Consider the following 144,179-nt stretch of genomic DNA (forward strand, 5'->3'; position numbering starts at 1 on the left):
GTAGTATGTATCTTGCATGTAGTATATATATATATTATATATATTTTGCATGCATGTAGTATATATGTAGAATGCATGTTGCATGTAGTATATATGTATGTTACATGCATGTAGTATATATGTATTATATATATGTTGCATGCATGTAGCATATATGTAGTATATATGTATGTTGCATGCATGTAGTATATATGTGGTATATATGTAGTATGCATGTTGCATGCATGTAATATACAGTGGGGAAAAAAAGTATTTAGTCAGTCAGCAATAGTGCAAGTTCCACCACTTAAAAAGATGAGAGGCGTCTGTAATTTACATCATAGGTAGACCTCAACTATGGGAGACAAACTGAGAAAAAAAAATCCAGAAAATCACATTGTCTGTTTTTTTTTTTTCATTTTATTTGCATATTATGGTGGAAAATAAGTATTTGGTCAGAAACAAAATTTCATCTCAATACTTTGTGATATATCCTTTGTTGGCAATGACAGAGGTCAAACGTTTTCTGTAAGTCTTCACAAGGTTGCCACACACTGTTGTTGGTATGTTGGCCCATTCCTCCATGCAGATCTCCTCTAGAGCAGTGATGTTTTTGGCTTTTCGCTTGACAACACAGACTTTCAACTCCCTCCAAAGGTTTTCTATAGGGTTGAGATCTGGAGACTGGCTAGGCCACTCCAGGACCTTGAAATGCTTCTTACGAAGCCACTCCTTCATTGCCCTGGCGGTGTGCTTTGGATCATTGTCATGTTGAAAGACCCAGCCACGTTTCATCTTCAATGCCCTTGCTGATGGAAGGAGGTTTGCACTCAAAATCTCACGATACATGGCCCCATTCATTCTTTCATGTACCTGGATCAGTCGTCCTGGCCCCTTTGCAGAGAAACAGCCCCAAAGCATGATGTTTCCACCACCATGCTTTACAGTAGGTATGGTGTTTGATGGATGCAACTCAGTATTCTTTTTCCTCCAAACACGACAAGTTGTGTTTCTACCAAACAGTTCCAGTTTGGTTTCATCAGACCATAGGACATTCTCCCAAAACTCCTCTGGATCATCCAAATGCTCTCTAGCAAACTTAAGACGGGCCCGGACATGTACAGGCTTAAGCAGTGGGACACGTCTGGCACTGCAGGATCTGAGTCCATGGTGGCGTAGTGTGTTACTTATGGTAGGCCTTGTTACATTGGTCCCAGCTCTCTGCAGTTCATTCACTAGGTCCCCCCACGTGGTTCTGGGATTTTTGCTCACTGTTCTTGTGATCATTCTGACTCCACGTGGTGGGATTTTGCGTGGAGCACCAGATCGAGGGAGATTATCAGTGGTCTTGTATGTCTTCCATTTTCTAATTATTGCTCCCACAGTTGATTTCTTCACTCCAAGCTGGTTGGCTATTGCCGATTCAGTCTTCCCAGCCTGGTGCAGGGCCACAATTTTGTTTCTGGTGTCCTTTGACAGCTCTTTGGTCTTCACCATAGTGGAGTTTGGAGTCAGACTGTTTGAGGGTGTGCACAGGTGTCTTTTTATACTGATAACAAGTTTAAACAGGTGCTATTACTACAGGTAATGAGTGGAGGAAAGAGGAGACTCTTAAAGAAGAAGTTACAGGTCTGTGAGAGCCAGAAATCTTGATTGCTTGTTTCTGACCAAATACTTATTTTCCACCATAATATGCAAATAAAATGAAAAAAAAACAGACAATGTGATTTTCTGGGGTTTTTTTTCTCAGTTTGTCTCCCATAGTTGAGGTCTACCTATGATGTAAATTACAGACGCCTCTCATCTTTTTAAGTGGTAGAACTTGCACTATTGCTGACTGACTAAATACTTTTTTTCCCCACTGTATATGTATGTTGCATGCATGTAGTATATATGTAGTATGCATGTTGCATGTAGTATATATGTATGTTGCATGCATGTAGTATATATGTGGTATATATGTAGTATGCATGTTGCATGCATGTAGTATATATGTATGTTGCATGCATGTAGTATATATGTAGTATGCATGTTGCTTGTAGTATATATGTATGTTGCATGCATGTAGTATATATGTGGTATATATGTAGTATGCATGTTGCATGCATGTAGTATATATGTTGTATATATGTATGTTGCAAGCATGTGGTATATATGTAGTATGCATGTAGTATATATGTGGTATATATGTAGTTTGCATGTTGCATGCATGTGGTATATATGTAGTATGTATGTATGTTGCATGCATGTAGTATATATGTGGTATATATGTAGTATGCATGTGGTATATATGCAGTATGTATGTTGCATGCATGTAGTATATATGTAGTATGCATTTTGCATGTAGTATATATGTATGTTGCATGCATGTAGTATATATGTGGTATATATGTAGTATGCATGTTGCATGCATGTGGTATATATGTAGTATGTATGTATGTTGCATGCATGTAGTATATATGTGGTATATATGTAGTATGCATGTGGTATATATGCAGTATGTATGTTGCATGCATGTAGTATATATGTAGTATGCATTTTGCATGTAGTATATATGTATGTTGCATGCATGTAGTATATATGTAGTATGCATGTTGCATATAGTATATATGTAAGTTGCATGCATGTAGTATATATGTGGTATATATGTAGTATGCATGTTGCATGCATGTAGTATATATGTATGTTGCATGCATGTAGTATATATGTAGTATGCATGTTGCTTGTAGTATATATGTATGTTGCATGCATGTAGTATATATGTGGTATATATGTAGTATGTATGTATGTTGCATGCATGTAGTATATATGTGGTATATATGTAGTATGCATGTGGTATATATGCAGTATGTATGTTGCATGCATGTAGTATATATGTAGTATGCATTTTGCATGTAGTATATATGTATGTTGCATGCATGTAGTATATATGTGGTATATATGTAGTATGCATGTTGCAAGCATGTGGTATATATGTAGTATGCATGTAGTATATATGTGGTATATATGTAGTTTGCATGTTGCATGCATGTGGTATATATGTAGTATGTATGTATGTTGCATGCATGTAGTATATATGTGGTATATATGTAGTATGCATGTGGTATATATGCAGTATGTATGTTGCATGCATGTAGTATATATGTAGTATGCATTTTGCATGTAGTATATATGTATGTTGCATGCATGTAGTATATATGTAGTATGCATGTTGCATATAGTATATATGTAAGTTGCATGCATGTAGTATATATGTGGTATATATGTAGTATGCATGTTGCATGCATGTAGTATATATGTATGTTGCATGCATGTAGTATATATGTAGTATGCATGTTGCTTGTAGTATATATGTATGTTTCATGCATGTAGTATATATGTGGTATATATGTAGTATGCATGTTGCATGCATGTAGTATATATGTTGTATATATGTATGTTGCATGCATGTGGTATATATGTAGTATGCATGTAGTATATATGTGGTATATATGTAGTTTGCATGTTGCATGCATGTGGTATATATGTAGTATGTATGTATGTTGCATGCATGTAGTATATATGTGGTATATATGTAGTATGCATGTGGTATATATGCAGTATGTATGTTGCATGCATGTAGTATATATGTAGTATGCATTTTGCATGTAGTATATATGTATGTTGCATGCATGTAGTATATATGTGGTATATATGTAGTATGCATGTTGCATGCATGTAGTATATATGTATGTTGCATGCATGTAGTATATATGTAGTATGCATGTTGCTTGTAGTATATATGTATGTTGCATGCATGTAGTATATATGTGGTATATATGTAGTATGCATGTAGTATATATGTTGTATATATGTATGTTGCACGCATGTGGTATATATGTAGTATGCATGTAGTATATATGTGGTATATATGTAGTTTGCATGTTGAATGCATGTAGTATGCATGTAGTATATATGTATGTTGCATGCATGTAGTATATATGTAGTATGTATGTTGCATGTAGTATATATGTATGTTGCATGCATGTAGTATATATGTGGTATATATGTAGTATGCATGTTGCATGCATGTGGTATATATGTAGTATGTATGTATGTTGCATGCATGTAGTATATATGTGGTATATATGTAGTATGCATGTGGTATATATGCAGTATGTATGTATGTTGCATGTATGTAGCATGTATGTAGTATGTATGTAGCATGTAGTATGTATGTAGTATGTATTTTTTTTTTTTACATTCAACACATAGGCCGGATGATGGGACTACTACTGTCCCATCATTGGCTAATGTGTCAATCACCGTCATGGTAGCAGGCATCGCCCGATGGGACTTGCAGTCCCATCGGCCGATCCTGCACAGACCCCCGCAGCCTGCTCAGACCCCCGGATAGTCGGTATAGACCACCGGCAGGCCGGCACAGCCCCCCAGCAGGCCGGTACAGACCCCCGGCAGGCCGCTCAGACCCCCGGACAGTCGATACAGACCACCGGCAGGCCGGCCCAGCCCCCCGGCATGCCGGTACAGACCCTGCAGCCTGCACAGACCCCCGGACAGTCGGTACAGACCACCGGCAGGCCAGCACAGCCCCCCGGCAGGCCGGTACAGACCACCGGCAGGCCGGCACAGCCCCCCGGCAGGCCGCACAGACCCCCGGGCAGTCGGTACAGACCACCGGCAGGCCGGCACAGCCCCCCGGCAGGCCGGTACAGACCCCGGCAGTCCGCTCAGACCCCCGGACAGTCGGTACAGACCACCGGCAGGCCGGCACAGCCCCCCGGCAGGCCGCACAGACCCCCGGGCAGTCAGTACAGACCACCGGCAGGCCGGCACAGCCCCCGGCAGGCCGGTACAGACCCCCGGCAGTTCGCACAGACCCCCGGGCAGTCGGTACAGACCACCGGCAGGCTAGCACAGCCCCCTGGCAGGCCGGTACAGACCCCCGGCAGTCCGCTCAGACCCCCGGACAGTCGGTACAGACCACCGGCAGGCCGGCACAGCCCCTCGGCAGGCCGGTACAGACCCCCGCAGCCTGCTCAGACCCCCGGACAGTCGGTACAGACCACCGGCAGGCCGGTACAGACCCCCGAAGCCTGCACATACCCCCAGACAGTTGGTACAGACCACCGGCAGTCCGGCACAGCCCCCCGCAGCCTGTACAGACACCCGGGCAGTCGGTACAGACCACCGGCAGGCTGGTACAGACCCCCGGGCAGTCGGCACAGACCCCCGGACAGTCGGCACAGCCCCCCCGGTACATGTGGTATATATGTAGTATGCATGTTGCATGCATGTAGTATATATGTGGTATATATGTAGTATGCATGTTGCATGCATGTAGTATATATGTAGTATGCATGTTGCATGCATGTGGTATATATGCAGTATGTGTGTATGTTGCATGCATGTAGTATATATGTTGCATGTATGTAGCATGCATGTAGTATGTTTGTAGCATGTATGTAGTATGTATGTAGCATGTAGTATGTATGTAGTATGTTTTTTTTTTTTGTACATTCAACACATTAGCCGGATGATGGGACTACTACTGTCCCATCATTGGCTAATGTGTCAATCACCGTCATGGTAGCAGGCATCGCCCGATGGGACTTGTAGTCCCATCGGACGATCCTGCACAGACCCCCGCAGTCTGCTCATACCCCCGGACAGTTGGCACAGACCACCGGCAGGCCGACACAGCCTCCCGGCAATCCGCACAGACCCCCGGGCAGTCGGTACAGACCACCGGCAGGTCGGCACAGCCCCCGGCAGTCCGCACAGACCCACGGGCAGTCGGTACAGACCACCGGAAGGCCAGCACAGCCCCCCGCAGCCTGCACAGACACCCGGACAGTCGGTACAGACCACCGGCAGGCCGGCACAGCCCCTGGCAGGCCGGTACAGACCACCGGCAGTCCGCTCAGACCCCCGGACAGTCAGTATAGACCACCCGCAGCCTGCACAGACCCCCGCACAGTCGGTACAGCCCCCCGGCAGGCAAGCACAGCCCCCCGGCAGGCCGGTACAGCCCCCCCGGCAGGCCGGTACAGACCCCCGGCAGTCTGCTCAGAACCCCGGACAGTCGGTACAGACCACCGGCAGGCCGGCACAGCCCCCTGGCAGTCCTCACAGACCCCCGGACAGTCGGTACAGCCCACCAGCAGTCCGGCACAGACCCCCGGTAGGCCGGTACAGACCCCCGGCAGTCCGCACAGACCCCCGGGCAGTCGGCACAGCCCCCCGGCAGGCCAGCACAGCCCCCCGGCAGGCCGGTACAGACCCCCGGCAGTCCGCTCAGACCCCCGGACAGTCGGTACAGACCACCGGCAGGCCGACACAGCCCCCCGGCAGGCCGGTACAGACCCCCGCAGCCTGCACAGACCCCCGGACAGTCGGTACAGACCACCGGCAGGCCGGCACAGCCCCCCAGCAGGCCGGCACAGCCCCCCGCAGCCTGTACAGACACCCAGGCAGTTGGCACAGACCCCCGGACAGTCGGCACAGCCCACCCGGTATATGTGGTATATATGTAGTATGCATGTTGCATGCATGTAGTATATATGTGGTATATATGTAGTATGCATGCATGTGGTATATATGCAGTATGTATGTATGTTGCATGTATGTAGTATATATGTTGCATGTATGTAGCATGCATGTAGTATGTATGTAGCATGTATGTAGTATGTATGTAGCATTTTTTTTGTACATTCAACACATTAGCCGGATGATGGGACTACTACTGTCCCATCATTGGCTAATGTGTCAATCACCGTCATGGTAGCAGTCATCGCCCGATGGGACTTGTAGTCCCATCGGACGATCCTGCACAGACCCCCGCAGCCTGCACAGACCCCCGCAGTCTGCACAGACCCCCGGGCAGTCGGTACAGACCACCGGCATGCCGGCACAGCCCCCCGGCAGTCCGCACAGACCCCCGGGCAGTCGGTACAGACCACCGGCAGGCCGGCACAGCCCCCCGCAGCCTGCACAGACACCCGGGCAGTCGGTACAGACCACCGGCAGGCCGGCACAGCCCCCCGCAGCCTGTACAGACACCCGGGCAGTCGGTACAGACCACCGGCAGGCCGGCACAGCCCCCCGCAGCCTGTACAGACTCCCGGGCAGTCGGTACAGACCACCGGCAGGCCGGCACAGCCCCCCGCAGCCTGTACAGACACCCGGGCAGTCGGTACAGACCACCGGCAGGCTGGCACAGACCACCGGCAGTCCGCACAGACCCCCGGAAGGTCCATACACCCCCCCCGAGAGGCTGTATTAGGAGAGAAAAGGGTTTTTCTTATTCCGATACCGGAAGTCCCATAGACTTGAATGGGACTGCCGATATCGGAATCGGCGATGCCCGATACTTTTTTCGTATCGGGCCGATACCATCCGATACGATATTTTAGGGTATCGGATGGTATCGCTCAACACTAATGATAACACCAAAACTTTTTCTACACTCATGGTTAGTGTTTGGGTGAATCCATTTATTGTCAAACTACTGTGTTTTCTCTTTTTAAATCAGAATGACAACTCAAAACATTCTAATGATCCTGATCAAAAGTTCACATACCCCATTTCTTAATACAGTGTATTGCCCCCTCTAACATCAATGACAGCTTGAAGTTTTTTGATGATGCAGCGAAAAAAACACATTTCAAAATAGTACGTTCAACGTCGGTAGACGCATCGTCAAAACGACGCATGCGGACGCATCCGCATACATCCGCACGACATGCGTACCCAATGTTAACCCCTTAAGCCCCAAGCCCCAAGAGTGGTTTGCACGTTCATGACCGGGCCAATTTTTACAATTCTGACCACTGTCCCTTTATGAGGTAATAACTCTGAAATGCTTCCATGGATCCCGGTGATTCTGACACTGTTTTCTCATGACATATTGTACTTCATGTTAGTGGTAAAATTTCATTCAAATAACTTGCGTTTATTTGTGAAAAAAACTGAAATTTGGCAAAAATTTTGAAAATTTCGCAATTTTCCCACTTTGAATTGTTATGCCCTTAAATCACAGAGATATGGCACACAAAAAACTTGATAAGTAACATTTCCCACATGTTTACTTTACATCAGCACAATTTTGGAATGAAAATTTTTTTTGTTAGGAAGTTATAAGGGTTAAAAATTCAACAGCGATTTCTCATTTTTGCAACACCATTTTATTTTTACAGACCACATCACATTTGAAGCCACTTTGAGGGGTCTATATGATAGAAAATACGCAAAAGTGACACCATTCTAAAAACTGCACCCCTTAAGGTGCTCAAAACCACATTCAAGATGTTTATTAACCCTTTAGATGCATCACAGGAATTTTTTGAATATTTAAAAAAAATGAACATTTAACTTTTTTTCACAAAAAAATATTTTAGGTTCAGTTTTTTTTATTTTACCAAGGGTAACAGGAGAAATTGGACTGCAAAATTTATTGTGCAATTTGTCTTGAGTACGCTGATACCTGATATGTGGGGGGGAACCACTGTTTCGGCACATGGCTGAGCTCAGAAGGGAAGGAGCGCCGTTTGACTTTTCAATGCAAAATTGGCTGGAATTCAGATCGGACGCCATGTCACGTTTGGAGAGCCCCTGATGTATCTAAACAGTGGAAACCCCCCACAAGTGACCCCATTTTGGAAATTAGACCCCCCCCAAGGAACTTATCTAGATATGTGGTGAGAACTTTGAACCCACAAGGGCTTCACAGAAGTTTATAACGTACAGCGGTACAATTAAAAAATCATATTTTTTCCACAAAAATGATCTTTTCACCCCCAATTTTTATTTTCCCAAGGGTAACAGGACCCTAAAAGTTATTTTGCAATTTGTCCTGAGTACGCTGATACCCCACATGTGGGGGTAAACCACTATTTGGGCGCATGGCAGAGTTCGGAGGGGAAGCAGCGCCATTTGACGTTTTTGGCTGGAATTGAGATCAGACACCATGTCGTGTTTGGAGAGCCCCTGATGTACCAAAACAGTGGAAACACCCCACAAATGACACCATTTTGGAAACTAGACCCCCCAAGGAACTTATCTAGATGTGTGGTGAGCACTATGACCCCTCCAGTGCTTCACAGAAGTTTATAATGCCCGGGCGTGAAAATAAAAAAATCATATTTTTTCCACAAACATGATCTTTTAGTCCCCATTTATTTTATTTTCCCAAGGGTAACATGAGAAATTGGACCCCAAAAGTTGTTGTCCAATTTGTCCTGAGTACACTGACACCTCATATGTGGGAGAAAACTACTGTATGGGCACACGTCGGGGCTCGGAAGGGAAGTAGTGACGTTTTGGAATGCAGACTTTGATGGAATGGTCTGCGGGTGTCATGTTGCCTTTGGAGAGCCCCTAATGTACCTAATCAGTGGAAACCCCCCCACAAATGACCCCATTTTGGAAACTAGACCCCCTAAAGAACTTATCTAGATGTGTGGTGAGCACTTTGAACCCCCAAGGGTTTCACAGAAGTTTATAATGCCCGGGCATGAAAATAAAAAAATCGTATTTTTTCCACAAACATGATCAATTTGTCCCCAATTTTTTTATTTTCCCAAGGGTAACAGGAGAAATTGGACCCCAAAAGTTGTTGTCCAATTTATCCTGAGTACGCTGATACCCCATATGTGGGAGAAAACTACTGTATGGGCACACGTCGGGTCTCGGAAGGGAAGTAGTGACGTTTTGGAATGCAGACTTTGATGGAATGGTCTGCGGGTGTCATGTTGCTTTTGGAGATCCCCTGATGTACCTAAACAGTGGAAACCCCCTACAAGTGACCCCATTTTGGAAACTAGACTCCCTAAGGAACTTATCTAGTTGTGTGGTGAGCACTTTGAACCCCCAAGTGCTTCACAGAAGTTTATAACGCCCGGGTGTGAAAATAAAAAAATCATTTTTTTCCACAAAAATGATATTTTTGCCCCCAATTTTTTATTTTCCTAAGGGTAACAGGAGAAATTGGACCCCAAAAGTTGTTTTGCAATTTGTCCTGAGTAGGCTGATACCCCATATGTGGGGGTAAAACACTGTTTGGGAGCATGGCAGAGCTTGGAAGGGAAGGACCACCATTTGACTTTTTCAACTCAGAATTGGCTGGAATTGAGATCAGACGCCATGTTGCATTTGGAGAGCACCTGATGTGCCCAAACAGTGGAAACCCCCAATTCTAACTCCAACCCTAACCCCAACACACCCCTAACCCTAACCTCAGCCCTAACCCTAGCCCTAACACTAACCCTAATGGGAAAATGGAAATAAATACATTTTCTTTTAATTTTATTATTTTTCCCTAACTAAGGGGGTGATAATGGGGGGTTTGATTTACTATTTATAGCGGGTTTTTATGTTTGGCAGTTGTCATACGCTAAAAGACGCTTTTTATAGTAAAAATAATTTTTGCATCACCACATATTGAGAGCTATAATTTTTCCGTATTTTGACCCACCGAGTCATGTGAGGTCCTATTTTTTGCGGGACGAGTTGACGCTTTTATTGGTATCATGTTCTGGCATGTGACATTTTTTGATCGCTTTTTATTCCGATTTTTGGGACGCAGAATGAACAAAAACCTTTCTGCGTGCGATAAAATTGATAAAGCGGCTTTATTCTTCGGGTCAGTACGGTTAAATTGATACCTCATTCAGGTCTTTTTTTATGTTTTGTCGGTTTTATGCAATGAAAATTATTTTATATAAAAAATAATTATTTTTGCATCGCTTTATTCTGCGAGCTATAACTTTTTTATTTTTTCGCTGATGATGCTGTGTTGCAGCTTGTTTTTTGCGGGACAAGCTGACGTTTTCAGCGGTACCATGGATATTTATATGCGTCTTTTTGATCGTGCGTTATTGCACTTTCGGCGGTATGATAATAAATCATTGTTTTTTGCTTCGTTTTTTATTTTTATTTTTTAAAGGGTTCACTAAAGGGGTTAACTAATGGGACAGTTTTATAGGGCAGGTCGTTACGGACGCGGCGATACCAAATATGTGTACTTTTATTGTTTGTTTTTTTTTATTTCCAAAAAATGATTTTATTGGGGGAATATTTTTTTTTCTAATTTATTTGGCGATTTTTTAAAATTATTTTAACACTTTTTTTTAATTTTTTTAACTTTATTAAATTGTCCCAGGTGGGACATCACTGTCCTGTGACAGATCGCTGATTTATTGTGATCAGCGATCTGTCACAGGACAGTGATGTCCCACCTGGGACAATTTAATAAAGTTAAAAAAATTAAAAAAAAGTGTTAAAATAATTTTAAAAAATCGCCAAATAAATCAGCAGGGAAGGGCCTGCAGGGAAGGAGCCCCCCGAAGCAGCGCTGCACATTGCACTGCTGTGGGGGGCTCAGGGAATCACGGAGGGAGCCCCCTCCCTGCCGATGCTTCCCTTTAACCCCCGGTACACCGCGATCGTGTTTGATCACGGTGTGCAAGGGGTTAACATGTCGGGAGCGGTCCATGACTTCCCCTGACACATTGTGCTGAGTGTCAGCTGTGATAATCAGCTGACACCCGGCCGCGATCAGCGGCACTCACCACGTGGGCACCACTGATCGCTATGACATACTATCCCGTCCCTGGGAATTAAGTCCCAGGGCACATGGATGGGATAGTACGTCATATGGGATTAAGGGGTTAAAGATAGGTACGCAGGCCACATGCAGACATAGGCATAGCTGACCGAAGGAGGTGCGGCAGTGGGCAGAGCTTCACGGAGGATGTCCGCAGCCCTCCGCAGCTCTGAGGAACGCTAATGTGAACCTAGCCTAAGGCAAGATATTGACACCAGTTTGCTGAAAAAAAAATAGTTATCTACAATCCAGATATTTTACACTGGGGTTTGTCTGCCACACAGATCGCATATCAGTGTAATAAAAAATGTGTTATTTCAGGCATCAATTTAAATTTTGTTGCAGTGTCTTAGGCAAGCTATTGACACCAGTTTGCTGACAAAAAAAATAGTTACCTACAGGCTAGATATTTTACACTGGGGTTTGTCTGCCACATGGATCGCATATCAGTGCGGTCATAATTGGGTCATTTCAGGCATCTATTTAAATTTTGTCGTAGTGTCTTAGGCAAGTTATTGACACAAGTTTGCTGAAAAACAAAAAAAGACGTCTCACATATAAGTTTGCTCCAAATTCAGCCATTTATAGTGAACGTGAAAAATATTGTACTCCATTTAAAATGGGCAAGGCTTGTGGCAAGGGACGGGGAAGTGGATATTATGGTGATGGTGCATGCAGAGGCCGAGGCCATAGGCAAGCTGAAATTGTGCCACAACAAACACCCACATCTTGTCGCCCAACCTTCCTGTCTCAATTACTAGGGGACCGCAGCAGCACACCACTATTGAACCCAGAGCAGTGTCAAAAGGTTGTTGGTCGGATAGCGGATAATGATTTCAGTCACTTTGCCGCCACTACCACCACCATCCTGTATTCCACACAGTCAAGTCTGAGTAGCTGCGAGTCCTGACCGCATATTCCTCACCGTGGTCCTCCTTCCTCCCAGCATGCCGAGTGCTTGGAGACAACTGATCCCACACTCGGACACTCCAAAGAGCTATTCACTTTTCCATTTATAGATTCAGGTCTCTCGCCCGGTCCACTTGAAATGGGGCAAGAGGAGATCGCATGTAGCGATGCCCAAATATTTGAGCAGCCATAGTCACATGAAGGTGACGGTGGGAAAGTGTCACAAGAGGTGGACGATGATGAGACACAATTGCCAGAAAGTCAGGAGGAAGACCAGGGTGTGGAAGTGGAGGATGAGGTGGTGGATGAAATAGTAACTGACCCAATCTGGCAGCAGGACATGCAGAGCGAAGACAGCAGCACACAGGGGGGGACGGAGGCACAGCACCCCAACAGGCAGAAAGAAGCAGTGTGGTGGCAACAGACAGAAGGCGAGCAACCGTTCCAAGTAACACCAACATGACGGGAGTTGCCAGTCCAACTGTTAGGTCTTTCCGAGTCTGGTTGTTTTTTAAAGACTCTGCCAATAGCCACAAAAAGGCCATTTGCACCACCTGCCAGGCCAGCATCAACAGGGGTAGCAAAACTACCAGCCTGATCACCACCAGCATGATGGCACATGGCAGCAAAGCACCTGACTTTGTGGTCCGAACCCCAGGGTCCAGGAACAGTGTCTGAGGGTGACACCACTGCTTCTTCTGCCTGTCCTTGGTGCATGAGAAGATGCCTCCTGCCCTGCACCTGTCATTGCCCACACTCAACTATTACCATCAGCAACACATACATGTCCTTGTCCCAGCACAGCGTTCTGTTGTCCATACCCCAGTCCTTGCAACACAAGCACAAATACGCAGACAACACCCCACAGGCCACACTACAAAATTCACACATTTCACGACTGCTTACGCTCGAAATATTGCCTTTTAGGCTTGCAGACGGAAGCTTTCCGCAACCTGATGGCAGCGGACGTCCATCGGTACTCGGTCCCCAGCTGCCACTATTTCTCCCTGTGTGCCATGACTGCATTACACAAACACGTGTCCTACAACATTAGCCGTGCCCTCAACATTGCAGTTACTGGGAAAGTCCAGCTAACCACGTATACGTGGACAAGTGCTTGTGGGCAGGGACAGTACATCTCGCTGATGGCACTCTGGGTTAACATAGTGGAAGCCAGAACCCAGTCGGACCTTGGGATGGAACACATCCTCCCGACGCCGAGGATTGCAGGCCCTACATCAATCAGGGTTGCCCCCACAGTCTACAGCTCCTGCACCTCTTCCTCCTCTTCAGACTCCATCTCCGAAATGACCACATTAGTCACAAGCTGGAAGCACTGCAGCACTGCCTCAGCCAAGCGGCAACAGGTTGTGCTGAAGCTAATATGCTTAGGTGACAAACTGCACAATGCTGAAGAGTTCTGGACAGCTCTGAAAGAGCAGGCAGATCTGTGGCTGAAACCGCTGAACCTACAGCCAGGCATGGTCGTGTGTGACAATGGCCGCAACCTAGTGGCGGCTCTGAGGTGAGGTGAGCTCACACACGTACCATGCCTGGCCCATGTGCTTAACCTCGTTGTTCAACAGTTTCTCAAAACCTATCCAGAACTGCTGGATCTGCTTGTGAAAGTATGCCGCCTGTGTGTCCATTTTAGAAAGTCAGCTACAGTTTCCGCCGCCCTTGTCGTGCTTCTCAGTGTTTGCAGCTTCCGGCTCATCGACTGTTGTGTGATGTCCCCTCGTGTTGGCACTCTACACTGCAGATGTTGGAAAGGATTTCTGAGCAGAAGAAGGCAGTTGTTGACTACCAGCATCAGCAAGGCCATCGGTATTCAGTTCGGACTCCACACATAAGACAGAAACACCAATGGTGGCAGCAAATTAATGAGCTCACCATAAAGAAGCGAACCAAAGAATACCTAAAAAATATTCTTTATTTGCAAAATCGTACATATAAAAAGTGCCATATACCCATAATTACATCAGACAATACCCCAAAAGGGTACTGCAGCAGAACAGATATTCTTAAAGTTCATATAAGCAGATTTATTGAAGGTATGGACTTTTCAGATACATAGAAACATGCCTCCTTATATGGAGTGCCAGATCTATTAGTGCCAATATAGGCATCTATTAAAAATAATATTTATAGAAAACCTTCATACAATCTGCATGAACTATTCATCAGCATAGTCTTTTTTAACCCTATATTAAAGCTTCATTAGGAAAAACCTATAACATGATAAAGTACTGACCTTATATACCATAATACACAATAAAGATATAAAATGCAACCAGTACATTCAATGCACACTTATCTTCCACCATGGGAAAATGAATAAAAATGTATTATAGTTACCTAGTGGTATGCTAGTAAATTTCCATTAATATACCCTACAGTTGTGGCCAAAAGTATTGACACCCCTGCAATTCTGACAGATAATACTCAGTTTCTTCCTGAAAATGATTGCAAACACAAATTCTTTGGTATTATTATCTTCATTTAATTTGTCTTAAATGAAAAAACACAAAAAGAATGAAGCAAAAAGCAAAACATTGATCATTTCACACAAAACTCCAAAAATGGGCCAGACAAAAGTATTGGCACCCTCAGCCTAATACTTGGTTGCACAACCCTTAGCCAAAATAACTGCGACCAACCGCTTCCGGTAACCATCAATGAGTTTCTTACAATGCTCTGCTGGAATTTTAGACCATTCTTCTTTGGCAAACTGCTCCAAGTCCCTGATATTTGAAGAGTGCCTTCTCCAAACTGCCATTTTTAGATCTCTCCACAGGTGTTCTATGGGATTCAGGTCTGGACTCATTGCTGGCCACCTTATAAGTCTCCAGTGCATTCTCTCAAACCATTTTCTAGTGCTTTTTGAAGTGTTTTTTGGGTCATTGTCCTGCTGGAAGACCCATGACCTCTGAGGGAGACCTAGCTTTCTCACACTGGGCCCTACATTATGCTGCAAAATTTGTTGGTAGTCTTCTGACTTCATAATGCCATGCACACAGTCAAGCAGTCCAGTGCCAGAGGCAGCAAAGCAACCCCAAAACATCAGGGAACCTCTGCCATGTTTGACTGTAAGGACCGTGTTATTTTCTTTGGATGCCTCTTTTTTCCTCCTGTAAACTCTATGTTGATGCCTTTGCCCAAAAAGCTCTACTTTTGTCTCATCTGACCAGAGAACATTCTTCCAAAACGTTTTAGGCTTTTTCAGGTAAGTTTTGGCAAACTCCAGCCTGGCTTTTTTATGTCTCGGGGTAAGAAGTGGGGTCTTCCTGGGTCTCCTACCATACAGTCCCTTTTCATTCAGACGCCGACGGATAGTACAGGTTGACACTGTTGTACCCTCGGACTGCAGGGCAGCTTGAACTTGTTTGGATGTTAGTCGAGGTTCTTTATCCCACATCCGCACAATCTTGCGTTGAAATCTCTTGTCAATTGTTCTTTTCCGTCCACATCTAGGGAGGTTAGCCACAGTGCCATGGGCTTTAAACTTCTTGATGACACTGCACACGGTAGACACAGGAACATTCAGGTCTTTGGAGATGGACTTGTAGCCTTGAGATTGCTCATGCTTCCTCACAATTTGGTTTCTCAAGTCCTCAGACAGTTCTTTGGTCTTCTTTCTTTTCTCCATGCTCAATGTGGTACACACAAGGACATAGGACAGAGGTTGAATCAACTTTAATCCATGTCAACTGGCTGCAAGTGTGATTTAGTTTTTGCCAACACCTGTTAGGTGCCACAGGTAAGTTACAGGTGTTGTTAATTACACAAATTAGAGAAGCATCACATGATTTTTCGAACAGTGCCAATACTTTTGTCTACCCTCTTTTTTATGTTTGGTGTGGAATTATATCCAATTTGGCTTTAGGACAATTATTTTTGTGTTTTTTCATTTAAGACAAATTAAATGAAGATAATAATAACAAAGAATTTGTGTTTGCAATCATTTTCAGGAAGAAACTGAGTATTATCTGACAAAATTGCAGGGGTGTCAATACTTTTGGCCACAACTGTATGTCCCACTATACAAAGTGCGACTAGTGCGGCCAGTACACAGTTAACATCCAGTTACTGTATTATAAATACCCCGTGGTATGCTGGTAAATTTCTATTAATATACCCTATGTCCTACTATGCAGAGTGCGACTAGTGCGGCCAGTGCACAATTAACATCCACAATAGATAATTCAAATGGATAGAGGTGTATAGTTATTACCTAATGGAGTGCTGGTAAAGTCCTGCTGTTATCCCCTGCGCCCCGACGCGCGTTTTGCCCTACTGCTTCTTCCGGGGGCGTGGCTAGATGGCGTCAATGAGGGGTTTAAATATTTACAAAGAACCAATTAAAAGCCCCATCCGATCCTGTGACCCGAAGAGGTGTGTCTTACATCGGACTGCAAGGAAGCTGTTGCCAGTGAGAGTTCATTACAAAATGAAGTAACGTCATCATTAAAAGCAGGCCAATAGCGGTGCATACGTCCATCATATACCTCCTGAATTGAATTGTACTTCCATCCCTATGCCTAGTGAGCAGTGTCATAATGAATGCGCTGTTCACATTTGTGGCGTGGCAGGAAATACCAGGAGCACTGAAAAATCACGCATGCGCACTGCCCGCTGTAATGAAAATATATTCACATAACACATCCTATTCTTTCATTGAATAACATACACCAAATAAGTGAAAGGACATTTAGAAAAATAATTAAAAAACGTGACCTTGTGAAATGCTATACATTAATCATACTTATTCAAAATAGTGACTTTTTAATATATAGAGCAGCACGTATATTATATAAAGGTGACTAGTGCTAACAAAGTGCAAAGTGCTTATTCTACAACGCAAAATACGGTGCAACGTACTATCTTACACAATATAAATATCATACTGATAATGATAAAATGTATTACAGTATTAATGCTCATAGTGAATATATGAAGAGAATATTATACCTAAAAAATTCTCACGCATTTGAATAAATCCAATATCCATGAAATATATATCATTGTGTCAAAAAAAGCTCATAGATTATTGAAAAAAAAAAAAAAGAAAAAAGAAAATAAAAATATTTATAATATTGCACTCATGTTAAATCTTTGTTTTTCTTGATTGAAGAAATATTCATCCATCTGGCAACTTAAGACCTTCACATTGTCCGAATCCATGCCGGGAACACACAAAGGACACAATAAAACCCAACTGACTGGCTGCGTACTGTATAAAAAACAAATTAAGTAAATCAAACATACTAATCATCAATATCAAAACTCATAATCACCCTATCCCATAAAAATACCTCCCAAGAAAATGCACAACTAGAGAAAAGCAGAAAAGCCCAAGGTTTCATTCAGACCATTGGGACTTAAAGTCCCCAAACGAAAAATCCATCTACTTTCAACCTGAGCCAAAACCCTACACAAATCACCCCCTCTAGAACCCAAACAAACCTGATCAATGGCTTTGATTATTAAGCCTCTAGCATTACAGTTATGAAAATATTTGAAATGTCTAGCTAAAGGTTTCAAAGAGGAAAGATCTTCACTGTTTTTGGCCTTTTCTATATCACGAACATGTTCACGGGTTCTTACCTTGAGTTCTCTGGTGGTCAAGCCAATGTATACTTTTCCACAAGGGCATTTGGCATGGTAGATGACACCTTGGGAATTACAGCCAAGATGTTTTCGTATTTCAAATTGTCGTGATTCATCAAAATTGGAAAAGTGGTAGATTTCACATGATTCAAACAGCCTTTACAAAGACCACGTGGGAAAAAATCAGGCGTTCCAAGGCCAGACCCCTTCTTAATAGGTTCAAAGTGGCTGTGAACCAACATGTCCTTTAAATTTGATGTTCTTCTAGCTACAAAAGAAGGTTGATTGGGTAAGACTTGGCTCAGAGTTGGATCAACCAACAGAACACTCCAATGCTTGCATATAATAGCTTTAAGCTCGTTTCATTTATTGTTATAAGTAGAAATGAATCGAACTTGATCCTGAGACGTAGTTTGTTTTGGAGACGGGGGGGCCATACAGCAATTTATTACGTGGGGCTTTAGAAGCTCAAAAATAGCCCTTCTTAATCATCTTTTTGCTGTAACCCCTTTCCAGAAACCTTCTTGAAAGGTCTACAGCTTGCTCCTCAAAATTTTCTTCAGTAGAGCAAATTCTTTTAGCCCATAAGAACTGCCCTACAGGAATGCCCTGAATGGTTGAAATAGGATGGAAAGAATCTACCGATAGCAAAGAATTTGTAGCTGTTGCCTTTCGAAACATGTTGGTATTCAAATGACCATCAGCACCAATAGCCATTTTGATATCCAGGAAATCCATTTCCCTACCATACTTGAATGTAAGTTTAATGTTTCGACCATTCCCATGGTCCATTTCCTGGATGAGGTCATCTCTGGGGGCCAGGGAGAGCCCTGGCCCCCAGAGAAAGGTTGGCATATGAGGGGGCACAAGAGGCCCCCATCGCAGTACCCTGTAACTGGAGGAATATGTTGTTGTTGAAAATGAAAACATTGTGCGTCAATAAGAATTCCAAAAGAATCAAAATTAGCTCAATTAAGGAACCATCCAAAGTGCTGGAATTCAAAAAATACCGAACTGCATTCAAACCGTCTTGATGGTGAATAGACGTATATAAAGACTCCACGTCGGCAGTCACAATGAAGGTATGTTCATCAAAATTCAATTGATCTAATCTCTGGAGTGCTGACGTGGTGTCCCTAATGTATGATGGTAAATTCTTAACCAAAGGCTTTAAGAAATAATCCACTATGTCTCCTATGAGCTTACAAGGTCCATCGTTACCTGAAATAATTGGACAACCAGGTGGATCCAGAGTATTTTTGTGAATTTTTGGGATCAGGTAAAAAGTAGGAAGCTTCGTTATCCTATCCTATTCAAACTACATGTATTGTTCCGTCTACCCAATCTCCCATTCCTACTACTTGCCCGAGTGAATTCCACCAATTTAGTCCATTCCATATTAACACCTTTACTTTTACCTACAAACCACGATTAACAGCTATCAAAGGCGTGTCTAACATCTTTTCACCATGCCACTAACAATCGTATCACACAACGTGTGAGGCCTTAATTCTCCGCATAAACGCACTAAGGCCTTCCGCTACTACAGATCTCAACAAGCAGACGTGGTATGTCTCCAAGAGACACACTTCTCAACTAGCTCTCACCCTAAGTTTATGTCCACCTCTTACCCACTTTTTTATTTAGCGAACGACCCAAACAAACCAAAGGCGTCGCTATCTGCTTCAAAAAATCGGTTCCCTTCGTTTTTAAATCCTCGATCGTAGACAAAGAAGGTCGTTATTTAATGGTGACGAGCTCAATTTCAGATGAATTGGTGACTATTGTTTCCTACTATGCTCCTAACACTCATCAAGCTGCCTTTTTTTCCCAATTATTGGAACTAGTCTCCGAACATGCCCAAGGGACTACGCTATTATGTGGGGACTCCAACTGTATACTTAAAGCCTGCCTTGACAAGTCCACAAGCCCTCAATCCCCTACTCCCTTGCCATTATATTCTTCTGCGGACTCAGCTGCCCTTAACAAGCTCCTCTCCCAACAACATTGGGTGGACTTATGGAGAGACTTGCATCCCTCAGATAAAGACTATACTTACTTCTCCTCACGCGACTTAGTGTACACTAGAATTGACCATATCTTTGTTCATCCACCCTTTATTCCAAATGTGTCAAATATTTCTATTCAATCTACTCCATGGTCAGGTCACTCTCCAATTCAACTCACATGCTCTACTCTCCACCCACGGCCCCAATCATTCAACTGGACTCTTAACGATTCATTGCTCTCTTACCCTGATATCGCTCAAAAACTGAAAAACCACCTTGATGATTACTTCTCTTTGAATCAACAATCAGCTTCCTCGCCAATTTCCCTATGGGAAGCTCATAAGGCAGTGCTAAGAGGCTTCTGTATTCAAGAGGCCTCGCGCAAGAAAAAAGACAGACATGCAAGGGCAGCTGAATTAGAGAGCAAAGTTTCAGTTTTAGAGTCCCGGATGAAGAACTCACCCTCACCTGCTACGAACCAAAACCTTTCCCACGCTCGTACAGAATTAGACCTCTGTCTTTCTGAAAACGCGGACCGGGCCATACGCTGGTCACAACAACGCTTCTACGCCCTTAATAATAAGAAAAATTCTAACTTAGCTCGTCGCTTAAAATGCCTACCCCTACCCCGCCCCCCCATACGTTTACGTACACCTTCGGGCATTACATCCAACCCACAACAGATTACTCATATGTTCCAACAAAAACTTAGGCAGTTGTATAACGTCTCTACCACTATAAACTCAGAAACGTTAGATGCTTTTTTAGATTCTACCCCCCTCCCAGCCCTTAGCTCTGACATGATCGAACTCCTAAATCAAGCCATTACTCCTAGTGAAATAGAACTAGCTAATCAGCAATTGAAAATTATAAAAAACCTGGTCCCGACGGATTTACGGCCCTCTATTATAAAAAATATGCATCGGTACTAATTCCCCACCTCACTAACTACTTTAACTCTTTAAGGGACGGTAACAATCCAGGAGGAGCCTCTTTAATGGCTGCTATATCCATGATACCAAAACCTAACTCAGACCACTTACTCTGGTCTAATTATAGACCAATATCCCTTATTAACGTAGACCTTAAAATACTAGCTAAAATTCTATCTCAGCAGTTGAACTCAGGTTTGGGAACCCTAATACATAGAGATCAAGTAGGCTTTGTCCCTTGTAGACAAGCCTCAGACAACATACGGAGGGTCTCCCACCTGCTGCACCTCTGCAAACAGCGCAACATATCAAGCATGTTACTGTCACTGGATATTAAAAAAGCCTTTGACTCCATTTCCTGGCCTTATCTGTTTGCGGTCTTGCGGAAGTGGAAGTTCCCTGACCACTTTCTTTCTTGGATTCACGCTCTTTACAGCTCCCCATCCGCTTACGTACGCTACAATGGCTTTTCCTCTGCACTTTTCCCCATTAGTAGAGGCACTCGGCAAGGATGTCCTCTTTCGCCTTATTATTCCTTTTGGCATTCGAACCATTAGCTATTCATCTTCTCCTCAACTCTAATATACAGGGTGTAGAAATAGCGTCAGTTTCTCACAAGCTCTTTTTGTTCGCAGATGACATGCTACTTCTTCTATCAACCCCTCAGACATCTTTGCCGGCCCTACTTCAAACCCTTAGTAATTTTGAATCTATCTCCGGTTTACAAGTTAATCCTTCAAAATCTTATGCCATGAATATATCCCTCCCTTCACCTATTGTTTCACAGCTCCAACACAACTTTCCATTTCAATGGGCCACTAACCATCTGGATTACCTAGGGGTGAAACTGACTGCAAGTTTAGACTCCCTTTATGCAGCCAATTATCCTCACATGCTCCGCAAACTCCGTCTACTACTTCAGTCATGGGAAAAGCTACATCTCTCCTGGCTCGGCCGGGTACGAGCACTAAAGATGACCATTCTCCCCAAATTACTTTACTTATTTTGTGTCTTGCCAGTCCCTGTCCCTTCACCCTACCTCAAAATATCCCAACGATTAGTAGATGCTTTTGTTTGGAGAGGTGGCCTCCCCAGGGTTAATAGAGCTACCCTCTACCGTCACCGTTTGAAAGGAGGCTTGGGAGTTCCCAATCTTTCTAAATATTACCATGCAGCCCAATTGGGTCAACTGACCCTATATCATGCCTACTCCAAACCCCCACTGTGGCTATCACTAGAGGCCCCTGAATTTCACTCAGGTACCCTCGACACACTACTATGGATTCTCCCAGCCCAGCGAAAACACATCTCGAATCCTATTATAACGCACTCTCTTAGGATTTGGGACTCGTTGAAATATTCCTCGCAGCTAATCTCACCATTTTTACACCTCGCCCCCCTTTGGGGCAATCTCCAGTTTACCCCAGGCATGGAATCCCTTAGGAACTTTCGTTTATGGGTCGCTGCAGGGATAACCAGAGTCCACCATCTTTTTAACGTTGACGGGATTATTCCATTCTCGATCCTGAGTGAAAAATATAATTTCCCCCCTGGAGAGATATTTCGCTATCTACAACTTAAAAGCTTTGTCAACTCATTACTAAAAAATTCTACTCCTCCCTACTCCCTTAGAACAAAAATGCCATCAAAATCCACATGCTCCAGGTACTATATCTCTCCTCTACTCACATATCAACTCCTTCTCTCATAGGCGCTGCTTAAAATACACTTCTCGCTGGGAGTCCGACATTGGTTCCACCTTGACAGATTCGGAGTGGTCCCAAATTTGGTCCTCCTCTACTGGAGGAATATTAAATACCCTTGTGCTGGAAACTAACTATAAGGTGTTAACCCGATCATACCTGACCCCAGCCAGAGTGGCTAAGGCAGTCGCCAACTATTCTCCAAATTGCTTTAGAGGGTGCAACTCCACAGGAGATATGTTCCATACATGGTGGCTATGCCCGACCGAATGTAGATTTTAGATCAGAATCTACCATTTGGTTTCCTCTATAAAAAATATAAACCTTAAAAAAAACCCTTGGGAGGCCTTACTCAACAAACGCAACCCCAACATCCCTAAACACACTCAAACCCTCATTGCATTCATATTCCTGGCAGCCAAGCAAACCATAGCTATGGCATGGAAAAAAACAAATTTAGATTTATCTGCGGTTAAAACACGCCTTTCTTGGTATATAATCAACGAAAAATTATCTGCCATACTTACAGATAAAGTCGGTAAGTTTGAGAAAATATGGCTTCCCTGGGCGGAGTATGCCAACCATACCCCCTTTGCCACACCTGTATTTCATCTAACCAACCCAGATCCCCCTGATTCTGATTGAATCATTAACGATAATTGGACACAACATACCCCCTCCTCGGGCTTCCCCCCTCCCCTCCTTTACCTCCTACCCTGTTGTTAGTTTGTCTGTTTGTTTGTCAACGTTTACATGCTCTCTTATGCATATTGCAAATACAGCTCTGTATTGAGATTTGCTATCACCTTATTTGTAAAATGTAAACTTTCAATAAAAATTTATTGTTCAAAAAAAAAAAAAAGTAGGAAGCTTCGGATGGTGACTTCTAATCCGATCCAGCAATTTTTTTGAAATAAGTCCTTGTGCAAAAGCCTTATCCATAATGTCCACTAAAACAGTCTGAAATGATGATAGTGGGTTAAAATGCAATTTACGATAGCACTTAGTATCATTTAACAACTTATTAGCTTGTCTTTCGTATTGATGAATGGGCCATATAATGAGATTCCCCCTTATCGGCCGCTTTAAAGACGACATCTTTCCACGATTTCAATTCCTCCAAAGCTGTCCTCTCATTTTTGGAGATATATGAAAGGACTGCCCCGTTGACGAGATAGTTCCTCTATATCATGTGAAACTAACTTGGTAAATATATCAACCACCGGACAGAGACCAAGGGACGGAAAGGTTTTAAATTTAGTGAACAAGTCCCTTGGGACCATACTTACCCCGATGCAATGTTATTCTCTTCTTCCAAGGAGATTAAAGCCTCCAATGCTTCCTCCTCAGCTCATGTAGAGAACAAATCCCCTTTATTTTTCACCGCATGGAGTTTTTTAAGGATCAGCTTTCTTGAGAAAAGATGAACGTCTTTTACTGATGTGAACGTGTCTAAATTGTTGGAGGGGAAAAAAGTCAAACCACGTTGTAAAATTGTTTGTTGAGCCGGCGTCAACTCATGATCAGAAAGATTAATTACCTGATATCGGTCTCTCGAATGGGGACCTCTTTTTGCCTTTTGAAACATCTCAGGGAATTTCCTCTTTTCTTATCATTATTCCTAAAAAAGGAATCACGAGAATTGTCCACATCACTGGTGGAAGCACTACTTTCCAACTCCGATGCATTAGAAATATCAGACACATAAGACCTCAGGAGTGGACATGGATGTCAGACGTAGGTACCATCCTCCAAAACTTTAAGGTCTCCACCAAGATGATATGCGGCGATGACGCCATAATTAGCATCACCATCCACTTCTCTGTGTTCTGAAATGCTCTCTGCTTCACAATCAAAGAGGATGCATTGGCAGAGCACGATGAGATGGAGCAAGGAACCATACAGGATGATTACACACAGCCCAGCCTCATCTCATCCCAACTCTACTTTCAAGTGCTATAGACGGTACTACAAGCACAAATGTTATACCTTCTGTTCAGCATGGATGGCCTGAGGACAGGAAGGAGGAAAGCATGGTCAGTTATCCCCTTGCAGTCTGGCACGCATGGCTGAGTTTATGTTATGCTGCCTTTCCCATGACCCTCGCGTTCTCAAAATTCGGGGTGACAGTCGACTCGTTACTAGTTGGTGACACTTCAAGACCCATGCTACAAAGAGAACTTTCCATCTCTTATTCCAGAGGCAGACAGGTCTATTAAAATGGGCCAATACCAGAGGGCCCTTGTTGCGGAATTATTAAAAAAAATTCCCATATGAAAACGCTGGCGGCAGAGGTCACAGTTCATTGGACAACCAAGGAGTACAGGTGAGAGAGGCACAGCTCCAATCCAGCAAAGGCAAGGGAACACTGGCAAAGTTCTGGGACAGTTTTCTCAGACCCTCCCTGGCCTTGAGGCGCGGGGTACTCTCACAAGGAGTGCTAAGTTTTGGAAGATGCTGAGGGAGAATCTTGCTGACTGTACCAATGTCCTCCGTGATTCCTCTGTGCCTTATAATTATTGAGTATCCAAGCTGGACACGTTGCATGAACTGGCTCTCTATGCCTTGGAGGTCGTGGCCTGCTCTGCCGCTAGCGTTTTGTCAAAGCGGGTTTTTAGTACCTCTTGTGGAATTATAACTGATAAGTGTATCCGCCTGTCAACTGAAAATGCTGACAGGCTGACTCTTATAAAAATGAACAAGGGCTGGATTGTACCAGACTTCTCAACACCACTGAATTATAGCAGCATAACATAAACTCAAATCCAGTGTCTTTTTAGGGAGGTCTATTCCCATGCACCTCTTCACACCCACGCATGGGTATACTCGTCCTGATTTTGGCTATTTGTTGTTGATCTCCTCCTTCTCCTCATCCTATACCACCAGATCACCAGGGTGACCGTGGTCCGTGATGCAATTTTTTTAAAGGGTGTTTATGATGCAGTACCAAAAAAAAAAATGGCTGTATTGTATGCTCATGTATACCCCCCTGGGCTAAAAGTTTGTCAGCCCATACACTTAGTATAGGAGATCCGCTCCTTTCTAATGGGAACTTTTTTTATGAGGCCCTCCTCCACGTCTCATCAAAGGGGTATTGTGGTGCGTCCAAATTTTTGGCAGCCATTGCATTCACTGCACAGGCAAACAGTATGAGAGATCCACATCCTACATTCTAATAATGGGAAAATTGCTTTATGAGGCCCTCCTCCACGTTTCTTCCAAGGGGTATTGAGGTGTGCCAAAATTTGTGGCAGCTCTGGAATTCACTGCATAGGCAAACAGTATGAGTGCTCCACCCCCTTTTGGGCCTCCTCCCCCTTTGGGACCCCCAGTATGGAGTGGGCTGCATTCCCACAGACCTTCCATCCCCTGGTATCTCTTGACCAGTTCAACAAGTTTATCGGCATTTCGGGGATCACCCTGGGCAACCCAAGACTTTACCGGCCTTGGCAGGGAGTGCACAAACAGGTCCATCACCACCCGTTCTACCATCTGCACAGGTATAGAGGACTCTTGCTGCAGCCACTTGTGGACCAAGTGCAACAGGTCAATCATTTGGGAGCGCGGTGGTTTGTCCCGATGATACGCCCAACGATGAACCCGCTGTGCCTTGAGAGTTATTTTTATCCACAAGCGTGCAAGAATCTCCATTTTTAGCTTGCCATACTCTTTAGCGTCCTGCAAAGGTAAATCATAGTATGCTTTCTGGGGTTCCCCCATCAAGTATGGCGTCAGTACCTCTGCCCACTGCTCTGGCAGGATTTTCTCCCACTCAGCGACCCTTTCAAACACTGTCAGGAAAGCCACAACATTGCACTTCTCCCTTGTAGATTCTTCAGCCTCAACAATACAGTTCTCCACTGCACTTTGCTCAGCTTCAACAATGCATTTCTCCACTGCAGGCTCAACACTGCAATTCCCCAATGCAGGTTCTTCAGCCTAAACACTGCAATTCTTTGTTCCACTTCAACACTGCAATTCTCCTCTTCAGGCTCAATACTGCAATTCTCCAATGCAGATTCTTCAGCCTCAACAATACAATTTTCCACAGCTGGTTCTTCAGCCTCAACACTGCAATTCTCCACTGCCAGTTCTTCAGCCTCAACACTGCAGTTCTCCACTGCCGGTTTTTCAGCTTCAACAATACAATTCTCCACTGCAGGTCCTTCAGCCTCAACATTGCAATTCTCCACTGCTGGTTCTTCAGGCTCAACACTGCAATTCTCCACTGCCAGTTTTTCATCCTCAACACTGCAATTCTCCACTGCAGGTTCTTCAGGCTCAACACTGCAATTTTCCAATGCATAAAGAAAAACAAACGGAGGTATCACTTGTGTGCTGCTGAGATGGAATATCCTTACAATAAAAACATTTATTAGAACAGGTTAAAAGTCAACGCGTTTTGAGGTCACGCAGGACCTCTTCATCAGGACAAGCCTGGTCCTGCGTGACCTCTAAACGCATTGACTTTAACTTGTTATGCTAAATGTTTTTATTCCAAGGATATTCCATCTCAGCAGCGCATAAGTGATACCTCCGTTCATTTTTCTTTATACCTGTGGTCGCCTTCTCGACCGGTATCTGTGCAGCAGCTGCTACATGCCGTTTATGTGTTCATAGAATCATAGAATCGTAGAGTTGGAAGGGACCTCCTGGGCCATCTGGTCCAACCCCCTGCTCAAAGCAGGATTCGCTAAATCATCCCAGTCAGATGTCTGTCCAGCCTCTGTTTGAAGACTTCCGTTGAAGGAGAACTCACCACTTCTCGTGGCAGCTTGTTCCACTCATTGATCACTCTAACTGTCAAAAAGTTTTTTCTAATATCTAATCTGTGTCTCCTCCCATTCAGTTTCATCCCATTGCTTTTAGTTGATCCTTCTACAATGTGACAGCCCTTTAGATATTTGTAGACAGCTATTAAGTCTCCTCTCAGTCTTCTCTTTTGCAAACTAAACAATCCCAAATCCTGCAACCTTTCCTCATAAGACAGGGTTTGCAGACCGGTCACCATTCTGGTTGCTCTTTTCTGAACTTGCTCCAGTTTGTTGATGTCTTTTTTAAAACGTTGTGCCCAAAACTGGACACAATATTCCAGATGAGGTCTGACCAAAGAGCCTTTTAGCATCTCAGCAAGGTGAGTGTATCTCCCCTTTTTCCTGACACTTCGTTGTTATTGGATAAGACTCTATTGTGCTTTTTATTTTCCCATTTTTTATTCGCATATTCGCCAATGCAGGTTCTTCATGCTCAACACTGCAATTCAGGTTCTTCAGCCTCAACAATGCAATTCTCCACTGCTGGTTCTTCAGGCTCAACACTGCAATTCTTCAATGCAGGTTCTTCAGCCTCAATATTGCAATTCTCCACTGCAGGTTCTTCAGGCTCACCACTGCAATTCTCCACTGCCGGGTCTTCAGCCTCAACAATGCAATTCTCCACTGCAGGGTCTTCAGGCTCATCAATGCAATTCTCCAATGCAGGTTCTTCAGCCTCAACACTGCGATTCTCCACTGCTGTTTTTTTATCCTCAACACAATTTCACAATCTTCAGGCTCATCAATGCAATTCTCCACTGCATGTTCTTCAGGCTCACCACTGCAATTCTCCACTGCTGGTTCTTCAGCCTCAATACTGCAATTCTCCACTGCAGTTTCTTCAGGCTCATCATTGCAATTCTCCACTGCTGTTTCTTCAGGCTCAACATTGAAATTTTCCAATGCATGTCCTTCAGCCTCAAAACTGCAATTCTCCACTGCTGGGTCTTCAGCCTCAACACTGCAATTCTCCACTTCAGGTTCTTCAGGTTCACCACTGCAAATCTCCAATACAGGTTCTTCAGCCTCAACATTGCAATTCTCCACTCCTGGGTCTTCAGCCTTAACACTGCAATTCTCCACTGCTGGGTCTTCAGCCTCAACACTGCAATTCTCCACTGATGTTTCTTCAGGCTCAACACTGAAATTCTCGACTGATGTTTCTTCAGCCTCAATACTGCAATTCTCCACTGCTGGGTCTTCAGCCTCAACACTGCAATTCATTGCATAGGCAAACAGTATGGGAGTACCAACTTCATAATAATGGGAACATTGCTTTCAGGTGGCCCTCCTGTATGGCTCTTCAAAGGGTTATTGGGGTGCGTACAAATTTGGGGCAGATGTTGAATTCACTGCATAGGTAAACAGTATGGGAGTACCAACTTCCTAATAATGGGAACATTGCTTTCAGCTGACCCTCCTGTATGGCTCTTCAAAGGGGTATTGGGGTGCTTCCAAATTTGGTGCAGGGCAGGCCTTGCATTCAATGCATAGGCAAACAGTGTGGGAGTACCAACTTCCTAATAATGGGAACATTGCTTTCAGGTGGTTCTCCTGTACTTCTCTGCAAAGGGTTATTGGGGTGCGTATAAATTTGGTGCAAGGCAGGCCTTGCATTCAATGCATAGGCAAACAGTATGGGAGTACCAACTTCCTAATAATGGGAACATAGCTTTCTGTTCAAAGGGGTATTGGGGTACGTCCTAATATTTGGCAGCCCTGCCATTCACTGCCTATGCAATAACAGTATAGGAGATGTATACGGCTGATGGATCTCTAAGAATAGTAAAGGCCACCTGATGGCCCTATAAAATAGGCTTTGTGACTTTCAGCGTTCCTCTTTCATAAGTAAAAAAGGATGTGTCTGATGATGTGTCACACACCACATGGCCAGCTAAGGCTGTAAATTGTTAAAATGACATTTCCCAGTGAATGCATTTGTCTTGATTGAAAGCAATGCCAAAGTTCAAAACCGCATCAAAAACACTACATGTGAACATAGTCCAAAGTGTGGAGGAGCATTTTTGTTTTTAGTTATTTATTTTGCCTTATATACAAGTCATTACCATGGAAAGCATGTTTCCTAACATATTTCTCAGGAAAATCCATTTTGGTTTTGTTTTTGTATGTTTTATTGTGAGTCTGTAAAAGTGGTGTAAGACTCTGACAACATTGTTGACTGCAGTGACATGAGAGTCAGAAATGCTTGCAGGAGTCCTCTACATGATGTTCCTATGTCATTTAAGCACTGTTCCCATCGATTTCCACAAATTCTAGACCCTCTAAAGACCACTGGGGAGGCTGCCGGAAAAATTCTCTAGTTGCCCATAGACCTACATAAGGCTCATTGCTCTGGGCGAGCACCTGAGCATTCCAATATGCTCGACACGAGCAACGAGCACCCAAGCATTTTAGTGCTTGCCTCGCCCATCACTAATATTCAGCAGTATCAATCTCAGGGTGTCAGAGATGTTATGTACTCGTACACAGTGTATTCTATATGATATGTATACAGCAGTCTCAGTGTATCCTAAATGATGTACCGTATTTTTCGGATTATAAGGCTAATTTCACACTTGCTTTTTTTTCCAGCGCGTTTTTAGCGCAAAAAAACGCATAGAAAAAACGCATACAAATGCTGCGTTTTTTTCAAGCATTTTTATGAGCATGCATGAAAAAAACGCAGCGTTTTTATGAGTTTGTATGCGTTTTTAGTGCGTTTTTACCGCGTTTGCGTTTTTTTCCAACATTAGGTGGCCCCTCACACTAACCCAAACCATGACTTTACTAACCCTAACCATAACCCTAACCCTGACCCTAACCCTAACCCTGACCCTAACCCTAACCCTGACCCTAACCCTAACCCTAACCCTAACCCTGACCCTAACCCTAACCCTAACCCTGACCCTAACCCTAACCCTGACCCTAACCCTAAACCCTAGCTAACCCTAACCCTAGCCCTAAACCCCCTTAACTAACCCTAACTCTAACCCAAACCCCTAAATTCCATTGTCCAACTAATGGTAAAAAAAAAAACGCATGCGCAAAAAAATGCATACATAAGCATGCCAATGCGCACATATGCGCACCCATAGACTTATAATGGGTGTCTTGCTGTAAAAAAACGCATTGCGTGCGCATGCGTTTTTTTGAGGCAAGTCGGACGCTCAAAAAATGCAACAGTATGCATTTTGTGCGCCCGAGCGCATACCGCAAAAAAACGCATGCGCGGAAAAACGCATACAAACGCGTGTGTATGCGCACATAAGCGCATCCCATGCAAAGTATAGGAAAAAAAATCGCATGCGTTTTTTAGCGCTAAAATCCCGCAAAAAAAACCGCAAGTGTGAAACCAGCCTAAGACGTGCTTTTGTTCCCCCAAATTTTGGGGGAAACTGGAGGGTGCATCTTATAATCCGAATGTGTGCTATAGAGTAAGGGGGTGGCTCTGGAGTGGTGTCAGGGGGCTGGGGTGGGATGGCTGCGGGCTGCAGAGACAGAGGGTGGTCAGTGCTCCCTCTCATTAGGCTCTTGTAATATTCACTGCACCCGCTGTCTATCACCTTGGTGCTGAAGCCACGCCGAGTTGGTGGACAGGGGAGCAGCGCATATTGCATGTGCCTGCACTCTCCCCCCACTGCCCCTTCACTATAGTCACCTTCTGATGATGGCTCCATGCTCCCAGCTCTCCCCTGGCTCTTCCCCTGTGGTCACGTGACTCCCAGTGTGCAGCACTGCGGTCATGTGATGGAATGTCCTGCAGCTACAATGAGATGCCTGTATGAGCAGCATCTGGATGTCAGCACAGACACAGGAAGAGCTGTGGGGGAGCTGGGAGCACAGAGCCATCATCGGAAGGTGAGTTAACTGTTTGTTATTTTATCATGTGCGTGCCAGCAGCACAGGGGGGCATATCCAGGATGGGATGGGGGGGCCATGTGCATACCAGCAGCACAGGGGGGCATATCCGGGATGGGGAGGCCATATGCGTGCCAGCAGCACACGGGGGCATATCCAGGATGGGATGTGGGGGCCATGTGCGTGCCAGCAGCACAGGGGGGCATATCCAGGATGGGATGGGGGGCCATGTGCGTGCCAGCAGCACAGGAGGGCATATCCAGGTTGGAGTGGGGGGGTCATGTATGTGCCAGCAGCACAGGGGGGGCATATCCAGGATGGGATGGGGGAGCCATGTGCGTACCAACAGCACAGTGGGGCAATGTGACAGCAGCACAGGGGGGCAATGTGCCAGTGTAGCAGCACAAGGGGGCAATGTGCCACCACAAGGGGGCAATGTGCCAGTGTGCCAGCATCACAGCGGGGCCATGTCACAGCACAAGGGGGCCATGTGCCAGGATGGGGGTTTAATAGATACCAGGATGAAGGACATATATATGATTTGTAAGACGGACACTGGCATTATAAGACCGACCCCCATTTAACGTAAAAATTTCTCTTTTTCGTCAACAAATTTGGGGGTGCGTCTTATAATCAGGTGCATCTTATAAAGCGAAAAATACGGTATATACAGCAGTATCATGTATACAGCAGTCTCAGTTTATTCTATATGATATGTACAGTATATAACAGTCTCATTGCATCCTATGTTATGTACATTCAGCAGTATCAGTGTTTCCTATGTGATGCTTACATAGGAGACTCAGTGTAAACAGTGTTCTCACTGTTTCCTATGTGATGTACACAGTGGAGATGAGCAACTTTTCCTTTTTTCGGGTCGAGTCGGGTTTCATGAAACCCGACTATCGCAAAAGTCGGGTCGAACGAAATCGTCCGACTATAGGGAAAAGTCGGAGGCCGACTGAAACACGAAAACCAATGCAAGTCAATGGGGAAGCAAAGTTGGCAGTGAGTGGAAGACAGTAAACACACCTACAGTGCCCATTTTAATGCCAAAAAGATCAATTCTTATAACTGAAGCTTGTCAACCATAATTTACATCCTAATAATAGTTACGCATTGAAAACTTGGGGTTATTTGGCTAAAGTTGTGGGGGGGTTGGTCTGGCTCCAGGTTTTCGTGTGCTCTGGGCCAAAGAGTGTCAGTGCGCCCCTTTAACACATACCACAACTCATGATGTTTCGATACGCCACAGAAATATAGGTATAGTACAATGACACATACTTCACTGCTTACATGACATGACTGATCTATTTTAAATTGTACAATAGCTCAAAAAAAGGACAGTATATTACTCCATACAGTGTTATGGCCACCACATTGTGCGCCATACAGAATAATGAACCCCATATATTTCTCCATACCAAATAATTAGTCACATACTGTATAATGTTCCATACAGTATATGATGAGCTCCACATAATGTTCCATATATAATGGGCCCCATTTGTAATGCTCCAGTGTATAATGGGCCCCTTAGATGCTGCTCCAGTGTCTGACCTGCCCCATTTACATTGCTCCAGTACATGATGGGCCTCATGGATGATGCTCCAGTGTATGATGGGCTCTAATAATGCTCCATATCTAATGGACCCAAAATACCAGCAGATATATGGTACTGTATCAGAAGCATACAGCTCTATACAGTCTATGGATAACATTAAATCTCCGTATATATTTCATGAGTCATACACAGATGTTCACAGGCTCAGTATGGATTACCCAATAAAATAACAAGTTGAAAAAGGGTACAGTATCAGCAGATACAAGGTATATATAGTATAGTGTAAACGTTCTGATTCTCCGTATACATTTCAGGAGGCAGACACAAACGCTCTCAGGATTACACAAGGATATGAAAAGATGTAAAAGGGTTATGTAACACAAGCGTACAGCTGTATACAGTGTTGGGGTCATCTTAAAGTGGCAAATATATTCCCGGAGTAACAGACAGACGTTTACAGGCTCATTATGGATTACACCAGAATCTAAATAGCTAAAAAGGTTACTGTATCAGAAGCGTTCTGCTGTATACAGTGTTGGCCAAATTTAAAATATCGGTATATATTTCCAGGGTCACCCTCAGACGCTCACTCAGTTTGGTTTTGACCATAATAAAAAATGTTGTAAAAAAGGTCCTGGATAACAAGATAGCAAGTATATATTTTTTAGTGTACAATTGAAATCTCTGTATAAATAGTCCCATAGTCACTCTCAGACGACTACACAGTATGGATTTGACCGTAATGCTAAATGTCGAACAAAGGTACTGTATAACAAGATACAAGCTGTATCGAGTATAGTGTAAAAATTTGTTTCTCTGATTCACTGTATATATAGAAGGCGTAACTCACACATGCTCACTCACTATAGATGATGTAGGGAAGGTGGACTGACAGACAAACCTGACTGTAGTGAGAAGCAGAGGTGTAGCGCAGTGTAGGTGTGAAACCGCTAAGATAAAGAGAAAGGGTGCAGTGTTTTAGCTTGCCCATTGGAAGGCAGTGGAGAATGTAGGAGTGGGACTGAATAACTGCTATTTGTCAGAGAAACTGTCAGGTGATGGTGGATGGAGTTATCCGAACTGGAAGTATAAAAGGCTGAGGGAAGGTTCTGGAAGAGTCAGTCATCAAAGGAGCACAGTAAAGAGGAAGTTCTGCTGAGGAAATAGAGACAGTGGAAAGGCTTCAGAAAGGATTGACAGTTGAGGCGGTCATGGGGGGGTGGCCCAGAGGACGGTAGCCGCAGACGAAGACGACCTGGGGCTATCATACGGACGGTGTGCTCAGACTGGTGCAGCGCTGTGGTGGTTGGGCCTAGGGCAGCCACAGTGGAAGAGCCACAGAGGACTCCACGATTATAGTTACAAAGGAAGTGAAGGTACCTGTGCCTGTGAACAGAGAAATGTGAAACGGCTGTGGTGAATTGCTGTTGTCCACAGAAGGATGGGCACTAAAAACGGACCTGTTCAATTCAAACTCTCTCAGTCAAGTGTTTGTGTGCGGCAAGAAGAGGGTCCCCCCAGTTGGTTATCCTACAGATGATACTTTAATACAAATTTTTGAAACAAGGTACTGTATCAGCACATACCAGGTGTGTCCTGTCTAGGGTTAAATTTCCGTCTATACTTCCGGAGTCAGACACAGGCACTCGCAGGCTCACTATGTATTACACCAGAATTAAAAAAGTAGAAAAAGGAAAGGTATTCATAGCGTACACCAGTATACTGTGTTGTGGTACTTATAAATCTTCGTATATATTTCAATCTCAGTAAGCCAGTCCAGAATCTCCGCTACTGGAAGCTACATGGCTACAAGTATAGACGGAAAGTCGAGTGTTAACAGAAAGTTTGGAATTACTCATCGCGGGAAAACCTCCCGGTAGATGTTGCAGAAGCGATGCACACCCTCAATTACTATGTCTGTGGAGAAAGCGAAAAAGGTTCTTTGTGAAGAAAGGATTGCTTTATCGCAGTAGCGTGGATCACATCACCGTTACTCGTCTCTATCAAATTGTGATCACAGGGAGAGATGTACCCATGGTCCTCACTGCCTATTGTGGGAAGGAGGGCCCCCATATAGTGTTCGGGCCGGAACCAGGGGGACCGCCATCAGGGTTATTGAAGGAATCACATCAGGAGGATTACAAAGGGAGACATGCGACTGAAGTTGTCAGGGCGACAGGGGGCGGGGCTAGGGTAAAAGGAGCAGGGGATGCGCGGCAGTGGCAGTTGGGAGAGAGTGAGAGTAAAGGCAGGACGCAGGGTGACTTGCAGGGGCACCGAGAGGAGCCTGCGAGGAGAAAGCTGTTGATTTACCGACGAGAGAGACGTGAGAGACTGTTCCGAGAGACTGCTCCCTGCCCCCGTTCTGAGAGAATCATCCTTGCTGCCCCCCGCCTTGGTGAGAGAGGAACTTTACCTCAGGTTGTGGCCGTGACTACCCGTTACCCGGCCACAGAGGCCTGGGCACTTCCCCCCAGCCTTCCCCCATCACGCCGACCCGGCAGTCACCGGCCTGAAGAAACGCCACCTCGTCACAGGCGAGATAAAAGGCCCGCTACCCCGGCTTTGGGAGAGACTCCTTGATAAAGGACGGCTACAGGTCATCTGGAGAACTGCATCATCTCCGCGCGCCACCTTCATCGCTTTCTTCAGGGCCTGTAGCGCCCCAACGGCATCGCTTTCTTCAGAGCCTGTTGCACCCCAACGGCATCGCTTTCTTCAGGGCCTGTTGCATCCCAGCGGCATCGCTTTCTTCAGGGCCTGTTGCGCCCCAACGGCATCGCTTTCTTCAGGGCCTGTTGCGCCCCAACGGCATTGCTTTCTTCAGGGCCTGTTGCGCCCCAACGGCATCGCTTTCTTCAGGGCCTGTTGCGCCCCAACGGCATCGCTTTCTTCAGGGCCTGTTGCGCCCCACCGGCATCGCTGTCTTCACGGCTTGTTGAGCCCCATTCCTACCCGGGGTAGTGAGACTTCAGGACAGCCGCCCCAGCGACCTCTATGCGGCCACGCTACCGAAACCAGCAGTCCCTGGAAGGCTAAGTGGCATTATATTTGGTCAAGATTGTTGAGTCCCTGCGTGGACTGTTTGTGTTGTTCTTAATTCTTGTTTTGTTCAGCCAAGCCCAGCGGCTAAAGTTATATAAAAGTAATTTCGTAAACCACCATTCGTCTAGTGTCTCGTCACTGCATCCTGCGAACCTGCTCAACCCTACACTTGGCGTAGTCGGCATGATGCAGTCTCCGAGCGTGGCCAGTGGTGGCCCAGGTCAGGGGGAAGCTGTAAACTCCGTAGATAATGAGGGCCCCCGTACTAGCATTTCATTGGGGGCCATGCTGAACAACCTGCCTAGATTCTCCGGCTCCAATACTATGCTATGGAGCTGGACAGAGCGAATGCGGGGGCTCTTTCGGATGCACCCAATGACCCCTGACCTGGAAGCTGAAGTGGCACTCATGGCTCTAGACGGGGAGGTGCGGAGGTCAGTGATGTTGAAACCTCCGGGGCACCGCAACACTTTTGAAAAGGTGTTGAAGATAGTGGAACAGACCCACGGGGATCCCACTAATGTGGGAGAGTTAAGGACCCGTCTGTTTAGTCGGATGCAGGCAGAGGGGGAGACGATTACTCAGTATATCAATGTACTCCAAGAATTACATACGGCTATTGAAAGAAAATACGGGGTAGGGGTAGGACCTGTTGACATTACCCTACGTGACCTACTGGTGACTGGACTGCGAGATCCACTGATAAAGCAGGCATTACGGGAACAGATCAGAATGAATCCCCAAATAGACTTTTCAGAAGTGGGAAGTCAGGCACGGGTACGGGAGCAAGAGCAAGGGATGGCGGTCCCCGCGAGGAAGGTCCGAGGTGTGGAGGCCTCCTCGAACACCGTTGAGGAACCTCAGTGGGTGGAGGAGATGAAGCGAGAATTGAAAAACATTAAGAGCGAGTTGGCTGAAGTAAAGAGAAGAACCGAACCGGAGACTGGACGACCTAGCATTAATCCCGGTCCCTGGGGGTCACATTCTCCACGGGGTGGTCAGTCTATACCGGCCCGGTGTTATGAGTGTGGAGAACCAGGCCACTTCGCCCGAGAGTGTGCGCGGCGTGGGAGATACCCACCCCGGCGGCCATTAAACTAAAGGGCTCCGGACTGGGGGGGACGCCGCTCGGAGCCGAAAACCACAACTAGGGGTGGTGGAAGTCCCGAAGATTTGGTAGCAAAGTGTCCGGTAGTTTGGGCAGAAGTAGAGGGCCGGGCCGTCCGGTGTCTGGTGGACACGGTGTCACAAGTAACCACTATGCCCGCAGCGTACTTTCAACAAAACTTTCTGGAGGCAGGAAGGCCTCAGTGGGGGCCCATGATTAGACTAGTAGCCGCCAACCAACTGCCGGTCCCGGTTGCCGGGGTAGTGTGGGTGCAGGTGACGTGCGGTAAACCCCTTGGCCGCAGAGGGGTGGTGCTGACTCAAGGAGAAGCTGATCGACGACACCCCGTCACCCTAGGCATGAATATTTTAAAAGAGTTTGGTAACCTGTTGCTTAATGATCCCACACAAAGGACACTGAAGCAGTGGGGTTCTCGCACAGCTCAGGGACAGGTATTCCAGCAGCTGGTGCGAGGTGCGCGGGTGCTTCAGGACTGCCAGGAGGGTGAGGCTCTGGGCAAGGTCATCGCGTCAGCGGCACCCCTGCTTGTGCTGCCTCCAGGACAGACTGTGGTGGCCCTGCCAATTTGGGCCCCGATACCTTTGGAGGGCGTGGAGGTGCAGGTGGAGCCGTGTCACTCAGAGCACTTGCCTCCTGGCATACTGGTGACCCGTTCCCTTGCTACGGTGCAAAAAGAAACCGTCCTGGTACGCTGCGTTAACCTTGAAGACCGAGATACCATTCTGAAAGCACAGACTGTACTGGCTAAACTAGTAAAGCCTTTAGAAGAAGTGCTGCCCGCTCCTGCGGTTCAATTACGAGTACACCCCGAGGATCCTTGGGGGGTAACAATACGAACCTTACAGGCCCACGAAGTCTCGACACAAGAGAAGGGCCGAAATATCTTGGAGCAGATGCGGGCCGAGCTTTCTGGACAAACTGCAGCCCAACTTTCACAAGTAAAAGCATTGCTGGGACAGTACCATGAAGTATTTGCTAGCCATGAGGACGACTTTGGGTGTACCACCGCCATCACTCATGAGATCCCCACAGCAGGAGCGGCCACTAGAGTTGAGCGACTTTTGGTTTTTTAGGGTCGAGTTTCGTTTCGTGAAACCCGACTTTTCCAAAAGTCGGGTCGAGCAAGATCGGCCGATTATAGGGAAAAGTCGGGGTCGTCCCGAAACACGAAACCCAATGTACGTCAATGGGGAATAAAAGTTGGCAGTGATAGGAGGACAGGAAACACACCTACAGTGCCCATTTGAATGCCAAAAGAATCAATTCTTCTTACTTAAGCTTGTCAACCTTAATTAACTTCATAATACAAGTTACACACTGAAAAATGGGGGTTATTTGGCTAAAGTTGTGGGGGGGTAGGGCTGGCTCCAGGTTTTCATGTGCCCTGGGCGAAAGAGCGCCCCTTTAACACATACCACAACTCATCATGCTCCGATACGGCAGAGAAATAGCGGTATAGTACAATGAAAAATACTTCACTTTTACATCTCATGACGAGGCCCATCTATTTCTCCATACAGAATCATTGGTCCCATATAATGTTTGAAACAGTATATGATGAGCTCCACATAATGCTACAGTATATGTTGGTCCCCATGGATGAAGCTCCACTGTCTTATGGGCCCAAATAATGCTCCAAACATAATGGGCCCCATTTCTAATGCTCTAGTGTATAATGGGCCCTGTAAATGCTGCTCCAGTGTCTGATGTCCACCTTTGGAATGTTCCAGTGTATGGTGGGCCCCATCTATCATTCTCCAGAGTATAGTGCTCCCCAAAAATTGCTGTCCCAACATTGAAAACAATCAAATAAGTCTCCTCGCTAGGGAATCCCTGTACTAGTCTGGACTCCTCGTCGTCCCCATCTTCCATCTCACTGCACAGTATTTCAACCTTGCAAGTGCTGTGATCCTGAGCAAGCAGGGGGGGCCCACTCATTGGCGACGGCACTGGCACAGGGCCCCTGATAGTACGGTGGTGTGTCTGATGGCGGGTGGGCCGAACCTGCACTTTCATCTGCAGCTTCCTCTTTGTCACCGTGTAAGATGGAACTGTATATGGGAAGGGTAACCTGAGTTTCATCAGGGTCAGATTCAGGCCGTGTAGCGTGCGAGGGGAATGTAGTGGTCTGGGTCAATGTACCAGCAGATTCATCGAGCAGTGGCTGGGCATCAGTGCACTTGTGTCGCCCCCAGGAGTACGGTCGCCACAGTGGCATTACCTCTCTCCTAGGGAGTGTGATGTCATGCTTGGGAGCAACGAAGGATCTCTCTAGCAGGTTAACTGATTGGGCGGCGTTATTCCCATGAGTCATGACCCTCCAAACAGCGTTCATGAAGGCAAAGTGTTTGTTTTACATGGGCAGTATGGTTGCAAAGCTGAACCTTAAAGGAATGTCCAGAAGGGCACCACCAGGAGTGGAGCCTACGGTTAAATTCGACTCCACCTGGGAAACCTCAACCATGCCAGCTACAGAACAGATGCACACATTGCAAGCTTAATTCCATTAACAAACGAGACTCCGTCATGCCCCGCGGTCCGAGTCCGGCTTACTAGAGGGACACGTGAGGCTCTGGCACATGAGATTGGCCAATAACTGGCGTGTCATGCCCTTACATGTCCGTGGCTGCATGTGCGCTACACTGAAAAGGCCAGCGTTTGTCGCTTACAGGTGCAGATAACCCGCTGAACAACGTTAGTGATGGGGATCACTGATTACAATTATTACCCGCGGACGATGATTTCCCAGTAAGTGCAGGTCAACCGCAGTTCCGGAATTAGGCCTAACCGTCATTCCTGAAAAAATGAAAAACTTACGTGTGCAAACCACAGTGTGACGTCTGCCTGCGGTCTGGGCTGCAGCCGGACAACACCCCGAGAAACACTGATACCCTTTACCCCTATACAGGGATCTGGATTTATAGCAGAGCCCAGGAGGTGCTGTCTGAATAGGAGCAATGACCAGAGCAGGACGGTCGCCAGAAAGGTGTTCCAACACAGGACACAAAGGCAATGATATCCGAGACTAAACCAGTCAGGCAGAAATGGTATAACAACGGTAGACAGCAGCAAAGACAGATACCAGGTCGAAGCCAGAGTCATAAACCAGGAGAGTCGCAGAGGTACCGAATCGTTAGACAGAAGCAGAGTCAGAATCCAGGCCGAAGTCAGTGTCATAAACCAGGAGAGTCGCAGAGGTACAGAATCGATAGGCAGAAGCAGAGTCAGAAACCAGGCCGAAGTCAGTGAAAACCAGGAGAGTCGCAGAGGTACAGAATCGTTAGGCAGAAGAAGGGTCAGAAGTCCAGGCAAAAGTCAGAGTCAGTCAACAGTAATTCACACAGTAACACGCAGGGGAACCAAGAATATATCTGGCGGCCTGCAAGAGCAGTCCCAAGGTATTTGAGGGATCAGGTCATACCTTACAGGCCCGTGGGCTGATGATGTCATCCGGACCGCCCCCAGGACCAGGCTGGATGGTAATGCACCAGCCCCTTCACGACTGACCGAGGAGCGAAGCCTGCGTCCAGCGGACGCCTGCGCAGGAGCCTCATGACTATTGCCGCCACCACTCGGGGTTGAAGCACAACGCCTCCCAGAGACCAAGGCCGAGACTGCAGGCCACGGGTCAGACGGTGATAGGACAGTCCGGCGCCTCCTACTGGCCGAGGCCGGGACAGCAGGCCCTGAGTCTGGCGGTGCAGTGACACACAGGTGCTGTAGCTTGCTTAACAGCTTGCCAGCCATTCTCACGCCCTGTATGGCTTGCATGTGATTGCACAAAGGTGAGAAAGGGTACCGTATCCCCGGATAACATGTATGGATAGCGTACACATTCAAAATATATGTCTATACATCAGGAGGGAGGCTCAGACGGTGTTAGGCCCAGTATGGCTTGCACGTGATTGCACAAAGGTGAGAAAGGGTACCGTATCCCCGGATAACATGTATGGATAGCGTACACATTCAAAATATATGTCTATACATCAGGAGGCAGGCTCAGACGGTGTTAGGCCCAGTATGGATTGCACGTGATTGCACAAAGGTGAGAAAGGGTACCGTATCCCCGGATAACATATATGGATAGCGTACACATTCAAAATATATGTCTATACATCAGGAGGCAGGCTCAGACGGTGTTAGGCCCAGTATGGATTGCACGTGATTGCACAAAGGTGAGAAAGGGTACCGTATCCCCGGATAACATATATGGATAGCGTACACATGCAAAATATGTGTCTATACATCAGGAGGCAGGCTCAGACGGTGTTAGGCCCAGTATGGATTGCACTTGATTGCACAAAGGTGAGAAAGGGTACCGTATCCCCGGATAACATGTATGGATAGCGTACACATTCAAAATATATGTCTATACATCAGGAGGCAGGCTCAGACGGTGTTAGGCCCAGTATGGATTGCGCGTGATTGTACAAAGGTGAGAAAGGGTACCGTATCCCCGGATAACATGTATGGATAGCGTACACATTCAAAATATATGTCTATACATCAGGAGGCAGGCTCAGACGGTGTTAGGCCCAGTATGGCTTGCACGTGATTGCACAAAGGTGAGAAAGGGTACCGTATCCCCGGATAACATGTATGGATAGCGTACACATTCAAAATATATGTCTATACATCAGGAGGCAGGCTCAGACTTTGTTAGGCCCAGTATGGATTGCACGTGATTGCACAAAGGTGAGAAAGGGTACGGTATCCCCGGATAACATATATGGATAGCGTACACATTCAAAATATATGTCTATACATCAGGAGGCAGGCTCAGATGGTGTTAGGCCCAGTATGGATTGCACGTGATTGCACAAAGGTGAGAAAGGGTACCGTATCCCCAGATAACATGTATGGATAGCGTACACATTCAAAATATATGTCTATACATCAGGAGGCAGGCTCAGACGGTGTTAGGCCCAGTATGGATTGCACGTGATTGCACAAAGGTGAGAAAGGGTACCGTATCCCCGGATAACATGTATGGATAGCGTACACATTCAAAATATATGTCTATACATCAGGAGGCAGGCTCAGACGGTGTTAGGCCCAGTATGGCTTGCACGTGATTGCACAAAGGTGAGAAAGGGTACCGTATCCCCGGATAACATGTATGGATAGCGTACACATTCAAAATATATGTCTATACATCAGGAGGCAGGCTCAGACGGTGTTAGGCCCAGTATGGCTTGCACGTGATTGCACAAAGGTGAGAAAGGGTACCGTATCCCCGGATAACATGTATGGATAGCGTACACATTCAAAATATATGTCTATACATCAGGAGGCAGGCTCAGACGGTGTTAGGCCCAGTATGGATTGCACGTGATTGCACAAAGGTGAGAAAGGGTACCGTATCCTCGGATAACATGTATGGATAGCGTACACATTTAAAATATATGTCTATACATCAGGAGGCAGGCTCAGATGGTGTTAGGCCCAGTATGGATTGCACGTGATTGCACAAAGGTGAGAAAGGGTACGTATCCCCAGATAACATGTATGGATAGCGTACACATTCAAAATATATGTCTATACATCAGGAGGAAGGCTCAGACGGTGTCAGGCACAGTATGGATTTGACGGCCCAGACTACACAGCGGAGGAGCAGGGAGAGGTAAAGATTGCAAATGCTGGGGCCCTGCCCAAGCAAGGGGGGCCCACTCGTGGGCGTCGGTACTGGCACTGGGCCCCTCATAGTACGGTGGTGTGTCTGACGGCGGGTGTGCACCACCACCGTCAGAGACACTTGATTGCACTATGCGGGACCCTGTGCCAGTGCCCGCGCCCAAGAGTCGGCCTACCCACCTGTCCAGGGCAACGGCACTCGCACGGTGTCGTGCGCTAGGTGGTGACCCCGGCCATGGGGGGGGGAGGCAGCACAGTTAGGGAGTTTTAGAAAGTGGCATATGTTGATGTTGGACATTCAGCTGATGCAAAAGGCGAAATAGGTCAAGTCCCAGGAAGAGGTGGACCAAAGCAAGCCATTTTTCTGTCACCCTATGTGTCATCAGGGGAAGGTGGGACAAAATCCTTGGAAACCCATGCATGGTTCATTTTAATGAAGGTTAGATCATCCACATTTTGGGTTGACAGACGGGTCCTTTTTTCTGTCAGGATTGATCCAGCTGCACTGAAGACTCTTTCCGATAGTACACTTGCAGCTGGGCAAGCGAGCTCCTGTAAGGCATATTGTGCCAATTCAGGCCAGGTGTCCAGTTTAGCGGCCCAATAGTCAAAGGGGAATGACCTGTGTGGGAGAACATCGATACGGGAGGAAAAGTAGTTTGTAACCATAGTTGACAACTGCTGTCTCCTGTCACTTTCCATCGATGCAGTATTACCAGTTGTGTGAGCGGTACTTGAAAAATCAGTCCACAACATTGTCATGAAACCCCTGTCTCCAACGCCACTTCTGCTGTGTGCACCATGAACACCTCTGCCAAGCTGCCCCCGGCCCGTACGGCTCATGAGAGAACCATCACCGCTGCTGTGTGCTGGGAATGCCTCAAGCAACCAATTTACCAGAGTTGCCTGTTTATTAGCCAATATTAGGTCAAGGTTCTCCTGTGGCATGATGTTTTGTAATTTGCCTTTATAGCGTGGATCCAGGATGCTGGCCAACCAGTAGTCGTCATCATTCATCATTTTGGCAATGCGGGGGTCCCTTTTTAGGATCTGCAAGGTATAATCTGACATGTGGGCCAATGTTCCCGGTGTCAATGATGCACTGCGAGTGCTGGGTGGAGGAGCACTTTCTAGCAAATCCACATCCCTCCAAGTCACGCACAAACCCTGTACCAGACCTTGCCACGCCAACATTTTCACTTGCCCCACGAGATGCATCCTCCTCCCCTAAGTAATCATCCCCATCATCATCCTCCTCCTCCTCTTCTTCCTCCACCTCGTCCAGGAGAGGTCCCTGAACAGACAATGGCTGAATGTCATCAAGGATTCCCTCCTCCTCTTCCTCCTCATCAACATTGGCTGCAGACGCCTGCTCCTTAAGGTGCGTCAAAGTTTGCATGAGCAGACGCATAAGTGGGATGCTCATGCTTAGGATGGCGTCGTCTGCGCTTACCAGCCGTGTGCATTCCTCAAAACACTGAAGGACTTTACAGAGGTCTTTCAGCTTCGACCACTGCACACCTGTCAACTCCATGTCTGCTCTCAAAGTGCCTGGCAGTGTATCCTCCCACAAATGTATTATGGCCTGCCTCTGCTCGCACAGCCGCTCCACCATGTGCAGAGTGGAGTTCCACCTTGTTGCAATGTCGATAATGAGGCGGTGGTTGGGAAGGTGGAGCAATCGCTGCAGCTTCTGCATACGAACGGAGTGTACAGGCGACCGGCGGATGTGCGCGCACAGTCTTCGCACCTTCTGGAGCAGGGCTGTTAACTCCGGATAATTTATGAGGAAGCACTGCACCACCAGGTTCAAGGTGTGAGCCAAGCAAGGTATGTGGCTGAGTTTTGAAAGGGCTATGGCTGCCACAAAATTACGGCCGTTATCACTAACTACCTTGCCTGCCTCAAGATGTACACTGTCCAGCCATGACTCAGTTTGTCGCTTCAAGTACTCGGCCAGCACCTCGGCGGTGTGTCTGTCGCCCAAACACCTCATCTGCAACACAGCCTGCTGACGCTTTCCACTAGCTGCTCGATAGGGGGACACCTCGTGTGCAACAGTGGCAGCTGCAGATGGAGTGCTCGTACGACTGCGCTCTGTGGACGAGCTTTCGCTTCTGGAGGAGGAGGAGGAGGGTCGAACGCCTACAGCCAACTGTTTCATATACCGTGGGCTAGGCAGCACTGTCCCACCACCACTGTCCCCTGTGGACCCTGCATCCACCACATTAACCAAGTGCGCAGTGATGGACACGTAACGGCCCTGGCCATGCCGACTGGACCATGCATCAGTTGTGAGGTGCACCTTTCCACTCACTGACTGCTTGAGTGCATGGTCAATGCGGCCTTTTACATGATGGTGGAGGGCTGGGATGGCTTTGCGAGAGAAGAAGTGGCGACTGGGTAGGTCATAGTGTGGTACTGCATAGGCCATGAGTTCACGGAAAGCTGCGCTTTCCACCAACCGAAAGGGCATCATCTCAAACGAGATTAGTTTGGCAATGTGGGCGTTCAAGCCCAGTGTACGCGGATGAGAGACTGAGTACTTTCTTGACCTACTCATAGTGTCTGGGAGGGTGAGCTGGACTTGAGAGCTGCATATGGTGGAAGTAGCGGTGGACAGGGCGGACTGAGAGAGGGTTGATGATGGCGATGGAGTTGGTGTTCTTTCTGATGGCCTAGATTCAGTATTTCGTTGATATAACAGTGGGATTCCCTGACTGCTGTGGCCTTGCAATGACACCTCAACGTTTGCTGCTGTGCTAACCGGTGGGCTTACAGTGGGGGAAACAATGTTGCGTTGTTGACTACCTTCTTTGTGATCAGTTGCACATGTGGCACTTGAGGTTTGGTGTTGTGTCCACGCTTGCAAGTGCATGCTGGTTAAATGTCTAAGCATGCAACTGGTATTCAAATTTTTCAGATTTTTCCCTCGGCTAAAGGTCTTTGCGCACTTCTTACAGATAACCTTGGCCTGATCATGAGGATTTTGATCAAAAAAGTGCCAAACTGCACTCTTCCTACTTTGGCAGACATTTTGCAGCCTAGCATGCTGTGATCTTTTGACCGTCTGGACAAGCTGTCCAGCAACTCTTTTGATGTTTGGAACCTGTCTTTTGAGTGCTCCGGGCCTGCCAGATAACAGCTGTTGCGATGTCGATGTCTGCTGTGGATGCTCCTCCTCATCTGAGCTATTGGAAGCAGCACCCTCTTCCCCCAATGGATGCCAATCTGGGTCAACAACTGGGTCATCCATCACCTCCTCTTCAATGTCATGTGCACCTTCCTCTGTGTCACCGTGTATGGTGGTATAGTGTGCGGGAAGGGGCCCTGAGTCTCATCAGGGTCAGAATCTGGCTCTGTACACTGCGAGGACAATGTAGTGCTCTGAGTGAATGTACCAGCAGAATCATCTATCAGCGGCTGTACATCAGTGCACTCCATGTCAGATTCATCTTGGCCTGGGTTATTCACCATTTCACTTGATAATCCAGGCATGGTATGTGAAAACAGGTCCATGGAGTAATCAGTAGTATGGCCTGCGTCATCCTTCAATCTTGGTTGGGGTGAAGGACACAAGGAAAGGTGTGGTTCATGAACATGAGCCTCCAATGACGACTCAGTGCTTTTACTTTTTACAACTTCAGAAGAGGAGGCGATAGAGCTGGAGGCTGAGTCAGCAATGTAAGACAAAACTTTTTCCTGATGTTCTGGCTTTAAAAGCGGTTTGCCAACTCCTAGAAAACTAAGCCTTCGAAGTCTTATGGAGCCAGACTATGACGCAGGCTCAACACCTCCTGCATTCGGTCCTATTTTGCTCTTGCCACTACCATCAGATCCACCACCAACACCATCATTACCAGCTGCCAACCCCCGCCCAATTCCACGGCCTCTTCCACCAGCCTTCCTCATTTTTTGTAGAAATGTAGACAAAATCCAACAAACTATATAGTAATGTAAAACAAGGTACAAGGTGTCTATAGGACAGGGGAGATTTTGAATTTCTGCAGACATTAGTGGACACTGGACACTTTTGGATTGTGTGAGGCCCACTGAATATCAGAGCGCTATGTCACAGGCTCGATGGCACAGGTGTGAAAAAAGGGACTACAGGATAAGGGAGATTTTGAATTTCTGCAGACACTAGTGGACACTGGACACTTTTGGATTGTGTGAGGCCCACTGAATATCAGAGCGCTATTTCACAGGCTCGATGGAACAGGTGTGAAAAAAGGGACTACAGGATAAGGGAGATTTTGAATTTCTGCAGACACTAGTGGACACTGGACACTTTTGGATTGTGTGAGGCCCACTGAATATCAGAGCGCTATGTCACAGGCTCGATGGCACAGGTGTGAAAAAAGGGACTACAGGATAAGGGAGATTTTGAATTTCTGCAGACACTAGTGGACACTGGACACTTTTGGATTGTGTGAGGCCCACTGAATATCAGAGCGCTATGTCACAGGCTCGATGGCACAGGTGTGAAAAAAGGGACTACAGGATAAGGGAGATTTTGAATTTCTGCAGACACTAGTGGACACTGGACACTTTTGGATTGTGTGAGGCCCACTGAATATCAGAGCGCTATGTCACAGGCTCGATGGCACAGGTGTGAAAAAAGGGACTACAGGATAAGGGAGATTTTGAATTTCTGCAGACACTAGTGGACACTGGAAACTTTTGGATTGTGTGAGGCCCACTGAATATCAGAGCGCTATTTCACAGGCTCGATGGCACAGGTGTGAAAAAAGGGACTACAGGATAAGGGAGATTTTGAATTTCTGCAGACACTAGTGGACACTGGACACTTTTGGATTGTGTGAGGCCCACTGAATATCAGAGCGCTATGTCACAGGCTCGATGGCACAGGTGTGAAAAAAGGGACTACAGGTTAAGGGAGATTTTGAATTTCTGCAGACACTAGTGGACACTGGACACTTTTGGATTGTGTGAGGCCCACTGAATATCAGAGCGCTATGTCACAGGCTCGATGGCACAGGTGTGAAAAAAGGGACTACAGGATAAGGGAGATTTTGAATTTCTGCAGACACTAGTGGACACTGGACACTTTTGGATTGTGTGAGGCCCACTGAATATCAGAGCGCTATGTCACAGGCTCGATGGCACAGGTGTGAAAAAAGGGACTACAGGATAAGGGAGATTTTGAATTTCTGCAGACACTAGTGGACACTGGACACTTTTGGATTGTGTGAGGCCCACTGAATATCAGAGCGCTATGTCACAGGCTCGATGGCACAGGTGTGAAAAAAGGGACTACAGGATAAGGGAGATTTTGAATTTCTGCAGACACTAGTGGACACTGGACACTTTTGGATTGTGTGAGGCCCACTGAATATCAGAGCGCTATGTCACAGGCTCGATGGCACAGGTGTGAAAAAAGGGACTACAGGATAAGGGAGATTTTGAATTTCTGCAGACACTAGTGGACACTGGACACTTTTGGATTGTGTGAGGCCCACTGAATATCAGAGCGCTATGTCACAGGCTCGATGGCACAGGTGTGAAAAAAGGGACTACAGGATAAGGGAGATTTTGAATTTCTGCAGACACTAGTGGACACTGGACACTTTTGGATTGTGTGAGGCCCACTGAATATCAGAGCGCTATGTCACAGGCTCGATGGCACAGGTGTGAAAAAAGGGACTACAGGATAAGGGAGATTTTGAATTTCTGCAGACACTAGTGAACACTGGACACTTTTGGATTGTGTGAGGCCCACTGAATATCAGAGCGCTATGTCACAGGCTCGATGGCACAGGTGTGAAAAAAGGGACTACAGGATAAGGGAGATTTTGAATTTCTGCAGACACTAGTGGACACTGGACACTTTTGGATTGTGTGAGGCCCACTGAATATCAGAGCGCTATGTCACAGGCTCGATGGCACAGGTGTGAAAAAAGGGACTACAGGATAAGGGAGATTTTGAATTTCTGCAGACACTAGTGGACACTGGACACTTTTGGATTGTGTGAGGCCCACTGATTATCAAAGCGCTATGTCACAGGCTCGATGGCACAGGTGTGAAAAAAGGGACTACAGGATAAGGGAGATTTTGAATTTCTGCAGACACTAGTGGACACTGGACACTTTTGGATTGTGTGAGGCCCACTGAATATCAGAGCGCTATGTCACAGGCTCGATGGCACAGGTGTGAAAAAAGGGACTACAGGATAAGGGAGATTTTGAATTTCTGCAGACACTAGTGGACACTGGACACTTTTGGATTGTGTGAGGCCCACTGAATATCAGAGCGCTATTTCACAGGCTCGATGGAACAGGTGTGAAAAAAGGGACTACAGGATAAGGGAGATTTTAAATTTCTGCAGACACTAGTGGACACTTTTGGATTGTGTGAGGCCCACTGAATATCAGAGCGCTATGTCACAGGCTCGATGGCACAGGTGTGAAAAAAGGGACTACAGGATAAGGGAGATTTTGAATTTCTGCAGACACTAGTGGACACTGGACACTTTTGGATTGTGTGAGGCCCACTGAATATCAGAGCGCGATGGCACAGGCTCGATGGCACAGGTGTGAAAAAAGGGACTACAGGATAAGGGAGATTTTGAATTTCTGCAGACACTAGTGGACACTGGACACTTTTGGATTGTGTGAGGCCCACTGAATATCAGAGCGCTATGTCACAGGCTCGATGGCACAGGTGTGAAAAAAGGGACTACAGGATAAGGGAGATTTTGAATTTCTGCAGACACTAGTGGACACTGGACACTTTTGGATTGTGTGAGGCCCACTGATTATCAAAGCGCTATGTCACAGGCTCGATGGCACAGGTGTGAAAAAAGGGACTACAGGATAAGGGAGATTTTGAATTTCTGCAGACACTAGTGGACACTGGACACTTTTGGATTGTGTGAGGCCCACTGAATATCAGAGCGCTATGTCACAGGCTCGATGGCACAGGTGTGAAAAAAGGGACTACAGGATAAGGGAGATTTTGAATTTCTGCAGACACTAGTGGACACTGGACACTTTTGGATTGTGTGAGGCCCACTGAATATCAGAGCGCTATTTCACAGGCTCGATGGAACAGGTGTGAAAAAAGGGACTACAGGATAAGGGAGATTTTAAATTTCTGCAGACACTAGTGGACACTGGACACTTTTGGATTGTGTGAGGCCCACTGAATATCAGAGCGCTATGTCACAGGCTCGATGGCACAGGTGTGAAAAAAGGGACTACAGGATAAGGGAGATTTTGAATTTCTGCAGACACTAGTGGACACTGGACACTTTTGGATTGTGTGAGGCCCACTGAATATCAGAGCGCTATGTCACAGGCTCGATGGCACAGGTGTGAAAAAACGGACTACAGGATAAGGGAGATTTTGAATTTCTGCAGACACTAGTGGACACTGGACACTTTTGGATTGTGTGAGGCCCACTGAATATCAGAGCGCTATGTCACAGGCTCGATGGCACAGGTGTGAAAAAAGGGACTACAGGATAAGGGAGATTTTGAATTTCTGCAGACACTAGTGGACACTGGAAACTTTTGGATTGTGTGAGGCCCACTGAATATCAGAGCGCTATGTCACAGGCTCGATGGCACAGGTGTGAAAAAAGGGACTACAGGATAAGGGAGATTTTGAATTTCTGCAGACACTAGTGGACACTGGACACTTTTGGATTGTGTGAGGCCCACTGAATATCAGAGCGCTATGTCACAGGCTCGATGGCACAGGTGTGAAAAAAGGGACTACAGGATAAGGGAGATTTTGAATTTCTGCAGACACTAGTGGACACTGGACACTTTTGGATTGTGTGAGGCCCACTGAATATCAGAGCGCTATGTCACAAGCTCGATGGCACAGGTGTGAAAAAAGGGACTACAGGATAAGGGAGATTTTGAATTTCTGCAGACACTAGTGGACACTGGACACTTTTGGATTGTGTGAGGCCCACTGAATATCAGAGCGCTATGTCACAGGCTCGATGGCACAGGTGTGAAAAAACGGACTACAGGATAAGGGAGATTTTGAATTTCTGCAGACACTAGTGGACACTGGACACTTTTGGATTGTGTGAGGCCCACTGAATATCAGAGCGCTATGTCACAGGCTCGATGACACAGGTGTGAAAAAAGGGACTACAGGATAAGGGAGATTTTGAATTTCTGCAGACACTAGTGGACACTGGACACTTTTGGATTGTGTGAGGCCCACTGAATATCAGAGCGCTATGTCACAGGCTCGATGGCACAGGTGTGAAAAAAGGGACTACAGGATAAGGGAGATTTTGAATTTCTGCAGACACTAGTGGACACTGGACACTTTTGGATTGTGTGAGGCCCACTGAATATCAGAGCGCTATGTCACAGGCTCGATGGCACAGGTGTGAAAAAAGGGACTACAGGATAAGGGAGATTTTGAATTTCTGCAGACACTAGTGCACCCTGGACACTTTTGGATTGTGTGAGGCCCACTGAATATCAGAGCGCTATGTCACAGGCTCGATGGCACAGGTGTGAAAAAAGGGACTACAGGATAAGGGAGATTTTGAATTTCTGCAGACACTAGTGGACACTGGACACTTTTGGATTGTGTGAGGCCCACTGAATATCAGAGCGCTATGTCACAGGCTCGATGGCACAGGTGTGAAAAAAGGGACTACAGGATAAGGGAGATTTTGAATTTCTGCAGACACTAGTGGACACTGGACACTTTTGGATTGTGTGAGGCCCACTGAATATCAGAGCGCTATGTCACAGGCTCGATGGCACAGGTGTGAAAAAACGGACTACAGGATAAGGGAGATTTTGAATTTCTGCAGACACTAGTGGACACTGGACACTTTTGGATTGTGTGAGGCCCACTGAATATCAGAGCGCTATGTCACAGGCTCGATGGCACAGGTGTGAAAAAAGGGACTACAGGATAAGGGAGATTTTGAATTTCTGCAGACACTAGTGGACACTGGACACTTTTGGATTGTGTGAGGCCCACTGAATATCAGAGCGCTATGTCACAGGCTCGATGGCACAGGTGTGAAAAAAGGGACTACAGGATAAGGGAGATTTTGAATTTCTGCAGACACTAGTGGACACTGGACACTTTTGGATTGTGTGAGGCCCACTGAATATCAGAGCGCTATGTCACAGGCTCGATGGCACAGGTGTGAAAAAAGGGACTACAGGATAAGGGAGATTTTGAATTTCTGCAGACACTAGTGGACACTGGACACTTTTGGATTGTGTGAGGCCCACTGAATATCAGAGCGCTATGTCACAGGCTCGATGGCACAGGTGTGAAAAAAGGGACTACAGGATAAGGGAGATTTTGAATTTCTGCAGACACTAGTGGACACTGGACACTTTTGGATTGTGTGAGGCCCACTGAATATCAGAGCGCTATGTCACAGGCTCGATGGCACAGGTGTGAAAAAAGGAACTACAGGATAAGGGAGATTTTGAATTTCTGCAGACACTAGTGGACACTGGACACTTTTGGATTGTGTGAGGCCCACTGAATATCAGAGCGCTATGTCACAGGCTCGATGGCACAGGTGTGAAAAAAGGGACTACAGGATAAGGGAGATTTTGAATTTCTGCAGACACTAGTGGACACTGGACACTTTTGGATTGTGTGAGGCCCACTGAATATCAGAGCGCTATGTCACAGGCTCGATGGCACAGGTGTGAAAAAAGGGACTACAGGATAAGGGAGATTTTGAATTTCTGCAGACACTAGTGGACACTGGACACTTTTGGATTGTGTGAGGCCCACTGAATATCAGAGCGCTATGTCACAGGCTCGATGGCACAGGTGTGAAAAAAGGGACTACAGGATAAGGGAGATTTTGAATTTCTGCAGACACTAGTGGACACTGGACACTTTTGGATTGTGTGAGGCCCACTGAATATCAGAGCGCTATGTCACAGGCTCGATGACACAGGTGTGAAAAAAGGGACTACAGGATAAGGGAGATTTTGAATTTCTGCAGACACTAGTGGACACTGGACACTTTTGGATTGTGTGAGGCCCACTGAATATCAGAGCGCTATGTCACAGGCTCGATGGCACAGGTGTGAAAAAAGGGACTACAGGATAAGGGAGATTTTGAATTTCTGCAGACACTAGTGGACACTGGACACTTTTGGATTGTGTGAGGCCCACTGAATATCAGAGCGCTATGTCACAGGCTCGATGGCACAGGTGTGAAAAAAGGGACTACAGGATAAGGGAGATTTTGAATTTCTGCAGACACTAGTGGACACTGGACACTTTTGGATTGTGTGAGGCCCACTGAATATCAGAGCGCTATGTCACAGGCTCGATGGCACAGGTGTGAAAAAAGGGACTACAGGATAAGGGAGATTTTGAATTTCTGCAGACACTAGTGGACACTGGACACTTTTGGATTGTGTGAGGCCCACTGAATATCAGAGCGCTATGTCACAGGCTCGATGGCACAGGTGTGAAAAAAGGGACTACAGGATAAGGGAGATTTTGAATTTCTGCAGACACTAGTGGACACTGGACACTTTTGGATTGTGTGAGGCCCACTGAATATCAGAGCGCTATGTCACAGGCTCGATGGCACAGGTGTGAAAAAACGGACTACAGGATAAGGGAGATTTTGAATTTCTGCAGACACTAGTGGACACTGGACACTTTTGGATTGTGTGAGGCCCACTGAATATCAGAGCGCTATGTCACAGGCTCGATGGCACAGGTGTGAAAAAAGGGACTACAGGATAAGGGAGATTTTGAATTTCTGCAGACACTAGTGGACACTGGACACTTTTGGATTGTGTGAGGCCCACTGAATATCAGAGCGCTATGTCACAGGCTCGATGGCACAGGTGTGAAAAAAGGGACTACAGGATAAGGGAGATTTTGAATTTCTGCAGACACTAGTGGACACTGGACACTTTTGGATTGTGTGAGGCCCACTGAATATCAGAGCGCTATGTCACAGGCTCGATGGCACAGGTGTGAAAAAAGGGACTACAGGATAAGGGAGATTTTGAATTTCTGCAGACACTAGTGGACACTGGACACTTTTGGATTGTGTGAGGCCCACTGAATATCAGAGCGCTATGTCACAGGCTCGATGGCACAGGTGTGAAAAAAGGGACTACAGGATAAGGGAGATTTTGAATTTCTGCAGACACTAGTGGACACTGGACACTTTTGGATTGTGTGAGGCCCACTGAATATCAGAGCGCTATGTCACAGGCTCGATGGCACAGGTGTGAAAAAAGGAACTACAGGATAAGGGAGATTTTGAATTTCTGCAGACACTAGTGGACACTGGACACTTTTGGATTGTGTGAGGCCCACTGAATATCAGAGCGCTATGTCACAGGCTCGATGGCACAGGTGTGAAAAAAGGGACTACAGGATATGGGAGATTTTGAATTTCTGCAGACACTAGTGGACACTGGACACTTTTGGATTGTGTGAGGCCCACTGACGCTGTATGGTGTGAAAAAATGCATGCTCAGTACCTCAGCAGGACAAAAAAAAAAATTGGGATTGCTTTTAAAAAAGTAGTTTGCAGAGCAGTGGGTAAACAGCAATGCAGCTGTCAGGAAGCCTTAGAAGGCAGCCTAACAACCAACACCGCTGATCCACCACAATATAGCCTCCCCTTGCACTGCACACACAGTGACTGGTGTGTTGTACAGGCAAAATCGCTAGCAGCAGAAGCAGTTTTTTTTTCTTCTTCCCTGCCTAACGCTCTCCCTACAGAATCAGCAACCTCTCCCTATGCTAAGATCGGCAGAAGTAAGATGGCGGTCGGCGTGCACACCCTTTTATAACCCCTGTGACACCCACCAAAGCAAGCCAATCACTTGCATGCCCTTCTGAAAGATGGTGGTGACCCCTGCCTATGTCATCACGTTGCCCACAGTGTCCGTGGATCCTGATTGGCTGAAAAAGAGCGCAAAACAAACTTTTGAAACGCGACTTTGCGCGTAAGTCGCCGACCTCGTGGCCGACCTCATCCTAGGGTCGGGTTTCGTTTCATGAAACCCGACTTTGCCAAAAGTCGGCGACTTTTGTAATTTTTAGACCCGTTTCGCTCAACTCTAGCGGCCACTATCCGAGAACGATATCGACAGATTCCGCCACAACTCTATCAAGAGGTGAAAACTTTGCTGGCTCAAATGCTGCAAAAAGGGGTGATACGGGAAAGTCAAAGCCCCTGGGCGGCCCCCATCGTGTTGGTCCGGAAGAAAGATGGTACACTACGATTCTGTGTGGATTATCGTAAACTGAATGCTTGCACTATTAAAGACTCATACCCATTGCCCCGCATAGAAGAGTCTCTGTCTGCATTGGGCAAGGCAACATATTTTTCGACTGACCCTGGATTTGGCCAGTGGGTACTGGCAGGTGCCCATGTCAGAAGAGGACAGAGCTAAGACGGCGTTCATAATGCCCATGGGACTGTTTGAGTTTAATCGGATCCCATTTGGGCTGGCCAACACCCCCGGGACCTTTCAGCGATTGATGGAGCGATGTCTAGGGGATCTTAATTTTGAGGCCACGTTGATCTACCTGGATGACATCATTGTCTATGCCGCCTCCTTCGAGGACCACCTGAAGCGGTTGGGACAGGTACTCAGCTGGCTGCAAAAGTACGAGTTGAAGGTGAAGCCTCAGAAATGCCACCTATTTCGCTCTCAGATTGAGTATCTGGGTCATGTCGTTTCGGCAGAGGGTGTGAGGCCATCCCGGGAAAAGATTGCTGCTATCCAGGAATGGCCTACCCCCGAGACGGTGAAAGACGTGTGGGCTTTTCTGGGGTTAGCTGGATATTACCGTTGCTTCGTAAAGAATTTTGCATGTCGAGCTCGAGCCCTGCATGACCTGCTGAAGGGGGCTCCCGCTGGGGCCAATGGGCGAAAAATCCAGTGGCAACACCCTCAAGAAGAAGCCTTCCGAGACCTTCATCCTGCACACTGACGGTAGTCTTCACGGGCTTGGGCCTGTGTTGTTACAGGTTCAGGATGGCCGGGAGAGAGTGATCGTATATGGAAGTCGCTCACTCCATGACTCCGAGCGTAACCCTGACAATTACAGCTCATTTAAGCTCGAGCTCCTCGCAGTGGTGTGGGCTATGACGGAGAGATTCGCAGAGTGTCTAGCGGGCTCCGAGGTGGTAGTGCGAACTGACCACAACCCACTGGCACATCTGGAAAACGCCAAGTTGGGAGCTTTGGAGCAGCGATGGGTGGCCCGGATGGCGAAGTACAATTATAAGAATGTCCATGCAGATGCCCTCTCCAGGATTCGACAGATTCGACAGAATCGAGACGAAGAATTAGAAGGAGAAGAAATACCGTTCGCTCTCACCGCTGCCATGCTCACCAATGTTGATTCAAAAGTATCTTCCCCAGAGGCCCACAGGGGCATCCTGGAACAATCTCAGGATAAGTGGATACAACAACAACAAGAAGATGAAGAAATTGGACTTCTCCGGACATGGATCGCCGCTGGTCAATTACCCACTGGTACTCAACGGCAAACTTTGACCCAAGACCTGTCGCTAATGCTGCGACAATGAGAGAGACTGATTATCTGAAAGGGACTACTGTACCGTAAATTCACGTCGCAAACAACCTCAATGATTGTGTGGCAGGTGGTTACGCCTGGAGCTCAACTACACAAACTGGTTCGAGAGGCTCATGAAAAAGGGGCCCATTTTGGAGGTAAAAAGACTTTGCAATGGCTACAACAGAAAGTTTATCACCCACGGTTGTCGGCTGTTGTGGATGAAATTTGCCGTACCTGCCGCTTATGGGAATTGGCCAAACAGCCCGCTCAGAGAGCCGCAACACAGACTATCGTGACTTCAGCACCCCTTGAGCTTCTGATGGTGGATTATCTGACCACTGGTCCCGCATTCCAGGGATACGAACACTGCCTCGTTATGGTGGATCATTTCACCAAGTTCGCTGTGGTCACCCCTACTCGAGACCAGACCACGGAGTCGGCTGCCTCCGCAATTTGCAGAAACTTTATACAAGTGTACGGCTGTCCTCAACGTATACATTCCGACCAGGGAGCATGTTTTTTGGGGAAAGTTATGGAGGAACTACATCATCTCTACGGGATTGACAAATCCCGGACCACACCGTATCACCCGCAAGGAAATGGGGCTTGTGAACGATTTAATCGGACATTGATTCAAATGCTGCATACTCTGGAGAGTGACAAGAAAGCTCGTTGGCCTGAATATGTTTCTGAACTAGTATGGGTTTAAAATAACCGGGTAGATCGAGTTACGGGCTATACGCCTTATTCCCTGCTGTTTGGACGAGAGGGTAAAGGAATCACGGAGGTAGAGTTGGACCCCGAAGAGCCTTAGCCCTGGTCCGGAGTGTCGTCCTGGGTCCGAAATCATCGCCACAGGCTGCAAACTCTTCACCGAATTGTACATACCAAACTCCAAGACTGGGAACACCCAGGAAAGAATACAACTTCCCCCCTCATCTCCAAAGCGGAGACGGTATGCTGGTACTGGATCAACGCCCCCAGAACAAACTGGAGCCACGTTGGGAAGAGAGTCCTTATCGGGTATTACGCCGTATCCACCCAGAAGGACCTGTGTACGAAATACGGCCCGAGCAGGATGAAACACTGCCCACCCATATTGTGCATCGTAATATGTTACACCCGTGTATTTCCACTGACCCGAAACAACTGGAACCCATCCCGTTGACATCCGAACCGGAGTCCAGATGCTGGGACTCGGACGACGAGGGTGTCCATCCAAACCCCAAAGGCCCTCCACTTAATAATGAACCAGTTGACCCAATTAACTCGCCTGCATCCTGCAGCCCCCCAATGTCCACCACCCCAGAAGATTTCACCCCAGTAGAACTTAGACGCTCCGAGCGCTCAACAGCCGGCAAACCCCCCGAACGGTATGAACAAGACCAGTTCATATGGCAACGAATATCGACACCCTTACAGGCCAATCTCAATAGAATGACGCCCTCGCCCGAGGACTGACGAGCTTACAGGGAGGGGGAATGAGGGAAGGAGGGCCCCCATATAGTGTTCAGGCCGGAACCAGAGGGACCGCCATCAGGGTTATTGAAGGAATCACATCAAGAGGATTACAAAGGGAGACATGCGACTGAAGTTGTCAGGGCGACAGGGGGCAGGGCTAGGGTAAAAGGAGCAGGGGACGCGAGGCAGAGGCAGTTGGGAGAGAGTGAGAGTAAAGGCAGGACGCAGGGTGACTTGCAGGGGCACCGAGAGGAGTCTGCGAGGAGAAAGCTGTTGATTTACTGACGAGAGAGACGTGAGAGACTGTTACAAGAGACTGCTCCCTGCCCCCGTTCTGAGAGAATCATCCCTGCTGCCCCCCGCCTTGGTGAGAGAGGAACTTTACCTCAGGTTGTGGCCGTGACTATCCGTTACCCGGCCACAGAGGCCTGGGCACTTCCCCCCAGCCTTCCCCCATCACGCCGACCCGGCCGTCACCGGCCTGAAGAAACGCCACCTCGTCACAGGCGAGATAAAAGGCCCGCTACCCCGGCTTTGGGAGAGACTCCTTGATAAAGGACGGCTACAGGTCATCTGGAGAACTGCATCATCACCGCGCGCCACCTTCATCGCTTTCTTCAGGGCCTGTTGCGCCCCAACGGCATCACTTTCTTCAGGGCCTGTTGCACCCCAACGGCATCGCTTTCTTCAGGGCCTGTTGCGCCCCAACGGCATCGCTTTCTTCAGGGCCTGTTGCGCCCCAACGGCATCGCTTTCTTCAGGGCCTGTTGCGCCCCAATGGCATCACTGTCTTCAGGGCTTGTTGAGCCCCATTCCTACCCGGGGTAGCGAGACTTCAGGACAGCCGCCCCAGCGACCTCTATGCGGCCACGCTACCGAAACCAGCAGTCCCTGGAAGGCTAAGTGGCATTATATTTGGTTAAGATTGTTGAGTCCCTGCGTGGACTGTTTGTGTTGTTCTTAATTCTTGTTTTGTTCAGCCAAGCCCAGCGGCTAAAGTTATATAAAAGTAATTTCGTAAACCACCATTCGTCTAGTGTCTCGTCACTGCATCCTGCGAACCTGCTCAACCCTACACTATCATGATGTGTCTGGTCATTTTGGAGTGCAAAAGACAGAAGCCACAGGCCGTAGGTGATTCTATTGGATTAGCATGAGAGGAGAAATTGAAAAATGGTGGCAGGAATGTCACACGTCTGTGATTATCACAACTGTGAATGGTGATCATAAACCACCACTGCATCCGCTTGTAAGTTGACGTCCATTTCAAATGGTAGCCATTGATCATCTGAAGGTAGAGGCCAGCAGGACAGGCCATAGCTACATCTTAACCATCATTGATCAATACACCAAATTTCTAGTGGCCGTCGTCACTGTGAAGGATTTAACTGCCCAGACTAAACAGCGGTGGAGCAGGGAGAGGTAAGTATTGCAACTTGCAAGTGCTGTGGCCATGACCAAGTGGGGGGGGCCCACTCGTGGTCGACGGTACTGGCACAGGGTCCCTCATAGTATGCTGGTGTGTCTGACGGCGAGTGGGCCCTCCCACCATCTGAGACACTGTATTGTACTATGAGGGGCCCTGTGCCAGTGCCGTCGGCCATCAGTGGGCCCATCCATCTGTTCAGAACAACGGCACTTGTCCGGGTGCACCAGGTCTTGACCCCAGGCGTGGGGGGAGGTGTGAGCAGCCCAGTTAGGGAGGTTTAAAAATTGGCATATGTTGATGTGTTGGCTGGACATTCAGCTGCTGCAAAGGGAGCAATTGGGCAAGTCCGAGGAAGAGGAGGAAAAAACCGAGGCACTTTTCTGGTAACCTATGTGTCATCAGGTGAAGGTGGGACAAAATCCTTTGAAACCCATGCATGGTTCATTTTAATGAAGGTTAGATCATCAACATTTTGGGTTGACAGAGTGGCCCTTTTTTCTGTCAGGATTGATCCAGCAGCACTGAAGACTCTTTCAGATAACACACTTGCAGCAGGGCAAGCAAGCTCCTGTAAGGCATATTGTGCCAATTCACGCCAGGCGTCCAGTTTAGAGGCCCAATAGTCAAAGGGGAATGACCGGTGAGGGAGAACATCGATATGGGAGGAGAAGTAGTTTGTTACCATAGTTGACAACTGCTGTCTCCTGTCACTTTCGATCGATGCAGTATTACCAGTCGTGTGAGCGGTACTTGAGAAATCAGTCCACAACATGGTCATGAAACCCCTGTCTCCAACGCCACTTCGGCTGTGTGCACCACGAACACCTCTTCCATTTTGCCCACTACGGCTCTTGGGAGAACCAGCACCACTGCTGTGTGCTGGGAAAGCCTCAAACAAACGGTTTACCAGAGTTGCTTGTTTGTTTGCCAATATTATCTCTAGGTTCTCCTGTGGCATGATGTTGTGTAATTTGCCTTTGAAGCGTGGATCGAGGATGCTGGCCAGCCAGTAGTCATCATCCCTCATCATTTTGGAAATGCGAGCGTCCCTTTTTAGGATCCGCAAGGCATAATCGCACATGTGGGCCAATGTTCCAGGTGTCAATGATGCACTGCCAGTGGTGGGTGGAGGAGCAGTTTCTGGAAAATCCACATCCCTACAGTCACGCACAAACACTGTACCTGACCTTGGAACGCCAACATTTTCTCTTGCCCCCTGAGAAGCATCCTCCTGCCCAAAATAATCATCCCCCTCATCCTCATCCTCCTCCTCTTCCTCTTCTTCCTCCACCTCATCCAGGACAGTTCCCTGACCAGACAATGGCTGACTGTCATCAAGGCTTCCCTCCTCCTCCTCCACTGCAGACGCCTGATCCTTAATGTGCGTCAAACTTTGCATGAGCAGGTGCATAAGTGGGATGCTCATGCTTATGATGGCGCTGTCTGCGCTTACCAGCCGTGTGCATTCCTCAAAACACTGAAGGACTTTACATAGGTCTTTCAGCTTTGACCACTGCACACTCGACAATTCCATGTCTGCCTTCAAACTGCCTGCCCGTGTATCCTCCCACAAATGCATTACAGCCTGCCTCTGTTCGCACAGCCTCTCAACCATGTGCAGGGTGGAGTTCCACCTTGTTGCAACGTCTATGATTAGGCAGTGCTTGGGGAGGTGGAGCAATCGCTGCTGCTTCTGCATACGACTGGAGTGTACAGCCGAGCGACGGATGTGCGAGCACAGTCTTCGCACCTTATGGAGCAGGGATGTTAACTCTGGATAATTATTAAGGAAGCACTGCACCACCAGGTTCAAAGTGTGAGCCAGGCAAAGTATGTGTGTGAGTTTTGCATGGGCTATGGCTGCCACAAAATTACGGCCGTTATCACTGACTACCTTGCCTGCCTCAAGATGTAGACTGCCCAGCCATGACTCTGTTTGTCACTGCAAGTAGTCGGCCAGTACCTCCGTGGTGTGTCTGTTGTCGCCCAAAGATATCATCTTTAACACAGCCTGCTGACGCTTACCACTAGCTGTTCGATAATGGGACACCTCGTGTGCAACACTGCCAGCTGCGGATGTAGTGCTCGTGCAACTGCGCTCTGTGGACGAGCTTTCGCTGATAGATGAGGAGGAGGAGCGAAAGCCTACAGCCAACAGTTTCCTATACCGTGGGCTAGGCAGCACTGTTCCACCGCCGCTGTCCCCAGTTGAGCCTGCATCCACCACATTAACCCAGTGCGCAGTGATGGACACGTAACGGCCCTGGCCATGCCGACTGGACCATGCATCAGTTGTTTCCACTCACTGACTGTTTTAGTGGATGGAAAATGCGGTCTTTCACATGCCGGTGGAGGGCAGGGATGGCTTTTCGAGAAAAGAAGTGCCGACTGGGTAGGTCATAGCGTGGGACAGCGTAGGCCATGAGGTCGCGGAAAGCTTCACTTTCAACCAAACGGTAGGGCATCATCTCTAATGAGATTAGTTTGGCAATGTAGGCGTTCAAGCACAGTGTATGCGGATGAGAGGATGAGTACTTTCTTTTCCTACTCAGAGTGTCTGGTAGGGTGAGCTGGACTGGAGAGCTGCATATGGGGGAAGTAGCGGTGGACCGGATGGAGTGAGAGGGGGTTGGTGATGGTATTGGTGGTGATGGCCTAGATTCAGTGTTGTGTTGCAAAACCATTGTGATTCCCTGAGTGCTTTGGCCTTGCGATGACACCTCCACATTTAGCGCAGGTGGTGTGCTTAATTGTGGTGGTGGTCTTACAGTGGGGGTAGCGATGGAGCATTGTTGGCTACCTTCACTCAGAGCAGGTGCACATGTGCTACCTGAGGTTTTGTAGTCCGTCCACGCTTGCAAGTGCATATTGATTAAATGTCTAAGCGTGCAACTGGTATTCAAATTTCTGAGTTGTTTACCTTGGCTAAAGGTCCTTCCGCACTTCTTACAGGTAACATTTGCCTCATCAGTAGCTTTTGGACAAAGAAGTGCCACACTGCACTCTTCCTACTATGGTAAACATTTTCTGACCTTGCACGCTGTGCTAAGTTGACCGTCTGGTCAAGCTGTCCTGCAGCTCTTTTAGCTTTTGTTCCGCGTTTTAGGACAGCTATGGGCCTGCTAGATAACCGCTGCTGCGATGTTAATGCCTGCTGCAGATCCTTCTCCTTATCTAAACTATTGCCAGCGCCACCCTCCTCCCCCAATGGATGCCAATCCGGGTCCAGAACTGGGTCATCCATCACCTCCTCTTCAAAATCATCTGCACCTTCCTCTTTACCTTCCTCTGTGTCACCGTGTAAGGTGGTATAGTATGTGGGAAGGGGCACCTGGGTTTCATCAGGGTCAGATTCTGGCTCAATAGACTGCGAGGGCAATGTAGTGCTGCTGGTCAATGTACCAGCAGAATCATCTAGCAGTGGCTGTGCATCAGTGCACTCCATGTAAGATTCATCTTGGACTAGGGAATTCAGGATTTGACTGGATAACCCAGGCATAGTATGTGAAAAGACTTCCATAGAATAATCTGAAGTGTGGGCTGCCGCATCCTTCACTTTTGGTGGGGGTGAAGGACACAAGGAAAGGGTTTTTTTGTGACCATAACCCTGCACTGACAACTCCGTGCTTGCAGGTTTCGACCGTTCAGAAGAGGAGGCAATAGAGCTGATGGCTGTTTCGGCAATGTACGCAAAAAACTGTTCCTGATACTCCGGCTTTAAAAACAGTTTTTCTACTCCAAGAAAGGGCAACCTTACAGGTCTTCTTGGGCCAGAGGATAGCGCAGGCTCAACACCTCCTGCCTTAGTTGCTATTGTGCTTTTGCCAGAACCAGCCGATGCACCACCACCATCAGTACCAGCTGCGCCCCCCTGCCCACGTCCGCGGCCTCTTCCACCATACTTCCTCATGTTTGGGAAAATGTACCAAAAATACCAGCAGAGAGATAGTACTGTATGAGGAGCGACCAGCTGTGTAAGGTGTATTAAACAAATTAAATCAACGTATATATTATGTTAGTCACAGACGCTCTCACAGTATGTATTGGACCGTATTCCAACAAGCAGATATACGGAACTGTATCAGAAGTGTACAGCTGTATACGATTTTTGTGTAACTAACAATCTCCCTATATGTATTTACGGAGTGTCACACACACGCTGACTCTGTATAAATGTGATGCGAATGGCAGATATACAATACTGTTGGAGAATCGGACAGCTCTATACGATGTCTGTATGGAAAATTGTCAAGCTCTGTGTATTTGTATATGGACTGACACACGCTGTCTCTGTCTAGTTTTGACCGTAATCAAACAGCAGATATACGAAACTGTTTGAAAAACGGATAGGACTCTGAGGTGTAGGTCTGGAAAAACGGAAAAACTACTCGGCTTTTTTCCAGAGTCACACACAGGTAGCTTCTATTTGTCCGTGCTAGAAGGTGGTACACGGTAGTGTGTGAGGAGCGTACAACGCTGTACGGTGTGTGTATGTAAAATTGTCAAACTCCGTGTAGTTGTATACGGACTGACACACGCTGTCTTTGTCTAGTTTTGACTGTAGTCAAACAGCAGATATACGAAACTGTTTGAAAAATGGACAGGACTCTAAGGTGTAGGTCTGGAAAAACGGGCAAACTCCTCGGCTTTTTCTTCCAGAGTCACACCCAGATAGCTTCTATTTGTCCATGATACTAGCCGGTACACGGTAGTGTGTGAGGAGCGTACACCGCTGTATGGTGTGTGTATGTAAAATTGTCAAGCTCCGTGTATTTGTATACGGACTGACACACACTCTCTCTGTCTAGCTTTGACCGTAACTAGTGTTGAGCATTCCGATACCACAAGTATCGGGTATCGGCCGATATTAGCTGTATCGGAATTCCGATACTTAGTTCAGATACTTTTTTCATATCGAATACCGGAATCGGAAGCTCCCATAATGCTAGGAGCCCGCTCGATTTGATTCAGCCAATGGGGATTCTCAGAAGTGTGGGCACATCCTGTTAGGCATGTAGGCATGTTAACTACTGGCATGGCTGTTATTGGCTGCTGAAATGATGTCATGATGCACTATAAAAACCGCAGCAGCCGCCATTTCTGGTCACTCTGCTGTGAATTCAGTTAGGGACAGGCTGCTGTTGAAGACTGTGAGGGACAGTTAGAAATAGAGATCATCAAACATATCTATTGCTCTACCCAGGCTACATAATCCACCACTGTAGCATTTTTGTAGCCCAGCAGCGCTGTTTTAATAGCTGTCTGCAAGGGCTGTGTGAGTGCAGACCCACGCTGTGTAGTGTGTCCTGCAGGCACGTCTGCTTGTAGGCTGCCCAGCGTGTGTCTCTGCCTCATACACATTTTTCTTTTATTGCTGCTTTTTTTTTCTCCTGTATAGTGTGCTTCCATACGTTTCCATATACGTTGCTTGCAAACACTAAAGGAGTGGACAGCGGAGCCTTTCAGCAGCCTTTCAGTGCTATAGCCCATTTCTCTGCACTGTTTTTGGCTGTCTGATAGGTCTCTCTGTGTGTGAGTGCAGCTCACGTTGCAGTGTGTTCTACAGCCACCGCTCGTTGTAGTCCGCTCAGCGTGCGTCACTGCCTCATACATAGTCCTTTTTTGCAGCAAATTTAGCCAGATTTTTGCTCCTATATTAGTGTGCTTCCATCCGCATCCATTGTCATTGGTTGGTTGCAAACACTATATAGGATTAGATAGAGGAGCCTTTTTGCTGGCTTGTGCCCTTCAGGGCCAGCCAGACTAGTATCACCCTATTTTTTGGAGCCTCATCAATTGCATTGTAGGTTAGCTTCCTGCATTGTAATCGCTCCAAAAAGTTTGTGATACTATAGCTTTCAAACTTTGGTCACATCCTTTTCTTTTTCCCCCCCCCAAAAAAAAGGAAATAAAGTTCACCAAACACTCCACTTTACAGTTGTGTAGGCCACATTAGATCATATTAAAGTGTAGTACACACACTCTTAGCCAAACTAGTGTTTCTTATACTGGTTAGCAGGTGTTCAGGAATAAGAACACTAAGCCACCCCTTTTTTACTTTTCTGCCTATCTTTATCAGTCTACCAAGATCAAGAAGGCAGGGAGTAAGGCACGTGGTCGTGGCCGTGGAGTTTCAGCAGGGAGAGGACGGGGGGATTCAGCAGGGAGAGGACGTGGGGATTCGGTGTCTGCTGCGGCCACCAGTGACCCGGCATCCCACACTTTTACCAGGCAACAGACCTTCATGCGCAGCTTTGTAGGACCTCGCCGTACCCCACTGCTGCGTGACGAACAAATTGAAGCCGTTGTCGGATGGATGGCACTTCAATGACTTCCGCATCCTCCCAGGGCCAGAGCACTGAAGAGCAACCATCTGTCTCTTCACCACCTGCCAAATTGCCCAGGAAGTCTGAGAGCCCTGGACAGCAGCCATCTCAATCTTTACTTCTGTTCTCAGAATCTGTTGGCTTGGAAAGAGGTGGCCAGCCAAGCAGCATTCTAGAGCGTGAAGAAGAGGGAGTATGCAGTGATGCGCAACTGCTTTGTCCCGCTGAATCTGAAGAGGCGGGTGGGCCAGTGCCTATTGTCAGCACACTTCAGTGCTCATCTGATGATGATGAGACTCAGTTGCCAATTTCTGGTGCGTACGGTGCTGGCGAGACAACCCAGGACCAGCCGGTGCTTGAAGAGGGGAGTGGAGATGATAAGGTCCTTGACCCATCATGGCATCAGCCACAGGAAGGTGGTGGGAGCAGCTCTGAGGAAGAGATTCCCCGAACGGCCAAAACAGGAGGGAGAGGGCGGGGGCAGACTTGGTTGCCTGTAGCCTCCACTTTGGCACCCGTGAGGAGCAATCCTCTTCCAAAACAGAAAACGGGCGCTCCCAGGACTTGCAGTGCGTGGTCTTTTTTTGACACAGTTGCAGATGACATTTGCTTTGTCAAATGCAAGCTGTGTCATCAGAAAGTTAAACGAGGGAAAATGTGAGCAACCTCAATACCACAAATATGTGGAAACATGTGCGTACCAAGCACGAGGTGGAGTTACACAGACACACTGAAGATGTAGGCCAACCTTCAGCAGCACCTACCACCTCTTCAGCTCGTGTTGGGGCCTCTGGAATGCCATGGAAGAACCTCTGCCACTGTTGTCCAGAGACCCAGTGAAATTCCACCCACTGAACCACGTTCTCAGTCATCAGCACACTCCCAGGCCACTCACCAGCAATCGGTAGCACAGGCATGGGAGAAAAAGCGGCCATACTCGGCAAACCATCCCCGAGAACTGGCTCTGAATGCCGGCATTGCCAAACTACTGGCCCTTGAGATGCTGTCATTCAGGCTGGTGGAGACTGACACCTTCCGGAACTTGAGGTCATTGGCAGTTCCACAATACAATGTGCCCAGCCGCTTATTTCAGCAGGCAAGCCGTCCCTGCCCTGCAAAAGCATGTGGAGGTAAAAATAAAAAATGCACTACTAAACGCCGTCAGTAGCAAGGTCCACCTGACCACCAATGCTTGGACCAGTAGCCATGGACAGGGACGATACCTTTCCCTCACTGCCCATTGGGTCAATGTTGTGGAGCCGGGTACAGATCTGGAGAGTGGCTCTGTACGTATTCTGCCAACTCCATGGATTGCAGGAATGCAGTCTGTACATATTGAGTCCTCCTCCTACTCTAGTTCCTGGGAATCAGCACTGCATGAGCCTGTTAGGCCAGATATGAGCACAGGTGAGGCCAAACGTCAACAGGCCGTCCTTAAATTAATTTCTTTGGGGAATCGGAGCCACACAGCACAGGAGCTCTGGAATGCCATCAAGCAGGAGAGTGATGTGTGGTTTGTGCCAGCGAATCTCCAGCCAGGTTTGGTAGTGAGTGACAATGGCCGAAATCTAGTGGCAGCTCTGGACCTAGGCAACCTCACTCGCATACCATGTCTGGCCCATGTGCTCAATTTGGTCGTGCAGAGCTTTCTGAGGGACTATCCGGATCTTGATGCACTGCTGCACAAGGTTCGCCTAGAGTGTGCTCACTTGCAGCGTTCCAGCATGGCAAGATCGCGCATTGCATCTCTGCAACGCCAATTCCGCCTGCCAGAACATCGCATCATATGTGACCTCCCCACCAGGTGGAATTCAACGTTACATATGTTGGAGCGGTTGTGTGAGCAGCAGGCAGCAGTATTGGAGTACCAGCTGCATCAGGCGCAAACAAGTAGCACTGTGCGCCGGACACACTTCAACACCACTGAGTGGGCCACTATGAGGGACATCTGCCAAGTTTTGCGTGCCTTCGATGACTCCACGCGGATGGCCAGTGCAGATGATGCACTAGTCAGCATGACTGTCCCCCTTATCTGTCTGCTTCAAAAAACCTTACAAGCACTAAGTGAGGAGGTTTTTGAAGAGGTCGAGGATGAGGAGTCAGAAATGCCATCTGCTTCTGGCAAGTCTGCGCAACGTGCCTCCACACAAAGGCCCAGGCAGGGGACACTTAGTGAGGTGGATGACGAGGAGTCAATGGAGGAGGAGGAACACATCTCTCCAGAGGAGGGAGGTACACAAGGCTCTAGTAGTCAGTGTGTACAGCGAGGGTGGGGTGATGCTGAGCAGGCTGAGATGCTGCCTCAAGCTGGGGACAGCGTTTCCGGTCCAGTTGGCAGTCTGCAGCACATGGTTGATTTCATGCTGCAGTGCTTGTTAAATGGCCGCCGCATCGCCAACATTCTCCACACGGCTGATTATTGGGTGTACACCCTCCTAGATCCTCGCTACCAGGACAACTTTCAAAGCCTCATACCACAGCTGAACCGGGAGCGAAAAATGCGGGAGTACCAAGAAACATTTGTGCAGGCCATCATGTTCTCCATTCCCCCCGCAAGTGTTGCTGGTAGTGCTTTTCAAAGCAGCCATGTGGGTAGAGGCAGTGGAGGAAGCTCTGCACAAAGAGGTAGCAGAGACAGTGCCGCAGGACAAGGCAAGACCAGTATGGCCCAAATGTGGAAAAGTTTTGTGGGACCGCCACAAACGGCTACACCATCACAGACGGCTCCAGTCAGCAGGAGGCAACGTTTCCGTCAGATGGTGACAGACTACTTGTCTTGCCCTGTTAGTGTACTCCCAGACGGCTCTTCCCCGTTCAAGTATTGGGTCTCTAAGCTGGTTACATGGCCAGAGCTTAGCCAGTATGCATTGGAGGTGCTGGCTTGCCCTGCTGCCAGTGTATTATCGGAACGTGTCTTTAGTGCTGCAGGTGGTGTGGTAACAGACCGTCGCACGCGACTATCCGCCGATAATGTTGACCGGCTTACTTTTCTGAAAATGAACAAGGCCTGGATCTCACCTGAATTTCCCAGTCCTCTTCCAGAATAAATAATTGGCTGGCAACAGGATCCAGGTCTCCTGTTGTGTTCATGTTTCTATGACCTGAACTTTATTTCCTGGGCTACAGCAACGCCCGTTGTTGCTCAGAAGTGCTGTCCACACAGACAAAACACTCGCTCATGTGTAAGTGGGGTTCGGTAACGTCAGCTGATCCCCTGCTGTGTGTATGGCAAAGTGTCCTGCTCCCTCCACAGTCAAACAACCTCAGATTTACACCTGGCTCCAAGTAGGCCTCGGCCTACTACCTGATTTTCCCTGGGCTCCGACACCGCCAGTTGTTGCTCAGAAGTGCTGTCCGCACAGACAAAACACTCGCTCATGTGTAAGTGGGGTTCGGTAACGTCAGCTGATCCCCTGCTGTGTGTGTGGCAAACTCTCCTGCTGCCTACAACTTCTGACTACTTCTGATTTAATATGTTCTCTGATTTGCCCTCTGTCTCCACTCTGTTTAGAGTATTTCCTCCGGCCTACAACACCGCCTGTTTCTGTTCTCAAGTGCCGTCTGCACAATCCACACTTGTTCCTGTGTTACCTGGGTCCTGTAACATCTGCTCATCTCCAGAGGTGAGTCCGGCAATGTCTCCTGCTTTGTCTACATTCCCACTACTTGTAGTGGAAAAGTGGACAGAGCAGGAGACATTGCCTGACTCACCTCTAGGGAGAAGCTGCTGTTACAGAACCCCAGTAACACAGGAACAAGTGTGGGTTGTGCAGACGGCATTTCAGAGCAGCAACTGGCGTGGTTGGAAGCCAGAGGAAATACTCGAAACAGAGTGAAGACAGAGGCCTAATTGGAGTACGTTGACAGTTAGTAGTAGTCTAGAAACAAACAATCGAAAACTGCCACCAAGTAGGCCTCGGCCTACTACCTGATTTTCTCCTGCTGCCTCCAAATTCAAACAACGTCTTATCTTAAACTGCCTCCAAGTAGGCCTTAGCCTACAAAATGACTATCCCTGGGCTCCAACATCATCAGTTGTTGTTCGGAAATGCTGTCCACACAGAAAAAAACACTCGTTCATGTGAAAGTGGGGTTCGGTAACGTCAGCTGATCCCCTGCTGTGTGGAGGGCAAAGTGCTGCTGCCTCCAAATTGTAACTACTTCAGATTTAAACATTCTCTGATTTGGCCTCTGTCTCCACTCTGTCTCTAGTATTTCCCCTGACCTCCAGCACCGCCAGTTCCTGCTCACAGTTGCCGTCCGCGCATTCCACACGTGTTCCTGTGTTACTGGGGTTCTGTAATGTCAGCAGATCCCCCAATGTGTGTCCGCCACTGTCTCCTGTGCTGTCCACCTTCCCACTGCAAGCGGTGGGAATGTGGACAGAGCAGGAAACAGTGGCAGACACACATCAGGGGCTCTGCTGACATTACAGAACCCCAGTAACACAGGAACATGTGTGGATTGGGCAGACGGCTGCTGTACGCATAAACTGGTGGTGTTGGAGGTCACGTGAAATCCTGGAAACAGAGTGGAGACAGATGCCTAATTGGAGCACGTTGACAGTCTGTTGTAGCCTACAAACAATATAAAACTGCCACCAAGTAGGCCTCGGCCTGCACCCTGATTGTCCCTGGGCTCCAACAATGCCAGTTGGTGTTCGGAAGTGCTGTCCACACAGAAAAACACACTTGTTCATGTGAAAGTGGGGGTCAGTAACGTCAGCTGATCCCCTGCTGTGTGGAGGGCAAAGTGTCCTCCTCCCTCCAAAGTCAAAATACCTCCGCTTTACACCTGGCTCCTAGTAGGCCTCGGCCTGCACCCTGATTGTCCCTGGGCTCCAACAACGCTAGTTGGTGCTCGGAAGTGCTGTCCACACAGAAAAACACACTTGTTCATGTCAAAGTGGGGGTCAGTAACGTCAGCAGATCCCCTGCTGTGTGGAGGGCAAAGTGTCCTGCTCCCTCCAAAGTCAAAATACCTCCGCTTTACACCTGGCTCCTAGTAGGCCTCGGCCTGCACCCTGATTGTCCCTGGGCTCCAACAACGCCAGTTGGTGCTCGGAAGTGCTGTCCACACAGAAAAAAACACTCATTCATGTGAAAGTGGGGTTTGGTAACGTCAGCTGATCCCCTGCTGTGTGGAGGGCAAAGCGCTGCTGCCTCCAAATTGTAAATACTTCAGATTTAAACATTCTCTGATTTGGCCTCTGTCTCCACTCTGTTTCTAGTATTTCCCCTGACCTCCAGCACCGCCAGTTCCTGCTCACAGTTGCCGTCCGCGCATTCCACACTTGTTCCTGTGTTCCTGGTGTTCTGTTACGTGAGCAGATCCCCCAATGTGTGTCCGACACTGTCTCCTGCGCTGTCCACCTTCCCACTGCAAGCGGTGGGAATGTGGACAGAGCAGGAGACAGTGGCAGACACACATCAGGGGATCTGCTGACATTACAGAACCCCCAGTAACACAGGAACATGTGTGGATTGGGCAGACGGCTACTGTATGCATAAACTGGCGGTGTTGGTGGTCACGTGAAATCCTGGAAACAGAGTGGAGACAGATGCCTAATTGGAGCACGTTGACAGTCTGTTGTAGCCTACAAACAATGTAAAACTGCCACCAAGTAGGCCTCGGCCTGCACCCTGATTGTCCCTGGGCTCCAACAACGCCAGTTGGTGCTCGGAAGTGCTGTCCACACAGAAAAACACACTTGTTCATGTCAAAGTGGGGTTCGGTAACGTCTGCTGATCCCCTGCTGTGTGTACGGCAAACTCTCCTGCTGCCTCCAAAGTCAAAATTCCTCCGATTTACACCTGGCTCCTAGTAGGCCTCGGCCTGCACCATGATTGTCCCTGGGCTCCAACAACGCCAGTTGGTGCTCGGAAGTGCTGTCCACACAGAAAAAAACACTCTTTCATGTGAAAGTGGGGGTCGGTAACGTCAGCTGATCCCCTGCTGTGTGGAGGGCAAAGTGCTGCTGCCTCCAAATTGTAACTACTTCAGATTTAAACATTCTCTGATTTGGCCTCTGTCTCCACTCTGTCTCTAGTATTTCCCCTGACCTCCAACACCACCAGTTCCTGCTCACAGTTGCCGTCCACGCATTCCACACTTGCTCCTGTGTTCCTGGTGTTCTGTTACGTGAGCTGATCCCCCAATGTGTGTCCGCCACTGTCTCCTGTGCTGTCCACCTTCCCACTGCAAGTGGTGGGAATGTGGACAGAGCAGGAGACATTGGCAGACACACATCAAGGGATCTGCTGACTTTACAGAACCCCAGTAGCACAGGAACACGTGTGGATTGGGCAGACGGCTACTGTACGCATAAACTGGCGGTGTTGGTGGTCACGTGAAATCCTGGAAACAGCGTGGAGACAGATGCCTAATTGGAGCACGTTGACAGTCTGTTGTAGCCTACAAACAATCTAAAACTACCACCAAGTAGGCCTCGGCCTTCACCATGATTGTCCCTGGGTTCCAACAATGCCAGTTGGTGCTCGGCAGTGTCTTTGGCATGGGTACTACCTGTTGCCCAGCCTGGTTCCAGCACACCAGCTGTTTCCGGGTAGTGTCAAGGTCACTATGCCACCAATCCTTTGATCTGTCGTCTTGCGGCCGGGTTAGCCGACTCTATGGTGCCTGCAGTTTAGGTGACTCCTATGTGGGCTGTGGGAACTGGCACTGAAGGCTGGATCCGTGGTGCCAATGGGACATGGACCCCCTGTAGGACTGTGGGTTTCGGCCTGGCTACTTTGCTTTGGATGGGTACCTTCTGCTACCCACCCGGGTTCCAGCACTGTCAGCTGGTTCTCGACAGAGCCTTTGGCCTAGGTGCCTCCATCTCGGTATCCGAACGTCCAGCACCGTCAGCAGGTCCTTGGTAGTGCTTTCTAGCACAGCAGGTACCTCCTGCCTAGTAACCGTGGTCCAGCAACGTCAGCTGTTCCTCGGTAGTGCCATTGGCTCTTGTAGCTTTTGCTACCCATCTGGGTTCCAGCACTGTCAGCTGGTTCTCGGCAGTGTCTTTGGCATGGGTACTCCCTGTTGCCCAGCCTGGTTCCAGCACGCCAGCTGTTTCCGGGTAGTGTCAAGGTCACTATGCCACCAATCCATTGTCCTGTCGTCTTTCGGCCGGATTAGCCAACTCTACGGTGCCTGCAGTTAAGGTGACTCCTATGTGGGCTGCGGGGACAGGCACTGAAGGCTGGATCCGTAGTGCCAATGGGACATGGACCCCCTGTAGGACTGTGGGTTTCGGTAACTGCGGCCGGCTTGCGGCCTGGCTACTTTGCTTTGGATGGGTACCTTCTGCTACCCACCCGGGTTCCAGCACTCTCAGCTGGTTCTCGCCAGAGACTTTGGCCTAGGTGCCTCCATCTCGGTATCTGAGGTCCAGCACCGTCAGCTGGTCCTTGGTAGTGCCTTCTGCTTAGTAACCGTGGTCCATCACCGTCAGTTGGTCCTCGGTAGTGCCATTGGCTCTTGTTCCTTCTGCTACCCATCCGGGTGCCAGCACTGTCAGCTGGTTCTCGCCAGAGCCTTTGGCCTAGGTGCCTCCATCTCGGTATCCGAAGTCCAGCACCGTCAGCTGGTCCTTGGTAGTGCTTTTTAGCACAGGTACATTCTGCTTAGTAATCGTGGTCCATCACCATCAGTTGGTCCTCGGTAGTGCCATTGGCTCTTGTTCCTTCTGCTACCCATCCGGGTTCCAGCACTGTCTGCTGGTTCTCGCCAGAGCCTTTGGCCTAGGAGCCTCCATCTCGGTATCCGAGGTCCAGCACCGTCAGCTGGTCCTTGGTAGTGATTTTTAGCACAGGTACCTTCTGCTTAGTAACCGTGGTCCAGCACCGTCAGTTGGTCCTCGGTAGTGCCATTGACTCTTGTTCCTTCTGCTACCCATCCGGGTTCCAGCACTGTCTGCTGGTTCTCGCCAGAGCCTTTGGCCTAGGTGCCTCCATCTCGGTATCCGAAGTCCAGCACCGTCAGCTGGTCCTTGGTAGTGCTTTTTAGCACAGGTACCTTCTGCTTAGTAACCGTGGTCCATCACCGTCAGTTGGTCCTCGGTAGTGCCATTGGCTCTTGTTCCTTCTGCTACCCATCCGGGTTCCAGCACTGTCTGCTGGTTCTCACCAGAGCCTTTGGCCTAGGTGCCTCCATCTCGGTATCCGAAGTCCAGCACCGTCAGCTGGTCCTTGGTAGTGCTTTTTAGCACAGGTACCTTCTGCTTAGTAACCGTGGTCCAGCACCGTCAGTTGGTCCTCGGTAGTGCCATTGGCTCTTGTTCCTTCTGCTAACCATCCGGGTTCCAGCACTGTCTGCTGGTTCTCGCCAGAGCCTTTGGCCTAGGTGCCTCCATCTCGGTATCCGAGGTCCAGCAACGTCAGCTGGTCCTTGGTAGTGGTTTCTAGCACAGGTACCTCCTGCATAGTAACCGGGGTCCAGCACCGTCAGCTGTTCCTCTGTAGTGCAATTGGCTATTGTTCCTTCTGCTGTCACTGCGGGTTCCAGTACTGTCAGCTGGTTCTTGCCAGTTTCTCAACCTTCTTGTACCTTCTGCTACATTTCCAAGATCAAGCTTTTTGAAATTGTCTTTGGTAATCCTTATTGATCTCCATGACGACGACCCTGATGACGACGACCCTAAGACCACACCAAAGAAGACCAGAAATATGACCCTAAATAATAAGACCAAGAGGACAAAGAACATGAAGACAACCACCAAGATACAGAACAAAAGAAGAACAAGAAGCAGAAGAAGCAAAAGCAGAAGAACAGAAAGCAGAAGAACATTAAGCATAAGACTAAAAATCAGCATAGAAGAAATCAAAATTATAAGCAGAAGAAGACTAAGCAGTAAATGGGGGTTAGTCCGTTCCTCCTCGTGGTGCCCCTGGAAAATGCCTGCTGCTGCAGGCCAAACTGAACGCGGACAAATCCTGTTGTAAATCTTTTGTGACAGGCAGAACGTAAGGTGTAATCTTATAACTTTTATAGATAAGTACTACAGGAATGCCAGTCACCATAAGAAAATGAAGAAAAAGAAGAATAGGAAGAAGATGAAGAAATAGCATATGAAAATTAATAATAGCTGAATAAGAAGAATATGAAGAATGGAAAAAAAAATTAATGGGAAGAAGGTGAAGAAGAAGAAGATGAATAAGGTGAAGAAAAAGTTGATGAAAAAAATGCTACTGCTGCGGATCATGAAGGAGAAAGTGTGGGAGAAGTACAAAAGAAGGTGAAGAGCATGGAAGTTGTGAAACATACATATCTGACTAAATATAAAAAAGTTAACATAGTCAATATCTTTTTAACTCCAAACGTCTTGAAAAAAAAAATTGAAATTAATGCTATGCCATGTGATTTGAATAAACCACTATGCCTTTAATGTCTCCTCCACCTCCCACAATACATTCTACATGATTCTTATTTGTTTTCAATTATGTAGAATTAGCCAACAAGGAAATAAAGGGCTTTTTTAAATTCCGATACCGGAAGTCCAATTGACTTGAATGGGACTTCCGGTATCGGAATCGGCGATACCCGATATTTTTTTCGTATCGGGTGATACCATCCGATACGATATTTTTGGATATCGAACGGTATCGCTCAACACTAACCGTAATCAAACAGCAGATATATGAAACTGTTTGAAAAACGGTCAGGACTCTAAGGTGTAGGTCTGGAAAAACGGACAAACTCCTCGGTTTTTTCTTCCAGAGTCACACCCAGATAGCTTCTATTTGTCCGTGATACCAGCCGGTACACAGTAGTGTGTGAGGAGCGTACACCGCTGTACGGTGTGTGTATGTAAAATTGTCAAGCTCCGTGTAGTTGTATACGGACTGACACACGCTGTCTCTGTCTAGCTTTGACCGTAATCAAACAGCAGATATACGAAATTGTTTGAAAAATAGACAGGACTCTAAGGTGTAGGTCTGGAAAAATGGACAAACTCCTCGGCTTTTTCTTCCAGAGTCACACCCAGATAACTTCTATTTGTCCGTGATACCAGCTGGTTCACGGTAGTGTGTGAGGAGCGTACACCGCTAGACGGTGTGTGAAAAAATGAACGCTCAGTAACTCCCTAGGACAAAATAATAAAATTTGGAGTGTTTTGAAAAAAGCAGTTTGAACAGCAGTGTCCACACAGCAATGCAGCTAGCAGGTAGCCTTAAAAGGCAGCCTAATCACCACCAGCGCTGCTGAACACAACAAAAATCCTCCCCTTTCACTGCACACTAACTGTACAGTGAAAAGCGCTATCAGCAGAAGCAGTTTTTTTTCCTTCTTCCCTGCCTAACGCTCTCCCTGTTCAGAATCAGTAGCAGCACCTCTCCCTATTGTAAGATCGGCAGAAGTAAGATGGCGGTCGGCGGTCACAGCCTTTTATACCCACTGTGATGCAACACAAAGCTAGCCAATCACTTCAATGCCCTTCTCTAAGATGGTGCTGGCTGCTGAGCATGTCATCGTGTTTCCAACAGTGTGCATCCTCCATCATTGGGTGAGAAAAGGTGCTGAAAGCATAATTTGAAACGCGACTTTGGCGCGCTGATCGGCAACCTCATGGCCGACCTCACGCTATGGTCGAGTTTCGTTTCATGAAACCCGACTTTGGCGAAAGTCGGTGATTTTTTAATCTGACTGACCTGTTTCACTCAACTCTAGTACAGAGCAGTCTCGGTGTCTCCTATTTGATATACAGCTCTGGAAAAATTAAGAGACCACTGCAAAATTTTCACTTTGTCTGATTTTTCTCTTTATAGGTATATTTTTGAGTAAAATGTAAATTGCTCTTTTATTCTATAAACTACTGGCAACATGTCTTCTAATTTCCAAGCACTAAATTTTGGATATATTTTCAGAAAATGAGAAATGGTCAAAAGACCAAAAAAATGCAGTGCTTGAAGACCTCAAATAATGCTAAGAAAACAAGTTTGTAATCATTTAGAAACAACAATACTAATGTTTTAACTCAGGAAGAGTTTAGAAATCAATATTTTGTGGAATAACCATGATTTTTAATGACAGCTTTCATGCTTCTTGGCATGCTTTCTACCAGTCTTTCACACTGCTTTTAGGTGACCTTATGCCACTCCTGGTTCAAAAATGTAAGCAGTTCTTTGTTTGATGGCTTGTGACTATCCATCTTCCTCTTGATTACATTCCAAAGGTTTTCAATCGGGTTCAGATCTGGAGATTGGGCTGGCCATGACAGGGATTTGATGTGGTGGTTCTTCATCCACACATTGATTGACCTAGCTGTGTGGCATGGCGCATTGTCCTGCTGGAAAAACCAGTCCTCAGAGTTGGGGTACATTGCCTGAGCAGAAGCAATCAACTGTTTTTCCAGGATAACCTTGTATGCAGCTTGATTCATACATCTTTCGCAAAGATTAACCTGCCCAATTCCAGCCTTGATGAAGCATCCTCAGATCATCACCAATCCTCCACCAAATTTCACAGTGGGTGCAAGACACTGAGGCTTGTACGCCTCTCCAGGTCTCTGTCTAACCATTAGACGACCAGGTGTTGGGCAAAGCTGAAAATTAAACTCATCAGAGAAGATTACCTTACTCCAGTCCTCTATGGTCCCATCCTTATGGTCTTTGGCAAAGTTCAGCCTGGCTCTCGTTTGCTTCTCATTGATGAAAGGCTTTTTTTTCATTCCTATTACTTTTGGGATATTACCAGCACTTGTTTTGCCATCCAGCTTGTCCTATGGCAAGAGGATTGTGAACACCACAGCAGGGTATTTTATACTTTCCTTTGTTAAATAAGATTTGGTTCAGGTGATCACCTACTCAGAAGCACATTAAGTAGAATGAGGCGTACTCTGGTTGGAATTCAACTGACACTGGAATGGAATGGCTGTCAGACATGTAGAGAAGCTGATTTTTATAAAATTTTGCAGTAGTCTCAAATTCTGCCAGAGCTCTACATAACAAAGAGAGTCAACTGTGCTCCAGATCAACTCAAATCTGGAAAAAAATTGTGAGAAGCAACATCATCAATGCCACCTAACTTCACAGTCTCAAAGAGAAGTAGTTCCAGCCATCACCTTAGGAGTGAGTTAAATAAATGTTTGACAGAATATAGCATTTTAATTCTTAACTTGATGATTTTCTATGGTCCGTGAATAATCCAAATGTCCCTTTGCAAAAAAAAGGTTACCGGCCCCTGTTATATATGTCATAAAAAATGCTGGTGGTGAGGCCGTCGCAAAAATGTTATAAAAAATGTCAAAGAAGATGCTTCCAGAAAAATCCTTGAATGAACTTGCATTACAACACTACATGAGGTATCAAAAACTACTTTGAGTATGAGGTATCAATTAAAACTTTACTCCGCAAAAGTAAGATACTATTGTTTTTTTTAGAATGTGCAATATGTACATACTTAAACAAAAATAAGGTGCATTATAGAATTTCCAGAAAACAGCCATTGTTGCCCGAGTGCTACAAACAGCTATTTATAGGACATTAAACAGCACTTACAGAAGTGTCAATCTTCGGTAGCAACATTTGGCATGATGAGAACAAAAATGAATGTTCCAATATGTTTCCAGATGGGTCAACAATGCCTATAATGAGAAGAAATTCCTTGAATTTTCACGCAGACTTGTAATTTTGAATACTTTCATTTAAGGACTGACAAGCAAAAGGGCAACAATTTGAACTTTTGACTTTCAGGCTCCATATCTCACCATTCTCTACTGCTTCGAACGTGAGACTACCATCATTTTATAGACAATAATCTTTTTGGTGTCTCATACATAAATTTGACTTGCAACTATTTAGCATATGATTAGTTATGCAAATTCTTGTCTTGTCACTGCATTGTTACTGTTTTGCTCCTGATGGTGGAAAAATCTTTTACTTCCTATATATTAAAAATTGCAACCATTCCTCGCATTCCCTAATAGTTCAGTGTGTTATTAGATTTATTCTTAACCCCTTCATGACCTTAATGACCTGGCCATTTTTTGCAATTCTGACCAGTGTCCCTTTATGAGGTAATAACTCAGGAACGCTTCAACGCATCTTAGCGATTCTGTTTTTTCGTGATATATTGGGCTTCATGTTAGTGGTAAATTTAGGTCGATAATTTTTGAGTTTATTTGTGAAAAAAACAGAATTTGGGCGAAAATTTTGAAAATTTCGCAATTTTCAAATTTTGAATTTTTATTCTGCTAAACCAGAGAGTTATGCGACAAAAAATAGTTAATAAATAACATTTCCCACATGTCTACTTTACATCAGCACAATTTTGGAAGCAAAATTTTTTTTGCTAGGAAGTTATAAGGGTTAAAAGTTGACCAGCAATTTCTCATTTTTACAACAAAATTTACAAAACCATTTTTTTTTAGGGACCACCTCACATTTGAAGTCACTTTGAGGGGTCTATATGGCAGAAAATACCCAAAAGTGACACCATTCTAAAAACTGCACCCCGCAAGCTACTCAAAACTACATTCAAGAAGATTATTAACCCTTCAGGTGCTTCACAGGAACTAAAGCAACGTGGAAGGAAAAAATGGACATTTTAATTTTTCCAACAAAAATTTTCTTTTAGCATCAATTTTTTTCATTTTCACATGGGTAACAGGATAAAATGGATCCTAAAATTTTTTGGGCAATTTCTCCTGAGGACACAGATACCTTATATGTGGTCATAAACCACTGTTTGGGCGCGCGGCAGGGCTCAGAAGGGAAAGAGCGCCATGTGACTTTTTGAATGGAAAATATGCTGGAATATTTAGCAGTTGCCATGTCACGTTTGGAGAGTCCCTGTGTGCCTAAACATTGGAGCTCCCCCACAAGTGACCCCATTTTGGAAACTAGACCCTCCAAGGAACTATTCTAGATGCACAGTGAGCACTTTGAACCAGCAGGTGCTTCGCAAATTGATCCTTAAAAAAAAGTACTTTTTTTCACAAAAATTTTCTTTTAGCCTCAGTTTTTTCCTTTTCACATGGGCAACAGGATAAAATGGATCCTAAAATTTATTGGGCAATTTCTCCTGAGTACACCTATACCTCATATGTGGTCATAAACCACTGTTTGGGCGCACGGCAGGGCTCAGAAGGGAAGGAGCGCCATTTGACTTTTTGAATGGAAAATTAGCTCCAATCGTTAGCGGACACCATGTCACGTTTGGAGATCCCCTATGTGCCTAAACATTGAAGCTCCCCCACAAGTGACCCCATTTTGGAAACTAGACCCCCAAAGGAACTTATTTAGATGTGTGGTGAGTACTTTGAACCCCCTAGTGCTTCACAGAAGTTTATAACGCAGAGCTGTGAAAATAAAAAATCATTTTTTTCCTCATAAGAGATATTTTAGCCCGCTATTTTTTATTTTCACAAGGCTAACAGGAAAAATTGGACCACAAAAGTTGTTGAGCAATTTGTCCTGAGTACACTGATATTCCATATGTGGGGGGAACCACTGTTTGAGCGCATGGGAGAGCTCAGAAGGGAAGGAGCACCATTTTGGAACGCAGACTTTGATGGAATGTTCTGAGGGCGTCATGTTGCGTTTGCAGAGCCTCTGATGTGACTAAACAGTAGAAACCCCCCACAAGTGACCCCATTTTGGAAACTAGAACTCCCAAGGAGCTTATTTAGATGTGTAGCGAGCATTTTGAACCCCCAAATGCGTCACAGAAATTTATAAATGTAGAGCTATTATAATAATCATAAATGATTTTTTAGCCCGCTATTTTTTATTTTCCCAAGGGTAAAAGGATAAATTGGACCCCAAAATTTGTTGTCCAGTTTGTCCTGAGTACGCTGGTACTAGGGATGGGCGAATCCTGAAATACTCGGAATCGCTAGACTCTAACGAGTCCGACTCGGAAACTCGCTATTCGTTGCAAGTCTAGCGACTCCAATGTTAATGAATGGGGATGCGAGTATTGCAGCGATTCCTGTGCTGCCATTTTTTTTACTCTTTACTCTCGCAAGTGGCCCCTACCTTAGCGATTTAGAATTCATCCCTAAAGCACAGAAAATCGTTTCTACATCACGCTAGAAGCTAAACAGGAAGTCGCCTGTGCTAACCGATTTACTGCACAGGCTGATCTGATATTCTCCACACACAGGCAGATCTGATCTGCACACACAGGGCAATCTGATCTGCACACACAGGGCGATCAGATCTGCACACACAGGCCCACCAAAGATGTGTAGCAGACGTGATACAGAGAGGCTGATCGGCCTGGTTGAAGAGTGGCCCCAGCTGTGGCAGCCCACCCACCCTGGCTATGGTGATGAAAGACAGCGAAATATGGCTTGGAGGTCCATCGCCAGAAGTATGTTCCCGTCATTTGATCACGCTGGAGAGGATGGGCAGGCAAACATGGGTAAGAGTTATGTGATGTCATTTCTTCTATTTTCTTTTACTGTACCCTTTTTTGGATTAGGAGAGAGTGAGATTTCTTGTGTCACCATTGGCGTCTGTGACGCACTGAAACCGTGGTACCCAGCACCGGGCCGGGGTGTGCTTCACTGGGGGATGTGATGTGACCCGTGCTGTAGTCTCAGGGGATGCACAGTGCAAAGGGGATAACTACAGGGGACTGTAATAGGAGGACAATCAAGGCTAGTGATGCGTATTGGCACAGCAGGAAGGTAACGTGCGTGCTATTAGCTGGTAGCAGAGAAGCCCTGCACTCTCCCTGAAAAAATTGTTTAGTGCGCAAAGGCAGTCACCTAGGTGGACTGTGGTGCTGTCTGCGTCACCGCTCTGGGGTGAAGTGCGTGCTGTAACTTAGCAGAGAAGCAACGCACTCTCCCTGAAAAAATTGTTTACTGCACACAAGCAGGCAGCGTGCGTGCTTATTAGCTGGTGGGATAGATAGCAGCAACGCACTGGTCTGCCACAGAAACAATAACGCTGCAGGGGTAAATATGACCCCGATAATATCTGGTGGAAAAAAAAAAGAAAATTTGCTCAGCTATGCTTCTGATTTCAGCTCTGATGGAAGCTAAGCTCTGAGGATGGTGCTGTATGCACTGTAAGGCTGCTCCTGCCTTTCTCCCTGCCTACAGTCCTCTACAGTACTCCTCCGTCCTGGTAGTTCTGAAAAGAACTTTTGTGTTATATGTGAGGAATCTTGAGGTCCTACACTGACTAACAGTCCCTAGATCTGCTCTATGTCTCCAACTCGCCCTGCACTAGCTCAGATCGTCACAGGAATGTGCCCAAAATGGCGGGGGCAGGGTTTATATACAGCCTTGCCTGTGATACATGACATAGGCATCACGATGGACAGCAGCCAATCATAGTAGTGCTCTTCACAGTTTTCTCACCTAACAAACTAGGCTGTCTCTGAAAATTAACATATTCTGTATTCTGCGAGTCCCGAATACAGTATATAGGAGTCCTAGACTCGCTAAGACTCGCTGCTGACAGCGGGACACAAAATCGGTAAGAAACTAGGATTGCTTGTATTAAACTCTGAAAAACTAGGATTGCCATTGATTTGCATTGGACTCGTTACTGTGCGAGTAATCACTTGGAAACTCGCAGAGTACCGACTCCTGCGAGTCCCCTACTACTCGCAGAGTAACGAGTCCTAACGAGTAGATTCGCCCATCCCTAGCTGGTACCCCATATGTGGGGGGGAACCACTGTTTGGGCGCACGGCAGGGCTCAGAAGGGAAGGAGTGTCATTTGACTTTTTGAATGGAAAATTAGCTCCAATCGTTAGCAGACACCATGTCGTGTTTGGAGAGCCCCTGTGTGCCTAAACTTTGACCCCATTTTGGAAACTAGACCCCCTAAGGAACTTATCTAGATGCATAGTGTGCACTTTGAACCCCCAGGTGCTTCACAGAAGTTTATAACGCAGAGCCGTGAAAATAAAAATATTTTGTTTCCTCAAAAAATGTTTTTTTAGCTTGCTATTTTTTATTTTTACAATGGTAACAGGAGAAATTGGACCCCTAAAGTTGTTGTCCAGTTTATCCTGAGTACGCTGGTACCCCATATGTGGGGGGGGGACCACTGTTTGTGCACACGTCGGGGCTCGGAAGGGAAGTAGTGACATTTTGAAATGCCGACTTTGATGGAATGGTCTGCGGGCATCATGTACGTTTGCAGACCCCCTGATGTATCTAAACAGTAGAAACTCCCCACAAGTGACCCCATTTTGGAAACTAGGCCCCCCAATGAACTTATCTAGATGTGTGGTGAGCACTTTGAACCCCCAAGTGCTTCACAGAAGTTTATAACGCAGAGCCATGAAAATAAAAAAATCATTTTTTTTCCACAAAAATAATTTTTTTAGCCCCCAATTTTTTATTTTCACAAGGGCAACAGGATATATTGGACCCCAAAAGTTGTTGTCCAGTTTGTCCTGAGTACGTTGGTACCCCATATGTGGGGGGACCACTGTGTGGGCACACGTCGAGGCTTGGAAAGGAAGTAGTGATGTTTTGAAATACCAACTTGATGGAATGGTCTGTGGGTGTCATGTTACGTTTGCAGAGCCAAAACAGTGGAAACCCCCCACAAGTAGTGTTGAGCATTCCGATACTGCAAATATTGGGTATCGGCTGATATTCGCGGTATCGGAATTCCGATACTGAGTTCCGATACTTTTAGCATATCGAATACCGGAATCGGAAGTTCCCATAATGCTATGAGCCAGTTTGATTTGATTCAGCCAATGACAATCCTCAGAAGTGTGGGCACATCCTGTTAGGCATGTAGGCATGTTAAGTAATGGCATGGCTGTGATTGGCTGCTGAAATGATGTCATGATGCACTATAAAAGCCGCCGCCGCCATTTAGGGTTCACTCTGCTGTGAATTCAGTTAGGGACAGGCTGCTTTTCAAGACTCTGAGGGACAGTTAGAGATAGCGGTTTTCCAAATCATATTGTGCTTTACCCAGGCAACATAATCAACCACTGTAGCTTTCTTTTGCCTTGCAGCAGTGTTCACAGCTGTCTGCAAGGTCTGTTTGAGTGCAGCGCACGCTGTGTAGTGTGTCCTGCAGCCACGTCTGGTTGTAGGCCGCTCAGCGTGCGTCACTGCCTCATACATATTTTTCTTTTATTGCTGCTCATTTTTCATTCTCCTATTAGTGTGCATCCATCCGTATCCATATACGTTGGTTGCAAACACTATAGGAGTAGACAACGGAGCGTCTCTGCAACCTTTCAGTGCTAGTGCCCAGTTATCTGCACTGATCACGGCTGTCTGAGAGGTCTCTGTGTGTGAGTGCAGCTCACACTGTAGTGTGTCCTACAGCTACGTCTGGTTGTAGGCCGCTCAGCGTGCATCACTGCCTCATGCAATTTTTCTTTTATTGCAGCTCATTTTTCTTTCTCCTATTATTGTGCATTCATCCGTATCTATATACGTTGGTTGCAAACACTATAGGAGTAGACAGCGGAGCCTTTCTGCAGCCTTTCAGTGCTAGTGCCCAGTTATCTGCACTGTTCACAGCTGTCTGAGAAGTCTCTGTGTGTGAGTGCAGCTCACGCTGTTGTGTGTCCTGCAGCTACATCTGGTTGTAGGCCGCTCAGCGTGTGTCACTGCCTCATACATATTTTTCTTTTATTGCAGCTCATTTTTCATTCTCCTATTACTGTGCATCCATCCGTATCCATCTACATTGGTTGGTTGCAAACACTATATAGGAGTAGATAGAGGAGCCTTTTTTCTGGCTTGTGCCCTTCAGCCGCTGCCAGATTAGTATTACCCTTTTTTTTGGAGCCTCATCTTTTGCATTGTAGGTTACCTTCCTGCATTGTAATAGCTCCAAAAAGTTTGTGATACTATCGCTTTCAAATCTTTGGTCACATCCTTTTTGATTTTTTGAAAAAAACAAAACAAAATAAAGTTCACCAAACACTCCATTTGACAGTTGTGTAGGCCACATTAGCTCATATTAAAGTGTAGTCCACACACTTTATAAAATTAATGTTTCTTATACCTGTTAGCAGCTGTTCAGGAAAAAGCACACTAAGCCCCCCCTTTGTCATTTTCTTCCTATCTTTATCAGTCTACCAAGATGAAAACGGCAGGGAGTAAGGTACCTGGGCGTGGAGTTTCAGCAGGGAGAGGACGTGGGGATTCTGCAGGGAGAGGACATGGGGATTCTGTGCCTGCTGAGTGCACCAGTGAGTCAGCATCCCCCAGTTTTACCAGGCAACAGTCCTTTATGCGCAGCTTTGTAGGACCTCGCCGTACCCCACTGCTGCGGGAGGAACAAATTGAAGCCGTTGTTGGATGGATGGCAGCTAGCGCATCGACTTCAATGACTTCCACGTCCTCTCAGGGCCAGAGCACTGAAGAGCAACCATCTGTCTCTTCACCACCTGCCAAATTGCCCAGGCAGTCAGAGAGCCCTGGACAGGAGCCATCACAGTCTCTACTTCTGTTCTCTGAATCTGTTGGCTTAGAAAGAGGGGGCCAGCCAAGCAGCATTCAAGAATGTGAAGAAGAGGGAGTATGCAGTGATGCGCAACTGCTTTGTCCCTCTGAATCTGAAGAGGCGGGTGGGCCAGTGCCTATGGTCAGCACACCTCAGTACGCATCAGATGATGACGAGACTCAGGTGCCACTTTCTGGTGCGTACGGTGCTGGCGAGACTACCCAGGAGAAGCAGGTGTTTGATAAGGGGAGTGTAGATGATGAGGTCCTTGACCCATCATGGCGTGAGGAGCAGGAAGGTGGTGGGAGCAGCTCTGAGGAAAAGATTCCCCGAATGGCCAAAACAGGAGGGAGAGGGAGGGGGCAGACTTGGTTGCCTGTAGCCTCCACTTCGGCACCAGTTAGGAGCATTCCTCTTCCAAAAGCCAAAACGGGTGCTCCCAAGACTTGCAGTGCGTGGTCCTTTTTTGACACAGTTGCAGATGACATTCGCTTTGTCAAATGCAAGCTGTGTCATCAGAAAGTCAAAAGAGCAACCTCAATACCACAAATATGTGGAAACATATGCGGACCAAGCACGTGGTGGAGTTACAAAGACACACTGAAGATGTAGGCCAACGTACAGCACCACCTACCACCTCTTCAGCTAGTGTTGTAGCTTCTTCCTCCAGCTCACACACAGCTGGTTTGGCTTCCTCACAGGATCGCCATGGAAGAACCTCTGGCACTGTTGTCCAGAGACCCAGTGACATTCCAACCACAGCACCACGTTCCCGTTCATCCTCACACTCCCAGGCCACTCTAAAGCCATCGGTAGCACAGGCATGGGAGAAAAGGCGGCCATACTCGGCAAACCATCTCCGAGCACAGGCTCTGAATGCTGGCATTGCCAAATTACTGGCCCTTGATATGCTCTCATTCAGGCTGGTGAAGACTGACACCTTTTGGAACTTCATGGCATTGGCAGTCCCACAATACACTGTGCCCAGCCGCTTTTATTTCAGCAGGCAAGCCGTCCCTGCCCTACAAAAGCATGTGGAGGGAAAAATTAAACATGCGCTACTAAACGCCTTCAGTAGCAATGTCCACCTGACCACCGATGCGTGGACCAGTACCCATGGACAGGGACGATACCTTTCCCTCACTGCCCATTGGGTCAATGTTGTGGAGGCGGGTACAGATCTTGAGAGTGGCGCTGTACATGTTCTGCCAACTCCAAGGATGGCAGGAATCCAGTCTGTATACATTGACTCCTCCTCATACTCCAGTTCCTCAGAATCAGCGCTGCAGGAGCCTGTTACGACCGATATGAGCACAACCGTGGCCAAACATCAACAGGCCGTACTGAAATTAATTTCTTTGGGGAATTGAAGCCACACAGCGCAGGAGCTCTGGAATGCCATCACGCAGGAGAGCGACGTGTGGTTTCTGCCAGCGAATCTCCAGCCAGGCTTGGTAGTGTGTGACAATGGCCGAAATCTGGTGGCAGCTCTGGGCCTAGGCAACCTCACTCACATCCCATGTCTGGCACATGTGCTCAACTTGGTCGTGCAGAGCTTTCTGAGTGACTATCCAGATCTTGATGCACTGCTGCACAAGGTCCGCATAGAGTGCGCTCACTTGCGGCGTTCCAGCACGGCAAGATCGCGCATTGCAGCTCTGCAGCGCCGATTACGCCTTCCGAAACATCGCATCATATGTGACCTACCCACCAGGTGGAATTCAACGTTACATATGTTGGAGCGGTTGTGTGAGCAGCAGGCAGCAGTAATGGAATACCAGCTGCATCAGGCGCAAACAAGTCGGACTGTGCGCCGGTCACACTTCAGCACCACTGAGTGGGCCTCTATGAAGGACATCTGCCTCGTTTTGCGTGCCTTCGATGATTCCACGCGGATGGCAAGTGCAGATGATGCACTAGTCAGCATGACTGTCCCCCTTACCTGCCTGCTTCAAAAATCACTGCAAGCACTAAGGGAGGATGTTTTGGAAAAGGTGGAGGATGAGGAGTCACAAATGCCATCTGTTTCTGGACAGTCTGCGCTACGTGGTTCCTCACAAAGGCCTAGGCAGGGGACACTTTGTGAGGAGGATGAGGAGGAGTCAATGGAGGAGGAAGACATCTCTCCAGAGGAGGGAGGTGCACAATGCTCTAGTCAGTATGTACAGCGAGGGTGGGGTGATGCAGAGCAGGCAGAGATGACGCCTCAAGCAGGGGACAGCGTTTCTTGGGCAGTTGGGAGTCTGCAGCACATGGTTGATTTCATGCTGCAGTGCCTGAGAAACGACCGCCGCATCGCCCACATTCTCAACATGGCTGATTATTGGGTGTACACCCTCCTAGATCCTCGCTACCCAGACAACTTACAAAGCCTCATAACACCATTGAACTGGGAGCGTAAAATGGGGGATTACTAAGACACACTGGTGCAGTGCATCATGTTCTCCATTCCACCCGAGAGCAGTGCTGATAGTGCTTTACAAAGCAGCTCTGTGGGTCGAGGCAGTGGAGGAAGCTCTGCACAAAGAGGGAGCAGAGGCAGCTCCTCAGCACAAGGCAAGACCAGTATGGCCCAAGTGTGGCAAAGTTTTGGGTGCCTGCCACAAATGTCTACACCATCACAGACGGCTCCAGTCAGCAGGAGGCAACGTTTCCGTCAGATGGTGACAGACTACATGTCTTGCCCTGTCAGTGTACTCCCAGACAGCTCTTCCCCCTTCAAGTTTTTGGGTCTCTAAGCTGGATACATGGCCAGAGCTTATTCAGTATGCATTGGAGGTGCTGACTTGCCCTGCTGCCAGTGTATTATCGGAACGCGTCTTTAGTGCCGCAGGTGGTGTACTTACAGACCGTCGCACGCGACTATCCTCCGATAACGTTGACCGGCTTACTTTTCTGAAAATGAACAAGGCCTGGATCTCACCAGAATTTGCCAGTCCTCTTCCAGAATAAATAATTGGTTGGCAACAGTATCCAGGTCTCCTGTTGTGTTCATGTTTCTACCACCTGAACTGGAATCCCTGGGCTTCAACACAGCCAGTTGTTGCTCAGAAGTGCCGTCTGCACAGAGAAAAACACTAGCTCCTGTGTTAGTGGGGTTTAGTAACGCCAGCTGCTCCCCAGCTGTGTGGACAGCAATGTCTTCTGCTGCCTCCACATTCACACTACTACTGATTTCAAACTTGCTCCAACTAGGCCTCTGGCTCCACTCTGTCTCTAGTATTTCCCATGGCCTCCAACCCCGCCAGTTGCTGCTCAGAAGTGGCGTCTGCACAATCAACACTTGTTCCTGTGTTACTGGGGTTCAGTAACGTCAGCTGACGTCAGCTGACGTTACTGAACCCCAGTAACACAGGAACAAGTGTTGATTGTGCAGACGCCACTTCTGAGCAGCAACTGGCGGGGTTGGAGGCCAGGGGAAATACTAGAGACAGAGTGGAGCCAGAGGCCTAGTTGGAGCACTTTTAAAAACAGTAGTAGTCTGCACAGATATTAAACTTGATGAAATTAGGCCTCAGCCACTGATTTACCCTGGGCTCCAACATCGCCAGTTTTTGCTCGGAAGTGCCGTCCGCACAGAAAAAAACACTAGCTCCTGTGTTAGTGGGGTTCAGTAACGCCAGCTGCTCCGCTGCTGTGTGGACAGCAAAGTCTCCTGCTGCCTCCACATTCAAACTAGATCATATTTTCAACTAGCTCCAAGTAGGCCTCAGCCTGCTGCATGATTGATCCTGGGCTTCAACACAGACAGTTGTCGCTCGGAAGTGCCGTCTGCACAGAGAAACACATTAGCTCCTGTGTTAGTGGGGTTCAGTAACGCCAGCTGCTCCCCTGCTGTGTGGACGGCAATATCTCCTGCTGCCTCCACATTCAAACTACATCCGATTTTCTACTTGCTCCAAGTAGGCCTCAGCCTGCTCCATGATTGATCCTGGGCTTCAACACAGCCAGTTGTCGCTCGGAAGTGCCGTCTGCACAGAGAAAAACACTAGCTCCTGTGTCAGTGGGGTTCAGTAACGTCAGCTGCTCCCCTTCTGTGTGGACGGCAATATCTCCTGCTGCCTCCACATTCAAACTACATCCGATTTTCTACTTGCTCCAAGTAGGCATCAGCCTGCTCCATGATTCCATTATTAATCCTGGGCTCCAACATCACCAGTTGTTGCTCGGAAGTGCCATCTGCACAGAGAAAAACACTAGCTCCTGTGTCAGTGGGGTTCAGTAACGTCAGCTGCTCCCCTGCTGTGTGGACGGCAATATCTCCTGCTGCCTCCACATTCAAACTGCATCCTATTTTCTACTTGCTCCAAGTAGGCATCAGCCTGCTCCATGATTCCATTATTAATCCTGGGCTCCAACATCGCCAGTTGTTGCTCGGAAGTGCCGTCCGCACAGAGAAAAACATTAGCTCCTGTGTTAGTGGGGTTCAGTAACGCCAGCTGCTCCCCTGCTGTGTGAATGGCAAAGTCTCCTGCTGCCTCCACATTTAAACTAGATCATATTTTCAACTAGCTCCAAGTAGGCCTCAGCCTGCTGCATAATTGATCCTGGGCATCAACACAGCCAGTTGTCGCTCGGAAGTGCCGTCTGCACAGAGAAAAACATTAGCTCCTGTGTTAGTGGGGTTCAGTAACGCCAGCTGCTCCCCTGCTGTGTGGACAGCAATATCTCCTGCTGCCTTCACATTCAAACTACATCCGATTTTCTACTTGCTCCAAGTAGGCCTCAGCCTGCTCCATGATTGATCCTGGGCTTCAAGACAGTCAGTTGTCGCTCGGAAGTGCCGTCTGCACAGAGAAAAACACTAGCTCCTGTGTCAGAGGGGTTCAGTAACGTCAGCTGCTCCCCTGCTGTGTGGATGGCAAAGTCTCCTGCTGCCTCCACATTCAAACTACATCACATATACAACTTGCTGCATTTATGCCTCATCCTACTCCACGATTGACCCTGGGTTCCAGCAAAGCCAGTTTTTGCTCGGAAGTGCCGTCTGCACAGAGAAAAACACATGCTCCAGTGTTAGTGGGGTTCAGTAAAGCCAGCTGCTCCCCTGCTGTGTGGACGGCAATATCTCCTGCTGCCTCCACATTGGAAGTGCATGGAGCAGCAAGGTGGTGTGCTGGTAAAAGGGGAAAAAAAAAAAAATCTTTTAAATCTTCTGCCTGAGCGAGTGTGAACGAGCTGAGTGTGACCTGAGTGTAAGTGCGAACTGTGGTAAGTGTGTGACTTGAGATTTAGTGACTTTGGATTCAGGGAGTTTCCAAGGGAGGTATTACTGAATTGCTGTTATATTTTATTAATACTTTTTATTTATTTTTGCTTATCGTATTGTCTTTTGCAATCCCCATTAGGATGTGCTCCACTATTGCCAATGCCATCCAGTGCACGTCTTGCCGCATGTATGAAATCCTTGAACAGCCGGTCGAGGGTGCATACTGCTGTGCGAGATGTGAGCACGTTGTGCATTTGGAAGCCCAGATTCTGGATCTAAATGTGCAGCTGGCAACACTGAGATCCATAGACAATATGGAAAGGAGTCTTCTGCTCACTGAGCAGACGCTCAATGGGATAGATGAGGGGGGGATGCTAGGTTGGAGCTGCAGGAAAATGAAGCAGCTAGCTGGGTGACAGTTAGAAGGCGGGGTAGAGGGAAGAGCACCAGGGAGGCTAGTCCTGATCTGGCACACCCCAATAAGTTTGCGAAGTTGGCAGATGAGGGGAGTGTTAGTGCAGGAGTAGCACTGCTGCAGCAAGGCATGTCCTCTGAAAGCCGGAGGAGTGTCTGCTCCAGCAAGGGGGGAAATAGGAGAGCAGGGCAGGCCAGACAGGTTCTGGTAGTGGGAGACTCAATTATTAGGGGAACAGATAGGGCAATCTGTCACAAAGACAGGGATCTTCGAACGGTGTGCTGCCTACCTGGCGCTCGAGTCCGACACATCGCTGATCGGGTTGACAGATTACTGGGAGGGGCTGGTGAGGATCCAGCGGTCATGGTGCACATTGGCACAAATGACAAAGTTAGAGGTAGGTGGAAGGTCCTTAAAGATGATTTCAGGGAATTAGGCTGTAAGCTTAAAGCAAGGACCTCCAAGGTGGTATTTTCGGAAATACTTCCTGTACCACGTGCCACGCCAGAGAGGCAACGGGAGATTAGGGAGGTTAATAAGTGGCTCAGAAATTGGTGTAGGAAGGAGGGGTTTGGGTTCCTGCAGAACTGGGCCGACTTCTCAGTTGGCTACAGGCTATACGCTAGGGACGGGTTGCACCTCAATGGGGAGGGTGCAGCTGTGCTGGGGGAGAAAATGGCTAGAAGGTTGGAGGAGTGTTTAAACTAGGGACGGGGGGGAGGGTATTCCTTTTATAGGAGGGGAAGACAGTGCAGCTAGAGACCTGGGCACAAATAATGAAATTGGGGGTGGGGGTGGCATGGGGGGAGGGGTTAGAACAGTTAATAATGTAAGAAAGAAGAGAGGTACAGAGAGATACATAAAGTGCATGTATACTAATGCCAGAAGCCTCGCCAACAAGATGGAGGAATTGGAGTTAATGTTGTTGGAGCATAATTATGACATGGTGGGGATATCTGAGACATGGCTGGACGAGAGCCATGACTGGGCTGTTAATGTACAGGGATATAGTCTGTTCAGAAATGACCGTACAAATAAGTGAGGGGGAGGTGTGTGTTTATATGTAAAATCATCCTTAAAACCCATCCTTCGTGATAATATATATGAATCTAATGAAAATGTAGAGTCCCTGTGGGTAGAGATAAGGGGAGGGGGGAAAAATAATAAATTACTGATAGGGGTTTGTTATAAGTCTCCAAAAATAATGGAAGCAACAGAGAATATCCTCATGAAGCAAATAGATGAAGCAGCGACTCAAGGAGAAGTCATTATTATGGGGGAATTCAACTACCCTGAAATACATTGGGGAACCGAAACCTGCAGTTCCAGCAAAGGTAATAGGTTTTTGACAACTATGAGAGACAATTACCTTTCACAACTGGTTCAGGACCCAACAAGAGGGGGGGCACTGCTAGACCTAATATTAACCAACAGGCCAGACCGCATATCAAATGTAAGGGTTGGGGGTCACTTGGGTAATAGTGATCACAAATTAATAAGTTTTCATGTATCCTTTAATAAGATGTGTAGTAGAGGGGTTACAAGGACACTAAACTTCAGGAAAGCAAATTTCCAACGGATGAGAGATGATCTTGGTGCAATTAACTGGGACAATATCCTGAGTCATAAAAATACACAAAGAAAATGGGAGATGTTTATTAGCATTCTGAATAGGACCTGTGCACAATATATACCGTATGGGAATAAACATGCTAGAAATAGGAGGAAACCAATATGGCTAAATAGAGCTGTAAGGGGTGCAATAAGAGATAAAAATAAAGCATTTAAAGAATTAAAGCAAGTAGGTAGTGATGAGGCATTAACTAAATACAGAAGATTAAATAAATTCTGTAAAAAGCAAATCAAAACAGCAAAGATTGAGACAGAGAGACTCATTGCCAGAGAAAGTAAAAATAATCCCAAAATATTCTTTAACTACATAAATAGTAAGAAGCTAAAAAATGATAATGTTGGCCCCCTTAAAAATAGTCTGGGTGAAATGGTGGAGGAGGATGAGGAAAAAGCCATAATGCTAAATGACTTTTTTTCGACAGTGTTTACACAAGAAAATCCCATGACGGATAACATGATCAGGGATAAAAATTGTCCATTAAATGTCACCTGCTTAACCCAGCAGGAAGTACGGCGGCGTCTAAAAATCACTAAAATTGACAAATCCCCGGGCCCGGATGGGATACACCCCCGAGTACTGCAGGAATTAAGCACAGTCATAGATAGACCATTATTTTTAATCTTTAAAGATTCCATAATAACAGGGTCTGTTCCACAGGACTGGCGTATAGCAAATGTGGTGCCAATATTCAAAAAGGGGACAAAAACTGAACTTGGAAATTATAGGCCAGTGAGTTTAACTTCAACTGTGGGTAAAATCCTGGAGGGTTTTCTAAGAGATACTATACTGGAGTATCTGGAGAAGAATAAACTTATGACCCAATATCAACATGGGTTTACAAGGGACCGTTCCTGTCAGACTAATCTGATAAGCTTTTATGAAGAGGTAAGTTCCGGACTGGACCAAGGGAATGCAGTGGACGTGGTGTACATGGACTTTTCAAAAGCTTTTGATACGGTGCCACACAAAAGGTTGATACATAAAATGAGAACAATGGGGATAGGGGAAAATATGTGTAGGTGGGTTAAGAGCTGGCTCAGGGATAGGAAACAAAGGGTGGTTATTAATGGAGCACACTCGGACTGGATCACGGTTAGCAGTGGGGTACCACAGGGGTCAGTTTTGGGCCCACTTCTTTTTAACATATTTATTAATGACCTTGTAAGGGGCATAGAGAGTAGAATTTCAATATTTGCAGATGACTCTAAACTCTGCAGGGTAATCAATACAAAGGAGGACAATATTATATTACAGGAGGATTTATGTAAACTAGAAACTTGGGCTGATAAATGGCAAATGAGCTTTAATGGGGATAAATGTAAGGTCATGCACTTGGGTAGAACGAACAAGATGTATAATTATGTGCTTAATTGTAAAACACTGGGCAAAACTGTCACTGAAAAAGACCTGGGTGTATGGGTGGACGACAAACTCACATTTAATGGCCAGTGTCAGGCAGCTGCTGCAAAGGCAAATAAAATAATGGGATGCATTAAAAGAGGCATAGATGCTCAGGAGGAGAACATAATTTTACCTCTATATAAGTCACTAGTGCGACCACACTTAGAATACTGTGTAAAGTTCTGGTCTCCGGTGTATAAGAAAGACATAGCTGTACTGGAGCGGGTGCAGAGAAGAGCGACCAAGGTTATTAGGGAACTGGGGGGTCTGCAATACCAAGACAGGTTATTACACTTGGGGTTATTTAGTTTGGAGAATCGAAGGCTTAGGGGTGATCTTATTACAATGTATAAATATATGCGGGGACAATACCAAGACCTTTCTAATGATCTTTTTACTCTTAGACCTGTGACGGGGACAAGGGGGCATCCTCTACGTCTGGAGGAAAGAAGGTTTAAGCATAATAACAGACGCGGATTCTTTACTGTACGAGCAGTGAGACTATGGAACTCTCTGCCATATGATGTTGTAATGAGTGATTCCCTACTAAAATTTAAGAGGGGACTGGATGCTTTTCTTGAAAAGTATATTATTATAGGGTATATACACTAGTTTCCTTAGTGTTGCGTTGATCCAGGGAGCTAGTCTGATTGCCGTATGTGTAGTCTGGAAGGAATTTTTTCCCCCAGTGTGAAGCTTACTGTTTGCCACATGGGTTTTTTTTTGCCTTCCTCTGGATCAACATGTTAGGGCAAGTTAGGATAGGATATGGGTTGAACTAGATGGACTTAAAGTCTCCCTTCAACCTTAATTACTATGTTACTATGTTACTATGTTACATTCAAACTAGATCACATGTAAAACTTGCTTCAATTAGGCCTCAGCCTGCTCCATGATTGATCCTGGGCTTCAACACAGCGAGTTGTTGCTCGGAAGTGCCGTCTGCACAGAGAAAAACACATGCTCCATTGTTAGTGGGGTTCAGTAATGCCAGCTGCTCCCCTGCTGTGTGGGCGGCAATATCTCCTGCTGCCTCCACATTCAAACTAGATTACATATAAAACTTGCTTCAATTAGGCCTCAGCCTGCTCCATGATTGATCCTGGGCTTCAACACAGCCAGTTGTTGCTCAGAAGTGCCGTCTGCACAGAGAAAAACACATGCTCCAGTGTTAGTGGGGTTCAGTAATGCCTGCTGCTCCCCAGATGTGTGGACGGCAAAGTCTCCTGCTGCCTCCACATTTAAACTACAACACATATAAAACTTGCTGCAATTAGGCCTCAGCCTACTCCATGATTGACCCTGGGCTCCAACACAGCCAGTTGTTGCTCGGAAGTGCCGTCTGCACAGAGAAAAACACATGCTCCAGTGGGGTTCAGTAACGAAAGCTGCTCACCTGCTGTGTGGACGGCAATATCTCCTGCTGCCTCCACATTCAAACTAGATCACATATAAAACTTGCTTCAATTAGACCTTAGCCTGCTCCATGATTGATCCTGGGCTTCAACACAGCCAGTTGTTGCTCGGAAGTGCCGTCTGCACAGAGAAAAACACATGCTCCAGTGTCAGTGGGGTTCAGGAATGCCTGCTGCTCCCCTGCTGTGTGGATGGCAAAGTCTCCTGCTGCCTCCACATTCACACTACTACTGATTTCAAACTTGCTCCAATTAGGCCTCTGGCTCCACTCTGTCTCTAGTATTTCCCCTGGCCTCCAACACCGCCAGTTGCTGCTCAGAAGTGGCATCTGCACAATCAACACTTGTTCCTGTGTTACTGGGGTCCAGTAACGTCAGCTGAACCCGTGATGTGTGTCCGGCAATGTCTCCTCCTCTGTCCACATTCCCACTAATAGTAGTGGGAATGTGGACAGAGGAGGAGACATTGCCGGACACACATCAGGGGATCAGCAGACATTACTGAACCCCAGTAACACAGGAACAAGTGTTGATTGTGCAGACGCCACTTCTGAGCAGCAACTTGCGGTGTTGGAGGCCAGGGTAAATACTAGAGACAGAGTGGAGCCAGAGGCCTAGTTGGACCACGTTTAAAATCAGTAGTAGTCTACAACAGATATTAAACTTGATGAAATTGGACCTCAGCCTACACCCTGATTGACCCTGGGCTCCAACATCGCCAGTTGCTGCTCAGAAGTGTCTTTGGCACGGGTACTCCCTCCTGCCCAGCCTAGTTCCAGCATGCCTGCTCTTTCCGGGTAGTGTCAACGTCACTTTGCCATCAATGCGTTGTCCTGTCGTGTTGCGGTCGGGTTAGCCGAGTCTATGGTGCCTGCAGTTTAGGTGCTTCCTATGTGGGCTGCGTGTTCTGGTAATAAAGGCTGGTTCCGTAGTGCCAATAGGACAAGCACTCCCTGTAGGACTGTGGGTTTCGGTAACTGCGGCCGGGTCGCGACCTTGCAACTTTGCTTTTCATGGGTACCTTCTGCTACCCTTCTGGGTTCCAGCACCGTCAGCTGGTTCTCGGCAGTGCCTTTGGCCTAGGTGCCTCCTCCTCGGTATCTGAGTTCCAGCAACGTCTGCTGGTCCTTGGTAGTGCTTTCTAGCACAGGTACCTCCTGCTTAGTAACCGTGTTCCAGCACCGTCAGCTGGTCCACGGTTGTGTCATTGGCTCTTGTTCCTTCTGTTGCCCCTCCGGGTTCCAGCACCGTCAGCTGGTCCTCGCTAGTTCCATTGACTCTTGTAGCTTCTGCTACCCATCCGGGTTCCAGCACCGTTAGCTGGTTCTAGACAGTGTCTTTGGCACGGGTACTCCCTCCTGCCCAGCCTGGTTCCAGTACGCCTGCTCTTTCATAGAATCATAGAATCGTAGAGTTGGAAGGGACCTCCTGGGCCATCGGGTCAAATCCCCTGCTCAAAGCAGGATTCGCTAAATCATCCCAGTCAGATGTCTGTCCAGCCTCTGTTTGAAGACTTCCATTGAAGGAGAACTCACCACTTCTCGTGGCAGCCTGTTCCACTCATTGATCACTCTAACTGTCAAAAAGTTTTTTCTAATATCTAATCTGTGTCTCCTCCCATTCAGTTTCATCCCATTGCTTCTAGTCTTTCCTTGTGCAAATGAGAATAAAGTTGATCCTTCTACAATGTGACAGCCCTTTAGATATTTGTAGACAGCTATTAAGTCTCCTCTCAGTCTTCTCTTTTGCAAACTAGACATTCCCAAATCCTGCAACCTTTCCTCATAAGACAGGGTTTGCAGACCGGTCACCATTCTGGTCGCTCTTTTCTGAACTTGCTCCAGTTTGTTGATGTCTTTTTTAAAATGTGGTGCCCAAAACTGGACACAATATTCCAGATGAGGTCTGACCAAAGAGGAGTAGAGGGAAATAATGACTTCACGTGATCTAGACTGTATGCTTCTGTTAATACATCCTAGAATTGCATTTGCCTTTTTTGCTGCTGCATCACACTGTTGACTCATATTCAGTCTGTGATCTAATAGTATACCCAAGTCTTTTTCACATGTGCTGTCACTTAGCCCTATTCCTCCCATTCTGTATATGTTTTTTTCATTTTTATTGCCCAGATGTAGTACTTTGCATTTCTCCCTGTTAAAAACCATTGTTAGTTGCTGCCCACTTCTCCAGTTTATTTATATCTTTTTGAATCCTCTCTCTCTCTTCTCTAGTATTAGCTATCCCTCCTAGCTTTGTGTCATCAGCAAATTTAATCAGTTTACCCTCAATTCCTTCATCTAAATCGTTGATAAAGATGTTGAACAATACAGGGCCCAGGACAGAGCCCTGTGGTACCCCACTTGAGACATACTTCCAACTGGATGTGCAACCATTTACGACCACTCTTTGGGTCCGATCACTAAGCCAGTTATGAATCCACCTAACAGTTGCCTTGTCCATTCCATACTTAGTCATTTTTTCAATAAGGATTGTATGAGAGACTTTGTCAAATGCTTTGCTGAAGTCAAGCTATACTATATCTACAGCATTTCCTTGATCCACCCAATCAGTGATTCCGTCATAGAAGGAAATTAAGTTAGTCTGACATGACTTATTAGTTACAAACCCATGCTGACTCTGTTTAATCACTTCATTCTTATCCAGGTACTGACATACATGTGGTTTAATAATTTGTTCAAAGATCTTTCCTGGTATAGAAGTCAGACTCACCGGCCTATAGTTGCCTGGGTCCACCTTCTTCCCCTTTTTGAAGATAGGAACAACATTTGCTCTTCTCCAGTCTTCTGGGACTTCTCCTGTTCTCCAAGAATTTTCAAAGATTATAGAGAGGGGTTCAAAAATTTCTTCTGCTATCGCCTTCAGTACTCTGGGGTGTAATTCATCTGGACCTGGAGACTTGAATTCATTTAGGTTAGCTAAGTGTTTCCTCACTATCTTTCTGTTTATAGATATCCTGGATTCTTCTATTCCCTTAATAGGACAGTGAAGAACAGTTGATGTTACATTTCCTTTCTGAGAGAAAACAGATGCAAAATAGGAATTTAAAAGTTCAGCCTTCTCAACATCCTGTCTTACCATTTCATCATTTTTATCCTGTAAAAATCCTATAGCATCTTTGACTTTTCTTTTACTTTTTACATATCCCTAAAATCCTTTATTATTGCTTTTGACATCTCTTGCAAGCCTCAATTCATTTTCCGCTTTAGATAATCTGATTTGTGCCCTGCAGGTTCTGCAGACAGCATTATATTCTTCTTTAGATATGCCTCCCTCTTTCCATTTTATAAACATTTTTTTCTTCCTTTTTAGCATGTGTTTAAGTTCTGTGTTCATCCATCCTGGTTTCCTTAAATGCTTCCTATTCTTCCCTCTTTTCGGAATTGTTAACAACTGTGCTTTGAGAATTTCATTTTTCAAGATTTCCCATCCTTCCTGGACATTTTTGTCTTTAAGGATATCGAGCCATTGGATCCCTCCAGTTCTCTTTCTGAATCCCTTAAAATCTGCCTTTCTGAAATCTAACCTTGACGTCTGAGTCTTCACAGGTCTTCCGCCTCTAGTTATCCAAAATTCTAAAATAGCATGGTCGCTACCTCCTAGGGTCCCAGTCACTTTTACCTCCTCAACCATTTCCTCCCTGTTTATAAGGATTAGATCCAAGGTAGCAGTTCCCCTTGTTTTCTCCCCTACCTTTTGGAAGATAAAGTTGTCAGCAAGAGAGGATAAGAATTTCCTTGACCTGTTAGTTTTGCCTGAGAGAGATTCCCAACAAATGTCTGGATAGTTGAAATCTCCCATGACAACTATGTCATATTTTTTGGAGAACTTGGCCATTTGATGCATAAAGAGTTCATCCATGTCTTCAGCTTGCACAGGCGGCCTATAGTAAATGCCTACAATGGTGTCCTTTCCATTCTTCTGTCCTTGTATTCTTACCCAAACAGTTTCCACAGAACTCCCAGTATCTGAAGCTTCAATCTCTGTGCAGATATATGCATTTCTAACATACAATGCGACACCTCCTCCTAGTTTATCAAGTCTGTTTCTTGCAAATAAGTTGTATCCTTCTAGTCTTGTATTCCAATCATGTGTATTGTCCCACCAAGTTTCAGTGATTCCAATGACATCATCTTTCTTTTCCTGTGTTAGTAGTTCCAATTCACCTTGTTTGTTGCCCATGCTTTGTGCATTAGTATAGAAACATTTTAGTTTGTGATAGGTTTCTCTTTCTCCAATATTTTTATTAATTAGATTCTTTTGTCTTTGTTCTTCCTTTCCACTTCTAATAGCAGAGTTCTCAATAGCATTTGTCAGGTAATGGCTTTTTCTGGTCTTTTGCTTCCCTTCCCATGTTGTTCTAGTTTAAAGCTCTCGTTTCCTGGTAGTGTCAACGTCACTTTGCCACCAATACGTTGTCCTGTTGTATTGCGGTCGGGTTAGCTGAGTCTATGGTGCCTGCAGTTTAGGTGCTTCCTATGTGGGCTGCTGTTATGAACGAGTCACCGTAGGAGGCAAAAACAGAAATACTAGCTAAGTCCAGAAAACCAGAGAAGTTGGCAGCTATCGGATTTCAGACCCCTGAACCTATCAACAACAACTAGCAGTAGCCGTGGGGGGTTCCTACGGTGCCCTAGACCCCTCGATCACAGCCGGAGAACTACATAGCCTAAAGACAGAAAGGGGAAAAACTAAACTGCCCCAAAGCAGACCCCAAAGCAATAGGCATCCCCCAACATATAATGACAGTGAAGCAAGAAGAAAAAACACCAACACAGATAGAAAGATAGACTGAGCAAATGATGGGGCCCAAGCTAACTAGATAGGACAGGATAGAAAAGCTGCTGTCTGCAATCCGCGAAAAACCCTATCAAAATAAGAGCCAACAGACTGACAGGGAAAAAGGCCCTGAAGACGCTAGGCTTCAAAAGACTATGTCAGTACTCAGGTATTTTCTGAAGACAGAGCAAACCGACAAAAAAGGAATTCAACTCACCCCAGCAGGGAATGGCAGAATCCAGAAAAGCAAGGCAAACTAAAACCAAAACACAAATGCAAAAAGGCAAAGCAGAAAACTTAGCTTTTGAGGAGCAGGAATCAGACTGGTTCCACATGGAAATTACCAGCGAGGCAGAAGGGCGTCGGCTGCCTTATATCCAGTCAGAGATCCCAGTCACCCAGTCATCCTCTCCCAGCTCAGGTGCTTGGTAATCAGCCTCACTACCTTCCTTCACCAGAAGAGGGAGTTCATCAGACCTCAATGGTGAAGGGGAAAATGAACTCATAACAGTACCTCCCCCTTGAGGAGGGGTCACCGAACCCTCATCCACGCCACCAGGGCGATCAGGGCGAACCCGATGAAAGGCACGCACCAATCTTTTGGCTTGAATATCAGAGGCAGACACCCAGGAATTATCCTCCTGACCATAACCCTTCCACTTAACCAAATACTGGAGTCTCCGTCTAGCCAGACGGGAATCCAGTATCTTCTCTACCTCATATTCCATGTTACCTTCAACTAATACAGGGTCCGGAGGTGCCACCCCAGGAACTACTGGTTCAACAAACCTCTTCAACAAGGACTTATGAAAAACATTATGGATTTTAAATGTTACAGGAAGAGCCAACCGAAAAGAGACCGGATTAATGATCTCCCAAATCTTGTAAGGCCCAATAAATCTAGGCTTAAACTTAGGAGAAGCTACCTTCATAGCGATATTTTTTGATGATAACCACACCATATCACTCACCTTAAACTGGGGACCAACGGTCCTATGTCGGTTGGAAAACCGCTGGGCCTTTTCCTGGGAGAGAGATAACTTATCCACCACTTGGTCCCAGATCTGGTGCATTCTCTCCACCACAGTGTCAACACCTGGGTAGGCAGAAGGCTCCACTAGCCCTAAAGAAAATCGAGGATGAAACCCAAAGTTATAAAAAAAAGGTGACATCAAAGTGGCAGAACTAGCTCTATTATTTAAAGCAAATTCGGCCAAGGGCAAAAATGAAACCCAATCATCCTGATCAGCGGAAATAAAACATCTCAAATACGACTCCAAGGTCTGGTTTGTTCTCTCCGTCTGCCCATTGGTCTGAGGGTGAAATGCAGAGGAGAAGGACAACTAAATTCCCAGCTTGGAACAGAACGTCCTCCAAAATCTAGACACAAACTGAACTCCTCTGTCAGATACAATGTTCTCAGGAATCCCGTGCAAGCGAACCACGTGTTGCAAAAACAGGGGCACCAACTCAGAAGAAGATGGCAACTTAGGGAGTGGTACAAGATGAACCATCTTAGAGAACCTATCACAAATCACCCAAATAACAGTCATTCTCTGAGTGACAGGCATATCAGAGATGAAATCCATTGAAATATGGGTCCATGGCCTCCTGGGGACCGGCAAAGGCATCAACAACCCACTAGAGCGAGAACAAGGTTTAGACCGGGAGCAAGTCCCACAGGACTGCACAAAACTCCTGACATCACGAGACAAGGCGGGCCACCAAAAAGACCGACTCACCAGATCTCTAGTACGAAAAATACCTGGATGACCAGTCAATGCAGAGCAATGAACTTCAGACATCACTCTCTTCTTCCACTGGTCAGGAACATACAACTTTCCACTGGGACAACACTCTGGTTTGTCCTCCTGGAACTCTTCCAGAGCACATCTCAAATCGGGTGAGATGGCAGAAAGAACTACCCCTTCGCCTAAGATGGTAGCAGGCTTGGTCACCACAGGAAAATCAGCAAAGAAGCTCCTAGAAAGAGCGTCAGCCTTGACATTCTTTGTGCCAGGAAGAAAAGAGACCACAAAATCAAAACGTGTAAAAAACAAGGCCCATCTAGCCTGTCTAGGGTTCAAGCGTTTGGCCGACTCCAGGTAAATCAAATTCTTGTGGTAAGTGAGGACCACGACTTGATGTTTAACTCCCTCCAACCAATGTCTCCACTCCTCAAATGCCCATTTCATGGCAAACAGTTCCCGATTCCCCACATCATAGTTACGTTCAGACGGGGAGAACTTTCGGGAAAAGAAAGCACAGGGATTCATTTTAGATGTTACAGGATCCTTTTGGGACAAAACAGCTCCTGCACCAATCTCAGAAGCGTCCACCTCTACCTGGAATGGGAGTGAGACATCAGGTTGCCGCAAAACTGGGGCAGAAGTGAATCTTCGCTTCAGCTCCTGAAAGGAAGAAACAGCCTCCGGAGACCAATTCAACACATCAGCACCCTTCTTAGTCAGATCAGTCAATGGCTTGGCAATACTAGAAAATTTTGCTATAAATTTCCGATAAAAATTAGCAAAACCCAAAAACTTCTGAAGGGCCTTCAAAGAAGTGGGCTGAACCCAATCATAAATGGCCTGTACCTTGGCCGGATCCATTTCAATAGTTGACGGAGACAAAATAAATCCCAAAAATGAAATCCTCTGTACCCCAAAAAGGCATTTCGATCCTTTGACATACAGGGAATTCTCCCTCAAGATCCGGAACACCGTCCGAACATGTTCCACATGAGAATCTCAATCCTTGGAGAAGATCAAAATATCATCCAGATAGATAATCAAAAATGTATCCATAAAGTCTCGGAAAATGTCGTTCATGAAGCACTGGAAGACAGAAGGGGCATTAGTGAGCCCAAAAGGCATCACCAGGTACTCAAAATGTCCCTCTGGAGTATTAAACGCCGTCTTCTATTCATCCCCATGCTTAATGCGGATAAGATTATATGCTCCCCTGAGGTCAAGCTTGGTAAACCAGCGAGCACCTTTAACTCTGGAGAATAGATCCGAAATCAGGGGTAACAGATACTGATATTTAATAGTAATTTTGTTGAGGGCACGATAATCAATACAAGGCCTTAATGAACCATCCTTTTTGGCCACGAAAAAAAACCCAGCACCTAATGGTGAAGAGGATGGTCTAATATGACCCTTCTCCAACGCCTCCTTAATATAGGATCGCATAGCCTCGTGCTTGGGTACAGATAAATTGAAGAGCCGACCCTTGGGAAATTTACACCCCGGGCTCAGTTCAATTGCACAGTCATAACTCCTATGAGGAGGCAAAGACACAGACTGATTCTCACTAAATAAATCATAAAAGTCCGCCAAATAGTCAGGAACATCATGCGACTGAGGAGAGGTGGAAAAAACCGGAGCCTCACTAAGGGCACACCGACAACCCCAACTCACCACAGACACAGATTTCCCGTCCAAAACTGGATTATGAATTTGCAACCAGGGAAACCCCAGAACAATGGTATCATGCAAATTATGCAACACCAAAAATCTGCAATTTTCTTGATGGTTTGGCGTGACCTTCATTACCACCTGGGTCCAAAACTGAGGTTTATTTTTCGCCAAAGGAGTAGCATCAATCCCCCTCAAAGGGATAGGCGTCCGCAGAGGTGTCATAGGAAATCCACAACGTTTAGCAAAATCCAAGTCCATTAGGTTCAGGGCTGCTCCCGAATCCACAAAAGCCTTGGCGGAAAATGTGAACAGGGAGCAGATCAGAGTAATTGCCAGAAGAAACTTAGGTTGAACACCACCCACAGAAAACGTGTGTGCAAAACGTTTCTCTCGTTTAGGACAGACAGAAATAATATGCGAGGCATCTCCACAAAAAAACACAGCTTATTACGCTTTCTGAACTCCTGACGTTGCTCCCTGAACAAAACATTGCATAGGTTCAGACACTTGTTCAACGGGTGGCAACACCTCTCGTGCAGTCCTGCGTTCATGTAAACGCCGATCAACCTGAATGGCTAATGACATCGAATCGTCCAGACCAGAGGGAACAGGAAATCCCACCATAGTATCTTTTACGGCTTCTGACAAACCCTTCCGAAAGAGAGCTGCCAAGGCATTATCATTCCAGGCAGTAAGGACCGCCCACTTTCGGAATTTTTGACAGTACAATTCTGCAGAATCTCGACCCTGGCTCAATGCCAACAGGGTCTTTTAAGCCTGATCAATAGCATTAGGTTCATCATACAACAACCCCAAGGCTTGAAAAATGCGTTCACATTAGTCAGACTAGGATCATCAGGTTTCAAAGAAAACGCCCAATCCTGGGGATCGCCACACAGGAAAGAGATGACAATTTTAACCTGCTGCGCGGAGCTCCCTGACGAGTTAGGCTACAAGGCAAAAAATAATTTACAATTATTTTTGAAATTCAAAAATTTAGACCGATCCCCAAAAAACACATCAGGAGTAGGGATCTTTGGTTCAGCAGCATGTGAATGAGCAAGGTAGGTGGAAATTCCCCGCACTTCCGCAGCGAGCTGCTCCACACGATCAGCCAATTGCTTTATCTCCATTGAGAGAAAAAAAAATTCCCCCTACGGCCTCAGAGATATAGAGGAAAAAATATACACACTTTTTTTTTTTCAATTCTTTCCTGCCATTGAGTACCCTAGGATCTGCGGTATGGCTGGTGATTCTGCTATGAACGAGTCACCATAGGAGGCAAAAACAGAAATACCAGCTAAGTCCAGAAAACGAGAGAAGTTGGCAGCTATCGGATTGCAGACCCCTGAACCTATCAACAACAACTAGCAGTAGCTGTGGGGGGTTCCTACGGTGCCCTAGACCCCTCGATCACAGCCAGAGAACTACATAGCCTAAAGACAGAAAGGGGAAAAACTAAACTGCCCCAGAGCAGACCCCAAAGCAATAGGCAGCCCCCAACATATAATGACAGTGAAGCAAGAAGAAAAAACACCAACACAGATAGAAAGATAGACTGAGCAAATGATGGGGCCCAAGCTAACTAGATAGGACAGGATAGAAAAGCTGCTGTCTGCAATCCGCAAAAAACCCTATCAAAATAAGAGCCAACAGACTGACAGGGAAAAAGGCCCTGAAGACACTAGGCTTCAAAAGACTATGTCAGTACTCAGGTATTTTCTGAAGACAGAGCAAACCGACAAAAAAGGAATTCAGCTCACCCCAGCAGGGAATGGCAGAATCCAGAAAAGCAAGGCAAACTAAAACCAAAACACAAATGCAAAAAGGCAAAGCACAAAACTTAGCTTTTGAGGAGCAGGAATCAGACTGGTCTCCTAGAATTCCACAGGGAAATTACCAGCGAGGCAGAAGGGTGTCGGCTGCCTTATATCCAGTCAGAGATCCCCGTCACCCAGTCATCCTCTCCCAGCTCAGGTGCTTGGTAATCAGCCTCACTACCTTCCTTCACCAGAAGAGGGAGTTCATTAGACCTCAATGGTGAAGGGGAAAATGAACTCATAACAGGCTGCAGGTTCTGGTAATAAAGGCTGGTTCCGTAGTGCTAATAGGACAAGCATCCCCTGTAGGACTGTGGGTTTTGGTAACTGTGGCCGGCTCGTGGCCTTGCAAATTTGTTTTTCATGGGTACCTTCTGCTACCCATTCGGGTTCCAGCACCGTCAGCTGGTTCTCGGCAGTGCCTTTGGCCTAGGTGCCTCCTTCTCGGTATCCGAGTTCCAGCAACGTCTGCTGGTCCTTGGTAGTGCTTTCTGGCACAGGTACCGCCTGCTTAGTAACCGTGTTCCAGCACCGTCAGCTGGTCCACGGTTGTAACATTGGCTCTTGTTCCTTCTGCTGCCCCTCCGGGTTCCAGCACCGTCAGCTGGTCCTCGCTAGTTCCACTGACTCTTGTAGCTTCTGCTACCCATCCGGGTTCCAGCACCGTCAGCTGGTTCTCGGCAGTGTCTTTGGCACGGGTACTCCCTCCTGCCCAGCCTGGTTCCAGCACGTCTGCTGCTTCTGGGTAGTGTCAACGTCACTTTGTCACCAATACGTTGTCCTGTCGTGTTGCGGTTGGGTTAGCCGAGTCTATGGTGCTTGCAGTTTAGGTGTTTCCTATGTGGGCTGCGGGTTCTGGTAATAAAGGATGGTTCCGTAGTGCCAATAAGACAAGCACCCCCTGTAGGACTGTGGGTTTCGGTAACTGCGGCCGGCTCATGACCTTGCAACTTTGTTTTTCATGGGTACCTTCTGCTACCCATCCGGGTTCCAGTACCGTCAGCTGGTTCTCGGCAGTGCCCTTGGCCTAGGTGCCTCCTTCTCGGTATCCGAGTTCCAGTAACGTCTGCTGGTCCTTGGTAGTGCTTTGTAGCACAGGTACCTCCTGCTTAGTAACCGTGTTCCAGCACCGTCAGCTGGTCCACGGTTGTGCCATTGGCTCTTGTTCCTTCAGCTGCCACTCTGGGTTCCAGCACCGTCAGCTGGTTCTCGGGAGTTCCATTGACTCTTGTAGCTTCTGCTACCCATCCGGGTTCCAGCACTGTCAGCTGGTTCTCGGCAGTGCCTTTGGCCTAGGTGCCTCCTTCTCGGTATCCAAGTTCCAGCAACGTCTGCTGGTCCTTGGTAGTGCTTTCTAGCACAGGTACCTCCTGCTTAGTAGCCATGTTCCAGCACCATCAGCTGGTCCACGGTTGTGCCATTGGCTCTTGTTCCTTCTGCTGCCCCCCCGGGTTCCAGCACTGTCAGCTGGTCCTCGCTAGTTCCATTTGCTCTTGCAGCTTCTGCTACCCATCCTGGTTCCAGCACCGTCAGCTGGTTCTTGGCAGTGCCTTTGGTCTAGGTGCCTCCTTCTCGGTATTCGAGTTCCAGCAACGTCTGCTGGTACTTGGTAGTGCTTTGTAGCACAGGTACCTTCTGCTTAGTACGGTTACTAAGCAGAAGGTACCTGTGCTACAAAGCACTACCAAGTACCAGCAGACGTTGCTGGAACTCGAATACCGAGAAGGAGTTCCAAGTTCCAGCACCGTCAGCTGGTCCACGATTGTGCCATTGGCTCTTGTTCCTTCAGCTGCCACTCTGGGTTCCAGCACCGTCAGCTGGTTCTCGGTAGTTCCATTGACTCTTGTAGCTTCTGCTACCCATCCGGGTTCCAGAACCGTCAGCTGTTTCTCGGCTGTGCCTTTGACCTAGGTGCCTCCTTCTCGGTATCCGAGTTCCAGCAACGTCTGCTGGTCCTTGGTAGTGCTTTCTAGCCTCTTGCTTAGTAACCATGTTCCAGCAACGTCAGCTGGTCCACGATTGTGCCATTGACTCTTGTTCCTTCTGCTGCCCCTCCGGGTTCCAGCACCATCAGCTGGTCCTCGCTAGTTCCATTTGCTCTTGTTCCTTCTGCTACCCATCTGGGTTCCAGTACCGTTAGCTGGTTCTCGGCAGTTCCTCAGCCTTCTTGTACCTTCTGCTACTTTTCCAAGTTCAAGCTTGTGGAAATGGTTTTTGGTTCTCACTCTGGATCTCCCTGACGACGACCCTGAAGATGACGACCCTGAAGACCACACCGAAGAAGACCAAAAAGATGACCCTGAAGAAGATGACCAAGAGGACAAAGAACATGAAGACAACCACCAAGATGCAGAACAGCAAGAGACAGAAGACCAAGCAGCAGAAGAACAAAAAGCAGAAGAACATTAAGCATAAGACTAAAAATCAGAGCAAAAGATATTATCTAAATTATAAGCAGGAGAAGACTAAGCAGTGTATGGGGGTGAGTCCGTTCCTCCTCGTGGTGCCCCTGGAAAATGCCTGCTACTGCAGGCCAAACTGAACGCGGACAAATCCCGTTGTAAATCTTTTGTGACAGGCAGAACGGAAGGTGTAATCTTCAAACCTTTATAGATAACAACTACAAGAATGCCTGTTACAAATAAGAATATGATGAAGAAGAAGAATAGGAAGAAGATGAAGAAGTAGAATATGAAGAAGAATAATAGTTGAATAAGAAGAATATGAATAATGTAAAAAAAAAGAATAATAGGAAAAAGGTGAAGAAAAAGAAGATGAAGAAGGTGAAGAAGAAGTTGATGAAAAAGATGCTGCTGCTGAGGATCATGAAGGAGAAAGTGTGGGAGAATTAAAAAAGAAGGTGAAGAGCATGGAAGTAGTGAAACATACATACCTGACAAAATATAAAAAAGGTTAACATTGTCAATATCTTTTTAACTCCGAACGTCTTTAAAAAAAAAAATAAATATTCCTGCTATTCCATTTGATTGGGCTAAACCTCTATGCTTTTAATGTCTCCTCCACCTCCCCCAATACATTCTACATTATTAGTTGTTTTTCTTCATGTAGAATTAACCTACAAGGAAAGAAAGGGTTTTTTTTAATTCTGATATTTCTGTCCCATTGACTTGAATGGGACTTCCGGTATCGGAATCGGCGATACCCAATACTTTTTGGGTATCGGCCGATCCAATCCGATCCGATATTTCTCAATATCGGATGGTATCACTCAACACTACCCACGAGTGATCCCATTTTGGAAACTAGACCTCCCAAGTAACTTATCTACATGTGTGGTGAGCACTTTGAACCCCCAAGTGCTTCACAGAAGTTTATAACGCAGAGCCGTGAAAATAAAAAATAATTTTTTTTCCTCATAAATAATTTTTTTAGCCCCAAATTTTTTGTTTTCCCAAGGGTAACAGGAGAAATTAAACCCACAAAGTTGTTGTGCAATTTTTCCTGAGTGCGCTGATACCCCATATGTGGGGGTAAACCAGTGTTTGGGCTCGGAAAGGAGGGAGCACTGTTTGACTTTTTGAATGCAAAATTGGCTGGAATAAATGGTGGTGCCATGTCGCGTTTGGAGACCCTGTGATAACCCCAACACACCCCTAACCTAATCCCAACCCTAATCATAACCCTAACCACAACCCTAACCCCAACACACCCCTAACCCTAGTCCCAACTAACCCTAACCACAAACCTAACCCTAATCCCAACCCCAAACCTCCTCTAACCCTAATCTTAACCTTAATTCCAACGCTAACCCTAATCCCAACCCTAATTCCAACCCTAACCCTATTTCCAACCCCAACCCTAACCCTAATTCTAACCCTAACCCTAATTCCAACCCTAACCCTATTTCTAACACTAATCCTAATTTCAACCCTAACCCTAATTCTAACCCTAATGGAAAAATAACAAATATTTTCTTTATTTTATTATTTGTCCCTGCCTATGGGGGTGATAAGGGGGGGTGGTGATTTACTTTTTTTCATTTTGATCACTGTGAGAGTTTATCACAGTTATCAAAATAAATGAATGAATATGCAGCGTTGCAGATTCGACTGGGCGCACTGCGCATGCGCCTGCCATTTTCCAAGATGGCGGCACCCATGATCTAGGATGGCGGGACACCGGGAGCCAGAGCGGGACATACTAGGTACCGGGAGGGATGAGGGGGGATCGGACTGCAGGGGCGAGCGGAGGGAAGGGGGAGCAGATCGTGACGGCAGCGGCCGATCGCTGCCGTCAGTCGATGGCGGGGGCCGATCGATCCAGCCAGTCGGTGTGGGGGGGGTCAGATTAGTGTTTCCAGTCATGTCCGATGCTACTGCAGCATCGGCCATGGCTGGATTGTAATATTTCATCAAATTTTATTGATGAAATATTACTATTGCTATGATTGGTTGTTTCACTTTTAACAGCCAATCAGAGCGATCGTAGGCACGTGGGGGCTAAGCCACGCCCCCTGGGGTTAACTATAAAGGGCCTCTGTTATGAATGGGTCACCGAGGAGGAAAACTAAACAAGCTAAGTCACAGAAAACCAGAGAGGTTGGTAACTATGCAGATTGCAGACCCCTGATCCTAACCACACAACTATCAGCAGCCGTGGAGCATTCCTACAATGAATCTAGACGCCTCGTCACAGCCAGAGGACTAAATAAGCCTAAAACAAGAAAAGGGGAAATCTAAACTGCCCCAGAGCAGACCCCAAAGGAATAGACAGCCCCCACACATGTATTGATGGTGAAACAAGATGAAAACACAAACACAGGCAGGAAAATAGGCTGAGCAAACGATGGGGCCCAAACTAACTAGAAAGGACAGGAAAGGAAAGACACTGTCTGCAATCTGCCCAATAAACCCTACAAAATAATGTCCAACACTTCTGATAAGAAAATTAACCCTGAAGTCACTAGACTTTTCCCACTATATCAGCACTCTGAAATATTCTGAGACAGAGCAAAAAGAGGCCAATCTAATAAGGGACAAAAAGCAAATTTGCAAATACAGATAAATAAGAGTGGAAATTCAGCACAGCCCCAGCAGAGGCTGGATGACCACACAAAAAACTGAATAGACCAACAAAATCAAGTGTGAATATTAGCAGAAACACTTAGCTTGAGATGACTGGAACAGAGCTGAAAACCAAGACCTGAAAAGCCAGAAGGAATAACCAGTACCAGAATAGGGCGTCGGCTGTCTTAAATTCAGTCTGAGATTCCAGAGATCCAATCATTATCCTCATCATCAGGTGGCAGATCTCTACTAATTAAATCAACCTCACTACCTCCTGTTACCACCAGAGGGAGCCCGGAAGGAGAACTCACAACTGGTAGACCAGTTGAACCCTCATCCACTCCACCAGACCGATCAGGATGGGCCCGGTGAAAAGCACGAACCAAACTATTAGCATGAATATCAGAGGCAGAGACAAAAGAATTATCCTCCTTGCCATAACCCTTCCATTTGATCAAATACTGGAGTCTCCGTCTAACCAAACGAGAATCCAATATTTTCTCTACCTCATATTCCACATTGCCTTTAACCAATTCAGGGTCAGGAGGTGCTGCCATAGGAACTACTGGCTCAACAAACCTCTTCAACAGTGATTTGTGAAATACGTTATGGATCTTGAACGTAACTGGAAGAGCCAATCGAAAAGAAACAGGATTAAGAATCTCCAAAATCTTACAAGGTCCAATAAATCTTGGCTTAAACTTTGGAGATGCAACCTTCATAGGAATATTCTTAGACGACAACCAAACCATATCACCCACTTTAAACCGGGGACCAATGGTCCTATGCTGGTTGGAAAATCGCTGGGCCTTTTCTGAGAGAGTGACAACTTATCCACCACTTGGTCCCATATCTGCTGCATTCTCTCAACCACAGTGTCCACACCTGGGCAAGATGAAGATTCCACTTGCCCTGAAGAGAATCGAGCATGAAACCCAAAATTACAGAAAAAGGGTGACATCAAAGTGGCAGAACTAGCTCTATTGTTCAGCACGAATTCAGCCAAGGGCAAAAATGAGACCCAATCATCCTGATCAGCAGATATAAAACATCTTAAATAAGACTCCAAGGTCTGGTTTGTTCTCTCAGTCTGCCCATTGGTCTGGGGATGAAACGCAGAGAAGGATAACTGAATTCCCAGATTGGAACAAAAGGCTTTCCAGAATCTGGAAACAAACTGGACTCCTCTGTCCGACACAATGTTCTCAGGAATCCCATGTAACCAAACCACCTGTTGAAAAAACAAGGGCACCAACTCAGCGGAAGATGGCAACTTTGGGAGTGGTACAAGATGGACCATCTTCGAAAATCTATCACAAATTACCCAGATAACAGTCATTCTCTGAGAGACAGGAAGATCAGAAATAAAATCCATTGAGATATGGGTCCATGGCCTCTTGGGCACCAGCAGGGGCATCAGAAACCCACTAGAGCGAGAACAGGGTTTAGACCGAGAAAAAGTCCCACAGGACTGTACAAAATTCCTGACATCAAGAGATAAAGCAGGCCACCAAAAAGACTGACTCACCAAATCTCAGGTACCAAAAATACCCGGATGACCAGCCAATGCGGAGCAATGAACTTCAGACATCACTCTCTTTCTCCACTGGTCAGGAACATACAATTTTCCCATAGGGCAACGTGAGCATGACTCATTAAGAAACCCCTTCCCTCGGTTATTATGTCTGTGTGAGTGAGTGGTATTCTGGCAGCACCTGCGCTAGCGCCAGCGTGCACAAGCTCCATCTTTTCAGCAGCGTAGCGTCCTGCATCGCGCTTGCGATATTTGCGGTTGCAGCCTGTCCAGGCGTGCGCAGTTGCGACGCCGAGCACACGTGTACACGGTAAGTCCGCTCGGTTGTAGTGACTGCATTTAGCTACTCCGGTTTCCGGCTACCGCACGTGTGCCGCTGAGATCCTGTGCTGTTAACAGGCTCAGCAATACTTTGGAATTATTTTTTCCTGCAGCTCTGTGTCATTTAACAGAGCTTGCATTTTTGCACCTGGGTGAGTTAGAACCCTGTGCATATTACCGCTGTAGTGCTCTGCCTCTCTCAGCAGCGGTTTTGTTATCTACCGCACGGTGGACCCCGAGTGGCGAAGGCACTTTAATTATTTATTTTTTTAGTGCCTTCCACCACTCCTAACACGCGCATTATGATGCGCACAGACCGCGCATCATGATGACATCATTTCAGCAGCCAATCATAGCCACAACAGTGGCTCATTGCATTATGGGAACTTCCGATTCTGGTATCCGATATTGTAAAAATATCGGTACTCGGTATCGGAATTCTTCTACAGTGAATATCGGCCGATACCCGATATTTGCAGTATCGGAATGCTCAATACTAGTCATGGGTCATATTGGCACGACTTTTCATGATGCCTATGTGGCGTCAAAGGTCGGGAAGGGGTTAAAAAGTTCACTGGTTTGAATCGAGGACCAGCCATGAAGATGATTTCCCGAGAAAAGAGAAACAGCATTATCCAGATCATTGATAACAGTCCAAGAAAATTGACAAACTAACAAACTGCATCATTTGAGTGCCATGACAGTTGGAAGAATACGAAACGAAGCCCGTCCATCTATGCAAAAACCAAGAGGTGGGCGGGCGTATATTGGCCACATTTTTTAGGTGCAGGCCTCCTCTCCATCTGCATGAATTATATTATATGGTATTATATATATATATAATTTAATTTAATACATTAAGTGTGCGGAGGGTACCTTGTTTTCATATTTATTTGTGGAATTTCGATGTGGGAGAGTCATTCTATGACATGACTTGTTTGCTTCTTTGCATGTTTTTAATTGTTTGTATGGACACGGTGTTGTTCTATGTTTGTGCCAGTATTGATAAATAAAATTTGTTTATTGCATTCTAATATTTGTGGTGATCCCATTTCATGGGCATGTTGCTTTCCTCTTTTTTTCTGTGCTGTTGTTTATTAACATGTCTTTGGAGAACGCCTTATTTGCTTCATTGTAGTATAGCGGTGCCCTCTGTTTTTTTGCATTTGGGTATTAAAAGGATGACATAGTGTTCCAGCAGGACAATGACCTGAAGCATACATTGAGATTGGCGAATAAATGGTTCCATAGCAAATAAGTAGAGGTGCTGGATTGGCCCCTACGGTCCCAAAAATCGAACACTTGTGGGTAGAGTTGAAGAAAAAGCTGTATACATACTCAAGTGAGTTGAGCAATATGCACTAACCTTGGGAATGTGTAGAAGAGACCTGGTATCAGAGTTTGGTTGAGACATGCTTGAATCTGAATGAAAGCATGCCCAGAAGGATTCAGGCAGCATTGAAAGCCAAAAGAGGATTTACAAAATAATAAAATTTAAATTTAGATTTTTAGGGGCAAAGCAGTAACAATGCAGTGACATAACAATAATCTGCATACCTAATTATATGCTAAATAGCTGCAAGTCAAATTTATGTATGAGATATCCAAGATGATTGTCTATAAAATGATGGTAATAATAATAAATTTTATTTCTACAGCGCCGACATATTCCGCAGCAATTTACATTTCATGGTAGTCTCATGTTCAAAGTAAAAGTGGATAATGAGATTTGGAGACTGAGACTCAAAAGTTCAAAACATTGTTACCCATTTGCTCGTCAGTGTATCTCAAATTAATGAACCTTTGATGTTCTTCTTTCACCCAGCAAGGTATATATTGACTTTCCTCTTGAATCATTCTCAAATAACCTCTAGATACTCGTCAAGGAAATTCTTTAGAATCCATTGAAATGCACAAATAAAATCACGCTGAGGCCAGTTTAAGGCCTCATTCTAAAACCCATTTTTAAGTACGTGTTCTATGTGTTTTTATATGGATAGAAAACATAGTTGGTCTAGTTTATGGGGTCTCTATGTTCATGTTTCTTTTATGACAAGAAAACACAAACAAATTGTACATGTCTACTTTATTTAGTCATAGATCAAAATCACTCAATCAAATCTATGGGTTTGTGAAAATCTCGGACAGCACATGGGTGCCATCAATGTATTGACTATTTTTTTCATTCCAATAGGAAGGAGAATCATTACATTTTTATTTGCATGTGAGATATCATTTATAGTAAAAACTATCACATTGGCTGCTTAAACTGCTAAAAATCTGATTCGGCACACTGATCAAAATTTGTCTATTTTTTCATGCACCAGAAAGAAATGGATGTGTGGAACCCTGCGTCTTTACCACCACAAAAGGATTAAATATGTGCTGTTTTGTATGTGTTTTGTAAGCAATGGGAGTTATGCCTTCTCTGCTAAAGACCACAACACACACACACACAATTTACACCACTCCCTTACTTGTCTGAAGCTTAGAGCCTTGCAGACATACCCTAACTGGGAAGTGGAGGAGTCATGAGTTGTTGTTTCAGTAGTGAAGAACGAGGAAGGAGGCTCTGGGAAGCGATGTTAAGACATGTGCTCAATCCAGGAGTACAGCTAAAGAAGCATCAGGGACCAGCCCCTAGACCATCCATGCTTTCAGAGCTGGGTGGTAAGCTGAGAGACTGCGTGGGATTATACAACCAGCAGTAAAGTGTTTTCCCTCAGAAATACTGCAATAATCTAGGATCAGTGAAGGATAGTGCAAGTGGGAACTTGAGCTGCTTCACAAAGGATTTAAGCTGCATGTTGCTGAAGGAGAAATACACAGTGAGTAGAGGCAACACTGAGAAGTTCTAAACTCCGGGAAGCCTTGGTCCCAGAAGGGATTAGAATAGCAGGAAGTTACACTGAGTCACAGCATGGAAAGATAACACCCACTCTCCAGAACAGTCTGTAACCTGGTGAGAGTTGTAATATCTCCTCTGAACTGCACCTGAAGTACAGTAAATGATAAAGTTACTTTCCTTGTCTCCTGCCTTATTACTCTGTGCCTTCTACTTGCATTACAATCTCTGGGGGTCTGCCCTGGTTGGAGAGGGTTAACATCTGCATTGATATCACCATCTACTCCCCAGGGATCATCTGCAGTGTCGGCTATACTACAGTCGAACACTCCAACTGGCATCACGAATCACTACATAAACTTTATCCCCATCCAATTCTACCCCTTTTACATGACCGCCTGGGGCCATGCACCGGGTCACCGCCATTGTGACATCTCCCATTGAAGTTAACGAGCTTGGTACCGAGTATCCCACGGCCCCTGAGGCGCATCATTTTGGCATCACGAACAGGATACCGTGCGTGCCTAAAGTCCTACAGGAGCAACGACCAGCAGCCATTGAAGCGGTGAGTCGCACCTCTGCAAGGATTAATAGGTGGGAAGATGTCTAATCCCAGTGATGCTCAGGGTGCAGCAGCTGCGGCTCCCATATTGCCTCTCACCATGCCTTATATACCGGGTGCGACATGGCTGCCACAGTACAATGGCGAATTGCACACCTTAAGTGACTTTAAAGGGAAGCTGCGCAGCATGTTTGAAATTTACCCTATGTCAGAGGAGCAGAAAGTCAGTATACTTACAAGTCAGCTGAGTGGCGCTGCTCAGAAAGAAGTTAAATCTTGGCCAACGACTGATAAAAAGACTGTAAAAGACATTTTTCCTAAATTAAAGGATACTTTTGACACCCGTACTGCTTCAGAAATAAAGATGCAATTTTTCAGCTGCAGACAGAAATCACAGGACACTATTAGAGACTATGCTCTTAATCTGCAGGAGGCTCAGCAGGCCGTTAAACAAATTGATCCAGACAGTGTGAGAACAAAATGCTGAAAGAGCAGTTCATTGAAGGTCTCTTGTCTGATTCCAGTAAAGCACAACTGCGCATGTCGTCATTGCAGAACCCTGACATGGACTTTGTTCAGTTTATGGACAGATCCATCTGTATCTTAAGAGAATCTACCTATGTCTGCACTGAGCCAGTTAAACATCCGGTAGTTACATACCACCAGGGGGCAGTATCCTCACCACAGGTGCCTGCAGTACAGCGCGTGCAGACTCGAGTTGATGATTCTATTGCAGATTTACGTCTGCAAGTACAGGAAGTGACTAAAAATATGGCTGGTCTATGTAAAACTGTTCAGACTCTCCAGACTTGTTCCCCCACAGAGAGGATCCAACTAGCATCAAGCCCGGATGATCTCCCATGGCGACGGCCAAAGAGGATGCCACAACATCAGCGATGACTGACTCGCTCCGGCAGGAGAACAACAGACCGATTTGTCTCTTCTGGGAGACCCATCTGCAGATGGTGCCATAAGGTTGATCATATTAAAAGTGACTGTCCTTTAAATGGGTGACCCCTGAGGCTGAGGACCAACCCCCAGAAGTAAGACAATCTGGTCCAACTAACTGGAGAAACAGGTATGTCGGGGGACATACACTTATACCGGTGGTAGTGGATGGTATCCCCTTCACCGCCCTCATGGACACTGGATCACAGGTAATCACAATGCCTCACACACTGTACCAGAGATATTGGACTGATGCTGATTTCACCCAACTTCCTGATGGTAACTTGTCACTAATAGCAAGTAGAGATGAGCGACTTTGCCTTTTTTAAGGATGAGTCGGGTTTCATGAAACCCGACTTTCTCAAAAGTCGAGTGGAACGAAATCAGCCTACTATAGGGAAAAGTCAGAGGTCCGACTGAAACACGAAACCCAATGCAAGTCAAAGGGGAAGCAAAGTCAGCAGGGAGTGGAGGACAGTAAACACACCTACAGTGCCCATTTCAATGCCAACAACATCAATTCTTATTACTTAAGCTTGTCAACCTTAATTTACTTTATAATAATAGTTACGCAGTGAAAACTGGGGGTTAATTGGCTAAAGTTGTGGGGGGGTAGGGCTTGCTCCAGGTTTTCATGTGCCCCGGGCCAAAGAGTGTCAGTGCGCTCCTTTAACACATACCACAATTCATGATGTTCCGATGCGGCACAGAAATATAGGTATATTACAATGAAAAATACTTCACTTCTTACATGACAAGACTGATATCTATTTTAAATTCAACAATAGCTCAAAAAACGGACAGTATATTACTCCATACAGTATTATGGCCACCACATGGTGCGCCATACAGCATAATGAGCCCCATATATTTCTCCATACAGAATAATTGGTCCCATATAATGTTCCATACAGTATATGATGATCTCCACATAATGGTACAGTATATGATGGTCTCCATGGATGATGCTCCAGTGTGTTATGGGCCCAAATAATGCTCCATATATAATGGGCCCCATTTCTATTGCTCTAGTGTATAATGGGCCCCGTAAATGTTGCTCCAGTGTCTGATGTCCCCCATTTGGAATGCTCTAGTATATGATGGGCCTTATGGATGATGCTCCAGTGTCTTATGGGCCCAAATAATGCTCCATATATAATGTGCCCCATTTAGAATGAACCCAGGCATGGTATGTGAAAAGAGCTCCATGGAGTAATCTGAAGTGTGGGCTGCCGCATCCTTCACTTTTGGTGTGGGTGAAGGACCCAAGGAAAGGGGTTGCTCCTGACCAGAAGCCTGCACTGATGACTCAGTGCTTGCATTTTTTGAAACTTCAGAAGAGGAGGCGATAGAGCTGGAGGCTGTTTCAGCAATGTAAGATAAAACCAGTTCCTGATGCTCCGGCTTTAAAAGCAGTTTACCTACTCCCAGAAAAGGGAGCCTTACAGGCCTTCTGGAGCCAGACCATGATGCAGGCTCAACACCTCCTGCCTTAGCGGCTATTGTGCTTTTGGCACTACCAGCAGATGCACCACCACCACCACCATCAGTACCAGCTGGCCCCCCATGCCCACGTCCGCGGCCTCTTCCACCATAGTTACTAATTTTTGTGAAAATGTACCCAAAATACCAGCAGATATATGGTACTGTATCAGAAGCGTACAGCTCTATACAGTCTATGGATAATTGTAAATCTCCGTATATATTTCATGAGTCATACACAGACGCTCACAGGCTCAGTATGGATTACACAATAATATAAAAAGTTGAAAAAGGGTACAGTATCACCTGATACAAGGTATATATACTGTAGTATAGTTTAAACATTCTGAATCTCTGTATATTTTTCAGGAGGCAGACACAAACGCTCTCAGGCCCAGTATGGATTAGACAAGAATATAAAAAGCAGTAAATGAGTAATGTATCACAAGCATACAGCTGTATACAGTGTTGGTGTCATCTTAAATCTCCAAATATATTTCCGGCGTAACAGACAGACGTTCACAGGCTCATTATGTATTACACCAGAATGTAAATAGCAAAAAAGGGTACTGTATCAGAAGCATAGAGCTGTATACAGTGTTGGGCAAATTTGAAATCTCGGTATATATTTCCAAAGTCACCCTCAGACGCTCATTCAGTCTGGATTTGACCATAATACAAAATGTTAAAAAAGGTACTGGATAACAAGATAGGAAGTATATATATTATAGGGTACAATTTAAATCTCCATATAGATATTCCTGTAGTCACCCTCAGACGCTCACTCAGTATGGATTTGACCGTAAAACTAAATGTCGAACAAAGGTACTGTATAACAAAATAGAAGCTGTATATGGTATAGGGTAAAATTTTTATCTCCGTATATATAGAAGGAGGAAACTACACACGCTCACTCAGTATGGATTATACCGTTATAAAAAATTTAGAACAAAGGTACTGTATCAGCAGATACCAGGTGTATCCGGTCTAGGGGTAATTGTAAATTTCCGCCTATATTTCCGGAGTCAGACACAGACACTCACAGGCTCAGTATGGATTACACCAAAATATAAAAAGTAGAAAAAGGGAAATGTATTTGAAGCGTACGCCAGTATACATTGTTGGGGTACTTTTAATTCTTCATATATATTTCAGTCTCAGAAAGCCAGTCCAGACTCTCCGCTACAGGAAACTAGATGGATACAAGTACAGACGGAAAGTCGAGTGTTTGCAGAAATTTGGGAATTACTAATCACAGGAAAACCTCCCGGTAGATTTTGCAGAGGCGATGCTGACCCTCAATTACTTTGTCTGTGGAGACAGCGAAAACGGTTATTTGTGAAGAAAGGATTGCTGAATCGCAGTAGCGTGGATCCCATCACCGTTACTCGTCTCCATCAAATTGTGGTCAGAGGGAGAGATGTAGACATGGTCCTCACTGCCTATCATGATGTGTCTGGTCACTTTGGAGTGCAAAAGACAGAAGCCACAGGCCGTAGGCGATTCTATTTCATTGGCATGAGAGGAGACATTGAAAATTGGTGGCAGGAATGTCACACGTCTGTGACTAGGAAAACTGTGAAAACTGATCATAAAGCACCACTGCATCGGATTGTGAGTTGACGTCCATTACAAATGGTAGCCATTGATCATCTGAAGGTAGAGGCCAGCAGGACAGGCAATAGCTACATCTTAACCATCATCGATCAGTTCACCAAATTTGTAGTGGCCGTCCCTGTGATGGATTTAACTGCCAGACTACACAGCGGTGGAGCAGGGAGAGGTAAGTATTGCAACTTGCAAGTGCTGTGGCCATGAGCAAGCAGTGGGGGCCCACTCGTGGGCGACGGTACTTGCACAGGGCCCCTCATAGTATGCCGGTGGGTCTGACGGTGAGTGGGCCACCATCAGAGACACTGTATTGTACTATGAGGGGCCCTGTGCCAGTGCCGTAGGCCAAGCGTGGGCCCACCCACCTGTTCAGAGCAACGGCACTTGCCCGGGTGTGCCAGGTGGTGACCCCAGCCCTTGGGGGGGCAGCCCAGTTAGGGAGGCTTAAAAAATGGCATTTGTTGATGTGTAGGCTGTGCATTCAGCAGCTGCAAATGGAGGAATTGGACAAGTCTAAGGAAGAGGAGGACAAAAGCGAGCCAAATTTCTGGCAACCTATGTGTCATCAGGGGAAGGTGGGACAAAATCCTTTGAAACCCATGCATGGTTCATTTTAATGAAGGTTAGATCATCAAGATTTTGGGCTGACAGACGGGTCCTTTTTTCTGTCAGGATTGATCCAGCAACACTGAAGACTCTTTCAGATAGCACATTGGCAGCAGGGCAAGCGAGCTCCTGTAAGGCATATTGTGCCAATTCAGACCAGGTGTCCAGTTTACAGGTCCAATAGTCAAAGGAGAGTGACCGTGAGGCAGAGCCTCAATATGGGAGGAGAAGTAGTTTGTAACCATAGTTGACAGCTGTTGTCTCCTGTCACTTGCAATTGATGCAGTATTACCAGTCGTGTGAGCAGTACTTGAGAAATCAGTCCACAACATGGTCATGAAACCCCTGTGTGCACCATGAACACCTCTTCCATTTTGCCCACTACAGCTCGTGGGAGAGCCAGCACCACTGCTGTGTGCTGGGAATGCCTCAAACAAACGGTTTACCAGAGTTTCTTATTTGTTAGCCAATATTATCTCTAGGTTCTCCTGTGGCATGATGTTGTGTAATTTGCCTTTATAGCATGGATCGAGGATGCTGGCCAACCAGTAGTCGTCATCCTTCATCATTTTAGGCATAATCACACATGTGGGCCAATGTTCCAGGTGTCAACGATGCACTGGCAATGTTGGGTGGAGGAGCACTTTCTGGCAAATCCACATCCCTCCTGTCACGCACAAACCCTGTACTTGACCTTGCCACGCCAACATTTTCTCTTGCCCCCTGAGAAGCATCCTCCTCCCCAAAATAATCATCCCCTCATCCTCCTCCTCTTCCTCCTCTTCCTCTACCTCATCCACAACAGTTCCCTTACCAGACAATGGCTGACTGTTATCAAGGCTTCCCTCCTCCTCCTCCTGTTCCTCCTCCATTGCAGAAGCCTGATCCTTAATGTGCGTCAAACTTTCCATGATAGAATCATAGAATCATAGAATCATAGAATCGTAGAGTTGGAAGGGACCTCCTGGGCCATCTGGTCCAACCCCCTGCTCAAAGCAGGATTCGCTAAATCATCCCAGTCAGATGTCTGTCCAGCCTCTGTTTGATAGAATCATTATGCAAATGCATAAGTGGGATGCTCATGCTTATGATGGTGTCGTCTGCGCTTACCAGCCGTGTGCATTGCTCAAAACACTGAAGGACTTTACAGAGGTCTTTCAGCTTTCACCACTGCACACCCGACAACTCCATGTCTGCCCTCAAACTGCCTGCCTGTGTATCCTCCCACAAATGCATTACAGCCTGCCCTGTTCACACAGTCTCTCAACCATGTGCAGGGTGGAGTTCCACCTTGTTGCAACATCAATGATTAGGAGGTGCTTGGGGAGGTGGAGCAATCGCTGCAGCTTCTGCATACGACTGGAGTGTATGGGTCAGTGACGGATGTGCGAGCACAGTCTTCGCACCTTTTGGAGCAGGGCTGTTAACTACGGATAAAGGAAGCACTGCACCACCAGGTTCAAAGTGTGAGCCAGGCAAGGTATGTGTGTGAGTTTTGCGAGGGCTATGGCTGCCACAAAATTCCGTCTGTTATCACTGACTACCTTGCCTGGCTCAAGATGTAGACTGCTCAGCCATGACTCAGTTTGTCGCTGCAAGTAGTTGGCCAGTACCTCCCCAGTGTGTCTGTTGTCGCCCAAAGACATCATCTTTAAAACAGCCTGCTGCCGCTTAACACTAGCTGTTCGATAGTGGGACATCTTGTGTGCAACCCTGGCAGCTGCGGATGGAGTGCTCGTGCGACTGCGCTCTATCGACGAGCTTTTGCTTCTGGAGGAGGAGGAGGAGGGTCGAACTGTTCCACCGCCACTGTCCCCAGTGAAGCCTGCATCCACCACATTAACCCAGTGCACAGTGATGGACACGTAACGGCCCTGGACATGCCTACTGGACCATGCATCTGTTGTGAGGTGCACCTTTCCACTCACTGATTGTTTGAGTGCATGGACAATGCGGTCTTTCACATGCGGGTGGAGGGCAGGGATGGCTTTTCGAAAAAAGAAGTGCCGACTGGGTAGGTCAGAGCATGGGACAGCGTAGGCCATAAGCTCTCGGAAAGCTTCGCTTTCAACCAAACAGAAGGGCATCATCTCTAATGAAATCAGTTTGGCAATGTAGGCGTTCAAAGCCAGTGTACGCGGATGATCGGATGAGCGGATGAGTACTTTCTTGTCCTACTCAGAGTGTCTGCTTGGGTGAGCTGGACTTGAGAGCTGCATATGGGGGAACTAGTGGTGGACCGGACAGACTGAGAGGGGGTTGGTGATGGTGTTGGTGGTGATGGCCTAGATTCAGTGTTTCATTGCAATACCATGGTGATTCCCTGACTGTTTGGCCTTGCGATGACACCTCAACATTTATTGCTGGTGATGTGCTTACCGGTGGCGGTGGTCTTACAGTGGGGGAAGCGATGGAGCATTGCTAGCTACCTTCAGTCGGAGCAGGTGCACATGTGGTACCTAAGGTTTTGTAGTCCGTCCACACGTGCAAGTGCATGGTGGTTAAATGTCTAAGCATGCAACTGGTATTCAAATTTCTGAGATTTTTCCCTCGGCTACAGGTCCTTCCGCACTTCTTACAGATAACCTTTGCCTCATCAGTAGGATTTTGGACAAAGAAGTGCCACACTGCACTCTTCCTACTATGGTATAAATTTTCAGGGATTGCACGCTGTGCTAATTTGACCATCTGGCCAAGCTGTACTGCAACTCTTTTGGTTTCTGTTCCACATTTTTAGACAGCTACGGGCCTGCCAGATAATCACTGCTGCGATGTCGATGCCTGCTGCGGATCCTTCTCCTTATCTGAGCTATTGCCAGCGGCACCCTCTTACCCCAATGGATACCAATCCGGGTCAACAACTGGGTCATCCATCACCTCCTCTTCAATTTCATCTGCACCTTCCACTGTGTCACCGTGTAAGGTGGTATAGTATGCGGGAAGGGGCACCTGAGTTTCATCAGGGTCAGATTCTGGCTCAGTAGACTGCGACGGCAATGTAGTGCTGTGGGTCAATGTACCAGCAGAATCATCTAGCAGTGGCTGTGCATCAGTGCACTCCATGTCAGATTCATCTTGGACTGGGGAATTCAGGATTTGACTGGATAACCCTGGCATGGTATGCAAAAAAAGAGCTCCATGGAGTAATCTGAAGTGTGGGCTGCTGCATCCTTCACTTTTGATGGGGTTGAAGGACACAAGGAAAGGTGTTTTTCCTGACCAGAACCCTGCACTGACGACTCAGTGTTTGCAGGTTTTGAAAGTTCAGAAGAGGAGGCAATAGAGCTGGTGGCTGCTTCGTCAATGTAAACCAAAACCTGTTCCTGATGCTCCGGCTTTAAAAGTGGTTTTCCTACTCCCAGAAAAGGGAACCTTACAGGCCTTCTTGTGCCAGAGGATGACCCAGGCGCAACACCTCCTGCCTTAGCTGCTATTGTGCTTTTGGCATAACCAGCAGATGCACCACCACCACCATCAGTACCAGCTGCCCCCCCTTCCCACGTTCGCGGCCTCTTCCACCATACTTCCTCATGTTTGTGAAAATGTAACAATAATACCGGCAGATATATGGTACTGTATGAGGAGCGTACAGCTGTATAAAATGTAGGTAAAAATTTAAATCTCCGTATATTTCCTTAGTCACAGACGCTCTCCCAGTATATATTTGACCGTAGTCCAACCAGCAGATATACTGTACTGTATCAGAAGAGGACAGCTCTATACGGTGTATGTATGGAAAAATGAAAATCTCCATCTATTTTTTTACGGAGTCACACCCAGATAGCATGTATTTGTCCGTGATAACAGCCGGTACACGGTAGTGTGTGAGGAGCATACAGCTCTATACAGTGTATGTGTGGAAATTTTTAAATCTCCGTCTATTTTTTTACGGAGTCACACACACGCTGTCTCTGTATAGATTTGACCGTAAGACAAGCGGCAGATATACAATACTGTTAGAGAAGCGGAAAGCTCTATACAGTGTATGCAAATATGGAAATGTCCATCTGTATTTACTGACTCACACACACGCTGTCTCTGTATAGATTGGACCGTAATCCAAACAGCAGATATACGATACTGTTTGAGAAGCGGACAGCTGTATATGGTGTATGTATGAAAAATTTTAAATCTCCGTCTATCCGTCAGATAGCAAGTATTTGTACGTGATACCAGCCGGTACACGGTAGTGTGTGAGGAGTGTACAGCTCTATACATTGTATGTATGGAAAAATGAAGATCTGAGTCTATTTTTTTCTAGAGTCACACACAGACGCTGTCTCAGTATGGATTTTACCGTAATCTAAACAGCAGATATACGGTACTGTATCAGAAGCGGACAGCTCTATACGGTGTATGTATGGAAAAATGAAAATCTCTGTCTATCTTTTTACAGAGTCACACACAGATAGTATGTATTTGTCCGTGATACCAGCCAGTACATGGTAGTGTGTGAGGAGCGTACAGCTCTATACGGTGTATGTATGGAAATTTTTAAATCTCCGTCTAATTTTTTCCGGAGTCACACACACACGCTGTCTCTGTATAGATTTGACAGTAATCAAACAGCAGATATATGATACTGTTTGACAAGCGGACAGCTCTATATGGTGTATGTATGGAAAATTTTAAATCTCTGTCTATTTTTTTACGGAGTCACACACACATGCTGTCTCTGTATAAATTTGACCATAATCAAACAGCAGATATACAATACTGTTTGACAAGCGGACAGCACTATACGTTGTATGTATGGACAATTTTAAATCTCCGTCCTATTTTTTTACGAATTCACACACACATGCTGTCTCTGTATAGATTTGACCGTAATCAAACAGCAGATATACGATAGTTTGACAAGCGGACAGCTCTATATGGTGTATGAATGGAAAATTTTAAATCTCCGTCTATTTTTTTGACCATAATCGAAAAGCAAATATACTGTATATAACTGTTTGAGAAGCAGACAGCTCTATACAGTGTATTGGAAAAATTGAAATGTCCATATATATATTTACGGAGTCTCACACACACACGCTGTCTCTGCATAGATTTGACCGCCGTACAAACAGCAGATATACGATAGTTTGACAAGCGGACAGCTCTATATGGTGTATGAATGGAAAATTTTAAATCTCCGTCTATTTTTTTGACCATAATCGAAAAGCAAATGTATATAACTGTTTGAGAAGCAGACAGCTCTATACAGTGTATTGGAAAAATTGAAATGTCCATATATATATTTACAGAGTCTCACACACACACGCTGTCTCTGCATAGATTTGACCGCCGTACAAACAGCAGATATGCGATACTGTTTGAGAAGCGGACAGCTCTACACGGTGTATGTATGGAAAATTTAAAATCTCCGTCTATTTTATTACAGAGTCACACACAGATAGCATGTCCGTGATACCAGCCGGTACACGGTAGTGTGTGAGGAGCGTACACCTCTATACGGTGTGTGAAAAAATGAACGCTCTGTAACTGTGCAGAAAATAAGAATAAAAGTTTTTTTTGCTTTGAAAAAAGCAGTCTGCACAGCAGTCTGCACACAGCAATGCAGCTATCAGGTAGCCTTATAAGGCAGCCTAATAACCACCAGCACTACTTCACACACAAAAATCCTCCCCTGTCACTGCACACTAACTGTACAGTTGAAATCACTATCAGAAGAAGCACAGATTTTTTTTTCTTTGTTGCCTAACACTCTCCCTATTGAGAATCAGCGGCAGCAACCTCTCCCTATGCTAAGATCGTCAAAAGTAAAATGGCGGTCGGTGGTCAGGGCTTTTATACCCACTGTGACGCCACACAAAGCAAGCCAATCACACGAATGCCCTTCTCTAAGATGGTGGTGGCCGCTGCCCATGTCATCGCGTTGCCCACAGTTTGCATCCTTGATGATTGGCTGAGAAAAGGCGCTGGAAGCATTATGGGAAACGCGACTTTGGTGTGCGGGTCGGCGACCTCATGGCCGACCTCACGCTACGGTTGGGTTTCGATCGGCGAAACCCGACTTTAGCGAAAGTCGGCGACAAATGAATTTGACCAACCCGTTTCGCTCAACTGTAATAGCAAGTAATGGTCAGCCTCTGACACAGGTGGGGTACAAAGAGGTTGTCATTAAAGTGGGAAAAGTAGAGCTCAAAGCTCAAGGTCTTGTGGTGGTAGAGGTGGAAAGAGGAGAGTGTCCGCCTATCATAACGTTGGGCACAAATGTGATTGAAAATTGTTTAAGTGAGGTCATAACCATTTTGAAAGACATAGCCGAGTTGGCCCCGTACAAGGAACAGCATGCCCTCAATAAAGATATCAAGGGCCTTGTGCAGCAACAGCAGGTGGTGTTAACTGGTGGAGAGATTGGTAGTGTAAGGGTGAGTGATCCCCACTCCATTATGCTTCCCCCTAGGAGTGAGACCCTCATCTGGTGCCGAACAGCTATAGGCATCAGAGGACGGGACTACCAAGCTCTCCTTGAACCAGTCTACTCAGATAGCAGACCTACTGACAGCCAGGGGAATTGTTGATGTTAAAAGGGGAAGGGTCCCGGTACGTGTTCTCAACTGTGGAGAGGAGGAAGCTTGCTTGCCCCGTTATGCAACCGTAGCCAAACTATTCACAGTCAGCAACAATGATATTCAGGCTGTAGGACCCTTGGATCCATCAGAAGCGATGGATGGCAATGGCTCTTCTGTTCAGACTGAGGAATGGCTCCAAAAGATACATGTTGGCACCGACTCTACTCCTGTACATCAGAAAAATGGAGTGCAGCGGGTGGTACAAGAATACGAGAGGTTTTTCAGTAAGTATCCTTTGGATTTTGGGCAGGTAAAATGGTTTCAACATAACATCCCCACAGGAGATCACCCACATATCAAAGAAAGGTATCGTCCTGTACCTCCAGCTCATTATCAGTGTGCAAAAGGTATGCTAAGAGAAATGAAACAAGCAAGGGTAATCAGAGATCGCTACAGTCCTTGGGCAGCTCCCCTGGTGTTAGTCAAAAAGAAAGATGGTACAATGCGCATGTGTGTACATTACAGACAGCATAACAAAATTACTCACAAAGATGCATAACCCTTACCACGCAGAGGAGTCTCTAGCAGCGTTAAAATCAGCTAGGTACTTATCCACATTAGACTTAACCAGTGGGTACTGGCAGGTTCCTGCTGCTGAGGCAGACAAAGAAAAAACTGTGTTCACTACTCCTATGGGGCTATGTGAATTTAATTACATGCCATTCGGATTGAGCAGTGCTCCTGGGACCTTTCAGAGAATTATGGAATGCTGCCTGGGACATATGAACTTTGAGACTGTGCTATTGTACTTGGATGATGTGATTGTATATTCCAGGACCTATGAGGAACATCTGCAACACCTGGCAGAGGTCTTGGAGGCGTTGTCCAACTTCGGCTTGAAGGTAAAACCATCTAAATGTCATCTCCTAAAGCCCAAAGTGCAGTTTTAAGGCCATGTCATGAGTTCAGAAGGAGTAGCACCTGACCCAGACAAGGTGACTGTCATCAGAGACTGGCAAGTACCCACCATCATCCAAGATGTCAGACAATTCCTAGGCCTAGTGGGGTACTACAGTCGCTTTATCAAAGACTTTTCTAAATTGGCAGCCCCTCTTCAAGATCTCCTAAGTTGGCCAATCCAAAAACGCTAGAGGCAAAAGTCCCCTGATTGAGTGGAATGCTAGGTTGGATGAGTCATTCAGCAGCCTTAAGCAAGCACTTACTGGAGAAGAGATCTTAGACTATGATCTCCAGACTATGATAGTCTGGAGATCCAGACTATGATCAGCCGTTTATCCTGCACACCGATGCCAGCAATGTTGGGTTAGGAGCTGTCCTATCTCAAGTGCAGCAAGGTAAGGACAAAGTCATTGCTTATGCCAATCAGAAGCTTCGTCCTACTGAGAGGAACCCTACCAACTATAGCTCCTTCAAGCTAGAATTCTTGGCTATCGTTTGGGCAGTGACCGAGAGGTTTAAGCACTATTTGGCCTCATCCAAATTTACCATCTAAAAAGAAAAGGGGGAGACAGGGCGCTTCCAATGAGTAGGTCTGTATGGAAAGTATATGAGTGCACAGCAAGTGTTAGGCTCACCTGATAGGGTTGTGAGAGTCACAACACCTACAATTGCATAAAACAGCTGCAGCAGTCTGCACGAGGTCCAAAGACTTGGTACAAAGAGAAGGCTGGTAGTGCAATAAGAGACTGCGCTGCTGTGGTAGAATTCAAGATGTCTTTATTGCCAATGCGTTTCCTGAGCCAGTCCCAGCTAACTTCATCAGGGCATCATGATGAAGTGAGCTGGGACTGGCTCAGGAAACGCGTTGGCAATAAAGACATCTTGAATTCTACCACAGCAGCGCAGTCTCTTATTGCACTACCAGCCTTCTCTTTGTACCAAATTTACCATCTACACAGACAACAATCCGTTAACCCATCTGGAGACTGCCAGGCTCGGCGCCTTGGAACAAAGATGGATGGCTCGGTTGTCCAATTATGAGTTCGTCATTAAATACTGAGTTGGCACTAAAAACGCGATTGTAGATGACTTGTCCCGTATGCCAAATGCTCCTGATCCAGCAGAAGATCTAGAAGACCTGGGAGAAACAGAGATGCCGGCATTCAATCGCCACAGTGCCTCCCAAGACTCTAACCACATGACAGGGAGAAGTCTTGCCGTTCATGAAGTTTCCCTTAATCCACTACCTCACCATGGTTGGGCAGAGATGTAGAGCAGTGACCCGGCTATATGTATGGTCAAAGAACTCCTTGGAGAAGCAGATTCATCTGTGCCTACAGATGTCCAACAGTTGTGGAAAGAGAGAAAGAAGCTGTTCCTTTATGAAGGCAAGTTGATCCGAAGAGCTATTAACCCACGTACGCATGAACTGGTCTGGCAGATCGTGGTGCCCAGAAAAGGTGTGCCCATGGTCTTGGAAGCTTACCACAATCAAGCGGGACACTTTGGTTGGAAAAAGCTGGATGTAGTCATCCGCGACTGCTTCTTCTGGACAGGTATGAGACGGTCCATTGAACAGTGGTGTAGGGAATGTGGCCCGTGTAATCTCAGAAGAAAGAATTCTGCCAATCAAAGGGCCCCCTTGAAGCCCATCATCACTAAACAACCTTTGGAAGTTGTGACCCTAGACCACGTGCAACTAACCCCAAGCCGATCAGGGTATACCTATGCCTTAACAATAGTGGATCACTATTCCCGTTTCCTAGTGGTCATTCCGGTGAAAGACCAAACAGCAAGAACAGCTGCAAAGGCATTCCAGGAATATTTCTGCAGACCCCATGGCTACCCATATCAAGTGCTGACAGACAGAGGTCCAGCCTTTGAAGCAGAAGTCTTCCAAGAATTTTGCTCCCTCTATGGATGTAAAAAGATCAGAACTACAATGTAGATAAACTGTAGGGAAATAAAGCGCAATAGGGTCTTATACGGATGAAATGTTAAAGGAAATAGTAGAAATACACTCACCCTTTCCAGGAGAGTTTAAGACATGTAAGATCCGTGGTCAGCCTGCTGCACGTCCAAAGGTCAACTCTGTGACCACCAAAACTTCAGCTTCTTATGGAACAAATTCATGGACTTTTAGTGCGCTGCTTGACAAAATGACGAATCCAGGTTATGATGAAGGATTTTAACTATTTATTTCCCAACGCGTTTCGAAGTGTACAACACTTCTTCCTCAGGGGATGACATATATGAACAGTTAGCTCTGTCTCAGTTTAAATAAATTCATGATTTAAAAATTGGCGCCAATGATCACATGTCGTGCAGCCAGAAAGGTCATCATAGTTAACCTTTGATTGTTTAAAAATTATTCTTTAATTATTCCACAGAAAAAAAGCTCAAAAAAATAAAAAAATATGTATAAAAATAAGAAAGAAAAATATATATCTCTGAGACATGAACTCACGCAGAAAAAAGAGGGGAAATATCGACGGTCAGCACCTAAGCCACCACACCAAAGCTGAATAAGTGTCCCGGAGGGAATGAAAAAGGATATATATATATATATATATAAAAAATAAAAGAAGAAAAACATGTATACATTATAGTATATTATAATAAAAAGTGTATATATATTTCTGTATTATAATAAAGGACAATCTATATAAAAATTGAGTGGATTTCAATTAATTATCACCATGGTTTAATCACCACTAATTTACTTGCTCTATTACTAAAACAGTATATGACAGCCAACCAGAGAAACAGACCCACAATGGACTCAGAAATCATTCCTGGATCGCCTCCCGTGTACCACCGCACAGGATGGAAGGAGAAAAAAGAAGAAACCTCAAATACATTTTAACAATACTAACACTTTAGGACACTAAGTTATAATAAAATCAATACTCATATCATGGTGATATATACTATTATTTATTTATTGTTATAGCGCCATTTATTCCATGGCGCTTTACAAGTAAGGAGGGGTATACATAAAAACAAGTACAATAATCTTAAGCAATACAAATCATAACTGGTACAGGAGGAGAGAGGACCCTGCCCACAAGGGCTCACAATCTACAAGGGATGGGTGATAATACAGTAGGCGAGGGTAGAGCTGGTCGTGCAGCGGTTTGGTCGATCGGTGGTTACTGCAGGTTGTAGGCTTGTTGGAAGAGGTGGGTCTTCAGGCTCTTTTTGAAGGTTTCGATGGTAGGTGAGAGTCTGATATGTTGTGGTAGAGAGTTCCAGAGTAGGGGTGATGCGCGAGAGAAATCTTGTATGCGATTGTGGGAAGAGGAGATAAGAGGGGAGTAGAGAAGGAGATCTTGTGAGGATCGGAGGTTGCGTGCAGGAAAGTACCAGGAGACGAGGTCACAGATGTATGGAGGAGACAGGTTGTGGATGGCTTTGTATGTCATGGTTAGGGTTTTGTAATGGAGTCTCTGGGCAATTGGGAGCCAGTGAAGGGATTGACAGAGAGGAGAAGCTGGGGAATAGCGGGGGGACAGGTGGATTAGTCAGGCAGCAGAGTTTAGAATAGATTGGAGGGGTGCGAGAGTGTTTGAGGGGAGGCCACAGAGCAGGAGGTTGCAGTAGTCAAGGCGAGAGATGATGAGGACATGGACTAGGGTTTTTGCAGATTCTTGGGTGAGGAATGAACGGATTCGTGAAATATTTTTGAGTTGAAGTCGGCAGGAAGTGGAAAGGGCTTGGTATGTGGTTTGAAGGAGAGATTAGCGTCAAGGATTACTCCGAGGCAGCGAGCTTGTGGGACTGGGGAGAGTGGGCAGTCATTTACTGTAATTGATAGGTTCGTAGGGGGGGTCACGTGAGATGGGGGAAAGATGATGAATTCTGTTTTGTCCATGTTGAGTTTCAGAAATCTAGCGGAGAAGAAGGATGAAATAGTGGACAGACATTGAGGGATTCTGGTTAGTAGGGAGGTGATATCTGGTCCAGAGATGTAGATCTGTGTGTCATCAGCGTAGAGATGATACTGAAAGCCATGAGATTCTATGAGCTGTCCCAGGCCAAAGGTGTAAATAGAGAACAGCAGGGGCCCAAGGACTGAACCTTGTGGGACTCCGACAGATAGGGGGCGAGGTGAGGAGGTGGTGTGTGAGTGGGAGACGCTGAATGTCCGGTCTGTTAGGTATGATGAGATCAAGGATAGGGCCAAGTCTGTGATGCCGAGGGATGAGAGGGTCTGTAATAATAGGGAATGGTCCACTGTGTCAAAGGCAGCCGACAGGTCCAGGAGGAGGAGGACAGAGTAGTGTCGCTTGCTCTTGGCGGTTAAGAGGTCATTGGTGACCTTAGTAAGGGCAGTTTCAGTGGAGTGGTGTGACCGGAAGCCAGATTGTAAGCGGTCGAAGAGGGAGCAAGAAGAGAGATGGGAGGACAGTTCAAGGTAGACGTGTTGTTCCAGTAGCTTGGAGGCGTAGGGGAGAAGTGATATAGGGCGATAGCTAGATACAGAGGATGGGTCAAGAGAGGGCTTTTTGAGGATAGGTGTGATGGAGGCATGTTTAAAGCTTGAGGGGAAAACACCAGTTGTTAGTGATAGGTTGAATAGATGGGTTAGGGTTGGGATGAAGACTGTGGTGAGGTTTGGTATGAAGTGGGATGGGATCGGGTCGAGTGCACAGGTGGTGAGATGTGATCTTGAGAGTAGAGTGGAGAGTCGATCTTCTGTAATGGTGGAGAAGTTGGTTTTGAAGGTGGAGGGCTGGGAAGTCAGGAGGAAGGGTTCTGGGGGTTGTTGACCAAAACTTTCTCTGATGTTATCAATCTTCTGCTTGAAGAATGAGGCAAAGTCTTCAGCTGAGATGAGTGGGGAGGGAGGAGGTGCTGGGGGGCGGAGGAGAGAATTGAAGGTGTTGAATAACTGTTTAGGGTTGTGAGACAGGGAGGATATGAGAGATGAGAAGTAGGTTTGCTTAGCTGTGGCGAGTGTGGTCTTGAAAGTAGTGAGGGACTGTTTGAATGCGATGAAGTGCTTGTTGGAGTGGGATCTTTTCCATCTGCGCTCAGCAGCCCTGGAAGCTCGCCTCAGCTCTTTGGTCAGGCTGGTGTGCCAGGGCTGTCTGTTGATTTTGCGAGCTTTGGTATGTGTAAGTGGGGCAGCGGATTCCAAAGCTACAGCTATTGTGGTGTTATATAGAGCGGCAGCGTCATCCGCATTGTGTAAATAACTTATATCTGTGAGAGGGAGAAGGGATTCAGAGAATGAGTGTAGGTCAAGGTGTTTAAGATTTCTGCGAGGGTGTGAAAGTTTGTGGGGTGGGGATTGTAGACATGGAGTGAAGAGGGAAGAGAATGTGAGAAGGTTGTGGTCAGAGAGAGGAAGAGGTGAGTTAGAGAGGTTAGATAGGGAGCAGAGGCGGGTGAAGATGAGGTCCAGTGTGTGGCCATCTTTGTGGATGGCTGTAGAAGACCATTGAGTGAGGCCGAAGGAGGAAGTGAGAGAGGAGTTTAGTGGCAGCTGAGAGGGAAGTGTCAATGGGGATGTTGAAGTCGCCCATGATGATAGTAGGGATGTCTGCAGAAAGGAAATGAAGTAACCAGGTGGTGAAGTGGTCAAAGAAGGTGGTGGCTGGCCCTGGGGGGCGATAGATGACAGCCAGTTGGAGGTTGGAGGGGGAGTAGATGCGCACAGAGTGCACCTAAAAGAAAGGGAGGGTAACAGAGGGTGGCAGTGGGATTGGGGTGAAGGAGCAGGTATCTGACAGGAGAAAACCAACTCCTCCACCATGTTTGCTGCTGGGGCGGGGGGTGTGAGAAAGGTGGAAGCCACCATATGAAAGTGCAGCAGGAGAGGCTGTGTCAGAAGGGGTGAGCCAGGTTTCGGTGATGGCGAGGAAGGAAAGTTTGGTAGTAACAAAAAGATCATGGATGTAGGAAAGCTTGTTGCAGACAGCGAGCGTTCCACAGAGCTCCTGTTAGTGGGACTGGGGAAGCGGGGGCTGGGTGAATGGGTATAAGGTTGGAGAGGTTACGGAAGGTTGTGATAGAGCGTGGATGGGAGGTAGAAATGACTGTGGGAATGTGGTGAGGAGGACCAGGATTTGGGGAGATATCACCAGCAGTGAGAAGGAGCAGAGAAAGTGTTAGCAGGTGGGAGCAGGAGAGGGAATGAGGGGGCTGTCTGTGTTTGGAGACAGAGGATTGTATGGTAAGGAACAGTTTTGAGGCAGAGGTGAGGTGGATGGGGAGGATTGAAGAAGAGATGAACAGTTCCTTACTAGGAGTAGGGATTAGGGGAATTAGCAGAAAGTGAAGGATTATAGGGGTGAAAACAAACAGAAACAATGTTTACAGTGACTGTGTACAGTTACCTTCAGTTCCCTTCTGGTTCAATTCTGGTTTTAATTCTTAAATTAATCTTCACACTTCTGAAACACACTTATAGAAATCACACTGCAGACTGAAGTCTTTATGCAGACTTGTGCTCTGCAATATATGTACAACTAAGTGCAGTCAGGTGTGAAGCAGAGAGGAGTGGTCTCTACTCTTCTTGGTCAGACAATTAAGTGTGGACCAGATGCATATGATCAAGCCAGAGCAAACAAGGTCATAAATAACACTGGGGTAAGCTGGGGTTAGCTGAAAGGCATACCATGTGAATGCTAGGTGCAGAGGCAAGTCTATGTGCAAAGCTGGGTGATGCACTGTGTGCCCTTCATAGACAGACAGCAGGAGAGCAGGAGAGCTGGGTGGATGGACATACCTGTCGGAAGTATAGAGATGCTTGTTAGAGTGCGATGGTGGCAGGTAGCAGGGCACAGTCTGTATACATCCTTCTGGTTTTAATTCTTAAATTAATTTTCACACTTCTAGAACACACTTATAGAAATCACACTGCAGACTGAAGTCCGAAATAACAAATAAAAATCCATATGTAATAAAAAAGTCACACATAATAAATTACATTAAAAATCACAAATAATTGAAAATGAATATATAAATAATGTGGATACTTATACCTATGTGATATTTTGATATTATACCTATGTGAGTTAACCCTTAAATGCATTGGTTGTGTTGTCCTTCCAACATACTGCTTTTTGCATTCACATTCTATCAAATATATGACAAATTCAGTGGTGCAACTAAGATACTCCTTGATAGGAAAACTTTCATTAGTGGTGGAGGATTTGACATATTTCTAGGAGCCTCAATCAAGAAGTGGAGTTGTATGCCTTTTTTTGATGGGCCACAGATTTATTCAAATGGTTATTAACACATTTTTTGTTACATGCAACATTCACGTTGTTGCTTTCTTTTTCTTTTTCATTTTATTTCTATTTTTACATTTTTTTTTTTTTATTCGTGCAGTGAATTTTAATGCACGCATTTAATGTATGTATTTTTCAGGGAGTGCTTTGTTTTAGAGAACATGCGCACTCATGTTTTATTTTTATTTTTATATGGTATATATTTTAATTGGATTATATTAAAAATTGGTTTTAAAGTATTCTTAAAAATTACATGATATTTACTTCATTTCACATTTTTTGCATTATTTCCTGATTGGCAGTGGGTGGATTGATTATTTATTGCAATCTAGCATGCCTCTTATGCTGACAGGTGGGGGGAGGTGTGGTCTATGCCACATATAGGGATGGGCGCAGCAGGGTCTGACAGCCCTGATGAAGAAGGTCCATAGACCTTAGAAACGCGTTTGCTTCTAGTTTGGCCTGCACGCGCCCCCTTCCTTCTTTTCCCTGGTGACGTCACCTGGTTCTCCTCCCTCCTTGCCGCTGCACGCCGGCGGCGCCTCTCGGCCGGAGCGCGCCGCCATCTTTTCAGTGTGTCCAGCGGCTGTCAGCTGCAGAGACGCTCCTGCACCACCACTTATAGGAGGGACGCCCCCTTGGTGCTGCATCTCCGGTTTCCATCGGGGTACAGCCATTTTCATATATGGCACACGCTGGATCCATCTGCAGCCCCACAGTTTACATGAAGTAAGTACACCACTCTTTCATGACCTACTTAGGTGGTCATTGTAGGATTCAGTCAGCCAGCGCAGGTGTAATATTTTTTATTTGTTATTGATTTTCCCTTGGGTGTGCACAGACCCTGGGTATTCGCCAGCAGCAGCTGTATTGCACATATCCACCAATACTTGTATTAGGTAGCGCTGGTGTACATTTGTCATTCACCTTTTGATATTATACCTATGTGAATTAACCCTTAAATGCAATGGTTGTGTTGTCCTTCCAACACACTGCTTTTTGCATTCACATTCTATCAAATATATGACAAATTCAGTGCTGCAACTAAAATACTCCTTGATAGGAAAACTTTCATTAGTGGTGGAGGATTTGACATATTTCTCTTTATGTGTGATAATATTACAGCAAAGACAATTCTTCCTCCCGTATTTAAAAATCCCTTTTAGAGGAGTATTTTTAATTGGGGTAGATTTATAATTAGTTTTTAAACGACTTGGGGCCACCAAACTTTTAATGGTTGGTGCCCTCCTAAAAGTAACCCCTGGATTGTTAGGAAGGAATTTTTGTAGTATAGGATCACTTAGTAAAATATGCCAATTATTATGTAGGATTTTTCTTATTCTTATGTGTTCAGCACAATATTGTGTGGTAAAATTGACCATAAATTTTTTACTATCCTGTTTAATTGTCTTAGGTCCATTAATGAGAGGGAGCTTATCATTTTCCTCGATATATGATAAGAATAATATTAATTTTCTGGATATTTCTGTTTTTATGAAGGATAATACTATTTTAACCAAAACTTTTTTTAAAAACGTGGATATTAATAGTTATATACCTTTTAATAGTGGACATTTTGGCAAATGGTTGAGAAATATTCCAGACAACCAATTCAGGAGGATCAGAAAAAATTGCTCCAATTTGGAGGATTTTAAGGAACAAGCGGATATTTTAAGAAAGTGGTTTGTGGCAAAAAAATATCCTAATGATCTGATAAAAAATGCTTATAGTAAATGTATTAATATACCACAAGATACTCTCATTAATGGCCCTAAGACAATTAAACCGGATAGTTAAAAATTTATGGTCAATTTTACCACACAATATTGTGCTGAACACATAAGAATAAGAAAAATCCTACATAATAATTGGCATATTTTACTAAGTTATCCTATACTTCAAAAATTCCTTCCTGCAATCCAGGGGTTACTTTTAGGAGGGCACCAACCATTAAAAGTTTGGTGGCCCCAAGTCGTTTAAAAACTAATTATAAATCTACCTCAATTAATAATACTCCTCTGAAAGGGATTTTTAAATGCGGAAGGAAGAATTGTCTTTGCTGTAATATTAGCACACATAAAGAGAAATATGTCAAATCCTCCACCACTAATGAAAGTTTTCCTATCAAGGAGTATCTTAGTTGCACCACTGAATTTGTCATATATTTGATAGAATGTGAATGCAAAAAGCAGTATGTTGGAAGGATAACACAACCATTGCATTTAAGGCTTAATTCACATAGATATAATATCAAAAAGGGTTTTCTACAACATGGTCTTTCTAGACATTTTTCTATTAAACATAATAAAAATGTTAATGGATTGAAAATTAGCCCAATAGAGAATATTCCTGGGGATATTCCTGATAGAGTAGGACAATTGAATAGAAAAGAGTTTTTTTGGATATATAGGCTAAATACTTTGAAACCCAATGGACTGAACGAAATTACGGAAGTCTTTCTTTAAAATTTGGTAAAATCATCATTTTCTATTCGGAACAAATTTGTAATAAGTATCCACATTATTTATATATTCATTTTCAATTATTTGTGATTTTTAATGTAATTTATTATGTGTGACTTTTTTATTACGTATGGATTTTTATTTGTTATTTGTGTATATATCACCATGCTATGAGTATTGATTTTATTATAACTTAGTGTCCTAAAGTGTTAGTATTGTTAAAATGTACTTGAGGTTTCTTCTTTTTCCTCCTTCCGTCCTGTGCGGTGATACACGGGAGGCGATCCAGGAATGATTTCTGAGTCCTTTGTGGGTCCATTTCTCTGGTTGGCTGTCATATACTGTTTTAGCAACAGAGCAAGTAAATTAGTGGTGATTAAACCATGGTGATAATTAATTGAAATCCACTCAATTTTTATATAGATTGTCCTCTATTATAATACAGAAATATATATACCCTTTTTATTATAATATACTATAATGTATACACGTTTTTCTTCTTTTATTTTATTACATATATATATATATATATATATATATATATATATATATATATATATATATATATATATATATATATCCTTTTTCATTCCCTCTGGGACACTTATTCAGCTTTGGTATGATGGCTTAGGCGCTGACCATCGGAATTTCCCCTCTTTTTTTCTGCGTGAGTTCATGTCTCAGAGATATATATATTTTCTTTCTTATTTTTATACATTTTTTTTATTTTTTTGAGCTTTTTATCTGTGGAATAATTAAAGAATAATTTTTAAACAATCAAAGGTTAACTATGATGACAATTCATGTTTACTGGTGTGTTTGAACTTTGACCTTTCTGGCTGCATGACATGTGATCATTGGCCCCAATTTTTAAATCATGAATGTATTTAAACTGAGACAGAGCTAACTGTTCATATATGTCATCCCCTGAGGAAGAAGTGTTGTACACTTCGAAACGCGTTGGGAAATAAATAGTTAAAATCCTTCATCATAACCTGGATTCGTCATTTTGTCAAGCAACGCACTAAAAGTCCATGTATTTGTTCCATAAGAAACTGAAGATCAGAACTACACCATACCATCCACAAGGCAATGGTCTTTGTGAAAAACTGAACCATCTGGTAATCAATTTATTGCAGATCCTACCACTGGAAGAAAGGAACCATTGGCCTGAGAAATTACCTGATTTGATTGAAATATACAACCATATCCCAACCAGCTCAATGGGATATGCCCCAGCTTACTTGACGTGTGCATGTCCAGGTAAACTCCTCTTCGACCTAGAAATGGGAGTCCTAACTCCTGAAACCATATCCAGCCAATTGGACACTGATTGGAATACAGAAAGACAACTGCAGTATCAAAAAGTTCAGCAATGTGTAGAGGAAAGTCTTGCTCAAGCCAGGCAAAACAGGAAAGGAACTTCAATAGACATGCTGTGGCAACCCCCTTACCAACAGGTGAACAGGTGCTGAAGAAAAAGAGAAGAAACCACAAGTTAGATAACCAATGGGAGGCTCAGCCTTTCACTAATCAACCATCTAGCTATGACAACAGCAAAGTGTGTACCATATCCAAAGACAGCGGAAAAACATGTACTACCATATCCAGAGACAATCTGATAGTATGTCCAGCACAATTGTGTGAAAGAGTTGAGACTAAGGAAGACTCTCAGCTAAAAGAGAAGACTGATACCAAGATTCGCACTGTTCTAGGTGAATTTCCTAGTTCTTGGCTGCAAGTTAACAATGCAGTGGTAATTCCAGTGATGGTGTTCCCACAAAGGTCTTTATCAGAGACACCAAATTGTTCTGGAAGCGACGAGTCGCTAATTCCAACCACTAACGCTTTGCAAGTGGAAGAATCAGAAAACTTGCCCACAGTCAGCAGTGAACCTGTTGTACCCAAGGTAGGTTCAAAGATTCATAGGAAGCTGCCTAGTATTCCTATCGTGCGCAGATCACAGCATAACACACAGGACAAAACCCCTTCTCGCTATAGAAATGATTTGTAAAATGTTCTAAGATTAATAATTTAGTTTGAGTTGCACTTACATTGAACTTTGCCTTAGGTAACGTTATTAAAAATGTTAAAGAACTTGTGCCCACATGGACTTATGTGAGATTTCAGTAGTTATTATGCCTATTTCTACTACAAGAACTCTTGTAAAGACTCTTAAACTTGAGAAGAATAACTGTCCATCGTGCCTTGGCAGGGAGCCATCTAAAACAGCCTGTGCAGTGAATTTTCTATTATGGTCTGTGTGCCCTGCAGCTGCACTCAGGGACGATCCAAACAATCAGAAGTCATTTTGGGCTGTAATCCACAACTTCAACTCAGTTAATGTGACTGTTTACTTATACTCAGTTTAAATGTTATGTCATTTTGCTATCTACTTATGTTCCTTGTGTAGCCCAAGGACGTGCTACCTTTAACTATGGGGGAATGTGGCTCCCTGCGTTTTTACCACCACAAAAGGGTTAAATATGTACTGTTTTGTATGTGTTTTGTGGGCAATGGGAGTTATGCTTTCTCTGCTAAAGACCACAACACACACAATTTACATCACTCCCTTACTTGTCTGAAGCTTAGAGCTTTGCAGACATACCCTAACTGGGAGGGGGAGGAGTTGTGAGTTCTTGCTTCAGTTGTGAAGAACGAGGTAGGAGCCATGTGCTCGATCCAGGAGTACAGCTAAAGAAGCATCAGGGACCAGCCCCTAGACCATCCATGCTTTCAGAGCAGGGTGGTAAGCTGAGAGACTGCGTGGGATTATACAACCAGAAGGAGAAATACACAGTGAGTAGAGGCAATACTGGGAAGTTCCAAACTCCGGGAAGCCTTGGTCCCAGAAGGGATTAGAATAGCAGGAAGTTAGACTGAGTCACAGCAGGGAAAGATAACTCCCATTCTCCAGAGCAGACTGTAACCTGGTGAGAGTTGTAATATCTCCGCTGAACTGCACCTGAAGTACAGTAAATGATAAAGTGACTTTCCTTGTCTCCTGCCTGCCTTACTCTGTGCCTTCTACTTGCATTACAATCTCTGCTCTAGTTGGAGAGGGTTAACATCTGCACTGCCATCACCATCTACTCCCCCAGGGATCATCTGCAGTGCAGGCTATACTACAGTCGAACACTCCAACTGGCGTCACAGATCACTACATAAACTTTATCCCCATCCAATTCTACCCCTTTTATATGACCGCCTGGGGTAACGGACCGGGTCACCGCCACTGTGACATCTCCCATTGAAGTTAACAGGCTCGATACCAAGTATCCCATGGCCCCTGGGGCGCGTCAGATGCCTTACACAAGAGAAATATATCTGCATTTCTGCACTCGTATTAAGCCTTTTGTGAGGGCGCGCCAGGGCCCTAGTCATGGCTGAGAATATTGGCTCTTGCGCGCCCTGGTCTCCCATCACATACAAAAAATGTCCCTTTGTCAGTGTACTTGCCTCTCTGCTCTTCACACCTTCAGGGTCTTCTCTATGTTGCTTAAGACCCCACTCGGGTCATTTGCGCACAAACAGAGACACAGTCCAGTTGCATCTTAAAACTCAGAACTTTACTTTTCCTTTTCACAGCACATCCTTATCAGATACATCAGCATAGGGTTCCATACCATTCACATACTTCACTTTCCCTGCACTCTTTCCCACATCCCTTAGTACATGCCTGGGTCATACTGTCTCATCTGGTACCTCAGCATCCTCCCTGTTAAGCTCCACTACGTTCAGGAGTTTTCTCATCTGTTTCACCCCAGACATGAGGGCGTATGCCCATGTAGTAAACTGCCACATATTGGAGTGACATGCCCTTCTGTACTGCTATGACTACTGCTGCAGCTCTGTTCCCATGGCTACTGTCACTGCAGCCTTACTGGTCCCACTGTTGCCTTCACTTCTGCTGTCTCTGCAGCATTTCTGACCCACTTGCCCTGGACGGCTGGGTTTCTCACTTGCTAACATTATGGAGCTGTCCCCCCTGTATGGGCCCTTAGGTCCTACTGATGTAAAAAGTGGAAAACCCTATATCTTACATACGGTTGGCTCCTCCTAATGAACTATGTACACTATTGTGCCCCCATCTAGTGGATTAACTATGGTACTACACTTTCCCTATTAATTATGTAGAAACAGCTAAATACAGCAATAAATATACAATTATACATACAAAGAAAGGGAGTGGAGTATCACACGGTCCCAGTACACCCCTTACGTTCCTCCTTTTTGTGACAATGGTTGTCTCTGACCATTCACCCATAAAACTTTATTATTTACAAAGTATACTCCATGCAGGCAGGTAAATGAGGTAGAAAATAATGATGAACAGGTGCCTTGTTCACAGTCCTCCAGGTTACACCTCGGAGGGTCCATTGTAGAAAACAAAAGTTTGTTTTCCCACAATACCTTCAACGAGTGCCTAGGAACAGTCCTTCCGTTAGCCCCGCAAGTCCACACATAAAACACTCCGGACCCGCTCTTTAGGTCCTCAGTCCTTGGGGAAGGCATCCCCCTCCCTTCAAGCGGAGCTCTGCCCTTTACTGATATGTGTGCTACTTGTCCCGTAAATAGTCTGTTGCCACAGTTGCCCACAGTCCCCTTTGTAGTTCAAGGGAAAAGTCCTGCCATCCAGCAGAAAGGGCAAAACAAAACTGGGATGGGGGGAAAAATAAACCAAAAACATTTATCTTCGGCCTCTACCGTCCTCACTACACCTGACTTTGGGGTGCTCCAGGGCTTCTTTGCCCACATGGACACGTAACAGTCCCCTTCCTGATTGTGCAGCGAGCACTACTTAACTTTGTCAATTGTACACTCCAGTTCAGCAAAACATCTCCCATGTTACTTTTTCCCACATCGGACTCCATGCCCATGCTCCAGTTGACGACCCTGCAGCCGCAGGTGTCGTGTCCTCCCACCGCAATGACAGGAGAGGGATAGGCCTTGACTTCTCAGTGACCAGGGATCAGGGGGCCGACTGCATCTGTTCTGGGCCCGTATGCAAGTACAAATAATCCTCCGCAATCCTTGCGGCCTGCCCGCGGGATGAAAAGGGGCCCTCTGTCATATGATGGGACAGCAACAAGTCAAGAGACGAGGTGTTACTAAGCATTGGCCGGCTCTCTTGGACCTGGGGCCGAAATCCACTGTCACGTCGGCGGCAGTAGCAACAGCGGGGCCCGCCGCCACCTTTACTTACCTGCGCTCACTGCGCCGCTCTGTGCCCACCTCCTCTTCCTTCTCCTCCGTCCGGCGTGTGCCGGCTTCCTGCGGGCGCCTTAAGCCGCGGGCGCGCGCTCTGCAGATCCTTTAACCCTGCAGTGCCCACCCAGCGGTCTGAGCGCCCAATCAGCCGACTTCTGCAGGGTATATCAGGCGTCTCCAACATGGTGGAGACGCCTGATTATCGTGTGGACTTCCCGTACGGTATCCTGGCCTGGGTGTTTTGGGGATTCTCCCCTTCTCATTCCTTGCACTCCTCTGCCCAGTCCTGTACTCCGTGTCTCCCTCCTGTACTCCGTGCCTCCGTCCTGTGCTCCAGTGCCCAGTCCTACACTCCTCTGCCCAGTCCTGTACTCCGTGTCTTCCTCCTGTACTCCGTGCCTCCGTCCTGTGTTCCAGTGCCCAGTCCTACACTCCACTGCCCAGTCCGGTGCTTCGTGTCTCCGTCCTGCACTCCGTGTCTCCGTCCTGTACTCCAGTGCCCAGTCCTATACTCCAGTTCTCAGTCCAGCACCCTCCACTCAGTCCTTCGAGCCGCCCCTCTTGGTTCTAGCAGTCGCGGCATCTGTCTCCCTAGGGTCTGCCCCTAACGGCCCCTGTATAGGGGTCGGCACCACCTGGCGCGCTCACCCCTGGGAGCTCCAGTGCCGCGATCCAGAGGGTCCACTCTCGGACGTACCTATTTGTTATCACAGCATACGTCACAGCATAATCAGGCCATGGACCCTGCTAGCGCCTCAGCGGCCACCCAAAAAGAATTGCTCTTTTTGCGTGAAAATCAGACTAGAATAATGTCTTTTTTGAAGTCCATGGACACCCGCCTTTCTGCCTTACAAACCACCGACCCGGGGAACGCCCCGTTGCTAGCAGGACTCCAGCAGGAGCTCGCGCAGCAGCGTGACGCCCAATCCCACATTCTTAGCTACATGGCGTCCGTGGACGACCGTCTCCAATCGCTACAGTCCTCTGCTGCCGCTTCTGCCCTACCTCGGGATCCCCTATCCCATCCTTCACCACGCTTGGGGAAACATCCCAGGTTTAGCAGTGACCCCAAGTTGTGTCGCGGGTTTTTGAACCAGTGCCGTTTGCACTTCGAGCTCCTGCCTCAGCAATACCCCTCGGATCGGGCCAAGGTAGCTTTCATTGTGTCCCATTTAGAGGGAGAGGCCTTAGCCTGGGAAAATCCCCTCTGGGAGAGAGATGACCCGGTGGTATCTAGCATCCACAACTTCCTGGATACTTTCCGCAGGGTATTTGATGAGCCTGGCCGTGTGGCCTCCACCACGGAGGCTCTTTTCAATCTTCGCCAAGGCTCCCTCACCGTAGGTCAATATGCTATCCGCTTCCGGACCCTGGCCTCTGAACTGGGGTGGAATAACGAGGCTTTGGTTGGGGCCTTTTGGAGGGGACTCTCGGGTAAAATAAAGGATGAGTTGGCTGGCCGGGACACCCCTACCACTCTGGAGGATCTCATATCCCTAGCTACCCGTATTGATTTACGGTTCCAGGAACGCTCCCGGGAGTCAGTTAGGGAGAAGAGATCTTTTCGGTTATACCAGGCGCCCATTCCCCGCTCCCCAGCGTCTTCCAGTAATTCCACTCCTGAGTAGTGTTGAGCATTCCGATACCGCAAGTATCGGGTATCGGCCGATACTTGCTGTATCGGAATTCCGATACCGACTTCCGATATTTTTTCAATATCGGAATTCGGCATCGGAATCGGAAGTTCAGTTGATTGACGGCCTGACGTCATCATGATGCGCGG

Source organism: Dendrobates tinctorius, unplaced genomic scaffold, assembly GCF_039654945.1.
Source record: "Dendrobates tinctorius isolate UK_male_01 unplaced genomic scaffold, ASM3965494v1 ptg000033l, whole genome shotgun sequence".
Taxonomy (NCBI): domain Eukaryota; kingdom Metazoa; phylum Chordata; class Amphibia; order Anura; family Dendrobatidae; genus Dendrobates; species Dendrobates tinctorius.